Consider the following 108,168-nt stretch of genomic DNA (forward strand, 5'->3'; position numbering starts at 1 on the left):
GTGGGGAGGTATGAGTTGGCCTAGATTGAGGGGAAAGATCAAGAGGAGGAAGGAGATGTAGTGAAGACCAGTCCCATGTCAATGTGAAAGGGAGAGTTTACCTGTCCTCTGGGCCCTCACTGGATTGTATTGAATGACACATGTGTACATTGGTGAGGACAGATACTCTTTCCCCCCATCTGTGGATTTAATGCTAAACTCTTACAGAAACACTCTCACAGACACACCCAGAAATAGTGTTTCAGCAGCTATCTGGGCATACTTTAGTCAAGTTGATACATAAAATTGACGTTCACAGTAATAATAATGTAGTGCGTAAGTATGACTTTACTATTGTTTTTACTGTTTGCTATTGTAGAGACAAAAGAGAGAAGCCATGCCTCAAAATTTTCCACCAGGATATGTAAGAGAAAAAATAAAGTTAAAGACTTCTTCCAGATTTTGTATTTGATTTGATTCTGTTTTGAGTCCAGAATCAACATGTTTGGCCCTTCTTCCCTTTCACGAAGTCATTTAATTTGGTTTTTAGATATGCAAGAGTAAGCCCGGAACTTGCTTCTTCCTTAGGGGTAAGGGCATTTATTGCTCAGTGTAATCGAAGAGAAATTTTTCATTGTGCAGCCGAGGCCGGGGAAGAGGGAGGAAAGAAGCAGGCAGTGCAACAATGTGGCAGAAAAACAGGCCTGAGCTAAAAGAGACATCTATGAGAGTTCCACGGGTTAGGTTGACATTAGCAACAGTGATATCTAATGTCTGGAGTTTTGTTTTGTTTTGGTTTTGGTTTTTTAAGATTTTATTTATTTGACAGAGATCACAAGTAGGCAGAGAGTCAGGGAGGAAGCAGGTTCCCTGCTGAGCAGAGAGCCCAATGTGGGGCTCCATCCCAGGATCCTGAGATCATGACCTGAGCTGAAGGCAGAGGCTTAACCCACAGAGCCACCCAGGTGCCCCTAATGTTTGGTTTTAAATAGTGTTATTGTTGCTATCTTGAGCTGTGCTGAAGGTTGCTTCTGTTAACACCACACCTTCAGTAACAAGGGAACAGTGTGGGCTGTAGTAGTCTAGGTGGTTGGTCACATGATGGGGAATTAAAGTAGGGGTCAGCAACAGGACAGCTGCCTTGCTCATATTATCTCCCTAAGGTCGTCCTGGTTGGCAGCACTAAATCAAAGGTGGCTATCAGTTGGGGCTTACAGGTGGTAACACATGGGAGAGGGAACAGATCAGGACAGGGCTGCATGGGAATCAGTGGTTGAGGGGTAGGTGATATTGAAGGAAACAAGGTGCAGCTTGGACTGACCCATGAAAGATTTCCTGTTCCCCAGATATTTTAGTGGAAGGTGATACTTGAAAGGGAAGAAACACAGTTGAGGTGTGTTTCTCTGCGGGGGAGATGTGATCAGATCGAGTATGGATGTGAAAAGTCAAATGACAAGTCTTGCTGTGACAGATAACAGAGACTTAACCAATTTCTTTGACATATTCTGATCAAAGACAGGTGCATGTAGCCAAATCATGAAAAGACATTGGAAAATCAGTGGACCAGGAACTGCAGAGGTCCTGTGCCTGGATTTCCTCTGCATTTTCTAGATCTTCACTCTTCTCTCCTGTACTGTCACCTCCCTTCTTTGTGGGGTCACTCCTATCAGCCGACAAATGTCTGGAGGAGCAGGCAGCCTTCCAGATTACCTCCAATTAGCCCTCTTCTGGTATTCACACCCTCATTAAACCGCTGCTCCCCACTGCCATTAGTGTTAGCTGGACTTAGTGACATGTTTCTAGCAAATGGAAAATGGCAGAAGTGATGGGCTATCGCTTCCAAGATTAGGTTACAAAAAGACTGTGACTTATTCTTGATGGTCTCCCTACCTCTCTCAGTCGGAGGGAAGCTGGCTGCCTTGTTCTGATTTGCTCTGTGGAGCAGCCTGTAGCAGTAGCCAGTGAGGGACAGAGTCCTCTCTCTTACTGCCCAAGAAGAACCCAGTCACTTAGCACACTGCATGAGTGGGATGGGAAGCAGGTTCCCCCTGGGTCAAACCTTCAGATGAAACCACAGTTGTGGCTAACACCATAATTTCAACCTCATGAGAGACCTTAAGCCAGAGGCACCCCACTAAAGATTCTCTCTCCCACAGAAACTGTAAGCTAAGTTCCTAACTCATTTTATGAGGCTAGCATTACCCTAAGCCAAAACCAGACAAAGATATTATAAGAAAACTATAGACCAATGTTTTTCATGAACAAATGCAGACATTCTCAATATATTAGCAAATAAAATCCAACAGTGTATAAAAAGAATTGTACACCATGACTAAGTGCCATTTATCCCAGGTATGCAAGGCTGGTTCAACATTTTATCTTTGAGAGAGAAAGAGCGAGGGAGGGAAGATGGGGGAGGGGCAGAAGGAGGAGAGAGATTCTTTGTTTCATTCTTTCTTTCTCTTTTTAATTTTATTTGTCAGAGAGAAAGAGAGAGAGTGAGTACAGGCAGAGAGAGAAGCAAGCTCCCTGCTGAGCAGGAAGCCCGATACAGGATACAGGACTCAATTGCAACACCCTGGGATCATGACCTGAGCCGGAGGCACACATTTAACCAACTGAGCCACCCAGGCGCCCAAGGAAGAGAGAATCTTCAGCAGACTCCATGCTGGGGTTTGGGACCTGGGATTGGCTGGGGGTTTGGGGGGCCGGTGTCAGGGCTGACTAGGTCTGGAGTTGTACTCCACTTGGGGCACATCTGAATTAGTCCTAGAAATCTTTTTAATACACATATTTTATTATGCAGACTTTAAATATTAACAACGATGTGCATATCCACATACCCACCACCTCATTCACTACTTTGGTTTTACTGAATGTTTAAACCGTGTCAAAGAATACAGTACAGTGTGTGCACAGTTTGTTTATTTTTGGTGGACAGCAAAGCGAGGTCTAGTGAGTGACAGCAAAGTGATAGTACAAAACTCCCAAGGAGGGAAGAAACCCTAGGGGGTTGCCCCAGTGTATGTGCAGTTTAAAGAATGACAATAGAATAATACTCACTTAAGAAAAAGTGGCTCAGGGGCGCCTGGGTGGCTCAGTGGGTTAAAGCCTCTTCCTTTGGCTCAGGTCATGATCCCAGGGTCCTGGGATCGAGCCCCGAATTGGGCTCTCTGCTCCACAGGGAGCCTGCTTCCTCCCCTCTCTCTACCTGCCTCTCTGCCTACTTGTGATCTGTCACATAAATAAATAAAAATCTTTAAAAAAAAAAAAAGGAAAAAACATTGATGTTACTCTTGAAATCCCCTGTATACCCCTCCCTGATTCTCTCCCTTTCTCTTTCTCTTCAGAAGTAACCAGGATTCTAAATTTTGTATTCATTATTCCACTGATTCTTTTTTTTTTTTTTTTAGAATTTTATTTATTTATTTGACAGAGATCACAAGTAGGCAGAGAGGCAGGCAGAGAGAGAGGAGGAAGCAGGCCCCTGCTGAGCAGAGAGCCCAATGCGGGACTCGATCCCAGAACCCTGAGATCATGACCCAAGCCGAAGGCAGTGGCTTAACCCACTGAGCCACCCAGGCGCCCCACTGATTCTTTTTATAACCCTGAGAGTATAGTATGGTAGCTACTAGCCACAGGTGACAATTAAGTTTATTTATTTACATATATTTATTTGAGAGAGAGAGAGAGGGCGTGCAAGCAGGGCAGCAGCAGGCAGAGGGGGAAGCAGGCTCCCCACTGAGCAGGGAGCCTAATGCGGGGCCCAGTCCCAGAAACCTGGGGCCATGACCCAAGCCAAAGGCAGATGCTCAGCCGACTGAGCCACTGAGGTGCCCCGACAATTTAGTTTAAATATAAATAAATATTCAGTTCCTCAGTCATGTTAGCTGTATCTCAAGTGCTTCATAGCCACATATGTCTGGTGGTTACCATACTGGACAACAAAGTTATAGAATATTTGTATCATTTCAGAGTGTCCCATTGGATAGCTCTGCTCTGTGCAATATATTGTCTAATTTTGCATGTTTCTGAACTTTCTAGAAGTCGAATCATACGGTAAGCTTTCTCTTGTAGCTAGCTCTGTTTCATTCAGTATTAGGTTCTTGATGTTCATCCACGTGTTTATAGCTGTAATTAATTTACTTTACCATGTACATACTGCAAATAGGGCACAATGTACACACAGGCTGTCCTTGTGCCATTCAGCCAAGAAATGTAAACAAAGATGCAACATTAAATCCTGACTGCAGGTTAACAGCTGTATATCCATATATCCCTTATATCCGGCACTACTGTTAATTTCGTAGCCACCACCTGTTGCTATTGCAGTGAGCGCGAATGTGGCAAGGATCAACCTAAGCCAGCACGTGATGCTGATCACCATCACCCCATGAGCAGCTCATCTTTTCTGTAAACTGCGTATCAGAGTAAAAGTGATCTCTCCTGATTCTTGGTCTTTTTCGCCATATTTAGGGCAGTACTCTAAGCCATTTGCAGGACACCATGGGATCTGCACAAATGCCACGAGTGACGCTGGCAGTGCTCCCAAGAAGCAGAGAAAAGTCATGACATGACAAGAAAACGTTTAATTGCTTGGTAGGTAGCAGACGTTGAGGTCTGTGGCTGATTATAATGCCCCTTTTCAAGATAAATGAACCAGTGTAAGGAGCACTGAATTTCATGAAGACATCGCTGTGCTACAGTGGCAGGCACAGAAAACCTTGCACTTTTTGTGAAATACCTTTCCATCTTGTTGCAGGACTGCTGTAAGAAAGGCACACCCAGGGGCGCCTGGGCGGCTCAGTGGGTTAAAGCCTCTGCCTTTGGCTCAGGTCATAATCCCAGGGTCCTGGGATCAAACCCAGCATCTGGCTCTCTGCTTGGCAGGGAGTCTGCTTCCACCCCCCAACCCCCCCCCCAACCCTCTCTGCCTGCTTCTTAGCCTACTTGTGATCTCTCTCTCTCTCTGTCAAATAAAATAAAATCTTAAATTACTGAGGAGAAAGGATAGCTGCCTGAACAGGTTTTTTATGCAGCTTAAAGTGCCCTATTCTTGGGGGGGAAATGTCACAAAGGGTATTTAACGGTAAGGAAGAGAAGCAAGCACCAGGATTCAAGGCAGGAAGAAGAGGCTAGCTTTACATTCTCATGCAAATGTAGTCAGATCTGCGATCTGGACCACCCTTATCTATAAAGCAATAAACCCCAGGCTTAAAGGGAAAAGCACACCGCTGCCATCTTGGTTGTACAACAAAAAGGCGTGGACAAGAACTGGATTTTCTTGATTGTGTCCCTAAAGTCAGGGAGTACTGTGCCAGTGAGAGACTGCCTTTTAAAGCTCTTTTGATAACAGACAATGCCGCTGACCACCCAGAACCCCATGAGTTCAATGCCCAAGACATCCAAGTGGTCTACTTGCCCCTAAAACACAATGTCTCTGTTTCAGCCTGTGGATCAGGGGAGAAGAAACTTTAAGTATCATTACTGTGGTACTCGAGGGAAAGGATGGTCAGCACTATGGAAGAGAACCCTGACAGAACATGATGAAAGATCTAGAAGGATCCCGCCTTGGAAGAGGCCATCATTGTCACAGACAAAGTCATGAAAGCCACGAAGCCCCAAACAACCGATTCCTGCTGGGGAGAACTGTGTCCAGATGTCGGACCCTGGATTTACGACAGAGCCGATCAAATCATGGCGCATATGGATCTGGCAAGAAAGGTAGGTGGGGAAGGGTATCAGGAGACGAATTTTGGAGTAGTTCAGGGGCTAACAGACACCACGCCGGAGGAATTAACAGCAGAGGACTTGACGGAGGCGAGTGCTTCGGCTTCGGCCCCGGCCGTCAGTGAGAAGCCGGAGCAGCGGCCGCGTGCGGGGAAGCAACCGGACGCCTGAGAACCTGACAGAAGGGCTCCCCTGAGTCACGCTGCTTGCGCTACCGGTTCCGCCGGGGACCCTTCCAAGAGACCGGCCCGAAACTAAAAGCAGACGGCGGGAGAAGGATCGGCAGCGCGTGGAAACCTTTTCAGAGAAATGCAAAAGCAAACCAGGCAGAAACTGCCAGGTATTTCCGGCAAATGTCACCAACGGCGCGCCTGCCTCTCGCCTGCCCTGCCCCCTCTCCGCCTGTTCGCTGCCGTCACCCGAGGCCGCCCCGGGCTCCTGAGCCTGCGCCACACGAAGACACGAGGATGAAGAGCGTTAGGATGACCCACTTGCACGCAGCGAGAGGTAAATACAGGTAATAAGCTCGTCAGTCGTGGGGCTCAGCATGTGCAAACCTTGCGTGGAGATGGAGGGCCGATCCTTACACAAGCATATTTAAAATTAATAATGTTCGTTTTCTTACTCTTTTATAAGTTTGTTTTTCTTAAAGTGTATCGCCTTCTTTTCACAATTTTTTAAAAATTTTTATTTATGAGGGAGGAAGAGTGCAGGAGTGGGGAGGGGGGCCGGGGCAGAGAGGTAGAAGCAGGCTGTCCACTGAGCAGGGAGCCTGATGTGGGGCTCCATCCCAGGACCCTGAGATCATGACCTGAGCCGAAGGCAGAGGCTTGAACCCACTGAACCACCCAGGTGCCCCTCTTCATGATTTTCTTAATAACATTTTTCTTTTCTATAGCTCACTTTACTGTAAGAATATAGCATATAAAATATATAACATACAAAATATGTATTAATCAATTGTTTATGTTAACAGTAAGGCTTCTGGTCAATAGCAGTCTGTTAGTAAATTTGGGGGGAGTCAAAATTTATATACAGACTTTTTACTGGGTGTGGGGATTAGCACTCTTAACCCCCACAGTGTTTTGGGGTCAGCTGTATTTGCAAGAGATGTATCTGATAAAGGAATGTTACCCAAATACAAAGAACGCTTAAAACTTGATAGTAAAAAAATTAATAATAAAAAAAATTTTTTTTAAAGCCAAAGAATTTAATGGACTTTAATCTGATCGAAGCAGATCTACAGATGGCAGATAAACATACGAAAAGATGTTTCATATACTATGTCATCAGAGAAATGCAAGTTAAAACAAGATACTACTGGACACCTATTAGAATGGCCCAAGTCCTGGGTTGCCTGGAAGGCTCAGTTGGTTAAGCATCTGACTCTTGATTTCAGCTTGGGTCAGGATCTCAGAGTCATGAGATCGAGCCCTGCATCAGGGTCTGTGCTGAGCACGGAGCCTGCTTAAGATTCTCTTCTCCCTCTGCCTCTGGTTCCCCTTCCCCTGCTCCCTCTTAAAAAAATAAAATAAAAAAATAAATAAAAAAGGAAAGGAAAAAGAAAAAGACAGGTCCAAATCCAGAATATTGATAACACCAAATGCTAACAAGGATGGGGAGCCACACCATTCACTGTGGGTGGGAATACAAATCAATCCAGCCACTGTGGAAGACAGTTTGGCAGTTTCTTACAAAATTAACCAAACTCTTACCATATGATCCAGCAATTGCACTCCTTAGTATATATCCAAAGGACCTAAAAACTTATGTTCACACAAAAACCTGCATATGGATGTTTACAGCAGCTTTATTCATAATTGCCAAATTACGTGGGCACTTGGATGGCTCAGTGGGTTAAGCGTCCAACTCTTGATCTTAGCTCAGGTCATGATCTCAGAGCTGTGAGACTGAGCCCTGCATTGGGCTCTGCACTGGGTGTGGAGCCTATTTTTTTAAAAAGCGTGGATAATTGCTAAATCATGAATTACCAAATTGCCTGGAAGCAAACAAGATGTCCTTTAGAAGGTGAATGGGTAAACCATGGTGCATCCGGATGATGAAATATTATTCAGCACTGAAAAGGAATGAGCTATCAAGTCATGAAAAGACATGAAGGAACGTTAAATGCATATTTCTAAGTGAGAGAAGCCTATCTGAAAAGGGTACCTACTGTATGAGTCCAATCACATCACATTCTGGAAAAGGCAAACCATGGAGACAGTAGAAAGATCAGGGGCTACTGGTTAATGAAATCAGTTAAGACAAAGATAAAGAAATAAAAGACCTGAACAGACACTTACTGTGCAATAATCAATGAATGTCCCATAAGTATATGAAAAAATATTCCAATACTCAAACTCATTCAAAATCAGGAAAAGTGCAGATTGAAACCATGAATTCTCAATTCATACCCACAAGATTTGTAAAAAGTTAGAGTTGGTGATAATCTGAACAATGGGAACATTTATACATTGCTAGTTGGAGAGTAGGTTTTATAACATTTTGGAAAATAGTTTGATGTTATTTAGAGAAGGTTATGGTATTTCTCTGTGACCCAGCAACCTCAACTTGGTATACCTTCCAGAGAAACCCATGCTCACAGGTACCACAGTATTAGATATAATAGCAAAAATCTGCAAATAACTCAAATGTCCATCACCAATAGATTTCAAAATAGATAAATACATTGTGTCCTATTCTCAGTATGTACATGGTAAAGTAAATTAATTACAGCTATAAATAACCACATGGATGAACATCAAGAACCTAATACTGAATGAAACAGAGCTAGCTACAAGAGAAAGCTTACCGTATGATTCGACTTCTATAAAGTTCAGAAACATGCAAAATTAGACAATATATTGCACAGAGCAGAGGTATCCAATGGGACACTCTGAAATGATACAAATATTCTATAACTTTGTTGTCCAGTATGGTAACCACCAGACATATGTGGCTATGAAGCACTTGAGATACGGCTAACATGACTGAGGAACTGAATATTTATTTTATTTATATTTAAACTAAATTGTCGGGGCACCTCGGTGGCTCAGTCGGCTGAGCATCTGCCTTTGGCTTGGGTCATGGCCCCAGGTTTCTGGGACTGGGCCCCGCATTAGGCTCCCTGCTCAGTGGGGAGCCTGCTTCCCCCTCTGCCTGCTGTTCCCCCTGCTTGCACGCCCTCTCTCTCTCTCAAATAAATATATGTAAATAAATAAACTTAATTGTCACCTGTGGCTAGTGGCTACCATACTATACTCTCAGGGTTATAAAAAGAATCAGTGGAGGGGCACCTGGGTGGCTCAGTGGGTTAAGCCACTGCCTTCGGCTCAGGTCATGATCCCAGGGTCCTGGGATCGAGCCCCACATCGGGCTCTCTGCTCTGCAGGTAGCCTGCTTCCTCCTCTCTCTCTGCCTGCCTCTCTGCCTACTTGTGATCTCTGTCAGATAAATAAAGAAAAAATCTTTAAAAAAAAAAAAAAGAAAGTGGAATAATGAAAACAAAATTTAGAATCCTGGTTACTTCTGAAGGAAAGAGAAAGGGAGAGAATCAGGGAGGGGTATACAGGGGATTTCAAGAGTAACATCAATGTTTTTTCCTTTTCCTTTTCTTTTCTTTTTTTTAAAGATTTTCATTTATTTATGTGACAGACAGATCACAAGTAGGCAGAGAGGCAGGCAGAGAGAGAGAGGAAAAAGCAGGCTCCCCACTGAGCAGAGAGCCCGATGCGGGGCTCGATCCCAGGACCCTGGGATCATGACCTGAACTGAAGGCAGAGGATTTAACCCACTGAGCCACCCAGGTGCCCCATCAATGTTTTTTTTAAGAGTATTATTCTATTGCCATTCTTTAAACTGCACATACACTGGGGCAACCCCCTAGGGTTTCTTCCCTCCTTGGGAGCTTTGTACTATCACTTTGCTGTCACTCACTAGACCTCGCTTTGCTGTCCACCAAAAATAAACAAACTGTGCACACACTGTACTGTATTCTTTGACACGGTTTAAACATTCAGTAAAACCAAAGTAGTGAATGAGGTGGTGGGTATGTGGATATGCACATCGTTGTTAATATTTAAAGTCTGCATAATAAAATATGTGTATTAAAAAGATTTCTAGGACTAACTCAGATGTGCCCCAAGTGGAGTACAACTCCAGACCTAGTCAGCCCTGACACCTGCCCCCCAAACCCCCAGCCAATCCCAGGTCCCAAACCCCAGCATGGAGTCTGCTGAAGATTCTCTCTTCCTTGGGTGCCTGGGTGGCTCAGTTGGTTAAATGTGTGCCTCCGGCTCAGGTCATGATCCCAGGGTGTTGCAATTGAGTCCTGTATCCTGTATCGGGCTTCCTGCTCAGCAGGGAGCTTGCTTCTCTCTCTGCCTGTACTCACTCTCTCTCTCTGACAAATTAAAAAGAGAAAGAAACAAAGAATCTCTCTCCTCCTTCTGCCCCTCCCCCATCTTCCCTCCCTCGCTCTTTCTCTCTCAAAGATAAAATGTTGAACCAGCCTTGCATACCTGGGATAAATGGCACTTAGTCATGGTGTACAATTCTTTTTATACACTGTTGGATTTGATTTGCTAATATATTGAGAATGTCTGCATTTGTCCATGAAAAACATTGGTCCATAGTTTTCTTATAATATCTTTGTCTGGTTTTGGTTTTAGGGTAATGTGAGTTAGGAAATATTTCTTCTGTTTATATTTTCGGAAAGAGTTTGTGGAGAATTGGTGTAATTTAATTAGTGTAACTATCATTCCTTAAGTGTTTGGTAGAATTTACCAGTGAATCCATTTGGATCTAGTGCTCTTTACTTTGGAAGGTTATTCATTATTGATTTCAATTTCTTTAATAAATATAGATCTATTCAGATTGTCTATTTCTGTTCATGTGAGTTTAGATTGTGTCTTATTTTATCTGGTTGTCCCATCTGTTGGCAGAGTTGTTCAGACAACTCTTTATTCTTTTAGTGTCTGTAGGATCAGTAATGATGTTCCTTCTTCCAATTTTAATATCAATTTTTGTCTACTTTTTTTTCTTAACCTATTTAGAGGCTTATCAATTATATTGATTTTTTTCAGGGAACTAGTTTTCTGTTTTGTTGCTTTTTCTCCATTGATTTCCTGTTTTCAATTTCATAGATTTCTGTTCTAATTTTATTATTTTTCTCTTATGCTCACTTCTAACTGAATCTAATAATGTTTCCCTGTGTTTCGGGGTTTTTTTGGTGACTTGTTTAGGGTGTACTTCTTGTGATCCACTTAAGAAATCCTTCCCTAAGTTGAGGTCTTAAAGGTAGTCATTACATTACCTTCTAAAGGTTTTTATAATAGGTTTTGTCTCTCATATTTAAATCTTCCATTCACCCAGAATTGCTTTTTGTGTATGGTATTTGGTAGGAATCCAATTTCCATTTTTCCTATGTGAACAACCAGTACTTCCAGCACCATTATTAGTTTCTAAACTTTTGATATGGAAAAATAACATAAAGATAGAAGAATAAACTCCATGACAATTATCATTTCATGGCCAATCTTGATACATTTATATCCCTATCTATTTTCCTCCACCACCAAAATTATTTTGAAGTGAATTACAAAAGTTAAGTAGTTTTAAAATAAGGTATTTTAAAACATAATTGCAGGGCCTCCTGGATGGCCCGGGGGTTAAGCCTCTCCCTTCAGCTCAGGTCATGATCTCAGGGTCCTGGGATTGAGCCCCAGATAGGGCTATCTGTTCAGTGGGGAGCCTGCTTCCTTCTCTCGTGCTCGCTCTCTGCCTGCCTCTCTGTCTACTTGTTCTCTCTGTCAAATAAATAAATAAATAATCTTAAAAAAAACATAATTGCAACACCATTATCATACTTAAAATAATTATAATTCTTTAATAGCAACTCACTAAATAAATACAGCACTACCCAGATACCCACAAAAGACATTACAAGAACACAATAGTGCAGACCAATATCTCTCATGAACAGAACACAAAAATCTTCAATAAACATTAGTGGATCAAGTCCAGAATTAATAAAAAAGATTATACATCATGACCAAGTGGTAGTTCTCCTGAGAATGCAAGACTGGTTCAATATTAGCAAATCAGTTAATAAAACCTATCATGTACACAAACTAATAAAAGCTACATGATGATATCAGTGGGTATAGAAAAGCATTTGAAAATATTCAACATCTGTCCTTGATAAAAAAAAAAAATACATACATATATCATGCACTAGGAACAGAATGAAACTCCCATAACCTGAGAAGTGGCTTCTATAGACAGAACAAAACAAAAATCCTACAGCTAATATCATACTTAATGTTAAAACTGAGTGGTTTTGCCCCTTAAGACTGACAGAAATTAAGAATGAAGTAAGTCCATTCTTATCAATCTTATTTAACATTGCGCTACAAATCTTAGAAAGTAAAATAAAGCAGGATAAATTAAAAGCATACAGGTTTTTTTTTTTTTTTAAGATTATTTATTTATTTATTTATTTGACAGAGATCACAAGTAGATGGAGAGGCAGGCAGAGAGAGAGGGAAGCAGGCCCCTTGCTGAGCAGAGAGCCCAATGCGGGACTCAATCCCAGGACCCTGAGATCATGACCGGAGCCGAAGGCAGCGGCTTAACCCACTGAGCCACCCAGGCGCCCCCAGGTTTTAAAGATAAAGTTTTGTCTATTCACAGATGGCATTATGGACATTAAACTCCCCTGCCCCACTCCCAGGGCTATAAATAGCTGTAAGAAAAAAAGTAATAATTAGGTATAAATCTGAGAAAATATATGCATGGTCCCTATGCCAGAAAGAAAAAGAACAAGAGAAAAAAATCTGAGGAAAAATATTTATAAAACGATCTGGGACGCCTGGGTGGCTCAGTTGGTTAAGCGGCTGCCTTCGGCTCAGGTCATGATCCCAGTGTCCTGGGATCGAGTCCCACATCGGGCTCCTTGCTCTGCAGGGAGCCTGCTTCTCCCTCTGCCTCTCCAGGCCTCTCTGCCTGTGCTCGCTCGCTCTCTCTCTTCCTCTATCCCTGACAAATAAATAAAATCTTAAAAAATAAATTTTTTTAAAGATCTGAATAAAGGAGATGTGTTTATGGATTAGGAGCCTAAGTATTGTTAAGATGTCAGTGTTTCCCCAGTTGATCTATAAGTAGGTTTAATGCAACCCAGTAAAAATCCAGCAGGCATACACACACACACACACACACACACACACACACACACACACACACACAGAGGCAGGTTGTAGTATTTATTTATTTTAAAGGTTTTATTTATTTGACAGACAGAGATCACAAGTAGGCAGAGAGGCAGGGAGAGAGAGAGGAGGAAGCAGGCTCCCCGCCAAGCAGAGAGCCCAACTCAGGGCTTGATCCCAGGACCGTGGGACCATGACCCAAGCCGAAGGCAGAGGCTTTAACCCACTGAGCCACCCAGGCACCCCAAGTTGTAGTATTTATATAGAAAGGCAAGGGAACTAGAACAGCTGAAACAATTTTAATGGGGAAAAAAAAAAACCCCAAAACAAAATATAAGACTTAATAAGAATTCGTACTACTTGATTTCAAGACTCACTATAAAGCTACAGTAATCAAGACTGTGGTTTTGGGTGAGAGGATAGACACATCTAGATCAATGGAACATGGTAATATGAAACCAGTCCTTTGAAGAATTTGTTGAGACTTACTGCTCAATATCTGGTTATTTTTATAAACACTCTTACGTGTTTGAAAAGAATGACTTCTGGTTTGTACTCTACGTTGAATTTCACTGATTTTAAGATATATGTTTTCATGTTTAAACATCTCTGATATCAGTATGCATCTGGCCATCAATGGCCTGTCACACTTTTATGAGCGGTGGTTTTCACTTCTTCCTGGTACTTAAGGGGCGTGCCTGTGACTGTCGGTTAAGTCTCCAACTCTTGATCTCAGCTCAGGTCTTGATCTCAGGGTCTTTCTTACTTGTACTTAAAATAATAGTATGCCTGACAATCAACGGTGATTTACAGCTGATGAAGTTCAGTATATTAGGTCAAGTTTTTTACTTGTTCAAATCAATGTCTTTACTGATTGTTTTCCTGGTTTTTGCATTGATCATGAGAGAGAGATGTTATAAACCTACTAAGATTGTTCCTTTTTCTTTCTCATTGTATTTCTGCATTTTGCTTCACATCCTGACCCTGTATTATTATGATCATTTAAGTTTAGATGTTTTATCTTCCAGATGAATTGAATCTTATTTTAGAGTGATGGTCTTGTCCCCAAGTAATGTTTTCTTTAAAGTCTATTTTGTTGGGGTGCCTGGGTGGTGCAGTTGATTAAGCTTCCTACTCTTGGTTTTGGCTCAAGTCATGATCTCAGGGTTGGGAGATCGAGCCCTGTGTTGGGCTCCAGGCGCTCAGCCTGGAGTATAAGATTCTCTCTCCCTCTCCTTCTGCCTCTCCCACTTGGTTCACTCTCTCTCAAATATTTTTAAAAAGTCTATTTTGCTCAATATAAACATAGCTATACCAGTGCTTTCCTTTGTCTAGTATTTGGTATAAATTTTTCTATGTTTTTCCTTTTAACCCTTCTGTATTGTTAACTCATAGAAATTGCATTTGATTACTTATGAAGATAATGAGTAGTGGGCCAAGAAGTAATGTGGTCTTCTCATTTTCCTTTTTGAAATTCATTGCTCTAAGTCCATTTTTGTTTAGTTTTTTTGTAAACTTAACCTAAGTGTTATCTGCAGAATGCTTCAGGAATTAAGAAACATTTAGAGGGGAAGGAAGCATTTTTTTCCAGCTGTGATATTAAATATCTAATTATTGTCGGTAGAAAATGAAAAGCTTTGATGTTCATTTATTTTCCCCAAAACAAAGTACTGTTGCCATAGATAAAATCCCAAGTCTTGTATGGTCTTCTTGACCTTTTATTTAGAGAATGGCACATTATTAAGATGCCATTTATGGACTTATGAAAAAGATAATTATCAAATCTGTTATTTATGGATTCATGTAGTTAATATAAAAACACGAATTTGGGGGCATCTGGCTGGCTCAGTGGGTAGACAATGTGACTCTTATCTTGGGGTTTTAAGTCCCAACCCCATGCTGGGTATAGAGATTACTTAAGAAAAAATTTTAAAAAAAGGGCTGGACCCACACTAAACTCAAAGTAGTGGTCTCCTTTAGGAAGAGAAATTGGACTAGGGATCGGAAAGTGGCCAGAAATAAAGATAACAGAATGTTAACATTTGTTATTCTGAATGATGGGTATATAAGGATTTGATATGTTAAACTTGTGAAAGTTTGTAAAACTTTCCTAATTTTAAAATGAAGGCTGCCATCTAGTGGACACATTTAAATAGAACTTTAAAAATCTTTGCTAATGGGTCAATAGAATGAACAAAGCTTTTCAGACACTTCAACACAGATCAGAATGTACATAATGAAGGTTAAGACCACAGACTTTTGGAGTTGATCACACCTAGCTCTGAAGCCTAGTTTTGTTATTTACTGTGTGATTTGGGCGAAGTATCAAACTTCTCTATGCCTTCGGGAATTAAAACCCCAGACCTTTTTTCCTTTAAACATTACGGTGCAGCCCTATGACCCAGATAAACACTGCTCTGGACTGTGGGGATATGGGAAAGCACAAGAGAGCCTCCCCCGTAGGGTCTAGTAAGGAGGAGAGACTACTATTTTACTTTTTAAATGGAATTAGTGCCCTTTTCTTTATCTTTCAAGTTAAGCCCCTACCAAAAAATAAATTTCAAGCTCTAACCCAACATGGGGCTTGAACTCACAACCCTGAGATCAAGAGCTGCATACTCTACTGACTGAGCCAGCCAGGCACCTCAAAACTACTAGGATTGAATAGTTAGATACTAGCTTTAAGTCCCAGATCCCTGGATACTAAAGACTCGATCTCTAATGCCTAATGTTTGCTATAAAGAAACTTACACTAGGGGATAGAATTAACAGAATGTGTCTCTTTAAAAAAAAAGAAAAAAAAAAAAAAGGAGGCCTAAACCTCCTCCAAATAACTGTCCTTGGAAAGATTCTTGCCAAACTTCCTAGCACAGGCTTCTGAACTCTACAACCTGAATACAAGCATTCCTTTACTTTGTTTTACAGTAAAAACAAGCAGTATTTATTAAAAATAAAAACCTACTTTGTATAACAAAGTAATATAACTAATTAGATTTTCATATACTTTGACATTATTCTGTTTTACTCTAATCTGTGACTTTCCTTTAAATCATACCTAGTCCAATTACATTGATTTTATATCATTTTTACAGCATCTTTTCTGAAATTAGAACTGCCATTACAACTATATAATTATAAGCCATAAATACTTATTTTTCTGTCATTCCTATGTCCGTGTGTTTTCATTGGAGAAAAACACATTTAACCAAGAACTTCAATAACTGAATGAACAAGTATACAGCTGACCCTTGAGCAACACAGGTTTGAATTGTGCAGGTCCATTTAAACATGATTTTTTTTTCAATACAGTACTAGAAATGTATTTTCCTTGTGATTTTAATATTTTCTTTTCTCTAGCTTTCTTTTGAGAACAGTTTATAATATATGGAACATACAAAATATGTGTTAATTGACTGTTACGGGTAAAGCTTCCGGTCAACAGCAGGTTCGTAGGAGTTTTGGGGGAGTTAAAAGTTGTGCGTGGATTTCTGACTGCATGGGAGTCCATGCCCCTAACCCCTGCATTGTTCAAGGGTTAACTGTAGTAAGATTTCCAAAGCTCTAATACATGCCACTCAAGCTCTGCACAATAAAATTAAAAGCAACAACTTATATATACAAGCTTTGTTCATGGGCAGTAATTATTTCCATCAACATATAAATAAACTGATAATAAATTTATGTAGAACAGTTAATTGAACTAAGGAAATAATATGTCTATTGAACTTCTGGAGCCTAATTTAGGTTTAGACTGTAATCACTTTCAAAATTTCATAAACCCCTCATTGGATTCAAGTTAGAAAAACATCTTGAGAGATAATTTGGTACGTATTTATGGAATCATTGGTATGCTTGCTCATGCCCATTACACACTGCTAGCCTAGGTAACTTGATTTAGTGAGAGCAAGGCCCTACACCCGAAGTCTGCAGACAGTGTTAAGTTTATAAATATTTATGATGTCCAGCTGTTAAGGCATTAAGAACTAAATAATCCCTGGGACAGCCAAGCATTACATCTACCCTATATTATCTTTTAAAATTCTCTTGATATAACACATTGAGCCTGGACCTCCTCTTGGCTTTATACCAAATAGTAAGTGATATAAGTAATCCCACGGGTGATCAAACTTTTTTTTACAAACTGCTGCCAAATCAACAGAGTCCCAATTTCTTAAAATACTGTTAATAAAATTTTTCATTTAAGATTGCACAAATTTGGGGGTGCCTGGGTGGCTCAGTTGGTTGAGCGGCTGCCTTTGGCTCGGGTCATGATCCCAGCATCCTGGGATGGAGTCCCACCATCAGGCTACTTGCTCGGCGGGGAGCCTGCTTCTCCTTCTGCTTCTGCCTGCCACTCTGCCTGTGCTCGCCCTCTCTCTCTCTCTGACAAATAAATCTTAAAAAAAAAAAAAAAAAAATTGCACAAATTTGTCAATTAAGGTTTCTACATAATAGGCTCGTTAACCATGTCCTAATAAACACTTGCAGAACAAAAAATTTAGTCACTGTTAGAACTGGTTCTGACTGAATCAAATATATAAAGATATCCTCTCTTAAAACAAGTTGTATGGACCAGAATTTTAAATTTATTCTCATTTTAAAACTAGAAAGGTACTATAGTTAGTGTCATTAAAAGAATGGCTATCAGGAAGCTTGTTGTTCACATATCAAGCAATGTATTTTACATTCAGCAAACTTAATTTTATCAAATATCCTTTAATTTCACAGACAACAATATGATACATATTGTGTAAGAAGCGCACAATAGTTTTGCATTACAATTTCAAAGTGTATACAAACTGGAATACAGAGGTTAAACACTGGTGTACTGATGGACATTCTTGAGCTTTGGATAAAACTGCATACAAAACTTGCAATTCAAATATTAGCCAATCTGGAAACTTTTCATTATATAAAAATGATACTTTGAGATGCAAAATATTTTTTTTTACTAAACAAACTATATAAACATTTAAAATAATCATTAAAAACTCAACTTTAGAATTTATAAAGATTAGCTATAAAAATATATTGGCAGTCACTTTTCTTAGAAATGTACCATTCACTACATTACAAAATAGACTCTAACATAAAATTGCCTTAATAATTATACTATTTTAGAATCTGATAAACCTTACATTAAATTGGTTATAAAATCCTCTTGGAAAACTTTGGTATGCATCTTCAGAAGGTTTTTTAAAAATACTCTAATATCATCTTAAGGGCCTGTAAACATTCCATTCTATTAAAGCACAACAGAATAAGTAATGTATATTCAACTGCATACTGAATACAGAATCAAAAAACAATTTATTATATATTTGTAGAAAATCTCCATTCCCAGAGTAACCAAAAAAAACAAGCTATTTAAAAGTATCAAACTTTTAAACAGAAGTTCACTTTCCAATCTGATAAAAAAAAAAAAGTTACAAAATCACCACACTCCATTCATGTACCTTAGATGCCTTTTAGGACAAAGCCTCAAAAATAGTTCACCCAAGCAACTCTCAAAACCCCTCTCAAGTCCAAAAAACAAACTTTAAAAAACCCATTTAAAAGATTGGACAATAGAACAAGTATACATAATCAGAAAACATAATTTATATATTTAGTTATGTATTAGCTTTTCTATTTGTAATTTAGAATTTATTGGCAGAAATAAAACAGACACACACACACACACACACAATTGAAAAGAAATTTAAGAAACAATAAGAAAGGCAAACCTACAGGGTAAACTGATTTATTTTAAAAAACCAGTTTACCAGATTTCATCTTATCTGCCATTTCTGGATTCTTGGTATTTAGAAGATTCAAACTGGTGAAGTTCATTTCCTGCTTGTTGAGTAGGTTTAATTTTTAGAGTTTCCAGTTGTGCCAGTAACTTTCTTGAGGTCATTTTCCATTTTATCTTCTGTCACCACATCTCTTGCATAAGATATTTATCTTTGAGTTGCAAAAGCCTAAATAAAAAGCTTCATTTTTGACCTTTTAATTTATAAACTCCACTAAAAAGAAAAGAAATCCATCTAATTTTTAGGCAAGTCTGCAAAAATATTTTCTTTCTTAATCAAACACTTTTATGGGAATAAAGATCCTTCAAAGTTTTTAACTCTTCTATTAGAGTTTTGTTTTGATTTTCCAAGACCGCGACTCGATTTTCCAGGCATTTCACATATTCTTTCTTCTTTCTGCGACATTCTCGAGCAGCTTCTCTAAATATAAGCATTAAAAACCAGTGTTAGAAAAGAAGTTCACATTCTTTAACTGGTAAATGCACCTCGGTAGTCCTCCCTGGTCATCTACAGACACCGAAATACACTGATCTTAGGTGCAGAATTCATTCCGTTTGGCCAAGGCATGTACCTGTATAACCCACACACTTATCAAGACAGAACATCTATGTTGTCCCAGAAAGCTCCCACAGGCCCATTCCTGGTCAGTCCTCTCCCCAAACAACTACTGTTTTGATTTTTATCACCCCAGATGAAGCTTTTCCTATTCTACAGCCTCCTACAGAATATAGTCTTGTTGTCTGGTCCTTTTTTTTTTTTTTTAAATATTTTATTTATTTGTCAGAGCGAGCACTCACAAGGAGGGGAGCTGCAGGCAGAGAAGCAGGCTTCCCACTGAGCAGGGAGCCCGACGCAGGGCTCAATTCCCAGGACCCTGGAATCATGACCTGAGGGGAAGGCAGACGCTTAACCAGCTGAGCCACCCAGGTGTCCCTGGTGTCCTTCACTCATATTTTTGAGGCTCATCGATGTTGCTGCACAGTGGTTTTTACCTTACTGTTGCTGGTGTATTCCACTGTGCGACCATCACCACAGTTTATCGATTATTTGGGCTATTTCTAGTTTTAAGCTGCTATGCTTATGTCTGTCTCTTTGTGAATAGATGTCCCATTTTTCCTGGATAAATACCAAGGAGCAAAATTTATGGGTCCTCCAGTTAGCTTTTACACAGTTTCTTTAATTTTTATTTGGGTTTGTTTTTTTTTTTAAAGATTTTATTTATTTATTTGACAGAGAGAAATCACAAGTAGATGGAGAGGCAGGCAGAGAGAGAGTGAGAGGGAAGCAGGCTCCCCACTGAGCAGAGAGCCGGACGTGGGACTCGATCCCAGGACCCTGAGATCATGACCCGAGCAGAAGGCAGCGGCTTAACCCACTGAGCCACCCAGGCGCCCCTTTATTTGGGTTTTAATTACAAACAGTGCTTTACACTCAGCTTTGTACATGTCCTCTTAGAATATTTTTTTAAAAAATATTTTATTTATTTGAGACAGAGAGCACGTGCAGGGGAATGGGGAAGAAGCAGACTCCCTGCTCAGCAGGGAGCCTGACACGGGGCTCCATCCCAGGACTCTGGAATCATGACCTGAGCTGAAGGCAGACGCTTAACTGACTGAGCCACCAGGCCCCCCTAGAATATTACATACATATAGTATTAAAAAAGTATTTTGATTATTTTTCTATACTATATAATGCAGGTATTATTTGAAACTTGCTTTTTTACACATACAGTTTTAATGATACTTCTATGTTGGTAGAGATCTCTGCCGTGTCAGTATTTCATTGTTAATTCATTTTCATTTCCCTAATTAGTACTAGTGAGACTGAACATTTTTTGGATTACGTATGTAACCTGTGTATTCATACCCCTTTTTCCATTCATACTTTGTTTTACGATGAGAAATTACAAACAACGTAACACTCTCTCTGTGCATTATACATATTAATCCTTTATCTTTTTTAGAAAGGATTTATGGGGCGCCTGGGTGGCTCAGTGGGTTAGAGCCTCCGCCTTCGGCTTGGGTCCTCCCGGGGTCCTGGGATCGAGCCCCGCATCGGGTTCTCTTGCTTAGTGGGGAGCCTGCTCTCTCTGCTGACTTGTGATCTTTGTCATGTAAATAAAATCTTTAAAATAATAATAATAAATAGATAGATAGATAAATAAATAAATGGGATTTATTTGTTTGAGAGAGTGAGACCATGCCTGCCCATGTGCCTGCACATGTGGGGAGGGGGCAGAGGGAGAGAGGGTCTTAAGCAGACTCAGAACTGAGTGCAGAGCTCAACCTCAGGCTTGATCTCGCACCTTGTGATCAAGTCCCAGGCTGAAACCAAGAATCAGACGCTTAACCAACTGCCCAGGCACCCCCCTGTTATCTGTTCTTCTAATCTGCCCCTTGATTTCTCACATTTTTAAATCTTAAACCATAAATGTTTCTTTTTTAGTCTTTTTCTTGGCTTAGATTAAAATTCCATACATTGTATCTTCTTCTCTTAATTTTGAAGATTCTATAGCTTAATTTTTTCACAATGAAATCTTTAATCCATCTGGAATGACTTTTGTATGTGATATAAGATAGGAGTCCAGTTTACTTTTCTTTCAGATGTGGAGCTTTGTCAGCTAACATTTATTAAACTATCCTTAAGAAGTGTTGTACTTAACTAACACAAAAAGCTATTTCTGGGCTCTACCCTGTTTGCTAATATTACTGTCTGTCCCTTTGTTTATGTAAATTTGTGGTTTGTGGGGGGTTTTTGGTTTTGTTTTGTTTTTTTTCCACCCAGGTGCCCCACTTATACCAAGTTTTGATTATGGTGGCTTTACAAAGTATGTTTCAATGCCTAACAGGACAAGTAACCTCTTTCTTTTCTTTTTTTCTTTTTAAAGATTTTATTTCACAGACAGAGATCACAAGTAGGCAAAGGCGTGGGCAGAGAGAGAGGGGAAAGCAGGCTCTCCGCCGAGCAGAGAGCCCGATGTGGGGCTCGATCCCAGGACCCTGGGACCATGACCTGAGCCGAAGGCAGAGGCTTTAACCCACTGAGCCACCCAGGCGCTCCAATGTTCTTGACCATTCTTTTTTTTTTTTCCCCAAAGATTTTATTTATTTGACACAGAGTACAGGAGTGGCAGGCAGAAGGAGAAGCAGGCTCCTCACTGAGCAGAAAGCCCAATGTGGGGCTTGATCCTAGGACCCTGGGATCATGACCTGAGCTGAAGGCAGATGCTTAACTGACTGAGCCACCCAGGCGCCCCCGTTCTTGACCTTTCTTGCATACTTTTTTCTTCATGTAAACTTTCATCTTATTTTGTCCAATTCCATGGAGATCTACAGATTCTAATTTGAATCACAATAAAATTATATGTGAATTTTGGAAGAACTGATATTTTATATTAATAGTCCTCATCGAAGAACACTGATATTTTCTCTATGTTCCAACGGTTTTAGCTCTAAATACATTTTAAAAATGTGGATCCTATGCCTTTCCTATTGAATTTACTAAGTAATTTATGATTTGTCACTAATGTGAATATTACTTCCTATTATATTTTAAGATGTTAATTCACAAAAAAACTTAGTAATTTCCTTATAATCCCTGTGGTTTTACAATTTATTATGGATTGGTATACATACAAAAGACTGTATGTGTTGTAAGTTATAGAGCATAATGACAAAATGATTATGTAAACCCAACACCAAACTTAACCAAGAGAAAATATGATCTATACTGTTGAAGAACCCGCTGTGCTTATTTTCTAAACTTATTTTAAGAAACTTAATTTAGAAAACTGCTTATTTTCTAAAACTACAACTTGTTTTCCCTCAATTTTATCTTTCTAATATTTATTCATGTTAAAGTGATTGTTCACTCAGTCAATACAAATGAACACTATCCCACTGTATAAACATAACCACAGTTTAGGCAGCCCTTCTGTTACTGATGAGTATTCTGGTGGTTTCCTGATTTTTGCTGTGTGAACTTTTTTTTTTTTTTAAAGATTTTATTTATTTATTTGTCAGGGATAGAGGGAGAGCGAGTGAGCGAGCACAGGCAGACAGAGAGGCAGGCAGAGGCAGAGGGAGAAACAGGCTCCCTGCCGAGCAAGGAGCCCAATGTGGGACTCGATCCCAGGACACTGGGATCATGACCTGAGCCGAAGGCAGCTGCTTAACCAACCAAGCCACCCAGGCGTCCCCTGTGTGAACATTCTTATGCACACTTCCCACAACAGTTTCTCACAGTCACATGTGCAGAGTAAAACAGCTAAATCGCAGAGCATATCCAGGTCAACCATACAAGGTAAAGCCAATTAATTTCAAAGTGGCCATACTAATTCTCACTCCATTTGCAGTCTCCGAGTTCCACTGTTTCAATACCTTGCCAATTTCTGGTTAGACTTTAAGATTTTTGTCAGTTGGGTGGGGATAAATGATATTTAAGTACATAGTACTAATTTGCGCTTCTTTGCTGATAAGGGCAAGCAATCTTTCATATGATTAACCACTGTGTTTTCTGAGAAAGGCCTATTCATCTTCTACTGGGTTGTACTTACTAATTTAGAAGATATTTTTATTTTTTCAAAGAAAATCTTTTGGGGGGTTAGATCTGCTACATGTATCCTCTATAAGGTTGAAGCTTATATTTTCACCCCATCTTCTAATGAACAGATATTATCAATGAATATTCGCTAATCTTTTATGTTAATGATGTTTGGGTATGGGAGGGGGTCTGAGGTGTTTTAGGCATCTTTCCCTATTCCTGAAACCATTAAAATTATATATTCTCACTGAAAATTTTCAAAATGTCACCTTTCATATTTGCGTTGTTAATCCATTTGCAGTGATTTTTGTGTATGGTGTGAGAAAGAAATCCAGTATTTTTTCATGTATCAATAATTATCCTAGTACCACTTACTGAGGAGTCCCTCCTTCCCCTGATAATCTGTCCTGTCATATCAGGGCTTCATGTGTCCATGTACCTATTTTTGAGCTATTTCTTTGGTCATTTTGTTTTTCTCAATGCCAGTATCACATTGTTTCAATTACTACAGCTTTAAATAAAACTTGGTATCTCCTCACCTTATTCTTGCCTGGAAATATTTTGGCTGTTCTTGGCCCTCTACTCTTCTACAAATTTTAGTATCTCTTGTGAAGTTCTTCAAACAACTTGTCTGGGTTTTGAGTGCAACTGCATTGCATCTATGGATCAACTGGGGGAAAAACAGTCATCTTCATAATACTGAGTTTCCACATCTATGGACACAGTCTTTACTTCTACATTTATTTAAATCTTCCTTAATGGATTTCAGAAACACGATACAGTGTTTTTCATAAACATCCTGGACATCTTCTGTTAGATTTATTCTCGGGAATTTTATTTGTTGATAACATAAATTATATCTTTTTAATTATTTATCAAGCCACTGCTGATGTAAAGAAATATGGTTTTTGAAAATGGGCTTTACATCTAGCAATCTTACAAATTTATTACTTCTAATAAATTTTTTCTAAGTCCATTTTAAAAAATAGGCAATTAGGGGCACCTGGGTGGCTCAGTGGGTTAAGCCTCTGCCTTCGGCTCAGGTCATGATCCCAGGGTCCTGGGATTGAGCCCCACATTGGGCTCTCTGCTCTGCAGGGAGCCTGCTTCCTCCTCTCTCTCTGCTTGCCTCTCTGCCTACTTGTGATCTCTGTCAGATTAAAAAAAAAAAAATCTTTAAAAAAAAAATAGGCAATTATATAAAAAAGAGGTTTCATTTCTTTCATTTAAATCTTTGTAGCTCCCCCCACCAATCCTTTTACGGTTTTACTAAACTGTCAAAGATTTCCAAGACAATGCTGAAGAGAATCATTTCTTCTTCTTCTTCTTGTGGATGACTGTCCTCGATATTCTAAGCAGATAAATATGTATTTGCTAATAAGTTTTATCTTTCCCAATTTTTATCATTTTTATAGCCTCTCAATTTTTGATGATTTTCAATGACATCCCTTTTTTCCGCTTCAAATATAATAGATAACTGAATACTTTATATAACTCATTCTTCTGTCTCTCTTTCTGCTGACTCTAGCTCCTGAAAGGTAGGTAGTGTGTGGTATCTAAGTCTTTGGACTCTGAAACTTGGAGCATGTGTTCATGAAATCCTACCTCTACCACTTATTAAGTAGTCTAACCTTGGGCAAATAAAGTAACCTAAGCCTCCGCTTCCCCATCTCAAAAAACACTGAAGTAATACATACACCTCAAAAATTTCTGTGAAAATTACATAAAGGTGTTGGCACATATAATGATGGAGGCCTAATTAATTCCTTGGGTAGTCTGTGGTTTTTCAACTTGTATTTGCTGGAACTCAATGTGCGGGAATTTGTTAAAGCCTGTGTTGAGAATGCCTTTTTCCAAAACGTTGGGGGCACTATGGACCCATCTTTATATGACAGCTGACTCTTGAACAACACAGATTTCAACTATGTGAGGCTATTTATATGCAAATTTTCCCAATAAATATAGAACCAAAAATGTATTTTCCTTATGTTTTAATAACACTTTTTCTCTAGTTTATGTTAAGAATACAGCATATAATACATACAACATATAAAATACGTGTTGACTATTTCAGTAAGGATTCTGGTCAACAGGAGGCTAAGCTTTGGGGGAGTCAAAAGTTATATATGAATTTTCAACTGTGAGGGGTCAGTGCCCCAATCCCTATGTTGTTCAAGGGTCAATTTTAGAACCCCTGTGTTTGGTAGAACACTTCTTGGGTGCTGACTTCATGAAGAAAAATCTCTGATCCAGTGTCCTAGCCTACACAGACCACAGGCTTTATCCCTGGTCCCCTCTGAGTACCAAAGCTGTAGCAATCACAAAGATTTGAATTTATCACAGAATTTACAGAGGCTACTTCAGTACTTATTAACCTCATGGTCCTGTGCTTCTGGTTCACTCCTAACCTCAACAGATATTTTACTTTCCTGTAGGCTCATTCAATCATTTAAAAGGGTGATTTTTATGTTTCACCAAGCTTTTAAAAATATTACATAACCTAGGTCATATTGTCAGAAAGAGAATTCTCATTCTAATAATTTTTTAAAAGTCTTTTGGGTTTCCTAGGTACACAATCATATCAACAAAAAAAAACACAATTTCTTCTAATATTTACATAACTTACTTCAGTTCCTTGTCTTAGGGCATTTGTTGGAACCTCCAAAAACAAAGTCCCTGCTATGTCAACAAGTTCATTTATGATGATGCCTTAGTTTTTAGTAAAGAAACTTTTATCCTGAAGTAATTAAATGCGTCTCTCCAGTCCTTTTATGATCATTTTTATTGCTTTAGAAAATCATCCTTTTATTCTAGCTGTCTTAACTGGTGAGGAGCTGAAAACAGAATCCTACTGTAATTTTTCTTTTCTTTTCTTTTTTTAAGATTTATTTATTTGACAGAGATCACAAGTAGGCAGAGAGGCAGTCAGAGAGAGAGGAGGAAGCAGGCTCCCTGCAGAGCAGAGAGCCCAATGTGGGGCTCAATCCCAGGACCCTGGGATCATGACCTGAGCCAAAGGCAGAGGCTTTAACCCACTGAGCCACCCAGGCGCCCCCTTACTGTAATTTTTAAAAAACTGTTTTATTCCTGGGTATTTACCCTTTTTGGTTCCTAATATAGTTAGTTTACTGGTATTCTTTTTCTCCCCCCCACCTTGTACTCACTGCAGAAGGCTACCCATTATCCCCTTTTCTCAAAGACTGGTGGTTTTTCACGGGTGATGTACATATAGCTCATAAAGCTATGTTTAAAATACATTTAAAATGAGCGGTGCCTGCAGGGCTCAGTCATTAAGAATCTGCCTTCAGCTCAGGTAACGATCCCAGAATCCTGGGATCGAGCCCCACATCCCGCATGCACCCCAGTGTGCACCCCGTGTCTATCTCCCTGCTCAGCAGGGAGCCTGCTTCTCCCTCTCCTCCCTGCTCATGCTCTCTTGCTATCTCTCTCTCAAATAAATAAAAAACCTTAAAAATAAGATATGTTTAAAAAGAAAGTAAATATTTCTGGAGGTTAAATCACTTCTATATATTCATGGGTGAATTTCATTTTTTAGGAGCATTTCTGTGTTCATCAGTTTTTGTAGGAATTCTTCCCTCTTCTTGCTGTCAATGGCAAGCAGTGAATTATTACTTTCATTTAAGTTCTGTCAGCCCAACAAGAACAAAGTTATTGTTTGAAAAGTTTGCTTAGGGACGCCTGGGTGGCTCAGTTGGTTAAGCAGCTGCCTTCGGCTCAGGTCATGATCCCAGCGTCCTGGGATCGAGTCCCACATCGGGCTCCTTGCTCGGCGGGGAGCCTGCTTCACCCTCTGCCTCTGCCTGCCATTCTGTCTGCCTGTGCTCGCTCTCTCCCCTTCTCTCTCTGATAAATAAATAAAATCTTAAAAAAAAAAATGCTGAAAAGTTTGCTTAATAGTACTATTTAAAAAAACAATATATTAAATAAAGAGACAGCAATGGGACATACCAATCCACTGGAAATAAACTAGACATAATAAACTGGAGATAAACTAGACATAAAACTCAGTTAAAAAAAAAAAAAGCTGATACAAATCTCTCTTTTTTAAGTAAGCTCTATGTCCAACGTGGGGCTCAAACTCACAACCCCAAGATTAAGAGTCAGGTGATCCACCGACTGAGCCAGTCAGGCACCCCACACCTCTCTCATTTTTAATACACACTTGCATTTAACCCATGGTTATGTTTTGAGATTTACAGAAACATTACCTATTCTGGCAGTACAATTTTACCACCTACCTGTTTTTCATCAATCTTATTTCTCTTTTCAGCTGGGGGTCATCCGTCTTGGTTGTCTGAGACGTAAGAGTCACAGGAGACGTCATCACCACAGTCTGCGGCAGTGAAGTGGCTGAAGGCGTGGTTCGGATCTGGTATGTCTGCATATCTCCCGTTGCAGCTGTGCGGTCAGAAGAATGAATGAATGCCTAGGTGTCTTTGAAAGGATGTCGGGAAGTTCTCCACAGACACTTAAGCATACTTACTTTGTACAACTACCTGGTTGCTGGGCACAAGTATCTGCTGTCCATCAGAGGTCTGTGCATACTGGAGAATTGTTGTACCTTGCTGAGTACTGCCTGAATTTGTCATGGTTAATGTCTGAAGTCCCTGTACTCCATCTGTGCCTGGACTGGCCAGCTGTAAGGCTCCATTTGGGGCAATGGCAACTTTAACCAAAGAGAGAACATAGCTATTGTAAGGCTAGACAACACACTAATTGCAAAGGATTGGTGAAAAAACACCCAAATACCACTACTTATTAAAACAGGTTTGCATGCAGTTCCACTTGCTACCTGTTGACTACTCTGAGTGAACTATATGTAAAGGAAATAAAATGGCATTTCTCCATAAAATGTTATAGTTCAGACGCACTAATCTTAAATTTAGTCTCAAACTATACAATATAACTGATTAGTCAAAACACATCTTGGTCTCCATGAAGCACTGCACACTAATTCCCACTGTGGTCACAGCAGTTGTGGTGCATTAGGAGAGGGTACCAATGGCTAACTTTCAAAGGAAAAATAAGTAGAAAGAAACATTAACATAGCTTGTGATTTTTATTCAAATAAGCTCAAAAATATTTTTGAATAGATTAAACTGTGCCTATGGAAAAATTTTAAATAGCATTAAAGTTACACAATGAAAACAAAAATCTTCATACTGTTTCTGAGCTCTGCTGTCCTGTGTAACCACTGTTTAAAAAGTACTGTTATTTACACAAGTGATATTTTAAAAATGTAATCTATTCAAGTCATTTCCTAGTGAACCAGGAAGGTGGTCATGAGAAAGCCCATATACAGACCACATTTCTATGTGCCCCCCAGGCATTTTTCAATAAATTTTACTTATGTTAATGCTTTCCTCTCAAACCTTAAATGAAATACCAAAAGGTTTGACCGAATAGAAAACATTTCAGCATTATACAATTCCACACAATAAATCCCCTTTAGAGGACGCCTGGGTGGCTCAGCTGGTTAAGTGTCTGCTTTCAGCTCAGGTCATAATCCCAGGGTCTTGGGACAGAGTCCTGCATAGAGCTCTCTGCTCAGCGGGGAGCTTGCTTCTCCCCGGCCTGCTGCTCCCCTGCTTTGCTCGCTTTCTGACAAACAAATAAATCTTTAAAAAAAAAAATCCCTTTTAGAATTTAATGCCTCATCTCTGTACCCCCTTATCAGACTATTATTGGATTTTTTCTTTTACACTTTGGCTATCAGAAAGCCAAAGCACACTTGTCTGTATTTGTGCATTTTAGGTGAAACTAATTTCTTTCAGGAGTTTTTAAGTATCCCTCACCCACAGGCCCACAACCAATTTATATGACTAGAAGTAATGGCAGTGTTTAGATACAGAGGTTTAAATTTATATTAGCAATTATTTGCAATCTCCACTTCTGTAACACACATTATAAATAAAAAATAAAACCCCCATTCTCTATTTATTCCACTGGCCACCCCATACCCTCTTCCAGAGGTAACCATTATTTTTGGTATACATCCTTCCTAATCTTTTCCTAGGTTCACATAGACTGATATATTAATACATACCAAAATATGTGTATCCATACACATACACGTATAGACCTACATCTTGTGATGTTAAGTATATGCAATGATACAGAACTGTAACATTTTTTGTAACATATCTTCCTATTTTTTAAAAAGATTTATTTCAGAGACAGCACGCATGAGTGGGGGGAGGGGCAAAGGGACAGCGAGAAGCAGACTCCCCACAAGCACAAAGCCCAACATGGCCCGATCCCAGGACCCCAAGACCATGACCTGAGTGGAAGGCAGATGCTTAACTGACTGAGCCCCCCCAAGGCGTCCCCTTCCTGTTTTTGTTTAACCTATGTATTTACCTGGTTGAGTTTACTCTAAATCTGCACTGATACAGTAGCCATCAATGACTTAAATTAACTAAAAAAAACAAGATAAAAAAATTCAGTTCCTCAGTCTCACCAGCCACATTTCAAGTGCTCAGTAGTTACACTAGCTTAGCGGCTACTGTACTGGCCAGTGCAGATACAGAACACGTTCATCATCAAGGAAGTTCTATTGGATCATGCTGTCTTAAATACTAGTTGGTATTGTACTTATTTCAATCATATATACAATATTAGCCTAAGTTTCTATATAGTTTTCATAATTTCTAATTTTAATTGTTTTAGAATAAGTCATATTAACATATAATTTTGCTAATATGCTGCTTTAAGAAAAATTTTTTTGAAAACCATAATGCATGTATACAGTTAAAAAAAAAAAAAGTTTTATTTAAAAGTGAACTTCTGTTTGAAAGTAAACTTCTCAACCGCCTCTGATCTTGCTCCCAGGTATCCTTCCTTGCAACCACTGTTCTCAGTTTCTTATGTGTCCTTACTGCGGTCTTCTTTTAATATAATCTTTAAGTATTTATTCATAACAAACATCACTGAAAGCCTACTGTGCCCCAGGCGTTCTATGCCTGGTGTTCACAGTTGTGAACAAGACAAAATTCTTGCCCCTCAAGAATTTATCCTTAAGAACAGATCATAAATGAGCTAATAATTCTATATAATCTAGGATTAAAAAACTAATATACACTTTTTTATTATTATTTTAAAAATGCTAAGAAAGCTAACCAAAAAGTGTGTGTTAAAAAGAGTGGTCTCTGAGGAAGTGACACTTAAGTGGAGCAGGGGTGAGGATGCAAGTCCTGTGAGGCTCTGAGAGAAAAATGTGCCAGGCGGCGGGGAGGACGAGCCTGAACAGCCTGAGGCAGAAACAAGCTGCATGTGCTGGAGAAACAGCAAGAAAGTCTGTGGCGCCAGATGCCATCCAATGGCAGATGAGAGCGGAGCTGGGTAAGTAAGGCCAGGTCCTGGATATAACCTCCCCCTACAGAACTTATCCGAGGTGTGATGGAGTGCCACTGGAGGATCTGGAGCAAAAGTGTTGTGATCTAAGTGACATTTTAAATAAATGGCTTTGGCTGCAGTATGGGAAACAGTGAGAGCAAGAATGGAAGCAAATGACCACCACAGTACTGAGACCAGGGTATAAAGCAAAGGGGGTGGCAGTGACTGGAGAGGTGAGAGGGGGTCAGATGGGACACAGATTTTGAGGCAAGAGTCAACTAGACTTGAAGAACAGGAGTTAGGAATGAAAGGAGACATCATCCACAAATGAACAGAACAAAGAATTCGGTGGGCGTGACAAAATTATATCTTGACTGTGGTAGTGGTTAGACAACTCCATGAATTTGTCAAAAATCCAAAGTAAGCGTATCACTTATAAGCTATGTGACTGTAGGGACATTATCTAACCTCTCTAAGGCTCTATCAGTTTCCTCATAATTGAGTAACTGCCTATCTGACGAATTATTGTAAGAAGCAAATGTGATCATGCAGAAAAAGTACTTCGCATTATTTTTGGCTCAAAATGCTATTCTTAAGTTATCCTCACTATTAAAGCATGACTGTCTTTCTATATACCACTTCTTTATCGAAGTTAGTTTTTGTGTGCCCATCATGTAAAAATTCATTCCTATACGTACTGTACTGTCCACTGCTAGTTTGATAGATGGGAGTTGGAACAGACATAGAAGTGACAGCAGAAACTCCAGGGTTTTCTCCGTCTCCTTTTCTGCCCCGTGTATCTTCAGAAGATAGATCTTTCAAAATTTTTCTGTGAAAAATAAAACTCTATTAATTGGTAATGAGGACAGCTTTACAAAAACAAATTGCTACAACCTTTTCAGTCTCAGGTTAGAAGTTTACTCATCTACTAGACATCTGAACTGTTGTGTCAAGGAACCGTTTTAGTTTAGCACAGACTACTGTATGATGTGTACTGCAGGCTCGTTACGCCTTATCTATTGGCTACCTGAAAAGAGACACTGAATAAATACCCCTTACAGAGGTAGGAAAGGTCTCTTTCCCCTACAAAACAGAAGACTCCATTGTAAGGTATTTCATTAACTAACAAGAATAGTATTCATTTTCTAAATAGTGACCTTCATTTAAAAAGACCAAATTAAAAAAAATTTTTTTCAACCTTCAACTCTATAGTGAGAAGCCCACAGTTCTAAGAAACAACAAGAAAATTTAAAATGCTACTATAAAAAAGCACACAGTATTAGTGATAAGTGAAATTATTTATGAATGATTTTTTAAAAAGTAATCTCTATATCCAATGTGGGGCTCGAATTCACAACCCCGAGATCACGAGTTGCGTGCTCCACTGACTAAGCCGGCCACATGCCCCAATAAAATTGTTCATATCAACAAGAAGTAAATATAATTCCACCGATATCCTCAGACTTGGTAAAATGAGACTTAAGCAGGAATACAAGGATGGAGAAGGATTCCCTTCTGAATCTGAAAGGAAAGATCTTCAAAACACAACTGGGAGTGCAGGGACAAATAAGAATTATTTGTTTCTAAGGGAAAAAAGAAAAAAGAAAAAAGAGAAGAGAAAAAAAATCTTTCCTTAAGAATTCTATGTTCATTGTAGAAAAATCAGAAAACTGAAATACTTGTATGGAAGCAACATAAAAAATAGTCACAAAAGGGGAAAAAAGCCCTTAGCACTAAAAAGGATCTTCCATTTATGTATGCCAACTTTCCAGCCTATGCAGGAATTCCCTAACATTCCTAACAGCCTCTATTTCCAGGAATAAGGCACCCACAACTTCCAAACAGCAAACCATTCAATTACTTATCCCTTTCTTACTTAGATCCAAAGCTGATTCCACCCAGTGAATGAAGCTAAGAAACTAAGCTTAACCCTAACTATATATCCATGCCCTAACTGCAGTATTTGACAATTGCTACAGTTCTTTCTTTGAGGCCAAATAATTTTAGTTCCTTCAGCTCTTCTATAACATGCTGAAAATTGGTTCTCCAATGTGGTCTCCTTACCAATCTTCCCAATAAGAGCTAATACAACCAAAGAGTATATCAACAGATGTCCACACGGAGAATAAGAGAAGTGGCAGTCCTACAGGACTCCGTGTTAGGCATCTGTAAAATGAGCATGCTGGCTCCTAAACCTGCTTACATATCAGAATCTTCTGGAGAGGTTTACTGAATCCACATTCCCATCTGGTGTCCCTAAGGGCTGAGGGGGTGGGTCAGGACAGAGCTCCAGAATCCCTTTCACAGATGCCCACATGGCATTCTGCAGCCAGCCTTACCAGAGACTGTGGAATACTGTGCCAGTTTCTTTTCACTTTTAAGTTATGAAACATTTTGAGCATAAAGAAAAGTACAGAAATTAAAACACCTATGTACCATATACCAAGAATCGACAGATGGTAATCTATCCTGCCACCTTGATGAATTCGTTAACTACCTCTACTACAGTGGATTCTTTAACATTTTCTTCTATATATGTAATCATGTCATCTCATCCTTTCCAATCTGGATGCCTTTTATTTCATTCTCTTGCCTAACTGCCTGAATACAATGTTAAACAGAAGTCACGAGAGCAGATGTCCACAGCATTGTTGGGTTTATGACCCTAGGAAGAAAACTTTCAGTCTTCCACGATAACATATGCCTTTGGTTACAGGCTTTTGCAGAGGGGCTTTATTAGGCTGAAGCGCTCCCTTCTATTTGTTTGATGAGCATTTTTATCATTAAAGGGTACTCAATTTGTCAAATTTTGGGGGGTGTCTATTGAGATGACCATATATTCTTCATTCTTATTCTATAAATATCTATAACACTAATTGATTTTCAGGTATTGAGCCAATCTTGCATTCCTGGCATAAAATCCTACTTGATAATCATGTATAATGCCTTTTATATATTGTTGGATTTGGTCTGCTTAGCTCGTATTTTGCTAGGGATCTCTGTGTTTATATTCATGAGGAATATGGGTTTATAATTTTATAAAATCTTTGAATTGGTTAAATTCATGTCTTAATATAAATATTGGTATCACCTGATCTACCTATTATTTGCTTTCTGTTTTTTAAAAAGTCTTCTGGGGATGCCTAGCACTCTCGACTTTCAGGGTTGTGAGTTCAAGCCCCACGTTGGGCACAGAGCTTACTTAAAAACAAGAAGTCTTCTGTATTCTTCTGGGTTATCTGAAGATTTTTCAGAAGTCCATTTTAATTAATCATATTTGACTAAATCTCCTAATATTTAGTAATTGCTCTAAGCAGTTATAATATAGATACCCTGTCTACTTAGAAATATCTTGTCAAGATTTTTTATTTATTTGCCAGAGGGTACGAGCACAAGCCGGGGGAGGGGTGACAGGCAGAGAGAGAAGCATGCTCCCCTCGGAACAAGGAGCCCAGTGAGGGGTTCATCCCAGGACCCTGGGATCATGACCTGAGCTGAAGGCAGATGCTTAACCACCTGAGCCACCCAGGCGCCCCCGTAGTTGTCTTGTATGTTACATCTGCATACACTGAAAGCCACAAGACAATGCCATCTTTTCTTGTCAACCAAACACAGTTTAAAGAATTCAATAGAAGGAGAACAGTTCATTATACTTGCCCAGGTCGTGCTGTTGCTGTTTCTTCATTCCTAACCTTCCAGATTTCTGTCTTCAGAGCTTTCTTAGCAGTTACGTTAGAGCAGGTCTGCTGTCAGTGATTGCTCTAAGTTTTCTTTCACCCAAGAATAATGACCTCACCTACCATTTCTGACAGATATTTTCACTAGATACAGAATTCTGGATCCATTTTTTTTCTTTCAACACTTTAGAAATATATTTCACTTTCTTCTAGCCTCCTTAGTTTTGATGAGAAATCTCTAATGAATCACAATGTTCCCTTTTAAGTAATGTGTCATTTTTCTCTGGCTGCTCACGAAAGTGTGCTTCATCTTTACTTTTCAGCAGTTTGATCATGACCTGTCTGGGTAGGGGTTTCTTTGTGTTTATCTATGGCTTAGCATTTGTGGAGCCTTTTTAAAAAAAAGATTTATTTGAGAGAGAGAATGAATGAGCACCAGGGAAGTGAGGGAGAGGGAGTCTCAAGTAGACTTTATGCTAGGCCTAACACAGGGCACAACCCCACGACCCTGAGATCATGAACCGAAACTGAGAGTCTTGACACTTAACCGACTGTGCCACCCAGGTATCCCTGCTAAGCTTTTTCAATCTGTGGGTTTCATCAAATATGGGAATGTTCTGGCTATTGTTTTCTTTAAAGATTTTTTTCTGCAACACACTCTTCCTTCTCCTATGACCCATAAATGTTAGAACTTTTGGTATTGCCTCACAAATTCCTGGGACTTAGTGAATTTCTGTAATCTTTATTGAAATTAGTGAGCTTGTCTAATCTCTTTTGTTTAGACTGGATTGTCTCCAAAGAACTATCTTTGAAACTGGCTACCTCCTTATCCTTAGTCTCCTATAGAATTCATCCAGTGAAGTTTTATTTGTTACTACATTTCTCGGCTCTAAAATTTCAATCTGGTTCTCTTTATATCTTGTACTTTTTTGTTAGGAGTTACTATCTTTCCATTCATTTCAGGAGAATTCATGCTTCTTAGAATGTTTTAATAATAGCTCCTTTGAAGTTCTTGTCACATAATTCCAATATCTATGGCATCTGCTGACAGTCTTCATAAGCAGTTAGGATTTTTCCACGTTCTCTTGTATGCCAAGTTATTGGGGACATTTTCAATATTATATGATATGGTTCCTATTTAAACTCTCTGGAGAGTATCTGATATTCTTGTTTCAGCAGGCTCAACCTAGTTGGATCAAACTAGTTGTGTCCAGGTCACAAATTCCGACAAGCATTCAGTGGACTGTGATTCCAACATTAGTTCAATTTTCTAAGCCTTTTTTTGCAGTGTTATTCAGATCTGGTCCCTATGTGCACCATGAATTACTGGTCAGTCTGGGACGTGAGCCATTATCTGTCCTATGTATAGTTCAGTTGCCCAAATGCTAGGGATGCCCATTTCACTTATCTGCTGAACATTTATGAATGGGTGCTGAATTTTATCACTTTCACTGCATTTACTTGTATGTTTGATGATTTTTCACTGTGAATTCGTATCCGGTTGATCCTAATCTAGAGTAATCCAGAAAGCTTAACTTGGGGAAGCTTCCTTTCAGAGGCCTACTGCAGGGATCCCAGCATAAAACAGAAATCTCAGGGGCGCCTTGGTGGCTCAGTGGGTTGGGGCCTCTGCTTTTGGCTTGGGTCGTGAACTCAGGGTCCTGGGATCGAGTCCTGCATCAGGCTCTCTGCTCGGTGGAGAGCCTGCTTCCTCCTCTCTCTCTGCCTGCCTCTCTGCTACTTGTAATCTTTGTCAAATAAATAAATAAAAATAAAATCTTAAAACAGAAATCTCAGGTTCAGGGTTCCTTCCTGCAGGAGACCCAAAGTAATGGGTGTACCTTGGTTTTCATGTTTGCTTCTGCTTCCCACTCTGGTTTTGGCTCATGTACCTGTATTGTTAAAAAGAAAACCAGGGGCCCAAAATGGCATCACTTAGGCCGAGTCCCCAACCGAGGACTTAATACCTAATCTAACTGCAGTTTCAACTTCCCTCAGAAATGTGGTGTTAACTAATTAGCCAGAAGTTTTCAAATCAGTGCCAGTGAGTACTACATGGGCCCTTTCCATACGCCAAATGAAGGAAGGGTAGTCTGCATCATAACCCATGCTCCAGGCCACCTGGGTGGCTCAGTCCATTATGCCTCTGCCTTTGGCTTAAGTCATGATCCAAGGTCCTGGGATCAGACCCTGAAATGGGACTCTGCTCACTGGGGAGCATGCTTCTCCCTTTTCCTCTACTGTGCTCTCTATCAAATAAATAAAATCTTAAGGGAAAAACAAACCAACAAAAACCCAGGTTCTTCCCACAAAGAGAAAGAGACCTTGCCTGGGACAGTCCATTTCATTTGCTAAAAATTTCTTGGAAGAAGAGTGCCCCACTCTTCTTCCCATAAAAGCCTTCCATTTTGTAAAGCTCCTCAAAGCTCCCCTCAATTCAATTATTTATTTAAGTCCATCAGACCTTCAAATTTACGCGGCTGAATTCTGTTTAACAGATTTGGTGTTGTCAGGATCAAAAGCGAACTTCTGGCAGCATCTGGGGACAACAAAAAAAACAGGTGTGGAGCCCCACAAACCCTTCAGAGTTCACGGTCTTTCTCACCGTATCTGGGGACCCTTGGTAAGTCCCTTTCAGTTTTAGCTCTGTTCTTTTTGTATCCAGCTGCCAATATGAATTTCTAGTAAAGTGTTAGCGGGTCAGGCTAGACCAATGAGGTTCTAAGGGAGTACCAGTCCTTAACCCCTGATTCAGCCCACACTTCCACCTTGGAATCCTTCCCTAGTTCCAGTCCATAGGCTGGCTTAGTTCACACTGGGAATTGCTGTTAGTACACAAAGAATTCTCTTGGCTGTGGCTATTCCACAGTGACTTGTTTTACGTAAATAAAGGTTAGCTAGTGGGGATTTCAGAAAATGGAAAGCCCCAAGAATTGGTGGGCACTGGTCAAAGCATTCAGGAGCTGTTAGAGCACTTGCCATCTAACTCAAAGACTCCCAGTGTTCGTATAAGCTGGTCAAAGAATAGGTTAGACTGACGGTAGTTCACCCACCAACCTCACAAAAACTTGCACGCAATGAGGTACACTGTAAAGCAACCTGTGAATCTCAACCCCACGCAAGTCCCTCTTAGGTATCAGTTTGGGGAAAAGGTCTAGTTAAAACAGATGGGGTCCTTTCTCTCTACAGAGCTGAGTGTGCTGCCTTACAGCACACCTGCTTATTTTACGTCTAAGCACTATAGTCCCAAAGTTACAGCTGCTACCTAGGAGGCTTAATTTTTTTTTTTTTTTCACTAAAACAACATGGAATTACTATGACTGTTATGAGGAAGGTTGAATTAGACAAGATCATCCATCCATTTAAGAACCTTTGCACTTGAAAGTTTAATTGGTAAGAAGCCGCCTCCGAAAGATTTCAAAATTCCAAAATAGTCTCATTTAATAAGATTCATGATTCAAGATTCATGGCAAAAAGGTATCTAAACCAAGACTGTAAGACTGATGTAAATCCTACTGTTCCCGTCTGTCCTTTGGTTACTCCTCTTAGTGAGCTTCTGTTTGAACTGCCTTTCCATTCTCCTGAAGAGATTGAGACCTTTGGAAATAAGACCACTTGGGGCTACTGGTGAGTCTCTTAGTCCTTGCGCTAAGGCTGAACTGAAAGCCATAGGTGAAGATTTTCTTAAAACTCAGGAGGACCCTCAAGAGTTTTTTTTTAAATAAAGAGATTATCTCCTGAGACCAACTGAAAGAGGGGAAATAAAACTTAATCTTGTCCTTCTGTTTCCAAATCCAGACCCGGTGGAAAATGATCCTTTGTCTTTCTTGTTACCTCCTAAGAACATGGCTTAGCTTTCTGCCTGTCTGGGACATGAGACTGAGTGTTCTTTCTTTGGCTATCTTTGGGAGTGACTCTAGATCTTCCTAAGATAATGTCTTTTACTCTCCCATTGTAGAGGCATTTGGGTCCATAAGGTTACCAGAAATATTTACTCTTTTCCAAGCTGACACCTGATGAGATATTTGAAAGGATTTAGTAACTCTATAATCAGAAATGTGGCCAAATTGGAAGCTGATATGGAAAAGCTTTTTTTTTTTTTCCCTTTAAATTTTATTTATTTTATTTATTTGTCAGAGAGAGAGAGAAAACACGGGTGAGTGAGTACAAGCTGGGGAGTGGCAGGCAGAGGGAGAAAGCAGGCTCCCTGGTAAGTAAGGACCTAATACAGAACTCAATCCCAGGACCCTGGGATTATCATCATGACCTGAGTCCAAGGCAGATGCTTAACCTACTGAGCCACCCAGGCATCCCTGAGTGGAATTTTTTATTTTTTTATTTTTTTATTTTATTATTATTATTATTTTTTAATTTATTTGACAGAGAGAGAGAGAGGGATGACAAGTAGGCAGAGAGGCAGAGGGGAAAGCAGGCTCCCTGCTTCCGAGCAGAGAGCCTGATGCGGGACTTGATCCCAGGACCCTGAGATCATGACCTGATCTGAAGGCAGAGGCTTAACCCACTGAGCCGCTCAGGCGTCCCTTTTTTTTTCTTTTTCTTTTTTTTTTTAATTTATTGGAATTTTTTTTTTTTTAAAGGCCTTATCCCCTAAGCTTACCCAGAGGGAAAGAAGACATTTCCCTAAATGGGATGGGGAGGTCAGTCCTTTGGTGTCCTTCAATCGCCAATCCAATTCTTTTGAGGAATTAGAAAGAGCTGTCTTTATTCTAAGAATGTAGTCTTTACAGGATCAGAGATGTCATTCCAAGAACAATTCAAAGACCAAAGTCCCAAGCCTCCCCTATTTATCTCAAAAGGCTTACAAACGTAAAAATTCTGGTGTGGGGAAACAGAAGTTCTTGTATTTTTCTCCTGTGTCTTTAAAATGTAAGTATCTGGCGCACCTGGTGGCTCAGTGGCTTAAAGGCTCTGCTTTTGGCTCAGGTCATGATCCCAGGGTCTTGGGACTGAGCCCCGAATGGGGCTCTCTGCTCAGCGGGGAGCCTGCTTCTCCCCTCCCCTCTCTCTGCCTACCTCTCTGCCAGCTTGTGATTTCTGTCTGTCAAATAAATAAAATCTTTAAAATGTAAATATCTGCACTTGGTTGGCTCCTTTGGTAAAGCAATTCTTTTTTTTTTTTTTTTAAGATTTTTAATTTATTTATTTGACAGAAAGAGATCACAAGTAGGCAGAGAGGCAGGCAGAGAGAGAGAGAGAGGAGGAAGCAGGCTCCCCACTGAGCAGAGAGCCCGATGCGGGGCTCAATCCCAGGACCCTGGGATCATGACCTGAGCTGAAGGCAGAGGCTTTAACCCACTGAGCCACCCAGATGCCCCGGGTAAAGCAATTCTTGATGCTGGGGTTATAAATTCAAGCCCCACACTGGGTATAGAGATTACTTAAAAACAAAACAAAATAAAAACATAAAAATGTTCAGTGCTAAATCTGGTCTTCTCTAGAAACTCGTATCTAGTCCACTCTTTAAAATACAAATTTAGGGGTGCCTGGGTGGCTCAACTGTCTTTTTTTTTTTTTTTTAAAGATTTTATTTATTCGACAGAGAGAGATCACAAGTAGGCAGAGAGGCAGGCAGAGAGAGAGGAGGAAGCAGGCTCCCCACCGAGCAGAGAGCCCGATGCGGGGCTCGATCCCAGGACCCTGAGATCATGACCTGAGCCAAAAGCAGAGGCTTTAACCCACTGAGCCACCCAGGCGCCCCTGGCTCAACTGTCTTGATCCCAGGGTTCTGGGATCAAGTCCCACATCAGGCTCCTGCTCCACGGGAAGCCTGCTTCTCCCTCTTCCATTCCCCCTGCTTGTGTTCCCTCTCTCACTGTGTCTTTCTCTGTCAAATAAATAAAATCTTTAAAAATAAAATAAAATACAAATTTAATGGAGGTAATTCTTATTTGAGAGAGAAAGTGAGAAAAGATACCGACAGGAAGCATGAGCAAGACGAGCGAACATGGGGCATGGGGTGGGTGTGGGGGAGAAGCAGGCTCCCTGCTGAACAGGGAACCCAATGCGGGGCTTGCTTCCAGGACCTCGGGATCATGACCTGAACCAAAAGCAGATGCTTAATGGACTGAGCCACCCCGGCTCCCCTTAATGGAGGTAATTCTTATCAAGAAAAAAAACAGAAGGGGGAAAGGCTGTGTGGACAGACAGGTCATTAGAATCATCCACATTAATTAGGAAACTTACTCTGTGTAGGTCCCTGATATCTCTTATTGTGTCAAGAAAAAAATAATAGCTTAGGATAATGGCTGGCTTTGTCTAATGTTTAATGAAATTTTTGTAGATAATCTATACATAATTATAAAGACAAATTAAATAGATGTATGCAAGATAAAAATTTATAATTGAACTTTTCAGTAATATTAGGTCAATTTAAATAGTTTTCCCCATTTATTGGGGGGGAGTTAATCTTAAACTTTCAAAGTTTTACTGAATTAGATTAAATGAGTTAAACCTAAACTCAGTAAATATCTGAATCATTCCAAGTAAGACAAAATACAGCAACATTAATCAAGGTTTATCTACTTCTGGCTTATTACAGAGAGACTAAAAGATACTTAGATATGATAATGCTACACTGGAAAGATTTTAAAGATATGCTTTTGAAAATTCTGAAATATATTAAATTATAAATTTAAAGAATGCTTATAAACAGTTCACAGTTAAGAATTAAGGCTTCTAAAGGTTAAGAATTCTAATTAATATGTGTAACTAAAACTAATAATAAGGAAAACCTTTCCATATACCAGGAAGTAGGATATGCTTTCAGTGAAGGAGAAATACACTTTTTTTTTTTTTGGTCCTAAAATGAGGCTGGTTGTCTAAAGAAGAAAAACACAGGACAAAATCATAATGAAGAAAAAAAAGTTCTAGAAGTTTTGTGGCAGAGGAATCTTTGAAAAGGAATGTGTGGTCCAGCTCGTTAAGATTAAAATACATTTTTTTTAAATGAGTTTTAATATCAAAAGTAACGGTGCAAAATTAGAATTTGGTTTTCTCTCTGGTCTGACATTGGTAAAATTGTGAAAATTTCTTTACCTTTTAAAGTTTCATAATGATCTATGTTTCTGTTTAGGCAAGTGCTTTAAAACCTATTTTTGAGGGGCACCTGGGGGACTCAGTCTGTTGAACGTCCAATTCTTGCTTTTGGCTCAGGTCACAGTCTTGGGTTGGTGGGATGGAGCTGTTGGGCTCTGCTCGGCGGGAACCTGCTAGGGACTCTCTCTCTCTCTGCCCCTCCCCTGCGTGTTTGCTCTAACTAAAAAAATAAAAAATAAAAAACCTTTCAAAAATAGGGTTTTCCTTCTCTCTCAAATAAATAAAAAATCTTTTAAAGAAATAGGGTTTTCTTTTCCTTTTCGAATGTTTCTATATATATATATATTTAAGATTTTGTTTATTTGAGAGAGTGAGCTGAGACTGTGTGTGCATGGTAGTAGGGTAAGCAGGAAGAGCAGAGATAAAGGGAGAAACAGGCTTCCAGAGAGCCCTATGTGGGACTCAGTCCTGGGACTCCGGGATCATGACCTGAGCCCAAGGCAGACGCTTAACTGACTGAGCCACCCAGGTGCCCCAAAAGTTTTCATATTTTTGACAAACTTCCCAAAATTAAAGTTTTTTTTTTTTTTTTTTTAAGATTTTATTTATTTATTTGACAGAGAGATATTACAAGTAGGCAGAGAGAGAGGGAAGGAAGCAGGCTCCCTGCTGAGCAGAGAGCCCGATGCGGGACTCGATCCCAGCACCCTGAGATCATGACCTGAGCCGAAGGCAGTGGCTTAACCCACTGAGCCACCCAGGCGCCCCCCAAAATTAAAGTTTTTAAAAAAGATTTTATTTTTAAGAATCTCTACATCCAACATGGGACTTGAATTTATGATCCGGAGATCAAGAATCACAAGCTCCACTGACTGAGCCAGCCAGGAATCCCCCAAATTAAGTTTGAAAAAAAGTCTTTTTGACCTGGAATATCAAAGAAAAATTTGTTAAACTAATTAGGTTTATTTGATATGTCAAGTACATGGTAAGCACTGTTAAATTAAGTAATTTTAAGCCGCCTTTCTACTGTAAGACTGTGGGCACATGTGGATAAAGTTTATTCTGCTTCTGCAAAAATGGCCCTTCAGTGCCAGACTTCTGCTGTCATGATGTCCTTAAACATGGCCCACAGCCTACTCCTACATCAGAGAAATTAAGATGGAGTAATTAAGGCTATGAGAAACCCAAGATGGGCCACTGGGTTCTTTTCCACTTTCTGGCAAATCTTTTCTTTCGTTTTTACATTTCTTCACCCACCATGTTATCTTTAAGACTCAAATTATAAATAGACATTATGGTGTGGAGACTTCTCTAAGACTGCAGAAACAGTTTACCATCAATGTCTAACCTGGAGATTTTCCATAATCCTAGAAAAACTTTGTTTCCAGAGGCTTCAAGCCTCCTCCTTCCAATGACTCTGAACACCTGCCGCTGGACTTCATTGCCACATACTACGAGTCATCAATATACTCTTATTATTGTGTGTGTGTTTTCTGGAGACAGACTGAAGTTTGCCAATGTGAGGGCATTAGTCTTGCAGCAGGGGAAAACGAACAAAACCTTTAGAAAACATGTTTCCCGCTTGGGCTATACATTCCTTTGAGGCACCTACTTCACCAGGCAAATCACTCAAGCCTTGATAAAGGCCTTACAAGCATCTTGGAATTTATCACAGTCCCTGTCACCCTCAATCATCAGGCAAGGTTGAAAGAACTAATGAAATTCTCAAAGGCTCTAAGCTTGAGAAAACTGCTGGACTCCCTTGGCCTAAGGTGCTGCCACGGGCTCTGCTCAAACTCCCTCCAGAGACAGTCGCTGGGACACTGGGGTTATCGGCATACGACTTTCTGCTGATTCCTGGTTGTCTCGTGCTAGTATGACCAGTTCCTGTGAAGTCTTCAATGTCTTATACTAAAGCCAATCATCAACAGATTAAAGGAACTTTCCCTCACCTTATTGAAGGATCCTGTTGGTCACAGTCTGGAGCCTGGTGACCAGTATTTTGGAAAGATTATAAAATAAATAATCAAAACAAAACAGAAACACGCAGCTGTAAAGCCCTGCTGGAAAGTACCTTACCAAGTGCTCCTGACTACTGACACCGCTGCAAAACCAGAAAGCAGCTGTGGGGACACAACACCCAGGGGGTGCCTGCGTGGCTCAGTTGGTTAAGCCTCTGCCTTTGGCTCAGGTCATGATCTCAGGGTTCTGGGATTGAGTCCGACATCTGGCTCCTGGCTCAACGGGGAGTCTGCTTCTTCCTCTACCTCCTCACCCTTGCTCGTGCTCACACTCTCTCTCTAATAAATAAATAAATAAAATCTTAAAAAAAAAAAAACCCTTCAGGGCGCCTGGGTGGCTCAGTGGGTTAAGCCACTGCCTTCGGCTCAGGTCATGATCTCAGGGTCCTGGGATCGAGTCCCACATCGGGCTCTCTGCTCAGCAGGGAGTCTGCTTCCTCCTCTCTCTCTCTCTGTCAAATAAATAAATAAAATCTGAAAAAAAAAAAAAACACCCTTCATACTTTAATTGTATTATCTGTTGCTAAAGCAATAGCAAACCCTCTAGCCAAAGTTATCCTCGATAACAGAATAGCTCTTGATACATCTTTTAGCTGAGCAAGGTGTCGTCTATGCTGTAGCCAGTACGACCTGCTGCTGGGCCTGGATTAACACTTTTGAAGAAGCTGAAAGTCAATTACAAAACACCACAGAACAAGACAGTTGCCTTGAAAGGTGACTCCTTCCATAAAGTTCTTTCTTTGACTTATTTTTGATTGGTTTAGGTCTATGGGGACCATAGCTCTAAGATGCACTTCAAATATTGACAATTATTCTACTTAGAGTAATCACAACAATCTACTGTGTGCACTGTATTCTCTAAAAAGCTATTTATTTATTTCACAGGGACAGTGAGACAGGGAGAAGCAGGCTTCCTGTGGAGCAGGGGGCCTGATGCAGAGCTCGATCCCAGGACTCCAGCATTATGACCTGAGCCCAAGGCAGATGCTTAACGACTGAGCCACCCAAGGTGCCCTTTCAAAAGCTCTGAAGGGATGTTCATAGCTGCTAACCACCAAACAAATGCTCTCACTTAAGACTGAAATGTAATGGGCACCTGGGTTCAGGTTCAGTTAACCATTTGCCTTTTTTTTTTTTTTTTAAGATTTTATTTATTTATTTGAGAGAGTGAGTGAGAGACAGCACGAGAGGGGAGAAGGTCAGAGGGAGAAGCAGACCCCACGGAGCTGGGAGCCCAATGCAGGACTTGATCCTGGGACTCTAGGATCATGACCTGAGCCAAAGGCAGTCGCTTAACCAACTGAGCCACCCAGGTGCCCAATTGTTTGCCTTTGGCTCAGGTTTTGATCTCAGAACTCTGAGATCAAGCCCCACATCAGGCTCCCTGCTCAGCAGGGACCTTATTTCTCTTGCTCCTCCCAAATGAATAAATTTTTTTTTTTTTAATCAGAGAGAGAAGGGGGGAGAGAGCAAGCACAGGCAGACAGAATAGCAGGCAGAGGCAGAGGGAGAAGCAGGCTCCTGCTGAGCAAGGAGCCCGATGTGGGACTCGATCCCAGGACGCTGGGATCATGACCTGAGCCGAAGGCAGCTGCTTAACCAACTGAGTCACCCAGGCATCCCGCAAATGAATAAATTTTTAAAAAAAGAAAAAAAGACTGAAACACAAAGCAATGTGAATCTGAAGCTGTGACCTGTGAATATCACAAAGATTAAAAAGAAGAAGAAAAGGGGCGCCTGGGTGGCTCAGTGGTTTGGGCTGCTGCCTTCGGCTCGGATCATGATCTCAGGGTCCTGGGATCGAGCCCCGCATCGGGCTCTCTGCTCCGCAGGAAGCCTGCTTCCCCCTCTCTCTCTCTCTGCCTGCTTCTCTGCCTACTTGTGATCTCTGTCTGTCAAATAAATAAATAAAATCTTAAAAAAAAAAAAAAAAAAAGAAGAAGAAGAAGAAAAAAAGAAGTCTGGATATCACACAAAGGGAAAACAAAAACTGTAAGAACGTTCCAGTGCTGAGAGCAGAACTAATGCCTTAAAATTTGATCACATCTCAGTTAAGCTGAGACTGATCAAAAGAAAGGAGCCGTTAAAAAGAAAACCAAAGGCCCAAAATGGCATCACTTGGCCAAGTGCCCAAACTTGGACTTAATACTTAATCTAACTGCAGTCTCAGCCTCCTCCCACAGAAATGTAGTCACGACTAGTCAGTCAGAAATTTTCAGATGAGGACCAGTGAAGTAATTTGTCATATGGGCCCTCTCCATCCCCCCAAGAAAGATTCTAGAATCTGCATGCTAAGAACCCCTAGAAGTTCCCCCTAAGGGAAAGAGACCTTGACTGGAACAATCCTTTCACTTCTAACTCTTGCCCCACCCTCCTTCCTATATAGAAAACTTCCATTTTGCTCCCCAGTCCCCTTTTGTAAGTAGGCTCCATGCCCAGCGTGGGGACAATGCGAGGGGCAGGGGGACAGCCCTGAAATCAAGAGCTAAGCTGAAATCAAGAATTATATGCTTAGGGGTGCCTGGGTGGCTCAGTGGGTTAAAGCCTCTACCTTCAGCTCAGGTCATGATCTCAGGGTCCTGGGATCGAGCCCCGCATCGGGCTCTCTGCTCGGCAGATAGCCTGCTTCCTCCACTCTCTCTCTCTGCCTGCTTCTCTGCCTGCTTGTGATCTCTGTCTTATTTATTTATTTATAAATAAATAAATAAATAGATAGATAGATAGAATTTAAAAAAAAAAGAATTGTATGCTTAACTGATTGAGCTGTCCAGGCATCCTGAAGCCTTCCATTTTGTATAGCTCCTCAAAGCTCCCTTATACTTGCTAAATGGGATGCTGCCCAATTCATGAATTATTTAATAAATCCAATTAAACTAAATTTTATATTATGAATACGATTTTTATGTTTACTGCGGGCAGTGATATTTTTATTATTTCCTATAAATGCAAAATGTATTACCAAGCATTTTATCCAGGAGTTGTTTTGTGCTGGGAAAGCCCCCTCGTTTGGAGACTGCACCCAATAATCTAAGGTTAAGTCTAATCAATACCATATAAGTAAGCACATGTTTCTGCCTGGTAAAAGTCCTTGCATTAAAAAATAATAATAATAAAATAAAATAAATTAAAATTATTATTTATTTATTTGAGAGCACGAACACAAGGAATGGGAGGAACAGAGGGAGAGAGACTCCCAAGCAGACTCAGCGCTGAGCAGGGGTCAACCTCATGACCCTGGTATCACGACCGGAGCCGAAAACCAAAAGTCACATGCTTAACAGACTGTACCACCAAGGTACCCCTGTATTTTGTTTTTAAGCTACCAAAATTGATTATTCTTATCGTTCTAAAAAATCAACGGTTCTTATAAAAGTCAAAAGTCAGTGCATCTGTTAGCTCACCATTTTCCCTTATATTCACATTCCTTCCATTTGGATGGAATTTTCTTCTTCCTGAGGTTATACCCTTTAGTAATTTCTTACATTTGTTTGAAATGATTTTTATTTCACCATTATTTAAGAGTGATTTTTCAGTTGGGTATAAAGTTCCAGACTGAGAGTTACTTTCTCTTGTCATTTAAATATTTTCTAGGGGCACCTCGGTGGCTCTCAGTTAAGCATCTGCCTTAGCTCAGGTCATGATCCCAGGGCCTTCGAATCAAGCCCCATGCTGGGCTCCTTGCTCAGGGGGCATCTGTTTTTCCCTCTATCCCTCCCCTTGCCTGTGCATGCACACATGTGTACTCTCTCTCAAATAAATGGAAAATCTTAAAAAAATAAAGATTTCCTAAGCCCACTGTCTTCTAATACTACCATTCAAAACCTGTTGTCAGTCTAATGGTCATTCTTTTCTAGGTAATCTTTTTTTTTCCAAAAGCTTTTAAGATCTTGTTATCTTTGGTGTTCTCCAGTTTTACTTAATAAGTTACATCTAGGTTTGTTTATCTTGTTTGGGACCTTGCTTTTTTGAAGCTGACAGATTCATGTTTTAGAAACTTCAGTCATTAGAGAAAAGCCGCTGGCAGTGGTCTTCAACACTCTAGGTCACTTACTTGGAGGATAACTCCCAGGTCCCTAATTCTCTTAATTATGCTTAATCTGTTGTATAACACTTAGAATTCCTCAATAGTTTTTAGCAATTGTGCTTTACTCTCTGAAGTTCTTTGGTAGTTTCATTCTATTTATGTATCTCTTGCTACTTGCTAAAAATGGATTTGTTTCAACTTTTTATAATTTCAGGTTATAAGCTCATTTTAAGTAGGGTTTCTTTTTCAACACCCCCCCCAAATTCAGAGATAAAATTTGTCTGTTCATTAACCGTTTATTCAACAGATTCCAAATTCCTTAACATGGTAATAAGGTTCCAAGAAATTTGGCTCTTGTTTACCTTTTCTTGCTAAACATCCTCTTCCTTAAGTTCCCAATTTCCAAAACAGGCCAATCTCTTTCATATCATACTGTGATTACACTGTCCCCTCAGCCGAAGCCCTTCTCCTGCTACAAAACTCTTCCCCATCCCTAAATTTTTCAGATTGCTGGTGATCCAAACGACATCTTTTATGAAATCTTTCTTATTTATTCCACCAGGCAGGAATGACTATACCCTAAAACAGTGTTCTTTTATATCTAAAATCTTAACTGCATTTGTTTATATGCTTTCAAAGACAACATTTCATCTCATCTTTTTCTGTCTCCCTTTCTTCCTACCTTCTAGCTGTTTTCATTCAACAAGTAGTCACTGAGCATCTACTCTTACATGGTCACTCTACAATGCAAAAAATTATTTAAGAGCATGGCCCATGTATTTTTTTTTAGTTTATTTCTTTTTAATAATCTCTTTATCTAACATGGGGTTTGAACTCATGACCCCCAAGATCAAGAGTCGCATGCTGTTCTGACTGAGCCAGCAATGGTACCTCTGGCCCATGTATTATTAGCTGGTATTCCAACAGGAGGAGCTAAATACTCTAACAGGGGTCAGTAAAAGAAACACCACCGAAGAAAGGCCTAACTTGGTCTAAGGAATTGGAAAGAAGGTACTCAGAAGACTTCCAGGAAAAAATAAGGATTAAAGTATTTGCAGGAGTTACAAAGAATGCAGAAAAATGTATTTCAGCAATGGGACAAAGGCCCAGAGTTAGGAAGCTAAGAAAGGGAATAGAAGCTAGTTCGGTTCCTTAAGTCTACAGTCCTCCTTTCACACAACTCTTAAAGTTAACTATCTAAAAGGAAATACTGCAATCTAGTACTCTGCCAGAAGATAAGACTAAATTCCTCTTCAGGACAGGCCCTTCATAATCTGGCTCAAATCTCTCTCTCAACATTTCCCACATGACACAGACAAATGCTCCCTCTTTATATACTTCGCTTTGCACAGCACCACTCCAACTTGCTGGTGTGGTATCACATGTGCAGGCTCTGAAACATGGAGTACTCACCTGTAAGACGGGCGCCGTGCTAGGATCCCGTGAGCCTTCTGTGAGGAGCCTATACTGTCTGATGAGTCCTGAGACTCCTCACTCTCTGATAAAGATGATACCTGAAAAACAGAACTGGTTTTACGGTGATGAACAATGCAGGTGGAAAACAATTTAATTTTTACTCTCAGAAAATATGATCTGTCTCCTGCCAAACAAATTCATTTGTCATTAAATCTAAGGTCTGAAAGAAAAAGCAACATTTATTTCAGAGACCCAAACTAGTTAAAGGAACATACAGTACAGCATGCTCAGAACTAAGAAGAAAATCTATCCCTAAAATAAAGCAATGCTATTTTACTAGAGTTATAAAGACCAGTCTCTGATCTCCACCTCTTCTAAACTGATACACATTACTCCGTTTTTTAAAAAATCAATAATCTGATTTGGATTCTGGACATGCCAACTTTGAAGTGCTATTAGAAATCCAACAATTTTCAAATTATTAATTAATAACATTGCAGATACTGCCAAATATACAAGCCTTTGAGTCAGGGAGAGGTCTTAGGCTAGACATATAAACTTGGGAGAGCTCTTTAGAAATCGTTAAAGTCATAAGATTGGATGAGCTCAATATACAGAGAAGAGAACCAAGGACAAAACCCAGGAACACATTAATAGTGGGGAGGAAGGGGAGGAACCTGTAAGTAAGACCAAGAATAAGCCACCACTGAGACAGAAGAATACCAGATAAGCGACATGTCCTAGAGAGCTAGCAAAACCAGCCTATTAAAAAGAATGATCAACTATGTCAAGTGATGCTAACAGGTAAAGTGAAACATGGACTGAGAACAGCTCATTAGGGTTAGCAAGATGGCGGTCACTGACAAGGGTGGATATAAACATGCAATTTAGAAATCTGTACTAATTATTAGGCATTATTTCACTTGATAATTAAATGAGTTAATACATGTAGAGGACTTAGTGCCTGGCATGTAGCAAGCACATATTAAATGGTAACTATTAATAATAAGCCCTTTAAAAATGTGTCAGCACAGCAGCCACATGCAAATTTGTTACAACATTCTTACTATTAACAAGTTATTTTCAACTTCTAAAATATACTGAAAGTCCCCAACATTAATCCAAAGTTGCACTGTGACACCTGACTTCATCTTTATTTTAAAAAATAAAATAACCCAAACAGGCTTCTAGAAAGGACACTAACAAATCAGTGTTCTACATTACTATCTACAGAAAGCCTTCCCCTAAAGGAATCAGACTTACATCTTAAGTTTCCAGGGAAATTTGTTTTATATTATATAATCTTTTCAAAAACAAGTTTAGGGGCACCTGGGTGGTTCAGTGGGTTGGGCCGCTGCCTTCGACTCAGGTCATGATCTCAGGGTCCTGGGATCGAGTCCTGCATCGGGCTCTCTGCTCAGCAGGGAGCCTACGTCTCTCTCTCTCTCTCTCTCTCTCTCTGCCTCTCCGTCTACTTGTGATCTCTCTCTGTCAAATAAATAAAATCTTTTAAATAAATAAATAACAAGTTCTAGTGTGCAACTGTTTATATCTTATTTGTATCTTATATTAAATCTGTATCTTTTGGTACAAAAGCATGAACTGGTCATGACCTGTAATAATTAACCAATAGTAACGATATTATAGTATTTCCTCAAGCATCATGGATATACCAATCTAATCTAAACCTTTAACTCTTCTCACTGTCCCTAAATTTACTCCAAAGTCTCCTACTGAACTCAAGAAAATAATTTTTGGAACTAAGAGATTACTTATATAACTAAGATCAAGTATTTATTTTTAATGAGAGCACTGGCAAGCAAGAGTAAAATCTTCATATGAAATTCAAAAATCCATGCAGTAGCCACCTTTTGTACAGGAAAACTACATTCAAGACACAGCTGTAGAGCAGACCACAGAGCCAGGTACTTTATAAATAGTCAGCAGGAAAAAATGAGGGATGACCAAACGCATCAGAGACCCAGGGAGCCAGAAGATAAAATGGGGAGAAAGAGTAGAAAGAACAAAGAACCCGGGATCGCTTTCCTTTCTACTGCTCTCAACTGGTAATATGAAGGCAGAGAGACCTAATTAAGAACTTGCCTCTACTAGAGAGAACTCTCCTATCTGACCTCCACAAAACATAAAGGACGCATTTTTCTTACTTTGCTGACACTAACACCATCGCCCTTGCTTCAGAATTCTCCTTTTCATGAAAGATACCACTGGGACAAAAAGGTGTTTTGCCTTAAGGAGGTCTCATTTCTGAGCAGTAACTTCTCCCCAAACTGTCTTACTTTTTCACTGCGCAGTCTATACATGAAAATAGAAATTCGCAAACTTTTCTATTTGCCTCATTTGTCCTACCATCTAATTTCTAAGACAACTTTATTATCCTGGTTTATAATATTGCAATACAGCAACTTCACTGTGTCCAGAGACTCAGGGTATAAAAGTCTCCTCTCTCAACCACTAAGTCTTTGAATTTTTGTACCGTTTGTGTGTGTGGTGGGTGAATTACAGAAGACTGAGCTGTCTGGATGACCCCCTGAACCTGTACTTGCTCTCCAGGAAGAGGTATAACTGTCACTGGCACAGATCCTCTTAATGCCATCTAAGAACAAATAAAAATTCAGTTAACAAATACGTATTATACCTATGCACGTAAGATAGCTGAGTTTTTAAACACTGGAAAACACATTTCAGAGCTTACTATTTAACCACATCTATTAATTAAACATTAGGTATCTTCTAGGGGCCAGACGCTATACTAGGGGGTGGACATTACAAACAAATTACAACAAACTAAGAGCTATAATAGGAGAGAAAAAAACAGAAAATACTGTACTACAGGAGCAAAGAAAGGGCACTACTTCATCTGCGTCTCGAAGGATAAACAATTCCCTGAAGGTGCATAATGCGGTTGGGGGTTGGAAGATTTTAGGCAGAGAAATGATTGTGCAAAAATGTGGAGGCTCTTTAAAACATGTTAATCTGAAGCGATCTGGCTGAAAACCAATCCAGAAATCTAGAGTCAAAAAAGTAAGAGAAATACCTACTTTGAGCCATGTTTTTAAAGAAAAATATTTAAAAATAACTAATCCAATTATGAGATTGTAATTTATTTTTATGGAAATCTGATGGGGTTTCACAGATATACCATAATAAAATGCTAAACCAAGAAAAGCCTTCCCATCATTCTTCAAGGTTCAGCTCAAGTTCTTCCTCTTCCAAGAAGCTTTTTCATATTTTACACTTAACAGTGACCTCTCACTTTCCTGTGGATTACACTGGTTCATACTATTCATCTTGGAGTTAAATAACAAAATAAAATCCAAGGCAGCTTTCTCAGGTCCTGTAAGTCCACTTCCTGACAGCTCCCCAAACAATGCCTTATTCCCTTCACTGAAGGTTCTTTTCCCCCCTCCCAAGAAGGGATTAAATTCCAGCCTCATCATTCCCCAAAATGTCCAGGTCATGAAATTTTGTATATAAAATGTTATCCAGGTACTGAGAACTGCAAACTCTCAGGACAAACAACTCCATCAACTTCTCCCATCACAAAGCTTTTATCAGCTTAAGGCCATGTCCCTAGGATCACCCTTACCCCCTTAAAATGCCTGCCTGAGAAGGCTGAATGTTCCCCTCAAAACTTACTGTTTGTTCTCCCGTAAACCTGACTATAGGTCCCTGACTTCACTTTGCTTAGAGCATTTACTTTAGAAAACCTGCAGTTATAAATCTCTTCTCTGATCCTTGAGATATAGATCTTCTACAACCCAGAAATCTCTTTTCTCAAGAACTGGGGAGCCATCCCTTTGAAATGTAATCAGGAAGAATAGGGCCCTTGTCTCCCAGTCTCTGTGGGACAGTAGAAGCCTTAACTTTGATAAACATCAATTAGCAAACACAGATGGCCCAATCACATTGACCAACCAAGCATCTTCAGTACTTTTCCTTTAGTACATCCCAGCATTTAAAAAGGTTCTTGGGGTGCCTGGATGGCTCAGTCCTTAAGCATCTGCCTTTGGCTCAGGTCATGATCCCAGTGTCCTGGGATTCAGCATCGGGCTCCCTACTTGGCAGGAAGCCTGTCCTCTCCCAATCCCCCTGCTTGTATTCCCTCTTTTGCTGTCTCTCCATCAAATAAAAAAATAAAATCTTTGAAAAATAAATAAAAAGATTCTTACCTTTTGTTTCAGTACATCTGAACTCAATTTCTGCTGCAGTCTCTCTAAATGAAACTGTCTCGCTACCTCTAACATATGTCTGGCTCTCTTTCTCTTTGACAGCACCCCAGTAAGGGGATACAAAAATTAAAGAGTTGAAATAGAATTCACAAATTTTAAGAGTCAAGCTCTAGAGTTACCATTATACTCAGAAAAAAATAAATGAATGCCCCTCACCTTTTAGACCCGAATTGAAACCAGTCACTCAACGAACAGGGAGAGCTTGTGGGAAGATTAATCTACATTTCTACAAAGATAAAAGCAATCATTCATCCAGGATTTCTGGCAATCGTTGTGATTTTTGTGTGGACTGTGGGTCTGGCAGGTGGGAAAAAGGCACCAGGTTTTGTTGTAGCTATTAAGAATCCCTCCCCCTTATTTTCACTGTTCTAACCTCACAAAATGCTCATTATTCAGGGTCCCAAGACCTGGCATTTTCCCACCCCCTACTCTCAAACTTCATAATTTAAATCTGGGATCACTCTGAAAGCTGCCCCCACAATTTTAACATAAGGCTGAAACACACATGACTACCTCCACACACTACGTTTCAGGACTAACCACTTTCCGCAATGGTAGAAGTGTTCTATATTGCAGGATCCAATACAGCTGTCACTGGCCGGCCACATGTGAATACTAAGCATTTGAAATGTGGGCAGTGTGACTGAGGGACTGATTTTCAATTTTACTTAATTTTAAATAATTTAAATTAAAATGGAAATATCTACCTGTGCCTAGTGGTTATCGCAGTGAACAGTGCCCTTCAGTACACTATGGCTGCAACCTCGAACTTCCGTTAGGAGAGAGGTTAGAGGAAGCAGAAAGAAAAGGACTTTTCTGGAGTTGCTCTGGTTAAACTGGGAGCTGTTGGACGAACACCCCTTGATTTCCTCTCACTCCCTGGGGTAGATGAGCCCTAAGTTCCTCTTATATATAGGCAACTAGACAAAAATTAGTATGCTCCTTAGCCACCTGATTCCATTCAGGAATCCTTGGACTATAAACACTTGGGTGAGGGAGGGCAGACAGCTAGTAAAATGTCATGGCAAAGACTCCTCTGTTTCGTCAAAGTTTGAATCCAAAGTCTTTTTTTTTTTTTTTTGGAAGGGTAGGGGAGGCAGAAGGGGAAAGAGAATCTTAAGCAGGCTCCATGCCCAGTGCAGAGCCTGACACAGGGCTCTATCTCATACCCTGAGATCATGACCTGAGCTGAAATCAAGAGCTGGGACACTTAACCAAATGACAAATCTAGGTGCCCAAATTCAGTCTTTTAACTCCATAAAGGCACACAGGCTTCGGAGACAGATAAGCTTGGGCTGATTTTCAGCTAAAGGCACTCACTAACTCTGTGATGCTAAGAAAATTCCTTAACCTCTCAGGACCTCAGCTTCCTCCTTTGTAAACAGAACTAATACTATCTTTTTCACAGTTACAGAGAAGATTAAATAATAAGGTAAAAACAACAGATGGGGGTAAAGGTAAAGAGAAAGAGCCTACATATATGTCTCTTACTTGGATCCTGGCTCAACAAACGGCTGAAAAGTGTATGTGTGTGCACTGTGAGAAAGATGGCAGAGTAGAAGGACCCTGAGCTCATCTCATCCGTCAGACACCTGAAGCTAACAGCTTCATCTGTGCAACCAACTCTGAACACGACCTGAAGACTGGCAGAACAGACCATCCTGGAGAGGAGGCCACCTTGAAAGGGGTAGGAGGAGCAGAGACGTGGGTGAAAACCAACACCCCGGGGGAGAGTGACAAATGGCAGAGACACTGAGAAGCACAGACAGCAAGAGGATTGGAACCTACTCGAGACACCCCATGCACAGGGGACCCACACTGGGAAGACAAGTCTCCATAACATCTGGCTTTGAAAACCAGTGGGGCTTAACTTCAGGAGCTCCAAAGTGACTCCTACCCTGGGGAGAGGGGAAGATAACCACATAAATCAGTATGCACACTTCCAGCACCAAACCTTGTAGCCGGCCATGCAGGGAGAAACAGACAAATCACAGACCAAAACCTCTCAGGTGGCAGAGGACAAACAAAACCTTTGGTGGGCCTGAAGCTGGGGAGACAGACTAAGTGCAGACAGCTAGCATGACTGCAGACCCCGTCTATCTGGAGAGGCTTCAGACAGACTCCTCAACAACGCATGGACAGAACTCTGTCCAGCAAGCCCACAGCAGGAAAACGGAGTCACTGCAGTCAAGCGGGGTTGAAAGCAAACAGACGTCAGCCACAATAGCTCTAAAAGAAAATTTGTAACAAAACAGGCCTCTCTTAGGGAAAAATGAAAACAAAACAACCACAATCTAACCTTACACCTGAAAGCTTGAAAAAGAACAGAGCCCAAAGCTAAAAGCTACAAGGAAATAATAAAGACTAGATCAGAAATAAATGAAATAGAGACTTAAAAAAACAAAGCAAAACAGAAAAGATCAATGAAACCAGGAACTGATTATTTGAAAAGATAAAACAAAACTGATAAATGTTTAGCGGGACTCATCAGGACAAAAAAGAGACAGGACTCAAAATCAGAAATGAATGAAGAGAAATAACCAACACCACAGAAATACAAAGGATTTTAAGAGAATATTATGAATATGTATATGCCAACAAATCAGACAACCTGGAAAGTGGATAAATTCCTAGAAACATAAAATCTTCCAAAATAATCAGAAACAAATAGTAAATTTGAACAGACTGATTACTACTACTGATATTCAGTCAGTAGTTAAAAAAAAAAAACCTCCCAACAAATAAAAGTCATGGACCAACTTCACAGGTCAATTCTACCAAACATTTAAAGAAGAGCTAGGCACCTGGGTGGCTCAGTTGTTAAGCGCTTGCCTTCATCTCAGATCATGATCCCAGGGTCCTAGGATTCAGCCCTGCATCAGGCTCCCGGAAGCCTGCTTCTCCCTCTCCCACTCTCCCTGCTTGTATTCCCTCTCTCAGTGTCTCTATCCGTGTCAAATAAATAAATACAATCTTTAAAAAAAATTTTTTTTAAATAAAGAAGAGTTAACATCTATTTTTCTCAATTCCAAATTCACTATACGAGGCCGGCATTATCCTGATACCAAAACCAGACAACCAGACAAAGACACTACCAAAAAAGACAACTACAGGTCGTATCTCTGATGAGCACAGATGGAAAAATCAAGATATGAGCAAGATATGAGCAAACTGAATTCAGCAATATATTAAAAAAAAGTCATTTACCATAAGCAAGTAGGATTTATTCCAGGGATGCCAGGGTATTCAATATTTGTAATTCAGTCAGCATGATACATCACTTTAACATGAGAAAGGATAAAAGCCGTATTACCATCTCAGCAAATGCCACTGTATTTGACAAAATACAATATCCATTCACGGCAGAAACTCTCAACGAAGGGGATTTACAGGGCACACACCTCAACACAATAAAAGACACATATGAAAAGCCTACAGCTAACATCACACTCAATACTGAAAAAGTGAGCCTTTTCTCTAAGATTGGGAGCAAGACAAAGATGACCACTCTTGCTACTTTTATTCAGCATAGTACTGGAAGTTCTAGTCACAGTAATCAGACAAGAAAAAGCGATAAAAGGCATCCAAATTCATAAGAAAGAAGTAAAAATGGCACAATTTGCAGATGACATACCATATTTGGCTAAAAAAAAAACCCACCAAAAAACTATGAGAACTGATAAATTCAGTAAAGCTGTAGGATATAAATTAATATACAGAAATCTGTTGCACTGCTATACACTGATGATAAAGTAGCAGAAAGACAAGAAATCAATCCTATTTACAACTGCATCAGTAATAAGCACTGGGGTACATGTTAGTAGAGCATTCAATTCCTGATCTTGTGGTTGTGGGTTCAAGCCCCACACTGGTTGTAGAGATTACTTAAATGCCCCCTTCCCACAAAATAACAACTCTGTACCCATTAAGCAGTAACTTCCTATTCCCCTCTCTCTGGCTCTTTGGTAACCCCTTGGCAATCACCATTTTAAAAAAAGGGGGATCCTGGTGGGCACAGTCAGTTAAGCATCTGCCTTCAGCTCAGGTCATGACCCCAAGGTCCTGGGATCCAGCCCCACATCGGGCTCCTTGCTCGGCACAGAGTCTGCTTCTCCCTTCTACCTGCTCTGCCTGTTCTGCCTGCAGCTCTCCGTGCTTCTGCTTTCTCTCTGACAAATAAATAAAATCTTAAAAAAAAACCTCTGAAACACCTAGGAATAAGCTTAAACAAGGAGATGAAAGACCCATAATCTGAAAACTATGAAACACTGATGGAAGAAATTCAAACGACACAAACAAATGGAAAAATAGGCCATGTTTATGGATTGGGAAGAATCAATACTGTTAAAATTTTCATACTACCTGAAGTAATCTACAGATTCAGTGCACTCTCTAACAAAATACCAACAGCATTTACCACTCTACTAGAAAAAATAATCCTAAAATTTGTATGGAAACACAAGAGACCCCAAATATCCAAAGTGATCTTTAAGAAAGAGTAACAAAGTTGAAGTTATCCCAGATTTGAAAAGATACTACAAACCTACAGTATTCAAAAACAGTATGATACTGGCATAAAAACAGACACATAGATCAATACAAAAGAACAGCCCAGAAACAAACCTATGCTTACATGGTCAATTAACCTACTACCAAGTAAGAATATACAATGGTGAAAAGACACTTTCTTCAACAAATAGTGCTGGAAAAACAGGACGACTACATGCAAAAAAATGAAATTGGACCGCTTTCTTACAGTACACATAAAAATAAACTCACAGTGGGGCACCTGGGTGGTTAAGCCTCTGCCTTCAGCTCAGGTCATGATCTCAAGGTCCTGGGATCAAGCCCCGCATTGGGCTGTCTGCTTGATGGCGAGCCTGCTCCCCCCCACCCTGCCTGCCTCTCTGCCTACTTGTGATCTCTGTCAAATTTAAAATAAATAAATAAATAAATAAATAAATAAATAAATAAATAAAATTAACTCGCAGTGAATTAAATACCTCAATTTGAGACCTGAAGCCATAAAACTCCTAGGGGCACCTGGGGGGCTCAGGTCATGATCCTGGAGTCCTGGGATTAAGTCCCATATCAGGCTCCCTGCTCAGCGGGGAGTCTGCTTCTCCCTCTGACCTCTCCCCTCTCATGTTCTCTCTCTCTCTCTCAAATAAATAAATAAAAATAAATCTTAAAAATAATTAACTTTAATAAAAGAAAAAAACCTAGGTAATAATTTTCTTGACATCAGCCTTAGCAACATTTTTCTAGGTATGTCTCCTCAGCTGGGTGCAGTGGAGCCCGCCCGAAGTCCCAGCCACTCGGGAGGCTGAGGGAGGAGGATTGCTTGAGCCCAGGAGTTCTGTAGTGCGCTATGCCGACTCGATATCCGCACTAAGTTTGGCATCAGTATGGTGACCACCCAGGAGCAGGGGACCACCAGGTTGCCCAAGGAGGGGTGAACCGGCCCAGGTCAGAAACAGAGCAGATCAAAACTCCCATGTTGATCAGATGTGTCTCCTCAGACAAGGGAAACAAAAGCAAAAATAAACTGTTGGGACCATACAAAAATAAAAAGCTTTTGCACAGCAAAGGAATCATCAAGAAAACAAAAAGGCAACCTGCTGAATAGAAGGTATTTGCAAATATATATTTGATAAGTGTTAATATCCAAAATCTACAAAGAACTTATATAATTCAAAACCACGAATAATTCAAATAAAAAAATGAGCAGAGGACCTGAATAAACATTTTCCAAAGACATACAAGTAGCCAACAGATATATTAAAAGATGCTCAGAAATCACTAATAATCAGAGAAACAAAAACAAACCATAATGAGATACCATTTTACACCTGGCAGGTGGCTACAATCAAAAAGACAAGAAGTAACAAACACTGGTGAGGATAAGAATAAAAATGAACCCTCACGCTCTGCTGGTACAGCCACTGTGGGAAACAGTATGGAAGTTCCCAAAAGATTAAAAAGTAGAACTATTTTATGATCCAGTAATTCCACTACTGGGTATTTACCCAAAGAAAACAAAGACACTAATTCAAAAAGATATATGCACCTCTATGTTTACTGCAGCCTTATTTATGACAGCTAAGGTATGGAAGCAACTCAAGTGTCCACAGGCAGATGAATGTTAAGAGTTCTGCATCGGGCTCCCTGCTCAGTGGAGAGCCTGCTTCTCCCTCTCCCTGCTGCTCTGGCTACTTGTTATCTCTCTTTCTCAAAAATAAATAAAATCTTTAAAATACATAAATATTGTATTTTTAATTTAAAAAACAAACAATAATAATTTTTAAAAACCTACTAAAAAACTCTTTACCATGATCTACAAAGCCCTGCACAGGCTGGCTCTTTCCTGCTTCATCTCTTTTTGTTTTTTTGTTTTTTTTTAAGATTTTATTTATTTATTTGACAGAGAGAGATCACAAGTAGACAGAGAGGCAGGCAAAGAGAGAGAGAGGGAAGCAGGCTCAACCCTGAGCAGAGAGCCCGACTCGGGACTCGATCCCAGGACCCCGAGATCATGACCCAAGCCGGAGGCAGCTTAACCCACTGAGCCACCCAGGCAACCTCTCCTGCTTCATCTTAAACCATGTTCTCCTAGTTCTGCCCACAGTGGAACCTGACAGTTCCTTTCACTTCTGCTCCTTCTCAAGATATTCCCCCACGTGCCTAGAAAGGTCTTTCCTTCCTTCCTGCAAAGTTAACACCTATTCATCCTTCAAATCTCAAATAAAGCATCATTTCCTTAGAGCTGTCTATTCCCCACACGCTCAAATCACTATTTTATTTAAAGATTTTATTTATTTATTTGACAGACAGAGACCACAAGTAGGCTGAGAGGCGGGCAGAGAGAGAGAGGAAGGGAAACAGGCTCCCCACTGAGCAGAGAGCCTGATGCGGGGCTTGATTCCAGGACCCTGGGATCATGACCTGAGCCGAAGGCAGAGGCTTTAACCCACTGAGCCACCCAGGTGCCCCTCAAATCACTATTATATAGGCTCTCATTAATCCTCTGTACTTCTCAGGGTTACACCTGTACATCTGGCTGAATATTTGGTCCATGTGTTCTCTCTTCCACTGGACAGCAAGTGCTGTGAAGAAAAGGAACTTTCTTCTTTTTCGCTCCACAATGTATTCTCAAGCTAGGGTCTGAACCCCAACTGGCACATCTGACACTAAACGAATGAAGTTTTGCGAATTGATGAAATATTTTCTGATTCTGGACATTACAACTTCATGAACTTATTACCACACTTTCTTCTGGCTTTATCTTTGACTTTTCTAACTTAAATTCTATCTACATCTCCTCACTTCAGGGCACTTGGAACAGTATTTTTATTTCCAACCAAGCAATATAAAGGGTGGGGAACACAAAATGATGCTAACTTTCCCATCTTTCTCAGGTCAACATGGCCAGGGAGAAATGTTTTGTGCCCTAAAATATAGCAGGACCATTTTCATTGTTGACAATCCATTTTGTCCCAACCAATGTCCTAACTTTCAAAATAAGCAATCTGGTATCTTTGAATTCAACACATTAAAATAAAAATGTCCATCCATGCACCACTTAAAGAGAGCTCCAGAGTACCCCAGTGGTGGTATGTATACTGTATTTATTTTTATTTATTTTTTAAATTTATCTATTTGACAGACAGAGATCACAAGTAGGCAGAGAGCCAGGCAGAGAGAGAGGGGGGAAGCAGGCTCCCCGCTGAGCAGAGACCCGGATGGATGCCGGGCTCAATCCTAAGACCCTGAGATCATGACCTGAGCCGAAGGCAGTGGCTTTAACCCACTGAGCCACCCAGGTGCCCCTCTATACTGTATTTTGAGAAACACTGCACTAGAGAATTGGAGTATGGGTGGGGGTGGTTAGATAAGCAAACCTAGGCAACACTGTTGGGAATATAAGGGCTAAGAGTTTGGATTAAACAGATAAGGACCCAGTGAGTGTCACCTCCGCGTCAGGTGCTGTGCTACACCTTCGAAATAAAAAGGACAACCAAGATAGTCATTGCCTTCAAGTCAGTAACAAAGCAACCAATGAAAATTTTAAATACATTGTTTCAGTACACATATGCCTCAACATATGGCATTTATTTGTTCTTAAAAGTCTGCCTGGGATAGCTGCATGGCTCAGTTGATTGAGTGACTGCCTTCAGCTCATGAATTCATGAACTCCATGATCCTGGAGTTCTCAGATGGAGCCCGGCAACCAGTTCCCTGCTCAGCAGGGGGTCTGCTGCTCCCTCTGCCCTTCCCCCTCTCATGCTCTCTTTCTCTCACATTCTCTCTGTTAAATAAATAAGTAAAATATTAAAAAACAAAAAAAGCCTTAAAAAATAGAAAAGTATGCCTGAAAAAGAAAAATTTCACACACACACCTACCTCCTACCATCCTCAAAAAGTATGACAGAGTATATGGGGTATGTGTGGGAAGAGAGATATGCGTGACAAAGAAGAGTAAAATCATCTAGTTTTCTGTCATCTAGGAAAAAAAATGCTGGGAAGACTGGAACAAGTCGAAGGCAGGACAAAAAGGATATATTCTTCTATCCTTCTGGTTGAAACCCAATTCTCTTTTGGTCTCTTGTGTTTCTACATGTCTTCCAAACAGAGGCAACTTTTGTTCTAGACTATCTCTTCAATGATGTCTGTATGGTGCACAGCTTTCGAAGACAAGTACGTATTTTCCTTCAGGACAAAGGGCAGAGATGTTTGCTGTCCAGAGTAATAAAGATAATGTCTTCTCCAGGGCAAAGTTTGCACAGCCATGCTAGCAGCTTTCCTTAAAAGCTTGGGGTTTGGGGCGCCTGGGTGGCTCAGTGGGTTAAGGCCTCTGCCTTCGGCTCGCATCATGATCCCAGGGTCCTGGGATCAGGCCCCGCATTGGGCTCTGCACTAAGCCAGAGGTCTGCTTCCCTTCCTCTCTCTCTGCCTGCCTCTCTGCCTGCTTGTGATCTCTGCCAAATAAATAAATAAAATCTTAAAAAAAAAAAAAAAAAAAAAAAAGCTTGGGGTTTCAGGGCATGTGCGCCTGGGTGGCTCAGTAGATTAAGCCTCTGCCTTCAACTCAGGTCATGATCTCAGGGTCCTGGGATTGAGCTCTACATCGGGCTCCTCTGCTCAGCAGGGAGCCTGCTTCCCGCTCTCTCTGCCTATCTGTGATCTATCAAATAAATAAAAAAAATCTTTAAAAAAAAAAAGTCTGGGGTTTCTGGACAGAGAGAGGCAAGATGGCAGAGGAGTAGTGGACTAAAATAACATCAGGTTGCAGGAGTTCAGCTAGATAGTTATCAAACCATTCCGAACACCTACAAACTCAACAAGAGATCAAAGACAAGAGGAGCAGCAATTCTAGGAACATAAAATCGACCACTTTCTGAAAGAGCTCTACTGACAGTGTTCAGTGAACAAAAACTCCTGAGAGCAAACTCCAGCAGATTTCTTAGCCTGGCCCCTGGCAAGGGAGGTGCAATTCTGCTTGGGGAGACATTTGAGAATCACTGCAACAGGCCCCTCCTGCAGAAGATCAGCAAACACATCCAGCCAAGACCAAGCTCACTGCTCAATAAGAACAGCAGAACTCCAGAGATAGGGGAAAACAATGCATGGAATTCATGGCTTTCGCCCCATGATCCTTTAGTCTTGCAAAGTTAAATTTTTTTAATTTTACTTTTTTCTTATTCTAATTTTTTAAAACTTTTCCTCTTTCCTCTTTTAACGTTAACTGTTTATCTTAACAATACCTTTCTAAAAAAAAAATCTTTTTAAACCTTCATTATTATAGTCATATTATACACTTCATTGTATCTTAACTTTATTTTTTGTATACATATAGAGATTTTTCTTCTAAAAAATTTTGGGATACAATTTCTTCTAACAGATCAAAATATACCCTAAATCTAGCATAGGGCTTTGCTCTAGTCTCTAGCCTGAGCACATTCTCCCCCCCCCCTTTTTTTTTTCTTTTTCTTCTTATTCCAACCAACTTATCCTATCAATTCCTTTTTTAGAACTTTCTATTTTCATCTTAACAGTGATATTCCATCCCTTCATCGTGTTTATCCTTACTTTTGTATATATATGTTTCCCTTTCTTTAAAATTTTGGGAGGTAGTTTCTTCTAAAAGACCAAAATACACCCAAAATCAAGTGCGTGGCTCTGGCTCTGTTAATATTATATATAGTCTATATATATATATATCCCCCTTATATTACAATATTTTTAAAAAATATTCCCCCTTTCTTTTTATTTTGTTTATTTGACAGAGAGAGAGAGAGAGCGCACGCGATCACAAGTAGGCAGAGAGGCAGGCAGAGAGAGAAGAGGATGCAGGCTCCCTGCTGGGCAGAAAGCCCGATGTGGGGCTCGATCCCAGAACCCTGGGATCATGACCTAAGCCGAAGGCAGAGGCTTAACCCACTGAGCCACCCAGGCGCCCCTTAAAATTTCTTTTTACCCACTCCTTCTCCCCCAAGTTTGGGGTCTCTTCTGATTTGGTTAGCGGCATATATTTTTCTGGGGTCTTTGCCACCCTTTTAGTATTTTATTTTCTCATTCATATATTCTTATCTGGATAAAATGACAAGGCAGAAAAACTCACCACAAAAAGAAAACAAGAGGCAGTACTGACAGCTAGGGACCTAATCAGTAAAGACATTGACGATTCCCAAGGTGCTGGCTGGGCTTGAAAAAGGCATGGAAGATATCAGTGAAACCCCATCTGAAGAAATAAAAATCCCTTTCTGGAGAAGTAAAAGAAAATCTAACCAAGCTGATATTAAAAAAGGAATTAATGAGGTACAATCAAGAATGGAGGCTCTTACTGCTAGGATAAATGAGGCAGAAGAGAGAATTAGTGATATAGAAGACCAAATGAAGGGGAATAAAGCAGCTGAGCAAAAGAGAGACAAATAACTACTGGACCACATGGTGAGAATTTGAGAGATAAGCGATACCATAAGACGAAACAATATTAGAATAATTGGGATTCCAGAAGAAGAAGAAAGAGAGGGGCAGAAGGTATACTGAAGCAAATTATAATAGAGAATTTCCCCAATATGGTAAAGGGAACAAGCATCAAAATCCAGGAGGCACAGAGAACACCCCTTCAAAATCAATAAAAATAGGTCCACACCCCATCATCTAACAGTAGAACTTACTAGTCTAAGTGGCAAAGAGAAAATGCTGAAAGCAGCTCAGGACAAGAAGTCTGTAACATACAAAAGTAGAAATATTAGATTGGCAGCAGATTTATCCACAGAGACCTGGCAGGCCAGAAAGAACTGGCGTGATATATTCAGAGCACTAAATGAGAAAAAAATATGCAGCCACAATATTATATCCAGCTAGGCTATCATTGGAAATGGAAGGAGAGATAAAAAGTTTCCAGCACGGGGCACCTGCGTGGCTCAGTGGGTTAAAGCCTCTGCCTTTGGCTCAGGTCATGATCTCAGGGTCCTGGGAGCGAGCCCCGCATTGGGCTCTCTTCTCAGCGGGGAGCCTGCTTTCCTCTGCCTACTTGTGATCTCTCTCTGTGTCAAATAAATAAATAAATAAATAAAATTTAAAAATAAAAAAAAAGTTTCCAGCACAAACAAAAATTAAAAGAATTTGCAAACACCAAATCAGCCCTACAGGAAATATTGAAAGGGCTCCTCTAAGCAAAGAGAGAGCCTAAAAGTAATAGACCAGAAAGGAACAGAGACAATATACAGTAACAGTTAACTAATAGGCAATACAATGGCACTAAATTCATATCTTTCAATAGTTACCCTGAATGTAAATAGACTAAATAACCCAATCAAAAGACACAGGGTATCAGAATGGATAAAAAATCAAAACCCATCAATATGATATCTGCAAGAAACTAATTTTAGACCCAAAGACACCACCAGTGAGAGTGGAAAACAATTTACTATGCTAAAGGAAATCAAAAGAAAGCTGGGATGGCAATCCTCACATCAGATAAATTGGATTTTAAGCCAAAGACTATAATAAAAGATGAGGAAGGACACTATATCATACTTAAAGGGTCTGTCCAACAAGAAGATCTAATAATTTTAAATATCTAGGTCCCTAACATGGGAGCAGCCAACTATATAAACCAATTAATAACAAAATCAAAGAAACACATCGATGATAATACAATAATAGTAGGGGACTTTAACACCCCCCTCACTGAAATGGACAGATCATCAAAGTGAAAGATCAACAAGGAAATAAAGACCTTAAGTGACACACTGGACCAGATGGACATCACAGATATATTCAGAACATTGCATCCCAAAGCAACAGAATACACATTCTTCTCTAGTGCACATGGAACATTCTCTAGAACAGATCCCATCCTGGGTCACAAATCAGGTCTCAACCAGTACCAAAAGTTTGGGATCATTCCCTGCATATTTTCAGACCACAATGCTCTGGAACTATAACTCATTCACAAGAGGAAAAGTTGGAAAGAACTCAAATACATGGAGGCTGAAGAGCATCCTACTAAAGAATGAATGGGTCAGCCAGGAAATTAAAGAATTGAAAAAATTCATGAAAACACAACTATTCAAAATCTGTGGGATATGAGGAAGTACAGAGCAATACAAGCCTTTCTCAAGAAACAAGAAAGGTCTCAAGTATACAACCTAACCCTACACCTAAAGGAGCTAGAGAAAGAACAGCAAAGAAAGCCTAAACCCAGCAGGAGAAGAGAAATCATAAAGATGAGAGCAGAAACCAATGAACTAGAAACCAAAAGAACCGTAGAACAAATCAACAAAACTAGGAGCTTTTTCTTTGAAAGAATTAATAAGGTTGATAAACCCTTGGCCAGACTTATCAAAAAGCAAGGAGAAAGGACCCAAATAAATAAAATCATGAATTATAGATAAATCACTATCAACACCAAAGAACTTATGAGCAACAATACGCCAGCAAATTCGACAACCTGGAAGAAATGGATGCATTCCTAGAGACGTATAAACTTCCAAAACTGAACCAGGAAGAAATAGGAAACCTGAACAGACTCAGAACCAGCAAGGAGTTTGAAGCAGTCATCAAAAATCTCCCAACAGGGTGCCTGGGTGGTTCAGTGGGTTGGGCCTCTGCCTTCAGCTCAGGTCATGACCCCAGAGTCCTGAGATCGAGTCCTGCATTGGGCTCTCTTCTTGGCGGGGAGCCTGCTTCCCCCTCTCTGCCTGCCTCTCTGCCTACTTGTGATCTGTCAAATAAATAAATGAAATCTTAAAAAAAAAAAAAAAAAAGAAAATCTCCCAACAAACAGGAGCCCAGGGACAGATGGCTTGCCAGGGGAATTCTACCAAACATTTCAAGAAGAATTAATATCTATTCTCCTGAAACTGTTCCAAAAAACAGAAATAGAAGGGAAACTGCCAAACTCACTTTATGAGGCCAGCATTACCTTAATCCCAAAAACAGACAAAGATCCCCATCAAAAAAGAGAATTACAGACCAATACCTTTGATGAACACAGATGGGAAAATTCTCACCAAAATACTAGCCATTGGGATCCAACAGTACATTAAAAGGATGACTCACCATTACCAAGTGGGATTTATTCCTGGGCTGCAAGGTTGGTTCAACATCCGCAAATCAATCACTGCGATACAATACATTAATAAAAGAAAAAGAACCATATGATACTCTCAATAGATGCTAAAAAAGCATTTGACAAGTTCTTGATCAAAACTCTTCAAAGTGTAGGGATAGAGGGCACATACCTCAATATCATCAAAGCCATCTATGAAAAACCCACAGCAAGTATCATTCTCAATGGGGAAAAACTGAGAGCTTTTCTGCTAAGATCAGGAACACATCAGGGATGCTATCACTACTGCTATTCAACATAGTACGAGAAGTCCTAGCCTCAGCAATCAGACAACAAAAAGAAATTAAAGGCATCAGAATTGGCAAAGAAGAAGTCAAACTACCACTCTTTGCAGATGATATGATATTTTATGTGGAAAACCCAAAAGATTCCACTCCAGAACTTCTAGAACTTATACAGGAATTCAGCAAAATGTCAGGATATAAAATCAACACACAGAAATCAGTTGCATTTCTATACACCAACAAGACAGAAGAAAGCGAAATTAAGGAGTCAATCCCATTTACAACTGCACCCCAAACCATAAGATACCTAGGAATAAACCTAACCAAAGAGGCAAAGAATTTGTACTCAGAAAACCACAAAGTACTCATGAAAGAAACTGAGGAAGACAAAAAGAAATAGAAAAACGTTCTATGTTCATGGATTGGAAGAAGAAATATTGCGAAAATGTCTATGGTACCTAAAGTAATCCATGCATTTAATGCAATCCCTATCAAAATACCATCAATTTTTTTTTTTTTTAAGAAATGGAACAAATAATGCTAAAATTTATATGGAACCAGAAAAGACCCCTGAATAGCCAGAGGAAGGTTGAAAAAGAAAGCCAAAGTTGGTAGTATCACAATTCCAGACTTCAAGCTCTATTGCAAAGCTGTAATCCTCAAGACAGTATGGTACTGGCACAAAAACAGAAACACAGATCAATGGAACAGAATAGAGAGCCCAGAAATAGACCCTCAACTCTATGGCCAACTAATCTTCGACAAAGCAGGAAAGAATGTCCAATGGAAAAAAAAAGACAGTCTCTTCAACAAATGGTGTTGGGAAAACTGGACAGTCACATGCAGAAAAATGAAATTGAACCATTTCCTTACACCACACACAAAAATAGACTCAAAATGGATGAAAGACCTCGATGTGAGACAGGAATCCATCAAAATCCTTGAGGAGAACACAGGCAGCAACCTCTTTTACCTCAGCCACAGCAACTTCTTCCTAGAAATATCACCAAAAGCAAGGGAAGCAAGGGCAAAAATGAACTACTGAGACTTCATCAAGATCAAAAGCTTTTGCACAGCAAAGGAAATAGTCAACAAAACCAAAAGACAGCTGACAGAATAGGCAAAGATATCTGCAAATGACATCAGATACAGGGCTAGTATCTAAAATCTATAAAGAACTTATCAAACTCAACACCCAAAGAACAAATAATCCAATCAAGAAATGGGTAGAGGACATGAAGAGACACTTCTGCAAAGAAGACATCCAGATGGCCAACAGACACATGAAAAAATGCTCAACATCACTTGGCATCAGGGAAATACAAATCAAAACCACAATGAGATACCACCTCACACCAGTCAGAATGGCTAAAATTAACAAGTCAGGAAACGACAGATGTTGGAGAGGATGCGGAGAAAGGGGAACCCTCCTCCACTGTTGGTGGGAATGCAAGCTGGTGCAGTGACTCTTGGAAAACAGCATGGAGGTTCCTCAAAAAATGGAAAATAGAGCTACCCTACGACCCAGCAATCGTACTACTATTTACCCTAAAGATACAAATGTAGTGATCCGAAAGGGCACATGCACCTGAATGTTTATAGCAACAATATCCACAATAGCCATATGGAAAGAACCTAGATGTCCATCAACAGATGAACGTATAAAGAAGATGCAAGACACACACACACACACACACACACACACACAGGGATACTATCCTGCCATCAAAGGAAATGAAATCTTGCCATTTGCAACGACATTAATGGAACTAGAGGATATTATGCTGAGCGAAGTAAGTCAATCAGAGAAAGACAATTATCGTATGATCTCCCTGATATGAGGAATTTGAGAGGCAGAGTGGAGGGTTTGAGGGGTAGGGAAGGAAAAAATGAAACAAGATGGGATTGGAAGGAAGACAAACCATAAGACACTCTTAATTAAAACAAACTGAGGGTTTGATTAATCACTCTTAAAACAAACTGAGGTTTGCTGGGGTGAGTGGGGATATGGAGAGGGTGGTTGTGTTATGGACGTTGGGGAGGGTATGTGATATGGTGAGTGCTGTGAAGTGTGTAAGCCTGACGATTCACAGACCTGTACCCCTGGGGCAAATAATACATTGTATGTTAATAAAAATAATAACAAATTTTTTTTAAAGATTAAAAAAAAAGTTTGGGGTTTCTTAAGCTTGGAGTCCCCCTCAGCAATGATGCAAACTCTACAGTACTCTCTGCAATTTGGAGGGCAAGGGAGACTGAGCAAACATGAAATTCACACTATTTGCTATACCATGAGTTATAAAACCCCTTTTCTCTGAACCAGGATTCTCATGTCTTCTGTCAACAACCATGAAACTGAGGCACTCTACCTTATTAGCTTGCACTCATATTTCTTGACACTTCTCTGTCCTTCACTTATATTAATACTCTAGATTCCAAACGACCAGGGTAAAATTTGAGCTAGTGCAAGATCGAAGAGTAAACAGAATTGCTTATCAAGATAGATCTGAACTGCTCTCAAAGGATAGGGGGATATGAAAGACCAGGGGTTTTTTTCTAGGTAAAGATAGGAGACCCTCTTCCCCCTATTAAGCTGGGACTTCCAAAGGGCCTTACTGCCTTCAGAGTAAGGTAATAGAAGGAAAGTTGCATGGATATGGGGAAGGAAGGGCTGAAGCCTGAAACCCTTAAAATGGTTCCCCAGAGACCTGATAACTCTAAGTTCTTTCCAGAGAAAGGCACTCTGGGCCACAAAGAATTCCCATAAACAATTTTTCAATCATTACACAGCAAAGAATAAAAAATAACTAATCACACAAAGTACCATGAGCAAGAAGCAAAAACAAAAGATAGCAGAATCAGACATATTATAAAAGAATTATGCTTACCGTGTTTTAAAGAAGATTATGCTTCAAGATAAGCTTGAAAATATCTTCAGGAAAGACAAAACTACAGTAGACTGAAAAATGAACCACATACAACACATTAGACAGAGCTAGAAGAAAAATCAGTGTACTGGATGACAGGAAAGAGACTGTATAAACTGAAACAGAGAGACAGATGCAAAACATAAAATGCTAAGACATGAAGGATAGAGTAAGAAAGACAAAGAGAGTTGTTCAGAGGCAAAATGTGAAGAGATAATGGCTGAAATGTTCTATAACCAATGATAGACACTAATCCATAGATACAAGAAACTTACTAACTGCCATGTGGAATAAATAAAAAGAATTCTAATAAAAACACAACATAATGGAAGCTGCAGAACACCTGAAGATAAGGACTTTATAAAAGCCACTGAAGGAAAAAAACCCGACTGATTATATTTAAAATAGCAGTAGTCAGAGGACTTCTCAAGGGCAACAGTGAAAGAACCCAGCACAATGTGGAGGGAAAAAAATAAAAAGTAGAATTCTATGCCCAATTAAAGTCCTTTTCAAAAAGAGCTAGGTATTTTTAACAAAGAAAAACAGGCACCACTATCTGCTGAGTTACATCAAATGAAATTTTAAAGCGGTAGTTCTCAAATAGGAAAAATTTTCACCCTCACTGACATCTGGGTTGTCAAAATGTGGGGTGCTGCTGTCATCTAGTGGGCAGAGGCCAGGAATGTTGCTAGCCATCTTATAATGCATAGTCCTTTACAACTAAACTACCCAGCCCCAAGTACCTACAGTGCTAAAGTTTTTCTAAAGCATATTCTTAAGATTTAAAAAAAAAGTAATTTCATTTAGACATGTATGAAAGAATGAAGAGCAAAGAAAGAAATATGTGGAAAAAAATCAAATAAATTGACTGCATGAAATAACTATGTCTTATGGGGTTAAAAGAGAAAAAGATAAAATTAAATCTGAACAATGACAGTAAATTAGAAAGAGAATAAATGAAAATAAGTGTTCTAAGATTACTAGATTATCTGAGAGTAAAGGTATAACTTTATACCTTGCTAAGGAAATGTTCTGTAATTAGGATAATCACTACATCAGTGGGAATCAAGTCTACGTGCAGTCCAAACTGATGTAAGTAATGATGAGACAGAATGAGAAGAAATGATTCAAAAGAAGACAAGAAGTTAAAGAAAAAGAAAAATGGAATCTGTGGGTCAAAAAGCACAAAGAAAGATGGTAGGTCTAAACTTCTATGTGTCAGTAATTACATTAAATGTACATGGACTAAAGTTCTGTTAAAAATCTAGGAGACTACAGGGGCACTGGGGCGGCTCCGTCAGTTAATCATCTGCCTTTGGCTCAAGTCATGATCCCAAGAACCTGGGATAGAGAGAGTCCTGAGTGGGGCTCCCTGCTGAGGTTCTCCCTCTCCCCGCAATCCACTCATGCTCTCTCACTCTCTCTCTCTCAAATAAATAAAATCTTTAAAAAAAAAAAAAAATCCAGGAGACTACAATGGCATTACTATCTGTAGTAACATGAATGTACCTTTAGGGCATTATGCTAAGTGAAATTAAGTCAGAGAAAGACAAATAACCTATGATCTCACTTATATGTGGAATCTAAAACAAACAAAAAAACCTAAACTCACAAAGAGAACAGACTGGTGGTTATCAGAGGTAGGGGGTGGGAATAAGTGAAATGGTGAATGTGGTCAAAAGGTACAAACTTCCAGTTATAAAATAAATTAAGTCAGGGGATACAATGTACAGCATAATGACTACAGTTAATAATACTGTATTACATATTTGAAAGTTTCAGAGAGTAAATCTTAAAAGTCCTCATCACAAGAAAAAAAAATGTAACTATTATGGTGATGCAATGAATTTTTTTTTAACATTTGATTTATTTATTTGACAGAGAGAGAGAGAGATCACAAGCAGGCAGAGAGGCAGTCAGAAAGAGCGGGGAAGCAGGCTCCTCGCCAGAGCAGAGAGCCCCGCTCGATCCCAGAACCCTGAGATTGTAACCTGAGCCGAAGGCAGAGGCCCAACCCACTGAGCCACCCAGGTGCCCCTATGGTGATGAAAGTTAACAAGACTTACTGTGATGATCATCATTATATTAGTTACAAGTGTACAACTGAATCACTATGTTGTACACTTGTAACTAATATAATGTTATATCTCAAAAACAAAAAACAAAACACCAAACCCAAACACACCAAAACCACAATGAGATACACATATCCACTAAATGGTATAACTTAAAGAAATAAGAAACAGTACCAATTTGGGCACTTAAGTGGATCAACAATTCTCATACACTTTTTTTTTTTTTTAAAGATTTATTTGAGAGCGAGAGCAGGCACATGCAGGGGTGGGGTGGGGAAGCACAGAGCCCGATAGCAGGGCTCCATTCTTGAACTTGAGATCATGACCTCAGCCAAAATCAAAGAATCAGAAGCTTAATGGACTAAGCCACCCTCGCACTCCAGTTCTCATGCACTTCTGATGGTGTTAAAAACTGGCACAAGATTTTAAAACTGTTGGCAGTATCTTCTGTAATTAAACATTTGCATACCCTATGACCAAACAATTATGTGTAGCACAGACATATACAAGAACGTGCAATAAGCACAATTCAGGGCAGCTGGGTGGCTCAGGCATTAAGTATCTGTCTTGAGCTCAGGTCATGATCCCAGAGTCCTCGGGTAGAGCCCTGGAAAGGGCTCCCTGCTCAGCGGGAACCCTGCTTCTTCCTCTCTCACTCCCCCTGCTTGTGTTCCTCTCTTGCTGTGTCTCTCTTTGTCAAATAAATAAATAAAATCTTTTTTAAAAAGCACAATTCACAATATCTAATAACTGGGGGAGGGAGGGAAATGGGTAGTCCAGGAGACTAGATTTTTTTTTTTATATGTAGCTTCAGGTGCTAACAAGAGATACATTTAAAATATAAGGACACAGAAAATTTGAAAGTGAAAGCACAGGAAAAAAAGATGCCATTAAGATACTACCAAATTAAAGCCAAGTAGTATCAGATTAGACTTTAAAAAAGTATTTCTGGAAATAAAGATACAAAAAAAAGGACAATTCTCCTGGAATATTCAATAATTTAAAAACCTATTAATCAAGTGCCTTCTTAGTGCAGTAGGCAGCACATCATCGGTCTCATAATTTGAAAGTCCTAAAAACCTACAGTCATAGAATAACATGGCCTTGTATGATATACTCAATCGCACAGCAAAAACTAAAGAACCCACTAGAAGAAATCAGTCCACAATTATACTGGAAGATTAATACATTTCTCTCAGCCTTTGAACAAGCAGACAAAAAGTGATAAAGATACAGAAGATTTTAGAAGATTTATTTGTTAGAGAGCAGTAGAGAGAGCAAGTTAGCAAAAGCAAGGGGAGTGTCAGACAGAGCAAGAAGCAGGCTCTCCACTGAACAGGGAGCCCAATTCACGACTCGATCCCAGGACCCTGGGATCATGATCTGAACTGAAGGTGGATGCTCAATGACTGAGCCACCCAGGCATCCCAAGATACATAAATTTTTTTTAATTTAATTTTTTATTTTTTATAAACATATATTTTTATCCCCAGGGGTACAGGTCTGTGAATCACCAGGTTTACACACTTCATAGCACTCACCAAAGCACATACCCTCCCCAATGTCCTTAACCCCACCCCCCTTCTCCTAACCCCCCCTCCCCCCAGCAACCCTAAGTTTGTTTTGTGAGATTAAGAGTCACTTATGGTTTGTCTCCCTCCCAATTCTATCTTGTTTCATTGATTCTTCTCCTACCCACTTAAGCCCCCATGTTGCATCACCACTTCCTCATATCAGGGAGATCATATGATAGTTGTCTTTCTCTGCTTGACTTATTTCGCTAAGCATGATATGCTCTAGTTCCATCCATGTTGTCGCAAATGGCAAGATTTCATTTCTTTTGATGGCTGCATAGTATTCCATTGTGTATATATACCACATCTTCTTGATCCATTCATCTGTTGATGGACATCTAGGTTCTTTCCATAGTTTGGCTATTGTGGACATTGCTGCTATAAACATTCGGGTGCACGTGCCCCTTTGGATCACTACGTTTGTATCTTTAGGGTAAATACCCAATAGTGCAATTGCTGGGTCATAGGGCAGTTCTATTTTCAACATTTTGAGGAACCTCCATGCTGTTTTTCAGAGTGGTTGCACCAGCTTGCATTCCCACCAACAGTGGAGGAGGGTTCCCCTTTCTCCGCATCCTCGCCAGCATCTGTCATTTCCTGACTTGTTGATTTTAGCCATTCTGACTGGTGTGAGGTGGTATCTCATTGTGGTTTTGAATTGTATTTCCCTGATGCCGAGTGATATGGAGCACTTTTTCATGTGTCTGTTGGCCATCTGGATGTCTTCTTTGCAGAAATGTCTGTTCATGTCTTCTGCCCATTTCTTGATTGGATTATTTGTTCTTTGGGTGTTGAGTTTGCTAAGTTCTTTATAGATTTTGGACACTAGTCCTTTATCTGATATGTCGTTTACAAATATCTTCTCCCATTCTGTCAGTTGTCTTTTGATTTTGTTAACTGTTTCCTTTGCTGTGCAAAAGCTTTTGATCTTGTAAATTAGTTCTTAGTTTATTAATTTTGGAATCAAAATTGCACATATTCTACTACTTCAAAGGAAGAGGCATTAAGGAACCACAAAATTGGGGCACCTGGGTGGCTCAGTCAGTTAAGTGTCTTGACTCTTGATTTCAGCTCAGGTCATGGGACAGAGCTCTGTGTCAGGCTCTGTCCGTACCAGATTCTTCACCTCCACCCCCACTTATGTACTCTCAAAACAAATACAATCTTTAAAAAAGAGAACCACAAAATTGCTTCTCAGATAAAATACTCAAACTTATATCATTATTTAGAAAAATGCACTGAATATGAAAAATCTGAGATATAAACTTAGTACTTTTTTAATGAACACACCAAGGGTGGGAGTCTTAACCTTAGGAACAGAAACTTTCTGATTACAGTGCCTCTGAACTGTTGTAGGTGATACAATGTGGTAAACTTTCTTCTAAGGCCCAACTGTTCATAGTTCTATTATCACAAAGCCTCTTTTATCAACAGAATGCTACCATGTATACTCATATTTCCTTTGAAGAAACTCACATATAATCAAGATCTCCTGGGTTTCCAACATCCACACATTTTCAGTAAACTCACCAACTCTACCTTACCACATTATAATACTACTACCACACTTCAGTTGTGGATGAGAATATTCATTCTGTATTTGGGGAAATATTCACCTCTTACCACAGATTTTTAAGATGAGATCTCTCATGTCAAATTCTTCCATATACATTAAACTTAAATTATGTTCAAACATATTACTTTACATAATTTGGGGCAGTTATCTAATATATTTACAGGCCAGCTCCAGAATATTTTAACACTACAGATACAACTACTACTATAAGATGATGTATCTAAATTATCCAAAAATGTCTAGAATGGGAAAAATTTCATTAAAGCATGATACCTGCAAATTGTATCTACTCTCACATCCCTCCAAAGAAATCAAATATTCTTTATAAATATATTTTCTCACACTTTCCCAAGCTAAGAGTCATCCATTCAATAAATAACTCATTTCATCCTATCTGCAAAATAAACAGATAGATGATGAGAACAACTGAGCTGTTTATAACTCTTAATCTGCTTTCAAAATGAAAGACCTTTTCAAGCATCCATGGAATATTCAAAATACCATAACCCAGATAAAAAAACTTTAACAAATTTTAAAGAATTGTATTGGGTGAGACTGGTGGTGGGTATTATGGAAGGCACGTATTGCATGGAGCACTAGAGTAGTACATAAACAATGAATTCTAGTACACTGAAAAGAAATTTAAAAAATAAAAAATTAATTAAAAAAAAAAAAGAATTATAATCACGCAGAATATGTTTTCTGACCATAATGGACTCAAACTAGAAATCATTACAGAATTACAACAGAACATCATTAAACACATGGACACTAAACAACACACTCCTCACTAAGCAACTGTCAAAGAGGAAGTCTAAAAAGAAATTTAAAATATACACAGAAGTGAATAAAAATGGAACTGCAATATACTAAAATTAATATAGCATTAAACGTTTTCAATAACAAAGACAAAAGATCTCAAATCCTTAATGTAAATTCTGGGAGCACCTGGCTGCTTCAGTCAGAAGAGCATGCAACTCTTGATCTCGGGACTGAGAATTCAGGCCCCAAGCGGGGCACAGAAATTCCTAGACAACAACAACAACAACAACAGAACACAAAACAAACAAACAAAAAATATGTTCCTTAGTCAAGAAACCAGAAAAAAAAAGTAGAAAAAGATGAACAAAATAAGCTCAAATTGAGCGAATGGAAGAGAATAATAAAGATTAACAGAAATCAATAAACTGAAAACAGGAAAAAAGAGAAAATCAATAAAACAAAAAGCTAGTTTTCTGGGTGGGGGTGGTGGTCAATGAAATCTATAAACCCTGGAAAGACTGACAAAAATTAAAAAAAAAAAAAGAGAGAGAGAAGACACAAATCACCAATACAAGTAAGGAAACAGGGGTATCATTATAGACCTGTGAAAATTAATTAAAGGAAACCTTACTAAACTGGAGTGGGAGGCCAGATTTTGGGGAGGGGGGTGTATTACCCACTCAATGTCAATTACAGGTAGCATTACCAATTATAGGCTCCAACAGGGAAACACACTACACTGCATTTCCTAGAAGAAACTATCCCTGCATTTCAGCTAAGGAGAAACTATCATTACCCTGAACTCATGCTTTTCTCCAATGAACTTTCTTTCAAAACAACCCTTTCCAATTTCCTCCTCCTGCTCCATAAAACAATGTTCTTCTCTTGTGTTTGTGAGATGTGTCTATGGTTTTGCCACAACTCTGCATGTCTCAAATTGCAATTTTCTGTTATTCCCAAATAAACCCACGTTTGCTGATAAAGTAAATATTTTAAGGTTAATTTTTTTAAAAAAGATTTATTACTTGAGAGAGAGAGAGAGCGCACATGCAAGCTAGCAGAGAGAGAGGGAGAAGGAATCACAAGCAGACTCCCTGCCTGGCAGAGCACGAGCCCAACACTGGGGTCAATCCCATGACCCTGAGATCATGACCTGAGCTGAAATCAAGAGTCAGATGCCTAAACAAATGAGCCACTCAGCCACCCCTAAGGTTAATTTTTAATAATTTTTAATATCATTTGGTGAAGAGAAGTGAGGTCAAGGGAAGATCCCCAATAACCGTTTGGTAAGCAAACAGGCACCCAGTAGCCACAGAGATAATTGAGTTCAGTACTTTCTTACATACACTAGAGTTTGAAGGTTAAGTTTCCCCCTATATTCAAATTCTGCTTTGTGTGTTTGGTCTCTCTAGGGTTTCTTAAAGATCTACATTAAGGCTTTGTCTTTTCTGAGAATACTCCTTTGGCCTTCAGTCCATCTCCTTTTTAGAACCAGAGTTTTCCCACTAAACTGTACTAAATTTCAGTCTGATTCCTTTGGAACTGGGCTGTTCCTATTGGAATGTACTGGCCTTTGGTCTGATTCCTTTTGGAACCAGGCTGTTCCTCTTTAAACAGTTCTGTTTAGGAATTGGTTTTTTCCTCTAGAAAACAAAGAAAATCCTAAAAAATGGGATCTCTATCATCAAATTGCTTTGCGGAACCCCCCCTTACTGGGACCCCGGCCTGATTTTATATTTATTTTAATTTTTTATTAAATTTTTTTTAAGTTTTATAGATTTATAGGTAATCTGTAAACCCAACATGGGGCTGATACAACTCTGAGATCAAGAGTTATATGCTCTTCCAGGGCACCTGGGTGGCTCCGTGGGTTAAAGCCTCTGCCTTCGGCTCCGGTCACTCCCAGGGTCCTGGGATCGAGCCCCACATTGGGCTCTCTGCTCAGCGGGGAGCCTGCTTCTTCCCCTCTCTCTCTCTACCTGCCTCTCTGCCTACTTGTGATCTTGATCTGTCAAATAAATAAATAAAATCTTAAAAAAAAAAAAAGTTATATGCTCTTCCAACTGAGCCAGCCAGCTGCCCCCATTTTATATCTCAGTATTATAGTCCTTCCTCGTGCACATTTCTAATAAACAGACCAATTTAATCAAAAGTAACTCAGGGGGTGCCTGGGTAGCTCAGCTGGTTAAGCGGCTACCTTTGACTCCAGTCATGATCCCGGAGTCCTGGGATCGAGTCCTGCATCAGGGTCCTGGCTCCATGGGGAGTCTGCTTCTCCCACTCTGAACTCCCCTCTCATGCTCTCTCACTCACTCAAATAAATAAATAAAACCTTTAAAAAAAAAAAAAAGTAACTTAGAACCTCAAATGACCATCAGAGGGAACTTCCAATCCTTCCAAACATACTTTCCTCAAAACTGAATTGAATAGTTAAGGCTCTAAAATTGTGGAAACTGAATGGGATGTTTTGATTCAGATTTTGAAGCTTCCAAATGTTATCAGGAATCTAAAATTGCCTCTCCACGGGGTGCCTGGGTGGCTCAGCACTTAGGAGGCTGCCTTCAGCTCAGGTCATGGTCCCGGGGCCCTGGGATCAAGCCCCACATTGGGCTCCCTGCTCAACAGGCAACCTGCTTCTCCCTCTCACTCTCCCCCTGCTTGTCTTCCCTCTCTTGCTGCATCTCTGTCAAATAGATAAATAAAACCCATAAAAAAATTTTAAAATAAGTAAAAAATAAAATTGCCTCGCCACAAAATAGAATGTCTAGACTAACTGAGGCAAACCTTTAAAAAAAGACAAGAAGGCTTGTGAGGCCGCTGTTCCCCCCTCCCTTGTCTTCTATGCCTCAGGGCTGCAGCAGCCAGAGCTGAGGCCGCACTTCCACCACCATCCACAATCCTGACCTCTTCTCTGTGCCCCCTTCTCCCCCATGCTAATTCTTTCACCAAACTTCCTTTTTGCCCTGAACCTCTCTCCCCACTTCCTTCCCCTGAGCCTATCAGAATCTGTCCCTTTAAAGTTATCTTTTGAGGATCCAAATGAACCCCCAATTTCTTAGGTTCTCTGGACAAAGGCCAAATTGAGAGTCACAGTTAAAGAGTTTTGCTAAAGCGATGAAGGACCACCCCTACAATAGCTTTGCTAGAGAATTTAATAAAGCTATTCAAATTCATAGTTTCTCAGATTTTTTAAAAAAGATTTTATTTATTCATTTGACAGACAGAGATCACAAGTAGGCAGAGAGGCAGGCAGAGAGAGAAGAGAAAACAGGCTCCGTGCTGAGCAGAGAGCCCGATGCAAGGCTCAAACCCAGGACCCTGAGATCACGACTGAGCCAAAGGCAGAGGCAAAGGCAGAGGCTTTAACCCACTGAGCCACCCAGGCGCCCAGTTTTTCAGATTTTTATCAATTAGTCCACATGCTTGTTGGTAAGGACCAGGCTAAAACTGCATGAAGCCAGCCTGATGGGAATATCCTGAAGGGGATTTAGAGAAACAAACTCCCAACTTTTGGCAGGATGCTAGAACACTTACTGTACATCTCCACTGAGCCACGGCAGTAGACTTTTCTAAGCCTGTTGACTAGAACAAGATTCAGACTTGCACACAAAAGCCTGATGAACCTGTTTTTTGGTTTGGTTTTTTTTTAAGATTTTATTTATTTATTTGACAGGCAGAGGTTACAAGTTGGCAAAGAGGTGGCAGAGAGAGAGAGAGAGAGAGAGGAGGAAACAGGCTCCCTGCTGAGCAGAGAGCAAGATGCGGGGCTCAATCCCAGGACCCTGGGATCATGACCCGAACCAAAGGCAGAGGCTTTAACCCACTGAGCCACCCAGGCGCCCCATATTTTTGACCACTGCAATCAACTCCAAATTGTCTTAAAAAACTTCTAGTCCTCCTTTAGATGTTCAATCTGCCTAGGTAGCTTTTAACCATGTTTATTAATGGGCTGAACCAGTTCTCCTGGGATGGGAAACTATGCCTACTCCAGATTTAGTCTAAATTTAGCAAACCAGCTTGCTAGTACCCCACAGGAGTCACCTAAAATAAAGACTGCTAAAATTCTCAACTTTTAACTCTGGCAAATGAAGGATGTTCATCAAAGCCCCCTAGTTTCTGCTATTATCGCAAAGGATCATGACACTGGAAAAAAGACTATTACCAACTTAAGTGCTCCAGGAGCTTCAGCCATTGAGTCAGCCTAACGAATGCCCTCCTAACTCCCAATGAAGGAGCTCCAAGAAACTACTGAGTCTCTTCCTAATCTTCCCTCTTAACTGGCTTGGAGCAACCACTCTCCATACTGGGAATGAATCTCTTTCTGTCCTTACTGACATGGGAGCTACACTCTTGGTGCTCAAGCCCACTGCTGTAAAGCAGCCTCTGTCTCAGAGTACTAAAACAGTTCAAATAGTGGCGTCTCTAATGAACCTCAACATGTTCCTGTCTTTGAACCTATTCCTCCTTGTTTAGGGCTTTTGAGAGATACACATCCTTTTCTCTCTTAGTTCCTCTACCCTTTTCATTTGTCAAGTTGAGATTTCTTAGAAAAATATCATGTGAAATTTCTCCCAAAAGGGGAAAGTAATTCTAGAATTTGACAGCAGTAATCAAGATAGCTAACAAGGGGATTAGATTACCCCTGCCATCTTTTATTTGCTCTGTCTCTGATGGTACTACAACTGTCTGGGAACACTGTCATTTGTTCCTATTGGATCAACTACTTTCCTCTTTATGAGCACAATCTTCAATTTTTATTGGCAGCATCCACAGTACACCTCCCATCAATATTCAGATCCCTCAAAACCTCTCCCCAGAATGAATCAATACCCTATAAATAAAAAAAACCTTTCAAGGCATCAAGCTCATATAGAAGATTACAAAGCTCAGGGCCTCAATATCCCCTGAACGTACTAGTTGATACCTTGGTTTTGCCCGTGAGAAAACCCAATGGCTAAAGATCAAGGCTTGTCCAGGACCTGTGGGCAATCGATATCATCATTATTCCTTGGGACCCTGTTGTTCCTAATTCCCATATGTTACTGACATTCTTTCCCACTGAAATTGTTCACTATGTGGTGATCTATTGATCTACGTGATGAACTGATCTATGTGGTGAATTTTCTGGTAGTCCAGTTGATAAGGGTAGCTGTTTTTCTTTCACTTGGGAAAAACAGGCATACATTGGGACAGTAATGCCCCAGGGTTACATACACAGTCCTCTGACTTTTCACAATCCCTGAAAGCTGATTTGGATGATATGAAGTTTTCTGTAGGCCCTGCTTGGTCACAATAAGGAGAGGATTAGCTTCTCTGCTGTCTTCTCCAATCTCTTCACAGGAGACAGCATCACTAGTCAAAACTTCCAGCTGTAAGGGGATATAAAGTCTCCAAAATAACCAAAAGCAAAAACAAGAAAACCTGGGGACGCCTGGGTCGCTCAGTGGGTTAAGCCTCTGCCTTCGGCTCAGGTCATGAGCCCAGAGTCCTGGGATCGAGCCCCACTTTGGGTTCTCTGCTAAGCAGGGAGCCTGCTTCCCTTCCTCTCTCTCTGCCTACCTCTCTGCCTACTTGTGATCTCTGTCAAATAAATAAATAAAATCTTTTAAAAAATTAAAAAAAAAAAAAAAAAAAAAACAACTCTGCAGTTTGCTCCAATTCAGGTTCGATACATAGGGCACCTGATCTTGAAACAAGGTGCACATTTGGATCCAGGAAGGCTTCATGGCACCCTAAACTTTCCAAAACCTAAAACTACACCAATTATAAGTTTTTCTTGGACTGGCTGTCTACCATTGAAAGTGGATTCCAAACTTATTTTTTATGGCTCAATCTCTATATGCTTTACCAAAAAAATGACCAACCTGATGCTACTATTTAAAAGGTCAGGAGGAAGGCACCTGGGTGGCTTAGTCAGTTGGGCCTCTGCCTTTGGCTCGGGTCATGATCTCGGGGTCCTGGGATCAAGTCCCGCATCCGGCTCTCTGCTCAGCAGGAAGCCTGCTTCCCCTTCTCTCTCTGCCTACTTGTGATCTCTCTCTCTCTGTCAAATAAATAAATAAAATCTTAAAAAAAAAAAAAAAGAAAGGTCAGGAGGATATAGATTTTGAGACTTTTATAGATTTTTAAAGAAGATTTACTTATTTATTTGAAAGAGAGAGAGCATGCATGCAAAAGAGCATGCAGGGGTGAGAGGGGGCAGAAGGAGAGGAAGAGAATCCTAAGCAGTTCTGCACTAAGCGTGGATGCCAACATGGGGCTCTATCTCATGACCCGGAGATCACAACCCAAGACGAAACCAAGAGTCAGATGTTCAACTGACCGTGCCACTCAGGTACCCAGCTTTTGAGACTTTAAAGAAAAGCCTAATAAAGCCCTCGGCCCTCAGACATCCTAATTATCAACTTCCTTTCTCCTCTTTTTATGTGAGAGGGGAGGGAATGTCTTAGAGTAGTCATCCAAAACATGGGAACCATCATTGACCCATGGGTAATATGACCAACAACTGGAGCCTGGGGCTCTGAGCCCCTCTGCCTCAGAGCCATTCCTGCCACTTTCCTTTTAGTTAAAGCCACTGAAGAAATAATCCCAGGGCAATCCCTTTAACCTTCTGTGCCCCATGCAGTAATTCCTGAATTCTACTCATGCTCAGCACTTCTCAGTCTTCTCACCTCCTAGGACATCCTGCTGCCAACAGCTCCTCACAGAACTCTTCCTTGCTGCAATAACCTTAACCCTGCTAGTCCTCTCCCCTCCTTCACCGACGAAACCCCTCATGACTGCTTAATGCTGACAGACCATCTTCTGACTCCGTGTGACAATTTACACAAAACTCCTCTAGCCACTGCAGATTTTTAATGATTTACTGATGGTTCTATTTAAAGGATGAAAATGCAAGGTGACTGGGTGGCTCTTTGGTTAAGTATCTGCCTTCAACTCCAGTCATGATCTTAGGGTCCTGGGATTGAACCCTGCATCAGGCTTCCTGCTCAGGGGATAGTCTGCTTCTCCCTCTGCCCCTTCCCCCTATTAGTGCTCTCTCTCTCTCTCTCAAATAAACAAAATCTTTAGGGGAAAAAAAGGATGAAAATGCTGAACATCATGCTAGGTATGCTATTACAACTTCCTTTGAAGTCACTGAGGCAGCACCTTTATCTCTGGCTATTCAACAGGCTGAATTTTATGCCCTCCCTCTGGCTTGTACAATGGCCAAGGGTATAAATGCAAACACTTATACCCATTGTCAGTATGCCTTTGGGACGTTATGGGAACTAAGGTTTCCTTACCTGTAATGGGAATAAAATTAAAAATGGCTCCTATGTCCAAAATTTACTAGATGCCATACTTTTATTGCTTCTCTGGCTATTAACTGCTCTGGCTTTATTGCTGCTCTGGCTATTGAACCTCTGAGAGGGAGGTTCCTGGGCATTCCAGACTTGACTTCCTGGGTCAGAGTAAACCTTGCTGATATAGTCATCAAAAACACTGCTCTCAAGGAAACCAATAGCCAAACCTCTGTCATGGTCCAAAGGGATGTTCTCCCCAATTATCATTTGAGAAAACTAAAAAGAGATACCCAGCAATTAGTCCCAGAGAGGGAAAAACAATACTAGAAATCTAGTAATTGTTGTTTCAATAAAAAGAGAATGCTGGTTTGGACCAAATGATAATCCAGTCCTACCCAAAATTCCAATGTTCCCACTTTCTACTTTGTGTGCATTAAACTATTCGTCTACAAAATGATAAGATATCATTCATGAACCAGTATCAGTAGAGAAATACTAATAAGGTTACAAAAAGTGCCTATCCTCATGTTCTGCCAGGCCAAAGAACAACTAAGAGGAACTGGTTTCCATAAAAGAATTTCATATGCTTCCCTGTCTCATGGATATGTGAGTATGATTTAGTTATGGTTTGCATACTTTCTCAGTGGACTGAAGCTCTTCCTCATAGAGGAGCCAGTATTTCTGATGGAAAAGATTATCCCTACTTGGAGAACTTTTCTCTGAACTTCAGTGATTGGGAAACCCATTTTTCTAGTCAAGGGCTTCAACAAGTCTTCAACAAATGCTGTTCGGCCATTTTTATACCCCTTTCACTGTACATACCACCTTCAATCCTCAGGGTCAGTCAAGCACATATATGGCACTATTAACTGGCAAAATTTGTAGAAAACCTCCAAACACCCTGGCTAACAGTACTGTTAGTCCTTCCAAATTTCAGATTCACCCCCTTTGGAATTCACAGATTCTCATTTCTTAAGACAGTCACAGGACATTAATACACTTGGCCCCTGACTCCTCTGAACCACAGTTGATAAAAAAGATATACTCCAATGTCTAAAGGCCTAACCGTTTCTATTAAAAATAACCATGCATTGGGATGCCTACGTGGCTCAGTCGGTTAAATGTCTGCCTTCGGCTCAGGCCATGATCCCAGTGTCCTGGGATCAAGTCCCACATCGTGATCTTTGCTGGAAATGGCCTTAGAGTTACTGCTAACCACTATGTGCCACCAAACTCTAAGAAACAGATTCTTGGACTCGTGTGACACATGTGAGGAAAGCACCAAGCCCTGACTGGTCCTGCACGCCACCTGGAGGAAACTGAAGCAGGAGACATCTGACAAGACAGATTTCCCAAGAGGTTTGGACGAGGCCTGTGTACCTTTTTCTCACTACTGCTTCTTCTCATTTGTGGAAAGACAATGAATGCCCTTCTCTGCATTTCCCAAACCCTTGTTTGAAGGGAGGGAAACCTCTTGTTTTGATATGGCCTTTCAGAAACAGCCTCACTGTGATCCCATGACAAATTAATTTTTCACTAGCTTCTTCTAAAAGGTTCGGAATTCACAAAAGTCTTTCTTTCATCTGAACTACTAAGTGACTCTGGATTCTTATCCAAATTCATGGTTCTCTGAATTTGCAACCTCACCAACTGCATGCAACACGTTGGGTGCCAAACAGTTCTTTCAAGATAACAATGCTGTGTTAAAATGTCTTTGATAGGGTACCTGGGTGGTTCAGTCCTAAAGCATCTGCCTTCAGCTCAGGTCGTGGTTGCAGGGTCCTGGGATGGAGCCCCACTCGGGTTCCCTGCCTAGCAGGGAACCTGCTTCTCCCTCTCCCACTCCCCCTGCTTTTGTTCCCTCTCTCGCTGTGTTTGTCTCTGTCAAAAAAAAAAAAAAAAACTTTAAAAAAAAAATAATAATAAAATAAAATGTCTTTGAGGTTTTGCTGTTCTGCAAAAAGTTTTTCAGCTTTTGCTTCATGTTTATACCTGCACTGTATCTTCTAAAATGCACTGTTAATTCCTTCAGTGTGCTCTTGCTATATTCACTATTATGCTTTCATAGCAGCTTGAAGTGGAGACTTCCAAGAAGCATCAACAACTTCAGGTTTACTTCCACAGGGGTAACTTTTCTCCCTTATGCTGGAAAAAGTGTCAATAAATGTTTTTAGTTGGCTACTTTCAGATCTAGGATTCCAGTTTAAAACCACTACACAGGGCGCCTGGGTGGCTCAGTGGGTTAAGCCGCTGCCTTCGGCTCAGGTCATGATCTCAGGGTCCTGGGATCGAGTCCCGCATCGGGCTCTCTGCTCAGCAGGGAGCCTGCTTCCTCCTCTCTCTCTGCCTTCCTCTCTGCCTACTTGTGATCTCTCTCTGTCGAATAAATAAATAAAATCTTTAAAAAAAAAAATAAATAAATAAAACCACTACACAATTTGGAATCGTCATGTTACTTTCTTCTGTATTTGCTGCCTATCGAGCTTTTGTAAAAATGATGTTCCCAATAAGGATATGATCTTCGGAGCTTACGATCTTCGTAAATAAGGACTATAAGGTGGGCAGTGCCTGAGAGTTCTCTCGCTAACCTTCCTAGTTACTCAAATGTGACCTTAACTGGTTTCTAATTCGATGCACTTTGCGTCTGATACCGGCCATGACAACCAGGAAAACATCTTTCCTGGCACTGAGGGTCAAAAGGTCACTGAATTAAGAAAACCTGACTTTTTTTTTTTTTTTTTTGAAAACCTGACTTTTGATCAGCTATGCTTTCAGGAAAGATCTTGATCAAAGGGGGTAAATATGAAAATTAACAAAGGGAAACCTCATTAAAGTGGAGCTGGGAAGCCAGAAGGGGGAGCCCTTCCACTCAGCTGCAATTACTCCAAAAGAATGTTTAACAGGAAGGAATTCGATTACAGGCCCCCAAAGGCAAGATGCACACTACACCTCCTACAAGAAACTGACTAGCAGGGCAATTCAGTCAATGAGAAACAATTATCACCCTGAACTGGTGCTTTTCTTCAAGGACTTTCTTTCAAAATAACCACTCTGTGTGGTGGGGGAGGATGGGGGGGGGGGGGAGACACCTGAGTAGCTCAGTCAGTTAAGCATCTGCCTTCAGCTCAGGTCATGGTCCTGAGATAGGGCCCCACATTGGGCTCTGGGCTCCCTGGGAGCCTGGTTCTCCCTCTCCTCCCAGACTGTGCTCTCTCTCACTATCTCTGTTACTCTCTCTTTCTCTCAAATAAATAAATAAAATCTTAAAAAAAAATAAACAACCACTGCCAACTCTCTCCTTCTTCCTTCTCCATAAAATAATGTTCCTCTCCTTTGTTTATGGGACCTGTCTATGGTTTTGCTAGAGCCTGCATGTCCTGGATTGCAATTTTCTGTTATTCCTGAATAAACTTATTTTTGCTGGTAAATTAACTGACAGATTTTTAAGGTCAACAGACCCTATAGCCATTAAGCAGGAAAGGGTAATACTACGAACAACTCTACATTCATAAATTTGACAACTCAGAAGTAATGCATCAATTTTTTGAAAACCACAAACTACCAAAATTCAGTCATGATAAAATAGCCTGAATAGTCCTGTAAAGAAATTCCAGGCTCTAGTTTCACTGGAGAGTTTTATCAAACATTTAAAGGACAATTAATGCCAATTTTATACAATCTCTTCCAGAAGAGAGAATAGGAAGGAATATTTCCCGACTTGTTTTATGAGGCCCAAGACATTACAAAAAAAAAGAAAACCACAGACTCATGAATTTAGTTGCAAAATCCTCAACAAAGTATTAGCAAACAGAATCTAGCAACATATAAAAAGAATATACCATCATGACCCAAATGCTATTTATTTCAGGTATGCAAGGTATTTTAGGTATTGATATTTAAAAATCAATCAATGTAAAAAAAAAAAAAAAAGTAAATAAAATAAAATAAAAATCAATCAATGTAATCCACCACATGAACAGGCCAAACAAGAAAAAAGTCATCACTGCACACCAGCTGATGCAGAAGAATCTCATTTCAAAAAATTTAATCTCATTTCATGGGGAAAAAAAAAACACATTTAAAAAACTAGGAATAAAAAAAAGGGGGGGGGCACCTGGGTGGTTCAGTGGATTAAGCCGCTGCCTTCAGCTCAGGTCATGATCCCAGGGTCCTGGGATGGAGCCCCGCCTCGGGCTTTCTGCTCAGCGGGGAGCTTGCTTCCTCCTCTCTCTGCCTGCCTCTCTGTCAAATAAATAAATAAAATCTTTAAAAAAAAAAAAAACAAAAAAACCTACAGCTAACATCAGACTTAGTGATGAGAGAATGTACGTTTTCCCTTTAAGACTGGGTACGAAGAAAACATATCCATTCTCACACTTTATTCAGCATAGTTCTCGGAGTTCTAGAGAGTGCAACAGGGCAAAAAAAAAAAAAATAATACATACTGTTAATAACTGGAATAAATCAGAATAACTGGAATAAAATTGGAAAAAAAAAGTTTTAAGACCATCTCTATCTTTAGATGACATTACTCTCTACATAGAACATCACAAGAAATATTAAAAACAAAAACAATCATCACTCCTAAAACTAATGTTCCAAGATGTAAGATCAATAAACAAGAATCAATTACATTTCTATATCCTAGTAGTAAAACCAAAATCAACACAGTATCACTTACAACAGCTCCAAAGAAAATAAGCATTATTTACAAAGTGTCCCTAAGAAAATGAAATGCTTAGGTATAAGTCTAACAAAACACATACAGGATCTGTATGCTGAAAAAGACAAAATGCTACGGAAAGAAATCAAAGGAAATTAAACAATTGGAGAGATTCAAGGGCTGAAAGATTCAATCAGATATTAGTTCTTCCCTAACTGATCTGTAGGTCTGTAGACACGGACAAGCTGCAAAAATTTATATGGAAAGGGAAAGGCCCTAAAGCAACTTTGAAAAAGAAGAATAAAATGGGAGTAATCTTTCTTCTGGATGTTAAGGGTTACTATCCATAGTTATCAAGACAGCACAGTACAGACAGAGGGACACCACATAGATCAATTGAACATAATAGAGAAGGAGGAGGAGATAAATATGCTCAAATAATTTCTGATAAAGGCACAAAAGGAATGCAGTGGTGCTGTAGCAATTGTACATCCAGAGGCAAAATAAAACAAAACAAAAACAACCCAAAACTCTCAAATCTATACAAAAGTTAACTTAAAATGAATCATGGACTTACATGTAAAACATAAATCTCTAAAATTTCTAGGAAGAAACAAAAAATCTTTGAAATTTAGGACTAGCAAAGAATTCTTAGACACCAAAAGCACAATCCATAAAAGGAAAACTTGATAAATTGGACCTAGTCAAAATTTAAAACCTTTGGCTCTGTTAAAGACCCTGTTAAGCAAATGAAAACGAAAAATCATTCTTCCACTCTCCCAAGCCATGTTTCCAGCATGGAAACATCCAAATAAACTTACCCAAATTTCTAAGTTACTCTATAGGAGAATCTTTCTCTATCAGAAAGTGAAACTAAGATGACCTAGAATATCCAAATGTTAAATAGAGTATCTCCAGGTAAGAAAGGATTATCAAAGGCACTGATGCACCCACATTCTTAGCTTCTCCCTAGATGAACCTTGAGTTAAGTCCTCATGTCAAAAATATGAACAGCAGGGCACCTGGGTGGCTCTCCTCTGCCTTCGGCTCGGGTCATGATCCCAGGTTCTGGGATGGAGCCCTGAGTTGGGCTCTCTGCTCAGCAGGGAGCCTGCTTCCTCTTTCTTTCTGCCTGCCTCTCTGCCTACTTGTGATCTCTATCTGTCAAATAAATAAATAAAATCTTTAAAAAAATAAAAGTACGAATGGCTTGGGGTTACCTGACTGCCTCAGTCCTTGGAGCACGTGACCCCTGATCTTGGGTTTGTCAGTTCAAGCCCCACAGGGGTGCAAAGATTACTTAAAAATAAAATCTTTAGTGCTCGCTTCAGCAGCAAATACACTAAAAAAAAAATAAAATCTTAAAAAAAAAAAAACGCATGATGATCAAGCTGGTTTTTGGTTTTTGTTTTTAAGATTTTATTTATTTATTTGACAGAGAGAGATAGCAAGAGCAGGAACACAAGCAGGGCGAGTGAGAGAGGGAGAAGCATTCCTACCTAGCAGGGAGCCCGATGCACAGGTCTATCCCAGGATCCTGGATCATGACTGAAGCCAAAGGTAGATGCTTAAGGACTGAGCCACCCAGGAGCCCAGATCAAGCTGTTTTTTAAGTGTTTTGGAGCCAAGCCTCTGTGTAATTTCTTCCACTATTCTCATTTATCCTCATACTCTCCCTGGAGGCAACAAAGGACTGGGGACTACAGATGTTGGTGTTGTGGTGGGCACTATGATCCAACTCAAAAATCCCATTTCACTAGTAAAAGACTTATTCCCCAGCTGCTGGAGTATAGCAGCTGGCAGTGTCCAGTTGTCAGCCCTCTTTGGAATAGACTTGGCTGATGAGTCACCTCATTTAAGGTCATATACACCCCCTTCCCAGGTCACTCAAGATCCAATGACAGGTGCATGCTGGGATATGAAGGCCTGGCTGGCCCCTTCCCCCCATTTTGAAGAGCCATCTCATTTTCAAAGCTCTCTATGGGGTCAGCTGAGGCCCTCCCTGAGACTGAATGGCAGTTCCACTTCTCCCTCTGCCCAATCCTGCTTCCTTCTTTTCTTTACTTTTCACAGGTGGTAATCCCAAAAGGACTCCCTAATAAACCTCCCGCATGCTAACCTCCATCTCACAGTCCACTTCCCAGGAAACCCCAACTGTGACAGAGGTCAAACTGCTGGAATTCAAATCAATGTCTCCAGGCTTACTAGTTGTGTGGCAGTTACAAAAGCACAGTAGGAGACACAAGGTTTGAAGGCATTAAAACAAGTAAAATGCTCAGAAATGCACCTAGCACACAGTGGACACTCAACTGTTACTATCATCTTCGTTTTCCCTATTCACACTTGATACACCTATTCTCACCTGGTAATTTAATACAAATTTCTCTACAATATGAGAATTACTGAAAGTTATGAGCTGGAAAAGACCTTAGAGATCACCAAGTCTGACACACAATTTCCAGATGATGAACATCAAGTCTTCTTAAATAAGTGACTTAGTCAAAGTTCTAGAGTCACTAAGTGACAAAATCCAGGTTCCAACCCAGTCTTCTGACGGCTTCCATCATTCTTTTCATTAAGCAAGACTACTTGCCTCTCAATCTACATATAATGTGTCATTAAATGAAATTCAACAGTACTAAGTCCCTCCCTTTCACCTTCCTGCCATAACTGAACCTCAGCTCTCTTCTCAAGAAAACTGTCTCTCCTACAGCTCTTTCCTGCACTCATACAATGAGCCCACAAATAAGGTGCATGTTTCCTTTGCTTTTCATCAGTACTTCCAGACCACTGTCCTTTCAAAGTCCTCCCCTAAAAGCTCCCAACTTCAAGGCTCATAGCAGCAGACTGTCTTTACAGCAGTCATGTCCCCTCATTTCTTTAAGACATTAGCAGCCAGGGGCGCCTGGGTGGCTCAGTGGGTTAAGCCGCTGCCTTCAGCTCAGGTCATGATCAGACTGCTCCTTACAGCCTGCTTCTCCCTCTCTCTCTGCCTGCCTCTCTGCCTGCTTGTGATCTCTGTCTCTCTCTCTCTCAATCTCTGTCAAATAAATAAATAAAACCTTTAAAAAAAAAAAAAAAAGACATTAGCAGCCAAACCAACCAGTCCTGATATGATTTGCGGTGATTCCCATATGCAACATTCAGTAACCTTCCATACCCAGGCCTTTTGTCTTTTATTCTTCTCCAAAGCCCTGTGTTCCACCCTCCTCAGCTACCTGCTCCTGCTGTCATACCCTATAAGGTTTCTAAACAGGCACCTGGGGCAGGATGATTCCTCCCTGTGTAGGAATATCCTGCTCAGCGCAAACCATTTAGCACCTTTGGTCCCCACCCACTGAATATCAATGGCACCCTCCCCACCCCCAAACACACATTTCCAGACATCTCAGTGGGGAAGCAGTACACTCCAGTTGAGAACTACTTACTTAATTAAATCTTATCACTGTCAATAAATGCACCCCTCCATAATATCAAATTCAAGCATCCCTCTGACTCATCCAACTCATTACCTCTACTATTTGGACTCTCAACAATTCCTGGACTCCACAGGAACCCATAATCCATGAAGCCCACTATGTTTTTTCCCTGCTCTTGATCCCATCAAGTCCCCACTTCCTTCCCTATTCAGCTTAAATTTTGTGACCCAGCATCATAATAACCCTATCACACACATCACCAATGTTGTCTTTTCTTGCTTCATTATAGACCCTTAACTAAACATCGGCCCTGTTAGTTCCCCTACTCTATGCCTGTAACCTGAATACAAACCTTGGGTCCTATACACACACACAGACATATACACACATGTACACACACAGAGGCACATATACACACACTTGGACACGTGCTCACGCACACTTCTTCTTAGACATACATTCATCCACACACACACTGGAGAAAAACACATAACTTAACAGTCTCACTTTAACGACACCTGAGTGGCTCAGATGGTTGAGCGTCTGTCTTCAGCTCAAGTCCATCCCCAGGTCCTGGGATCCAGCCCCATGTCGGGCTCCCAGTTCAGTGGGGAGTCCGCCTCTTCCTCTCCCTCTGCCTCTCCACCTGTTTGCCTGTGCTTCCTTCCTCTGCCCCTCTTTCTCTCAAATGAACAAATAAATCCTTAAAACAAAAACAGAAACAGTCTCACTTTAAACTCATGATTAAACCTCAAGTGGACTGTTCATGAATCCCATCAATCCTATTACAGATCCCGAAGTCCACTTCCATTCTCCTACTGTCCCGGCTGACTATTTCATACTTTCTCCTCCTTCCTTATCTTCTTAAAGCATTTTATTTCACTGAAAAACAAAGAAATTATCAAAAGAGGGGTGCTTGGGTGGCTCAGCTGGGTAAGCATCTGCCTTGATCCCCAGTCATGATCTCAAGGTCCTGGTATCAAGCCCCACACTGGGCTCCCTGCTAGGCAGGAAGCCTGCCACTCCCTTGCTTGTTCGTGTTCTCTCTCTCAATCTCTGTCAAATAAACAAATGAATAAATAAATCATGTTTTTTAAAAAGTTATCAAAAGAAAATTTTCAGAGTCTATCATCCCCAATCTACCCACCTAACCTGTATTTACTTTCTTACTGTGAGTAATGTACCTCTGGTCATACAAAATAAATTTTTCCACTTAAAGACTAAATCTTGTTCCTGGCCCTCCTCAAAGATGTAATCCCAGGACTGACCTCTCCCCTTCCTGTATCATCCAGTTTTCCCCCTCTATTTAATCAATCCCACTGGTATACCAACAGACTGTTAATTCCTCCTATCTTAAAAATAATAAAGTAAAGCTTTGGAGTTTTGACCTACAACTCTCTCCAGCAACTTCATTTCTTAGCCCCCTTTGTAACAAAATACCTTAAATGAGTTGTCTTTTCATTCTGTTCAATGAATGTCTACTCTTCTCCCCCAACCCATCTCTTTTTCCATGCTCTCTTGGATCTAATTATTTAGATTTTTTTTATCCCCACTCCCATGGAAATAGTTTTTGTCAAGGCTGTCAATAAACTTTATGTTGCTAAATAGTCAATTCTTGCTATTTGTGGTTATTATATTCTATAAAGTTGCATGTACATGGAATTAGCAAATACTGAATCATTGCTCTGGGGAGGGGGGAATATGCAGGTAGGCTCCGGCAGGCTTCTGGGCACATTATTTTCATCAACTGGTCAATATATAACCTTGTTTTAAGTGTTTCTGTTTAAAGACACCTTTTTTAGTATATATATTGCTAATTCACTAATACTGAACTCACAGGGGCGCCTGGGTGGCTTGGTGGGTTAAAGCCTCTGCCTTTGGCTCAGGTTATGATCCCGGGGTTCTGGAATCAAGCCCCTTATCAGGCTCTCTGCTCAGCAGGGAGCCTGCTTCCTCCTCTCTCTCTGCCTGCCTCTATGAACTGAACTCACAGACAGCATCACTATAACCCATATTTCAATAAAACTTACCTAACACATGTATTCTTTCCTCCTGGCACTCAATACTACACCTCGGAGGCCATTTTAAACAACAAAATCACTAACAAAAATGCAAAAAATATGCCACTAATCAGACCACCAAAAGAACTATTTAAAGCATGAGAGATAAAATAGGACGACAAAGCCCTGGTGCCTTGGTTCACGGTCCGCTGGAAGCTGTGCATCAAGTGACTCCAATCTGTCACCACTCTGGGCAAGGACCACAGAAGTACTGAGCTGATTCTGGGCTTACATATAAATTTTATCAAGTAGGCAAATCTGCAAAAACAGAATCCTTCAATAATGAAGACCAACTGTGGTAGCAGCTAATTTTTATTCCTTATTTGACCTGCCAGCAGCATTATACAGTTGACCATCACGTTATTCTTCATTTCCAAGATTCTTTCTCTAGAGTCTCCTCTTAACTTCACTGACTATCCCTTGGCAATCTTCCCCAAATCCAACAAATGCTGGAGAGCCCTAGTCAAATCCACAGACTCATCTCTAAGTATGTAAGACCCCCCAAAACTCATGTAGTTCCAGGACTTTAATTATACTTGTGTTAAATAGTTACTGTAAATAGTTACTGTCCCCCACAGCTCTGAGATGCTCTGTTCTGTTTTCCCCCTACGTGTTTTCTCTTTGTTTTCAATTTGGATATTTTCTGTTGATCTTCAAAGTCACTGAATTGTCTCCTTGGCTATGTTCAGTCTACTAATAAGCCCCAAAACATACTTCTTCTATATCAAATTTTTCATTTCTAGCATATTCATTTGACTTTCATATACTTTCCATTCCTCTGGTGAAATTTACCATCATACATGTCCACCTTTTCCGCTAGAACCTTTAATATATTATTATTATTTTATTTTTTAAAAAGATTTCTTTATTTGACAGAGAAAAAGAAAGGAGCGCATGCTCACAAGTGGGGGGGGAAGGGCAGAGGAAGAGGGACAGAAAGAAACAGACCCCCAGGAGTGTGAACCCAACAAGGAGCACTCCCGGGTGGGCTCAATCGGTTAAGTATCTGTCTTCACCTCAGGTCATGAGGGATTGAGCCCCACATCCGGCTCTTTGTTCCGTGGGGAGCCTGCTTCTCCCTCTCCTTCAGCTACCGCTCCCCCTGCTTGTGTGTTGTCAAGCAAATAAATAAAATCTTTAAAAAAATAAATTCAGGGGTGCCTGGGTGGCTCAGTTGGTTAACCCGCTGCCTTTAGCTCAGGTGATGATCCCGGAGTCCTAGGATCAAGTCCCACACCTGGCTTCCTGCTCAGCAGGGAGCCTGCTTCTACCTCTCCCTCTACTGCCACTCCTGCTCGTTCTCTCTCTCTGTGTCAAATAAATAAATACAATCCTTAAAAATCAATTAATTGTCTGATAATTCTCACAACTGTGAGATCCTCAGTCTATCGGTTATTGTGATTTTTATTTTGATTTTTGAACAGTAGGCTATTTTTATCTTGGATTATGGATATCGTGTATAACACAGGAGACTGAGGAAACAGTATAAAAATGGCTCTTTTTCTGCAAGCTATTAGTGGGAGCTGAGGGGAGAGGCTGAGTCAATCTTTTTAGGAATTAGGCTGGGTCTGGGTTCTATTGTTATGATTAACTTAAGTGTACTACCTACTTCAAATTCCTCTAGGGCAACCTTCTGCTTAGGGTGGAAGCTGGTTTGCCTGAGGGTTTTTCTCAGGGTTCTACCTCCACCCTCCACTTCTGGTTTTCCCTGCCTCCCCTCCCAGGCTAGTCCCCAGGGGCGGAATGCGGTTGTTTTACTTGAGTCTGAGTCTCAGGCAAGCCATTATCCCTGGATCTCCAGGCACAGGGCTTTCTCCCAGCAGTAGGAAAACAAAGGGTCTGAACCCAGAAGTTTCCTCACCTTCCCTCAGGTTGTACGTGTTTTTGTCTTTTCACTCCTCCCAGCCACAATGGAAAATGGAATTTATTCCCTTCCCCCAGTGGCTTAAAGCTCCTCCATACCGGAAGGACTGTACCACCTAGTGGGCCTTACCTCATCTCCCTTGCTTCCCCCAATCTTCCTCACAACAAACTGCTAGGAGACCTTGAAGAAAAAGCCTAGAGGTGGGTGTTCCCTACGCTGTGTCCGCAGCTCTCAAGGATTCTACAGTCTCCTGCTAGCCCACACTTAGACTTCAGCAATCCATTAAAAACTTAGCCAAATTCTTCTCTATCCTTGTACCACAGTGCTGCCTTCTTCCTGTGCTGTTACAGATGAGCCAGATCCCACCTCTGATGAATCAAGAGAATTTATAACTTTGTATATTACAGCTCATTCTTATTTCAAGATGGGAACAATACTCTTTGCAGCTTTCTATATCCCAAGTGGAAGTCAGAAATCACTTTGTGAGTTTACCACCTATAAAGCCACAATTCCTACATTTACATTTCTAGTCTGGACTTCTCCTCTGGACTCCAGATCATATATCTCCAGCTGCCTACTGGACAAACCTATTTTTATGGTTTGGCAGACAAACTTTAAGGTGGCCCCCGTGACCCCCACCTCCTGGTATTCATGCCCTTGGGTAATCCTTTCCATTGAGTGTGGGAAGGACCTGCAACTTTCTTCTAATCAGTAAGGCAAAGATGATGAGATGGCATTCCCATGATTACATTTTTTTTTTAAGATTTTATTTATTTATTTGACAAGAGAGACATCACAAGTAGGCAAACAGGCAGGCAGAGAGAGAGAGAGAAGGAAGCGGGCTCCCTGCTGAGCAGAGAGCCTGATGTGGGACTCGATCCCAGGACCCTGAGATCATGACCTGAGCAGCTTAACCCACTGAGCCACCCAGGCGCCCCCCATGATTACATTTTATAGCAAAGGAATGGCATATCATTTCCTTGATTAGGTCATATGGTATTATACAACACTCTGTCTTGCTAGCCAATTCACTCTCATCCTCTTGCCAGACATAATGGAGCAGACTGCCATGCTGTGAACTGCTTATGAAGAGGGCCACATGGCAGCAAACTGCAGATGACCTGTAAGATCTGCGGGTAGCCTCCAGCCAACAAAAAACTCAAGCTCTCAGTCTCACAGCTGCAACAAAATGAAGTCTGCCAATAACCTGAGTCAAGTTGGAAGTGGATTCTTCTCCAGTTCAACCCACAGGTGAGAAAGCCCACCTTGACTGCCCTTGAGCCAATACCTTGACTGCAGAAACTGTGATGTGTTGTGAGCCAAAGCGGTAAGAGAACCTATTTGCAGAGAGAAGATCACAAGTTTCGGAGAGTCAGGCAGAGAGAGAGAGAGAAGCCTCACTGAGCAAAACTGCGGGGCTCGATTGAATCATGTGTTGTGAGCAATTAAGTTTGCGGTAATTTTAGTACAGAAAAGTAATACAGATAGCATCACCAACTTTTTTTTTCTTTTTAAAGATTTTTATTTATTTGTTAGAGAGAGAGATACAGAGCACAAGCACAGGCAGACAGAGTGGCAGGCTGGAGGCAGAGGGAGAAGCAGGCTCCCTGCCAAGCAAGGAGCCCTTTCTGGGACTCGATCCCAGGACGCTGGGATCATGACCTGAGCCGAAGGCAGCCGCTTAACCAACTGAGCCACCCAGGCGTCCCAGCATCACAAACTTAATATGCCTAAAAGCCGAATTCCTGACTGCCAAAATTACCCCACAAAACTAAAGAAAAATATGCTCGTGTGTCCATCTTATTAAGTGGCAACTCCATTCCTACAGTTATTCAAGCCAAAAACTAGGGTCTATCTTAACCTCTTTTTTTCTCTAAAACCCACATCTAATCTGAAAGTAAACACTGTTGGCTTTAAAACCAAATTATATCCAGAATCTAAATTTTATCCACTACCACCTTGGTCCAAGCCACTATCACCTCTCAAGCACATTATTCTAAACGCTTCCTAACTGGTTTCCCTGCATCTACTCTACAAAGCAGCCAAAATGATCCTATTAAAACATCAGGTAGGGGCCCCTGGCTGGCTCAGTGGGTTAAGGCCTCCGCCTTTGGCTCAGGTCATGATCCCAGGGTCCTGGGATCGAGCCCCACATCGGGCTCCCTGCTCTGTGGGGAGCCTGTTTCCTCCTCTCTCTCTGGCTTGCCTCTCTGCCTACTTGTGATCTCCCTCGGTCAAATAAATAAATAAATAAAATCTTAAAAAAAAAAAAAATCAGGTAAGTTTTTACTCAAAACACTCCAAAGGATTCCCATCTAACCCAGCTTAAAAGTCAAAAGCCTTACAGTGGCCTACAAGGCCTACCTTACCCGGCACTCTCCCTTCCCACCCCAAACCTCTCCTCCTCATCCTGTATCATTCTCCCCTCATTCACCTGTCTCCCACGACACCAGTCTCTGTGCTGTTCCTTAACTATGCCAAGTATCTACCAGTCTCAGCGTTTTACAATTGTTAGTTCGTGTAAATGAAGAGTTCTTTCCACTAATGGGACTTCTCTGACCACTTTATATACAAAGACAAGTCCACCTGTCCCCACCAATCCCCATCCCTCCCGCCCTGCTTTGTTAGTCCCCAGAGTACACACTATGAACTGATACCTGTTTTATTGCCTGTCTCCCCAAAATTAGAAGGAAAGTCCGTAAGAGCTGAGGCTTCTGTTTATTCCTATGTCCTCAGCTTATACTGAATGACTAAATAAATATCACTGCTGTAGATACGGTTTCCTTACAGTATTTAGAGTCTAATGAAGTAATCGTGCCACAAGAATTTGGACATGAAGTCAGTGAAATTATTTTTCAAAATCACTACAAAATTACTTACCACTTAGAAATATACTCATTTTAGGGACGCCTGGGTGGCTCAGTTGGTTAAGCAGCTACCTTCGGCTCAGGTCATGATCCCAGCGTTCTGGGATCGAGTCCCACATCGGGCTCCTTGCTCTGCAGGGAGCCTGTTTCTCCCTCTGCCTCTGCCTGCCACTTTGTCTGCTTGTGCTTGCGCTCACTCTACCTCTCTCTCTGACAAATAAATAAATAAAAATAAAATCTTAAAAAAAAAAAAAAAAAAGAAAGAAATATACTCATTCTACATCTCACTGTAAATATGCTTCTAAGAAAACGTGGAGAACATTCACATCTAACCAAAATAACTGAAGTATACAAGCCAAGTGAATTTGAACATTTCTGTGAAGGGCTTTATTAATACAAAGATAGCTGAAAGTCTCTATAATTGTTTTTCCAGCATCATCTGGAGACAATACCATTATTCTACACAGATATAGCCAAACAATAAAGAAGGATGCATGAAGTTTGAAGGATTAACCCTTTTGGACCTCGCTTCTCAAATTTTCTGATCTCAAGACTCTTTACACTCTTAAAAATTACTGAGGACCCCAAAGAATTCTTACATATGTGGGCTTTTAATCTACTAACACGTTTAAAATTAAAACAGAAATCTTAAAAATATTTAACAGTTCATTTTGAAGTAATATAAATCTATTACGAATCTAATTTTCATTTATGTAACTAAACTTCCCTCTCCCAAATTAGTATAAGAGAATGACATTTTAGATTTCTGCAAATTAATGTTTGAGTTAATAGAATATGGCTGAATTCTCTTACCTTCTCTTACATTAAATATTTTGCCATATGTTGTTCTGGCTGAGGTATATAAATGAAGCCTGGCCTCACATATATATGAAATTGGAAAAGGGAGGACTGTTTTTAATAGTATTTTCAGATAATTGTGGAGATTCTTCTTTGATACAACTTTAAAACTTAAACAGATTGTAGTTTCTTAAAGGTTGTTTGCAATATACAATCTTAATGTTATGTTTTTTTTTTTTTTGAAGATTTTTATTTACTTGAGAGAAGAGAGAGGGAAAGAAAATACATACAAGCAAGCACAAGAAGGGGTGGGGAGTGGCGGAGAAGAGGGAGAGGGAGAACAGACTACCTGCTGAGCAGAGTCCAACACGGGACTTGATCCCAGGGCCACCTGATAATGACTTGAGCTGAAGGCAGACACCCAGCCAACTGAGCCACCAGGCACCCCATAGCGTTATATATTCTATTAACATCAACATCCATTGGTCTGCGGTGCCTGGGTGGCTCAGTCAGTTAAGCCTCTGCCTTGGGCTCAAGTCATGATCCCAGGGTCTTAGGACTGAGCTCCATCCACATCAGGCTCCCTGCTCAGTGGAGGGTCTACTTCTCCCTCTCCCTCTGCCCCTCCTCCATGCTTCTGCTCTCTCTCTCAAGTAAATAAAGAGATCTTTAAAAAAATAAAATAAAATAAAATCCATTGTTTACCTTGTACTCTGAATGAATCTTATACCCAAGCATGATTTTGTAACACAACTTTGTAACTAAAAAGTCTGTCAAGTACTGGGAAACAGTCAAGCTCACAATGGTGAATACAAGTCTTCCAAAATTCTCATTTTTGCTTGAAAGTTCAAGTCTTATCACAGGCAACAAACACCTGTCCATTGTTTTCCTTGAAGTGGGTGACGTGCATGGATCAGACCATTTGAAATTTTAAAATATCAGTTCTGCAATATGCATGCCTATCAATTTAAATTCTCTAATGTATAGGCCTATTTTCCAGTTCAGCAAAAAGATTTCCTATGTACCCACAATAAATGTACTGAACTGAAGATGGTTTGCCTCTTGAAACTGTCAGTCTGTTTCAAGTTAGCACAAAGAGATAAATAATTTTTCATTTTTCTTATGCAAAAACAAAATCCATCTGGAAAAAATCAAAATAATCATGCACCACAAAAAATGAAATCTACTTCAAGTTTTGTAAAGTATATACCTATTTAAAACAACACTAAAGGTACTTTGTATAGAGGAAAATAAAACTGAAATAACCTTGCCAGGATGTTTAAATCAAATCTATCTTCCTTTCTTACACTTCAACATTTACGGCTCTTTTTCCTTGGTTCTTTTTCATAAAACATTCCTATTTAGCTCAGTATTTTGGCTGGATCCTGCCTTACCTGTTGAGCAATATGAGAAATATGAGTTCCCTGAACCGCTGAACCAGGCTGCGGCGCTGCCTCTGCAGTGTTACTCTTGTGGGAATCTTCCATAATCAACTATAAGCGGGAAAAAAGTCAGTTAGAAGATGCTTTTCAAGAAATCCTAAGACATTTCTATCCTTAACATGTGTACGTTTTCAGAGGAGCAAGATGAAGTTTCTCTATGCTATGAGCTAGCTCATTTTATCCAGACTCATTGTCTTCTCATGTTCTGTTCTGTGCAGAGATCTAATTACAAGATCTCAAGAAATGGCAAATAAAAAGCACTACAGAATATGTATAATATGCTGCACAGTTGTATAAAAATTGGCAACCTGGTTGCTTCTGTAGAAGAGAACTGGCAGTTATGGAACAGAGATACAGAGATAGAAAAGACTATTCCTTGCATATTCCTTTACATTTTAAAATTTTTGATCCACATGAACCTGTTAAAATTTAATAAGTGGCAAATACATACATAAATATTGTGACTAAATTTTCAAGTGTTATCCCACTCACGAAGTATGGTAGTCTTCCTGTCCATGGACACAAGAATTCTTCTTCATCTAGGGAACAGTTTCTAATTGCACAGATAGTGCTACATAGAGAATTCATTAAACAGACGCTGAATTAAATAAATAAACACAACCACACCTAAAGAGATTCTAAAGATCTAGATGATCTATAGAAAGAAGCAAGTGCAGGATATGCAGGCTAGGTAAAAATGAGAATAAATGGCTTTTGAGAGATGGAATACGCCAAGAGGGAAGACAACCACTTAGACTGCTAAAAGATTTGGGCAGAATTTAAGGTTTTTTAATGATTACAAAGAAGAAAGAAGAGTTGACCAGCAAACATGAAAAGATGTTCATATCACTAACCATTAGGGAAATCTAAATCACAACTACAATGAGATATCATCCCAACATCCCATCATTAGGATGGGTATTATTTTTTTTTAAGATTTTATTTATTTATTTGACAGAAAGAGATCACAAGTAGGCAGAGAGGCAGGCGGGGGGGGGGGGTGTAGGGAGGAGGCTGCCTGCTGAGCAGAGAGCCTGATGTGGGGCTCCATCCTAGGACCTGAGACCATGACCTGAGCCGAAGGCAGAGGTTTAACCCTCTGAGCCACCCAGGAGCCCCTAGGATGGTTAATGTTTTTTTTAAAATTAAAAATAAAATAAGTGCTGGTGAGGATATGGAGAAACTGGGACATTTGTGCACTGCTGTTGGGGATGCAAAAAAGGTGTAGCCACTATGGGAAACACTATGGTAGTTACTAAAAAATTTAAAGATAGAATCACTGTGTGATCCAGAAATCCCTCATCTAGGTATATACCCAAAGGAATTGAAAGCAAGGTCTTTAAGATATATTTATACACCCATGTGCACAGCAACATTATTTACAATAGTCAAAAGATACAATCAACCCAGTTATGCATAGAGATGAATGAATAAACAATATGGTATATTCAAAGTCTACATGAATATTCCATCCAGGGAACATACGTAATTCTTTTTTTCTTTTTAACCAAACAAGATAATACTGTGATTAATATCTTTGGTACATAAAACTCTTCCAGTTTTTATTAAATTTATTAAATTAAGTTTATTAAATAAATTTATTAAATTAAAATTATCTCCACAGAACATTTCCCAAAAGGATTATTACTTGATCAAGGAGTATGATTATCTAAGGTTTTCTGGGGAAACCTGGGTGGCTCAGTCATTAAATGTCTGACTTCGGCTCAGGTCACAACCCCTGGGTCCTGGGATCAAGCCCCACATCGGGCTCCCTGCTCCTCCCTCTCTCCCACTCCCCCTGCATCTGCTCCCTTTCTCGCTGTGTCTCTCTCTGTCAAATAAATAAATTAAATAAATAAAATATTTTAAACAAACAAATAATAAAAATAAAATTTTCTGAAGGAGTTACAGTCCATCGGAAGTACATGAGAAAGCAATGATAAGTGAAAAATGACATACTGTTTTACATTTCTTTAATTCTCTATTAGTTGTGTGAACTATATGTTCGTATTACTTATTCATCCATTTATCACCAAATCTTAGTGTTTTTCTTATTCGCCTCTTTCTTTTTTTAAAGTATTTTTAAAGGTTTTATTTAGGGGCGCCTGAGTGGCTCATTCATTAAATACCTGCCTTTGGTTCAGGTCATGGTCCAGAGTCCTGGGATTGAGCCCTACATCAGGCTCCTGCTCAGCAGGGAGCCTGTTTCTCCTCCTGCTTGTGTTCCCTCTCTGTCTGTGTCAAATAAATAAATAAAATCTTAACAACAAAAAAAGGTTTATTTATTAATTTAAAGAAAGTGACAGAGGGGAAGAGGGTGTGCTTGAGCCGGTGGAGGGGCAGAGAGAGAAGGGGTGAGAATCTTTGAGTACAGAACCCAAAGTGGGGCTTGACATGGGTCTCAGGACCCTGAGAGCATGACCTGAGCTAAAATTAAGAGTCAGATGCTCAACAGACAGCCACCCAGGCATCCCAGTCTGTATCTTTTAAAATTTTATTTGCCAGAAAGCAAGCACATGTGCACACACAAGTGGGGTAGCAGGAGAGGGAGAAGCAGGCTCCCCACTGAGCAAGGAGCAGATGTGAGACTCAACCCCAGGACCCTCAAATCATGACCTGAGCAGCAGGCAGACACTTAACCGAGCCACCCAGGCATCCCTAATATTTCTTTCTTTCTTTCTTTTTTTTAAAGATTTTATTTATTTATTTGACAGACAGGTCACAAGTAGGCAGAGAGGCAGGCAGAGAGAGAGGGGGAAGCAGGTTCCCTGCTGAGCAGAGAGCCCAATATGGGGCTCGATCTCAAGAGCCTGAGATCATGACCCGAGCTGAAGGCAGAGGCTCAACCCTCTAGGCCACCCAGGTGCCCCCCTAATATTTCTTAATACAAATTTCATTTCTATCATGTGGATACAAATACCTTAACAATGACTTAACTATGATTATTTTTAAACTTTTAATTTTGCCAAATTCATCTAATGCTTCCTATGTTGTTTCTTCAACTGCTCTGAATCTCATACATAGTCCCTTCTTTAGGAAGAGCCGTGATTTTTCATCTCCACTAATACAAGTATAATATCACAGACCAAACACAGAAATAGCACCAAACCTGCAATTATGTATTTTCCCCATACTATCTGTATTGAAAATGCCTTTAAAAAAAAAAAAAAAGATTTTGGGGCACCTGGGTGGCTCAGTGGGTTAAAACCTCTGCCTTCGGCTCAGGTCATGATCCCAGGGTCCTGGGATGGAGCCCTTTGTTGGGCTCTCTGCTCAGCAGGGAGCCTGCCGCACCCCCCCCCTTACTTGTGATCTCTGTCTGTGAAATAAATAAATAAAATCTTAAAAAAAAAAAAAAAAGATTTTAAGCAATCTCTATACCCAATGTGGGGCTCAAATTTACAACTCCAAAATCCAGAGTCACACGCTCTACTGAGACAGCCAGGCAGCTAAAATGCCTTTTTTTAACACTCCCCATTTCAGAAGACATAAGTTAGAATGTAGAAAAGAAAAAAATATATATAGTGCTAAAGCACTAAAAGAAACTATAAAAGACTTTTCAAAACCTTATTAAATTACTGGAAATGATACTTTTCTGTTTCACTGTGACTCACTGATTTCTGCTCCGTAACAGTATTACAAAGAAATCCTAAATCTAATGGAAACTAACACAATCAACACAACAATACACATTTCCTAGTAAAAGCCACTACAGTCAGCAAGTAAGATTTTTGGCTAATTATTACAACCACATTTCCTACAGAAAATAAGCCCATTTTCTATAACTTTTTAAAGAGAAATCAACTAGGGGCACCTGGGTGGCTCAGTGGGCTGGGCCTCTGCCTTCAGCTCAGGTCGTGATCCCAGGGTCCTGGGATCGAGCCCCACATCGGGCTCTCTCTGCTCAGCAGGGAGCCTGCTTCCTCCTCTCTCTCCGCCTGCTTCTCTGCCTACTTGTGATCTCTCTGTCAAATAAATAAATAAAATCTTAAAAAAAAAAAAAAGAGAAATCAACTAATCAGCTTTTTTCCCAAAATGAAGACAGCTTTATAGTTGTATCTCACTGTAAACTATACTATATATTTTTTATGTTGGTGTACAATCTTCATTTGCTCACTCTTTTCAGCTATTACTCTTAAAACTGAGGTTAAGATGAATGATCTGTTAAAAATTGGCTCAACACAGAATATGCTGTCAGTATACAAAAGCATTCTCAATGAAAATAATATAGCTCCCTGCAGCAGATGGAAGCTTAACTCTAGACACCAGTAAGTAGGCCAGAATCACAGGGGTTAGTGAAACACAGCTTCAAAAGTGCCATCAACGAGATGGAATTTGGGAGACGGATAAAATGCAGCAGGCTGTGATCTTGCTGACATATAAAGAATGTAAGTAAAAGACATGGTGCTTCTAAGAAAACTTGCAAAGAAAGGAATATTATATCCTAGGCACTAAATGAAGAGCTTTTTTGTATCATTTCCTAGATTCCCTATTTGAGAGATTTATAAGTGAGGCTCAAGGAAATTGCCATTTTCTATGAATCTCACAGTAAGATGTGAATACAAGACCTGAAGGCAGAACTATTTTAACTCAAAATCCATGTTTTTTTCTTCCCCCCATGCTGCCCCTCTTCCTCTAATATTGCCAACTTGTTCATCTGGCAAACTGCTACTCTTCAAGTTTCATCCTAAACATTAAGTTCACAACTGCTCCAGGTCCTTTCTTCCTTCCTACTTTGTGTCCTCTACGTATTTTTAATGAGGTCACTTAACACTTGGAACTGTGTTTATTAGCATGTCTGGTTCCCCCAGTCTTTTTTGGGGGTGGGGTGTTGTTTCCCCCAGTCTTAAGGTACCTAAGGACAGTGCCTATAGCAGCCCAATAGAGACACTCATCTATGCTGTAAATAAACATCAACAAATACAGTTAGTATTCTCATTTGACGAATGAAGGTCTTAGTTTCCTCACCTACAGAGAATACAGAACTATGATAAGCTTGAGGGCAAGGAATCTCTTGCTTGACACTTCCATACTGAACTCATGATCTTCCCTCAAAATTGTTCGTTTGCCATGCTGAATTTCTTCCAGAACTTCCCATGTGCCTACCTTGCTTTCTCTCACCTTTAGGCTTTCACATATGCCATTCCCTCTGCCAGAAACACTACTCCCCTCCTCTTCGTGTGGCCTATTCCTATGAGTTATTTATTCTTCCAGGCAATCTTTCATGAATCCCTCAGATTAGTCGAGAAACTCTGGCTGTATCCCCAAAGCACATGTTACCCCCTCTTCACCCAGTATTGTAATGGCCAGTTTTCTGTCTTGCCACCAGAATGCAAGCTTTAGGGAGCCAAAGACCATATCCAGTTCCCAACAGAGCACTAACACCTTGCACATTCATTAATGCTGACTAGATCAATGTGTTTAGTAAGGTTTGTCTAGCTACAGAAAGAAGTAATGGTTAAAGAAATATATTTAGACAATTACTTCAATTCGGCTTTGGAATCAAGACGCCACAAGCACACAAAAATCCTACTTTAGAGAGATAAATTCATTATAATTAAGTAGGATATGTGAGGAAAAAGCATTTTTGGGCGGGACTACCACCTACTGGTGATATAGTAGTACTGTACAGATTTATCACAGACCAAACATAACCTTAAAGGATAACAGAATTAACACATTCAGTGATAGGACAAATGTACTGATTCTATTTGGGACACCGAGGTACATGCATATTACAAAATCTACCGGAAAAACAGCATTTTAATAAAACTGCTTAGATATGCTGGTAACAAAATTCTCAAGATGCATTTTGCAAACAAACACAGCAACACAAACTCTCATCACAAACCATGCCAGTTTGACAAAGATGCTTGCCAAATCTATGCTGAAAAAGCCTCAGAAGGGCACTCTCAATGAGTATCACAAGTATCCCCACTTCTCAAAAATTCGTGTTGCATCACTGCAGTTTGACAAAAAAACACCTGAGTTCACTAACAGAAAGAAATCTCAAGGGGATTTTCAGTTTCAGGAAACAAGTGAAGATAGCATTCAGGGTTTGTTTGTTTCACACCCAGCCATTACAGAGGCAGCCTGGACCACAACAGCAAGAGGGGCCTGCCAAGCTCCTTCCCGTAGAACTATACCCAGCATCTCAGCATCAAGTCTCCATAGCTTTGAACTGCGTCGGTGGACATCAGAGCATCAGGGACTTTATCTCGATTTATTTGGTTAGTTAAGATGGGTCCGTATGAAAAGCCCGAGAGATTATTTGGGGGGGTCTGAGAACACAGAAAAAAATTTCCCTATAAATTAATGGTAATCTCTTCTTCGCTTTAGGTCATTTCTCTTAAGGTTTCACAAGAATGCCCTTTCCGATGGCTGAGGAAACCAGTACTAGCCCACAGCTCCTCAAAAGCTAATAAAACCACAATTATTCAACACCTACAAAGATTTTTAAAGCAGATTAAAGGGCACGCTCCAACGTACACCTGATACAGGAAACCTGCATGCTGGGAACGACCATGCTTAGTTTCTCGATGTAGGAGAAAATCAGTTTCCTCGCCTTGATCCATGGTCCAGAGAGAAACACAGGAGCGTCTATCTTCCCACACGCTCCTTCTCCTTCACCAGCTACACCTTCCCATTACTGTTTCGTGCGTCTGTGGCTTTACTGTCTACCTCCCCACTGGACTGTGAGCACCCTGCGGGTAAGGACTGTTCTGCCCTCCACCGACAGCCGGCCAGGGCCTCGCACGCCCAGGCGCCCGGTGTGCTCTGCGGGATCCCTGGCGGACATAACCGGTCTCCGGCAGCTGGGCGGAAAACGCGCGGAGGCCAAGGCCACGCCGCCCTCCCCGCCCCGCCCTCTCCGCCCAATTCCGAGACCTTCGACTGAGGGCGCTCGCCGACGGCCGCACAGGGGCCGCTTCAGAGGCGAAAGCCACCCCCGGCGGGAGGTCTCCGGTTTTATTTTGGTTGGTGGAGGCGCAGTTGGGAGGCAGGGGAGACCGACGACTGCGGGAGAACAGCCGGGCCAGGCACGAGAACCGGAAGGGCGCCCGGCGGAGGGACAGCGGGCAGCCCCTCCCCCTTCCGCCGCGCGCCCTCCGCGCCCCTCCCCCACCGCTGCCGCCGCGCGCGACCCCCACCCGGCGCGAGACTTGACTCAGCGTCCCGGACGGCGCCGAGTCCCCACTCCCTCCCTCTGCCCGGGAACACGGGGACACAGGAGCACGTCCCACCCCCGCCCCCTGCTTACCTGTGGCTGCAGCTCGCCGCTCTCCGGGGCGGGAACTTCCACTCCCCCCCTCCCAGGTGGATCCGAATTCTCTGCCCACTTCCACCACCCCCTCACACGGCGGGGGACGTCCCTCTGTCTCAGGGGTCAGGCGGAGCGGGGAGAATTAATGTCACTTAATAGCCAGCTGTCCTAAGCTACCGTTTCCTCGGCAGTCAGGGCCGCCACTGGCGGCATGATCTACACCAGGCCGGGGGCGGGGGAGGAGAGGGGGGCAAAACTGAGTAAAGTGAGCGTGGGGGGTGAGGTTAAGGCGGTCCGTCCGTGCGGGCCGCCGTCCTACGTCACCACGTTGCTCACGTGATGTGCCGCCATCTTGTGCCGGGTCTCCTCGGATGGAAAAGTATTACTTCGGTTACCTGTAGTCGTTTTTCTCTTCTGGAACTCTGTCCGCTCTCCTCCTACACTTCTGTTTTGGGAGGCCCCACCTGGCTTGGTGGTGTCAGGAGGCCTCTCGGTGTGAGGCTCTTTTCATGAGTTAGTGGCGTCGCTCTCAGCTCAGCTCCTACTTTCTCCGGGTTGGGTGATGAGACCCAGAACCGTCGATCCTGGCCTTGACTCACGCCTCACCTGTCCGGACCTGGTCGAGAGAAGGGACTGACGCATCTTCTCTTGGTTTCCCCAGCCTATTTTTA

The 108,168-nt window shown here is 40.5% G+C and overlaps 1 protein-coding gene across 6 annotated transcripts; it reads right to left on the minus strand.

The window, feature by feature from the left end:
* Positions 1 to 17,570: 17,570 nt before the first annotated feature.
* ATF1 (activating transcription factor 1) lies at positions 17,571 to 107,635 on the minus strand. 6 transcript variants are annotated; one of them, XM_045072886.1, is made up of 7 exons: positions 107,495 to 107,635; positions 100,186 to 100,284; positions 48,802 to 48,902; positions 31,309 to 31,439; positions 27,759 to 27,941; positions 27,514 to 27,673; positions 17,571 to 19,132 (listed from the first exon to the last, which is right to left on the minus strand). In XM_045072886.1, exons 2-7 carry the CDS (start codon positions 100,276 to 100,278, stop codon positions 18,988 to 18,990), a joined length of 813 nt encoding a protein of 270 aa, XP_044928821.1. In that variant the 5' UTR covers positions 100,279 to 100,284; positions 107,495 to 107,635; the 3' UTR covers positions 17,571 to 18,987. The 6 variants fall into 6 exon arrangements, with proteins under 6 accessions (XP_044928821.1, XP_044928825.1, XP_044928823.1 ...); XM_045072890.1 differs by lacking the exon at positions 100,186 to 100,284 and adding an exon at positions 36,752 to 36,826 and having other exon boundaries at positions 107,495 to 107,628; XM_045072888.1 differs by lacking the exon at positions 107,495 to 107,635 and adding an exon at positions 107,122 to 107,257.
* Between the last annotated feature and the right edge of the window lie 533 nt (positions 107,636 to 108,168).

This window comes from Mustela putorius, unplaced genomic scaffold (genome assembly GCF_011764305.1).
Source record: "Mustela putorius furo isolate JIRA1106 unplaced genomic scaffold, ASM1176430v1.1 tig00537227_pilon_pilon_pilon, whole genome shotgun sequence".
NCBI lineage: Eukaryota > Metazoa > Chordata > Mammalia > Carnivora > Mustelidae > Mustela > Mustela putorius.

What these genes read in the sequence shown, in the direction of transcription:
- ATF1 (XM_045072885.1), bottom strand. Translation starts at nt 51,418, where the DNA reads ATGGCATTAAGAGGATCTGTGCCAGTGACAGTTATACCTCTTCCTGGA. An exon ending in GCACGGCGCCCGTCTTACAG is followed by an intron (nt 31,440 to 48,801) that starts GTGAGTACTCCA and finishes TATTTTTCACAG; the next exon opens with AAAAATTTTGAAAGATCTAT. An exon ending in CAACCAGGTAGTTGTACAAA is followed by an intron (nt 27,674 to 27,758) that starts GTAAGTATGCTT and finishes CTGACCGCACAG; the next exon opens with CTGCAACGGGAGATATGCAG.